The 139,578-nt window shown below is 42.0% G+C and overlaps 4 protein-coding genes across 5 annotated transcripts; all 4 read left to right on the forward strand.

Moving 5' to 3' along the window:
- Positions 1-24,167: 24,167 nt before the first annotated feature.
- LOC101174339 (ATP-dependent 6-phosphofructokinase, muscle type) lies at positions 24,168-33,553 on the forward strand. Its single transcript, XM_004068566.4, has 22 exons — positions 24,168-24,377; positions 25,570-25,643; positions 25,915-25,992; positions 26,220-26,409; positions 26,522-26,687; positions 26,767-26,811; positions 27,271-27,379; positions 27,492-27,587; positions 27,663-27,755; positions 29,311-29,436; positions 29,574-29,638; positions 29,729-29,792; positions 29,900-30,046; positions 30,167-30,237; positions 30,368-30,455; positions 30,531-30,683; positions 31,755-31,919; positions 32,008-32,069; positions 32,161-32,272; positions 32,363-32,462; positions 32,561-32,666; positions 32,792-33,553. Exons 1-22 carry the CDS (start codon positions 24,293-24,295, stop codon positions 32,928-32,930), a joined length of 2,334 nt encoding a protein of 777 aa, XP_004068614.1. The 5' UTR covers positions 24,168-24,292; the 3' UTR covers positions 32,931-33,553.
- A 4,246-nt stretch (positions 33,554-37,799) lies between these two features.
- On the forward strand, positions 37,800-62,795 carry espl1 (extra spindle pole bodies like 1, separase). The gene is made up of 32 exons (XM_004068567.4): positions 37,800-37,967; positions 38,104-38,192; positions 39,237-39,539; positions 39,617-40,369; positions 40,450-40,551; positions 40,647-40,758; positions 40,837-40,964; positions 43,860-44,053; positions 44,154-44,396; positions 44,577-44,721; positions 47,182-47,341; positions 47,587-47,726; positions 48,036-48,170; positions 48,291-48,404; positions 50,007-50,178; positions 50,254-50,382; positions 50,558-50,714; positions 50,791-50,900; positions 51,027-52,171; positions 52,296-52,680; positions 52,886-53,014; positions 53,579-53,792; positions 54,840-55,045; positions 55,988-56,115; positions 59,050-59,172; positions 59,291-59,440; positions 59,524-59,691; positions 59,805-59,909; positions 59,997-60,112; positions 60,529-60,612; positions 61,713-61,877; positions 62,396-62,795. Exons 2-32 carry the CDS (start codon positions 38,112-38,114, stop codon positions 62,595-62,597), a joined length of 6,498 nt encoding a protein of 2,165 aa, XP_004068615.1. The 5' UTR covers positions 37,800-37,967; positions 38,104-38,111; the 3' UTR covers positions 62,598-62,795.
- Positions 62,796-64,656: 1,861 nt separating this feature from the next.
- pfdn5 (prefoldin subunit 5) lies at positions 64,657-68,655 on the forward strand. Of its 2 annotated transcripts, none has more exons than XM_004068505.4 (6): positions 64,657-64,787; positions 65,979-66,081; positions 67,209-67,240; positions 67,426-67,500; positions 67,578-67,683; positions 67,952-68,655. In XM_004068505.4, exons 1-6 carry the CDS (start codon positions 64,722-64,724, stop codon positions 68,032-68,034), a joined length of 465 nt encoding a protein of 154 aa, XP_004068553.1. In that variant the 5' UTR covers positions 64,657-64,721; the 3' UTR covers positions 68,035-68,655. The 2 variants fall into 2 exon arrangements, with proteins under 2 accessions (XP_004068553.1, XP_023810515.1); XM_023954747.1 differs by having other exon boundaries at positions 64,764-64,922.
- Positions 68,656-97,202: 28,547 nt separating this feature from the next.
- On the forward strand, positions 97,203-114,262 carry LOC101174825 (fibroblast growth factor receptor substrate 2). Its single transcript, XM_011474692.3, has 7 exons — positions 97,203-97,593; positions 98,897-99,022; positions 99,109-99,197; positions 99,842-100,028; positions 101,688-101,849; positions 107,490-107,611; positions 107,703-114,262. Exons 3-7 carry the CDS (start codon positions 99,132-99,134, stop codon positions 108,990-108,992), a joined length of 1,827 nt encoding a protein of 608 aa, XP_011472994.1. The 5' UTR covers positions 97,203-97,593; positions 98,897-99,022; positions 99,109-99,131; the 3' UTR covers positions 108,993-114,262.
- The last annotated feature ends 25,316 nt before the right edge of the window (positions 114,263-139,578 follow it).

The raw sequence follows: 139,578 nt of genomic DNA on the forward strand, positions 1-139,578 counted from the left end.
CAGAAAGAAGGTGAGATATTTGTCTAGTAGATGTTGCAAAGGTTCAGGAACAAAAAGAGCCAAAGTGCTCTTTTTCCTCCAGTGTGTGTGGACTCGTGTGCCATAACCATCGACTGGCTTGTTATTGCCACTTTACGTCATGCCCAGCTCATTTGTCACTGTTTTGCCTCACCATATAAAGCCTGTAGTATACAGCCCCACATCTGTCTGGGGGGATGAAGCCTAATTTATCTAAAATGTCAAATGTTGGGTTAAACGATTTGTTGAAAAAGTTAGACAGCTATGGATTTTAAAAATGTATTGAAGCTTCTCAGCTGATGACTTATGATTGGTTGTGTTTACAGCCCAGACAGTAAATCTGCCTTGATTCTGGTATTTTTGTTGTTTGACAATTCTCCTACATATCTCTATGGTTTTTCACTGTCTCTGTTTTAAAAGCCACAACTGCTTCGTTTTAGGTAATTTACAATTAAAAATAGTCTGCACTTTATTTTCTGTTTATATCTGATGGTGCATTCAAAAACACTGATATATCTTTATTATTGGCACAATGGCTGGATGCTCAGCGGCTGAAATTCAGCCCTCTCTGTGCTCCCTCTTAGTGTAATGCTGAGCTGGGTACCACTAGATCTGAATAATTCATGGATGCTCTGCCTTCTTTCACTTGTTTTAAATGCTGGTTATAAACCTGGCAGCTATGAATCATTCATCAGAGGTAATAAAGTCTCCCGTTAATTAACCCTTATTTTTACAATAGTGAAAAAGGTCATAAACTGATCCCTGCACTGACCTCTTAGACCACCTGCTTACTCCTTTCAAACCTCAAACCAAGGTTTAACAGCCGGTTCTGCTGTGACGGAGCCGGGTTTTGCTTTGCCACAGAAGTTAAATCCAGTCAAGACAAAAGCCATTTCACCAAAATCTATATTTTTTAGGTGAAAAAAGCTTTAAAGAACTATATGATAGGAAGAAATTAGTGCAGAAAGAATGTTAAATGTGTGTCTGTGTGAGAGTGTGTGTGTAATTGCCGTGACGAGACAAGATGTGAAGAACTCAGCTGTGCATGTTGTCAGAGCGCTTGAACGCTTCAAGGATGGCCCACTGAGAGGATGAATGAAGAAGAAACAGAAGGGGGTACGAAAGGAGGAGTGAAAAAAGACGGATATTTACAGTAGGAATCCACATGTGTACAGACCGACAGACACATGCGTTTTCAGAGTTATACAGAAAAAAATGGGTTGGCTTTTTGAGTTCAGATGAACCTGTTTGCACTTGATTTAAAGGACAGAATTTGTTTTTACTTCAGAATAAAATTATGTGTATTAAGCATACAAGAAGACTATTTTTACATTTTACGTCTTATTCCAGGGATTGCTCCAAACGTGTGGATTGTACGGGTCACCGCAAAAATCTCTATGCATGATTATAAGTAATTACACAATTATTGTCTTCTTTATTTCTGAAATTAGTTTGGTAATTTATCTGTGTGATTTTTTTGTAGTATTGTCCACAATTAATACTTGAAATAAACCAATTAATCAGATCAAATCAATTCTTGCTTAAGGACCTGTGAACACAAGGCAAGGATCAGCGGAACCAAACCTGCAATTTTCCAGTCAGAGGTCAACTGCTCTGGATCTGCAATGTGGACATTATTCTTCTTCTTTTCAAAAGTTTGATGATTAAATGGTAAAAAATTGCATTTTCTGCTGATTAGGATGTATGCATTATTGTTTTCATTCGATCAAGACAGAGATTTTCACTCTTTTTTATCAGCCCTCTTGTGGTACATTCAAATTAAATCCAGTTTTCATATAATCTTCTATTCATTCATTGGTTGTAAATCTTTTGAAGGGAAGTCCAGTTCATTTCTGTTTCAGGGCGCAGGAGTACCACGTCTGGAGCAAATGAAAACCTGTGAACATCCATAAGTTTCACTCCTTTTGCTGGAATGGCTGAGTTCTTAGTTCCTGCTGATACTTAAACCCAATAAGAAAAAACATGACTGAGTCATGGACCCATGCAGCATAGAATTTACGTGTTTTACTGAGCTCATGACAAGAGCTTCAACATCCTCCATTCCACTATTGTCTTGGACAGGTAAGCGCTAGGTGGGTTAGTGTTTCTGCGGACAGCTTTTGATGAGAAGATCTGGGACTGATGCGGTGTGCTTGTGAGGCCGGGATGTGTGTCTGTGGTGGGGAGTGACAGACAGTGACGGTGGGTACACAGTGCAACCTTTAGAGGGGAGTCAGAGGAGCATGACGGCCAGGCTCCAAGGTAACTCAGAGAAAAACAGGGAGAGGTGCTGTGGGGGTTCTTGAAGGAAAAAGACAAAGTTGACAGGCGGAGAGATAGAAAGTTCAAAGTATTTGTGTCATCTGCCCTTCTGTCTGTTTGCTTTGCTGTGCACTTTAAACTAAGTCCCAGGAGCCCAACTATTTGCATCTTTTTAACAAATGAAGACTTTCAATTTGATAGTTTCATGATATGTAATTTCCAATGAAGCTGTTACCTTATTTTTATGCACGTGTGTCACTGTAATTATGTAAATGTACTACTTTTTAGAGTTTTCTGTAACATCGCCTCATTAAAATGTTGTCATGTTATGTAATCCAGTCTTTTTATCAGCCAGTTAAAATAAATGTGCCTGTAGATACATTCTAGATCAATTGAAGCCGTTTTAAAGACCCACTTTTTGTATTTTGTAAAATTGTATTTTTAAAATTGTATTTTTGGTGTTTATAACATGTTTTTGTTGCATTTTTCAGATAATAGAGACAGATAAGCATAAAATGGCATTTCTGAGTTTTCTTTATTGAAACTTTTCTGAATCAGGAACAGACAAAAAATGTAATTTGGAAAAGATCGTATTTGTTATGTGGAAAATACGCTGGGCGGGCCACAAGCTCCCTGCTCCGCCCCATTCTGATGTATCCACTTAAGACAAATAGATCCTTACTGGAATCTGGATCAAAATTGTATGGCTGGATGGCTCCAATATTACTCACCATTTATGTTGCACCGCTAATGTTAGGTAGTGAGTGTGAGGGGCTGTAAGCTAGAGGGAGAGAGTGTAAACAGATGGTAAGTGGGGACAGGCTTACTCTGTACCAACATTCTTGCCCTATACTTGAGTTTCTAATTAACTCCTGCTGCTCTGCAGAAACTATGTCCTAGAAAACAAGGTTGTGTTTTGTTTTTGTTTTTTGGGCTAAAAAAATTCCATCATTATAATTAAAAGACCAGCTGTGATTGCTTTGAAAATAGATTTAAAAAAATAAAAAGATAATCAAAGTGGGACTTGATTAAGGATCCTGGTCCTCATGACACACCAACTGAAATATTGTTGATACCGAAAAGTTGTGTGCCCATCAAAACCAGCTCATGGGCCTAGTGGAGGAGTGTCATCGATTGCAAAGAATCTAAAAATGTGGCCCAATGGCACTCAGCCTTAAGGAGTAGGATTGGGAGCGGGTTAAACCGACAAATGGCTGCTAAGCTGTCACCGCAGGCCACCACTCCCCAGAAGATTGGTCTAATGCAGGGAACACACTTCAGATGTGTTTCAATTGACGGAGCTTTGACTTAAAAATTAACCAAGAGGTGAGCAGAACATATTGACAGCAGTCTGTACAACATCATTGGTTAAAACAAACAAAATAAAACACCCTTGCAATCATCTCCTCACTATTTACTTTACTATGTGCACAAATTTGAGCTCTAAATAAATAAATGCAGCAGACTTTTTTCCTGACAAAAAATTAAAGTTTTCATTTTTTAAACAACATACCAACTTCAGAGCCAATTAGGTTGTTGATCAAGTGTAAACCATGTTTATCCTATTCATCCCAAAGCCTGCACAGTTAGTGGAGCAAATCTGTAGCAACTGTTTCTAAGTCCTGGTCATGACTGACTGTAAGCTAACATTAAGAGCAGTTGAACTAGCATAGGAGCAGGGGACCTTGGACCACAGGATCGACACACTTGTTGTTGTTTACCCTTTGGCTTGTCCCGTTAGGTGTCGCCACAGCAAATCAGCTTTCACAGGTGCCCCTCCTGATACAACCTTGATTTTTCAAGGCACAGGGAGACCCAGATAGGAAGCAGCACAAGGGTCTTGCCAAAAGACCCACACTGGATTTTCACCTGGGAATCGAACCGCTGCAACAGTCCTACACCCAGCCAACTGAGCTATCCAGCACTACGTTACACTGACAGGACACAAAGTGTAGGGGAAACAATTTAGGTATCGAAGTGCCTTTTAGGAAACCAGATCATTTTCAGGCCCTTAGGCATCTTTAGGTACAGATTATAGTTTCCTGAAGCCATTTTCACTTTAGGATCATCTTGGCACAGATAATGTTAACAAACTAAAGAGAGAAAAATAATCTTCTGTGTGGTTTTAAATGATCCTAGATTTTCTAAACAAATGTTTCCTTCCACTTTGTAAATTGAGACTTAACCATTTTTCCATGTCCTGCAGTAATTTTAATTAGTTTCTCCATACTTATTCACACACACACACGCTGGCTCACAGACACTTTTATTCACAACACATGGAGACATGGGGCCTATTTACACATTGCAAATGCTCACATGTATGTGATGTCATGGCTGACAGTTACCTTAATCCTCATTAAAAGTCCTCTCCTGTCAATTAAAGCTTTGTAAATAATTAACTTGGATTGAAGTAAATAGAGTTAACAGAGAATGTGTGGGCACAACTAAAGTCTAAAGAGTGATGAAGCTTCCACACGTTAAGTGAGTTTTTCTGTAAGAGCTGTTAATGCTTCTGTAAAGGGCTTTTCTATCTCCAGATTTGAGCATACGCCAGACTGTATGCTGAAATCCAAATCCAGTAGTAGTCCAATCATCATCAGATTCTGCTTATTCTGTGATTAAAACACATGAGAGTTCTTAACCAAATCTGTCAGTTTTGCCCATGTGGCTAAAAAAGCTTTGGGAGAAGTGCTACTTTAGGGTTCAGAGATCAACCGTGTTCACTGCTCGCAAAGTGCTTACCAAGTCTCTATTTTGTTGTTCATTTGAAATGATGAATATTTAAAAGAAATTGCTGCCTCTCAATATGGAACATATATTTTGTTCTTGACAAATTTTAATTGAATACTATGGTTATTTTCAAAATAATGTATTACAGTGCTCCCTCGTGCATCGCGGGGGATACGGTCCATAGATATACTGTGATGGGTGAAATCTTTGAAGCAGGATCATAGATGTTTCAAGGCTGAAAAACCCATCTCTACACTGCTTTCTCTGACAGACATGAACATTTTACACTTTTATCTGTTGTTTAAACACCAAAGTTCAACCATTCATAAAAGAAATGGGTCAAGGATTGTAGAATAAAAAAATAGGAGTGAATGAATCGACTTGATCAATGAATCAATTGATCTAACCAGATTGATCTGTCTGAGGCAAGTCGTTAATCGAATCGGTCAATACCATCAAAATGAAATAAATCAATCATGATCAATATTGGAAAATACCATTTGGATTGAGACACAGTAGGTTTATTTTACCATGAGGTAAAAATGAACAAGAGCGACTGACGATCTTTAGCATAGTAAAAATAAATGAATTAATAAATAAATAAATAGGCTACTGGGACAAATTTGGGGAGAATTACCATGTTTGTCAAAGGCTGTGTGTTATGTGCACTGCACTGTCCTGTCTGCTTGTTTAACACCTGATGCTCGTGAACCTTCTTCCTATAGTAATGGGATGAAAAGTGCATTGCTCGGGTGGGAGCAATCTTTAGGTCCACGGAAAGCCTTTTCATGGATCATGTGGTATAAAATGAGTGGAGATTTGGTTGTTGACATCCCACTATCCCCTGTTCTGTCCTCACCACCCGGGTCAGGTCGCTCCTGTTCTGGTTTGGAGGACTTCCAAACCACACTGTCATACTGAGACGCAAGTCGCTCTCAGTTGAAGGTCTGGCAAAGTTCAATTCAATTCAGTTTTATTTTTACAGCCCAAATTCACAACAACAGTCGTCTCAGTGGGCTTCGTACCAGTAACTATAGAGTAAACATACAGTCAAAAGGATAATAAATGCATAGAACTCAATAGGAGAATACTAAACTTTAACTAAAGAGACCAAACTAAACTTGGCATCCCCGCCCTCAGACCCTCCTTCGCGGTAAGGAAGTTTGCAAGAATCTGAGGAGGCAGTCCAGTCCGCTTCAAATTCCTGAGGAAGAAGAGCTGAGCCTGCTGAGTCTGCTGAGCCTTGAAGCTGAAATTCATCCAGGTCCTCATCTTTGAGTTATGTTCCTTAAACAGCAGTGACAGTAAAGCTTTTAAACTCATTAACATTTTTTTTCAGACAAATTGCTTTTCGAACTTCTCCTGTTGAAAAATATATAAATAGAGAGACAGAGAACTTTGAATCCATATTTCTTGCCTGACCACAGTCTGCCCTTTTTTGCTGTGTAAACCCAGCTGACCATACTTGAGCCTTATTTGGTCATTAGTTCCAGAAGAGACCTCCACCGTTATCCTGCACCTTCGAGCCAAAGCTGCTGCTGCTTGTGTCATCCTCATCGACCTCAGGAGAACCACATTTTTCTGAAAGTCCAGCCGTCTCTGTGTGGAGACTCTGACACAGGCGCTGCAAAGTGTTGTGGACTTCAGAACAACAGCACATAGTTTCTGTTCTTTGATAACGCTCTAAATGGTGAATTCTCTCTTTTAGTTCATTCTTTTTGCTAACCTACATCAGAATGGATTCATACCTATATTTTTTTTTTTACCAGAAATCTTTAACTTTAATATATGAATGCTCCTCTTATATCTCAGGTCTTTAGAAGCTGAAAATGGGTCACTGAAATAAGTGTATTGATGAAAACAAAATTAAACTCAAAGGATCTTCAGAGTTAGTAAACATCTTTTATCTGACTTAAAGATAAATATAAGCTTCCTTGTTACCAAGCTCTGATTTGACCATTTATTATATTAAGTATATTCACCAAAAAATTTTCGTATTCTTTTATTTCTTAAGAAAATATTTTTTAAAGTTGTCAGAAGTAAACCAAGGGTGATGCAAAATATGACCTTTTTTTTTTTAGCTTACTTTAACTATGAAGAGTAAATCACAAGTTCCCGCCAATCCTGTGAATACATTTGAATGAGACATTTGCCACAAAGATAGTGCCCTCTTCCCTCCAGACTGTGCTTTTTTTATTCATAGATTCACATACTGTATCAGCTGTATCAAATTATGCCCCCCCCCCCCCCCCCCCATGGGTATGGACCCCCCCTCTCTCGGTTTTATTTGCACTTTAGACATGTAGGGGGGGTGCTTGGACATCACTGCTAGCAAGCAGCAGATGTCCTCCTAGCGCCCTACCCGCCAATTTTAACTGCACCTTAGACATTTAAGGCTCCTTGGTGGGGAGGGTGATGGGACATCACTATGAGTAATCAGCAGATGTCCCCTCAGTGCCCTACCCACCAATTTTAATTGCACCCCCTTAGTACACACACCCTTTACTCCTCCAAATGTACACTCCAACACACATACATGCACACACACACACCCTCACAAACACACACGCATTTCGCAAGGAAGGTGGGACCTCGGACCATCTGTCCCCTACCCCATCCTTGGTAGGGGGTACTGGGCCCTTGGCAACGGCGGCCGTGTCCCCGGGGTGCTGGTTTCCTGGGCCCGGCAGTCCTCTATCCACACGGGGAGAGGGATCCCTGAGCCTTTAGGCTAGGCAAGAAGCCGGGGATCACATCACACCTGAGCCGGGGGGTGTCCGTGTCCCTGTGGTGTGGGTTCTGGTCCTGGCCCCTGGGTGCCGGGCCTCGCCAAATTTCCAACTGTGGCTGAGCCTGGTCGGGCCATGTTTACAACATCTCTTGTGGACCCCCTTCTCTCCTGGGTGCCCTCCTCCTAGGCGGGGGCAGCTGGGCCCTGCCTTGCTCCTTCCTGGGCCGGGTGGGGGGCTGCCTGGAGCGCGGAGCGGGTCTCCCTTGGGGGGTCCTGGCTCGTACCTGGGGTTGGGGCAGGGGGATGCCCAGAACTCCTGGGTGGTGATGGGGTGCTCGTCTGGGGTTGTAGGCGCTCCTCTCAGGCGGGGCCTTGCGTTGGGCCCTCCCGGCGCGGCGGGGGGGCTGCTCTCCTCGTTGGGCCGGGGCTGCGCTCTCTGTCCCCCCCATGCCTCCCTGCTCTCTGGTTCTGGGGGCCTCGTGGCAGTCCGGCTGGCCCTGGCCGGGGTGACGGATGGGATCGCCCGGGGGGTGGTTGTTCTCTATCTGCTGCTGTGTGGGGGTTGGGGGGGGGGGTTCTGGCTGCCGCTACCACTGCGGGGGTCTTGTTGTGGGGATGGCTGGACACTCTCCCTCTTTCCTTTCACATTCCATCGTCCATTTTAGAAGAACATAAAGATTCACTTAAGCACAGGTTTTAGCTTGCCTCTACATAAATAGTTTGCGTGATTGAATAAAATATTTCACACTAGTTGGTTTGAAGGCATAAGTATGCGTGTGTAAACATTATTTGTATTGTGTACATGTTGACATGTGAACATTTTTTGAGCAAACAAGTGTGTTTATAACATTTGAGTGTGTGGGGGGACAGGCCCCGCCCTTAAAACTTGTATTACATCTGAACCTTACTGTAATCAGTAACCCCCCCCCCCGCATAATCACCCTCCTACCCCCCCCCCCCCCCCCTCTAATATCCCTCTCTCTTCCCCCCTTTCCTTTTCCATCTGGTCCAACACAAAAGATTTTCAAATATGATTAAAATGAATAAAGTTTGGCCTTGATTACAAAAGGGGTTTATTCAGACATACCTCTGGTTTGTCAGAAGATTTATAACCCCTGTTGTTAAAGTAAAATATGTCCAACACAAGAGGCCCTCAGCTCTCATCTGTTTGCCCAGCTGTTGGACGGGACAAGTTAAAAAATAAAAATGGTTTTAGAAGATATTTTAAATGACATTAAAGAGGAAGAAAATTGACAATGCAACAATGAGTCAGCAGTGAAAATAACTGATAAATCTGTAATGATAAACAAAGAATAACATGCAACTCAAACCTCAAAAGAGATTATTCTTGACAGGTAATGTCATATTGTATCAGCACTTAGCCGGTTAAAAAATTCAAAATATTAGGTACCAAGAGATCAGTCTTATTTAACTATTTTGTGCCTTTTAAACCTCAAATTCACATTGACTAAAAAAGAAAGACAAAAGGAATCTAAAGCATAACTGGGGAGTTCTATGCAAATTTAAGCCAGTTCAGTTGTAAATGTTAGCTAAAAAAAAAAGCCAGTGCTCCTTGATAGAGATCAAAAGCTTCTGCTATTAGTGCAGTGCTTCTCAATTATATTTTGCAAGGCCTCGCCAGGAAAAAGAAAATGTCCCCCCCCCACCCCCCACCCCCCACCCACACTCGCCACTATGACAATATATTAGTTTAGTATCTATAGAAATTGTGTAAATGTACCTCTCCCCTTTTGTGCCCCGAGCAATTGCCCGTATTATCTGTACCTAAAACAGCTACTAACCCCCCTGGCATCTGATCGCGCCTTCCCCACTATTTGAGAAGCATTGTATTAGTGAAACTTCACTTTGAAATTTGACTATTGTAAATTTAAAACATGTTTCCAAGTGATTCCAGTTATTTAAATTGAAATTATGTGCTGATCTAAAAAACATGACTCAACGTTGTCATCAAGAGGCTCCTCAAGACGGATAAGGGTATAATATATATATAATATATATATAATATAATATATAAATAATAGTCTTTATGCTAGTTTGCAGTGAAAGCCGATGTCCTTGTTTCAATTGACTAAGATTTAAAAACTCACTCCGATCCTCTAGTTTCAAAATGTTTTAACTAAACAGACCCAGATGCTGGAACCTGGAAGGAAAACCTAGGAGAGATGCTAGCTTACAGCCCTCAACAATCCCAACCTAACCTTAGTGGTACACGAAAAATGGCGAGCAACATTAGAGCTATCCAGCCGTAAAGATTTTCCAGATTCCAGCTTGGACGAGGAAAACAGAGACAAACAAAGTCGTCTACAAATGGATGGATCAGAATGGTGCAGAGCAGTGAGCCTGAGGCCTGCCAAGGGCATTTTCTACATCACAAATACGATCTTTTTCAAATGCCGTTTTTCATTTGCGCCTAATTCACAATTATCTGAATAAAGAAATACTCAGAAATGCATTTTTTTAGATTAATTTTCTTTATAAATGTCTCCTTGCTCACCAATTTTGTTGCACTGCTCATGTAAGGTAGAAAGTGTGAGGGGTTGTAAGAGTGTAAACAGATGAGAAAAATGCAATAAGAACATGTTAAAAACACCATAAACAAAATTTTCATCAGACTGAGTCTTTAACTTTTATAAACCGGTAGAGACATTATTGAAATATTAGTTATTGATACTAAAATAGTCAAAAGTAATCCTTAGACAACCATTTGTCTATTTATGTATTTCTCTGATCCTGCTCTGTTCCGTGTATTTGTCAGATGTTTCTGTTTTTGTGGCTTATAGTGTGAATTCTCATTCAGGCACTCAGGGAAAAGAGTTTTGTAATAGCTCCTTCCTAATAGAATGTGTTAGATAAATGAGAACCGAAATCCTGATACTGCCATGTACCTGCCTGAACATAAACACACACACATTTACTGACTGCTTGGACCAAGGCCTGCAACTATGACAAGAGCTGCTGTCTGCCTCGGTCCTCTCCCAGGCTTTAGGAGCGAATGGAGTAGAATGCTAAAGAATGCAGGAGAAGCCAAGCATACAGTCCCACCGTGGGGGCAGAGGGAGGTGGAGGCTTGAAGCAGAGGAGGAGGGATGGGTGGGTGGGTGCTGCTTGCCAAACTACAAAACTCTCTGTCTCGCTTTCCCCTCTTCTTCTCACATCCTCTCAGTCTGCAGAGACCCCATGTGTGTCAGCCAAGCAGCAGAGCATTCCTTCCGTCTATTCTGACTAGTTTTTGTCGGTGCTCCTACTGTCTGTCTTTAACCCGTTTTCCTGCTCACCGCTTAAATGTGGTTGTTTTTTTTTGTTTTGGCTTAAGCCATTTGAGACTGGTTATCGTTTATCTTAGTAACCCTTGTGCTATCCTAGGCACTTTAACGTTGGGAGTTGGGTCATCTAGACCCACTAGACAGTGCTCTGAACCTTTTTTCTTCAATGATTTGTGATCTTCACTGGTGTCCATGGATTACATGAAATCTTTCCACTTTTATCCACCTTTGTCATGGTAGGGAGAACACGTCAATGTTCATCTATACCCCTTGTGCTATCATAGGATAGCACAAGGGGAATGAAGATTAAGTAATTAGGAAAGAAAAAACAGTTCAAAGTATAAAGAATAAATACATGGAGATAATAAGACATTCTAGTGTGGGGAGAACACAGGTTTACAGTCTTTACAACTGTAAAGAATGACTGAGTGACTTAAGAAAACAACTATAGCGTGTGTGTGTGTGTGTGTGTGTGTGTGTGTGTGGGTGTGTGTGTGTGTGTGTTTGTACATGTGTGTATGTGTCGGGGGGGGGGGGGGGGGGCTGTGTTCTGTGAAACTTCTCCACAGCAGGTGTCAGCTGAAGAAGGAGGCTCTGAGGCGGAGACATGGAGGAAGAAGGCAATTACTGTTGTGGAGCGTTTTGTTTTGTTTGTAGAGGCAGCATTGTGTGGCCCTGTGCTAATGAGGCCGAGCTACCTCGTTAATAATGAATTGGAAAAAATGTGACATGGGGATTGTGTGTGTGTGTTTAGTGGGGTCAGCCTCACCACAGGGTGTTGACATTCTCTTCAATAAGCCCCCACGCTGAATACGGTGTCACAGCATTGTTTTATATTCATCTATGAAGAATTACTTCTTTTGTTTTTCAATAATGTAACAGTTTCATCTGTGTCCTTAGTGTGGACTCGTATATATGTTTCAAGTTTTGTGAAGTGATGAAGATCCTCACGCAAACTTCACGCAGCATTTTCTTTTTCTTGTTGTCTGCTCATAATCTCAAACCACAGCTCCTTAGTCAGAATTGTCTGGCGGTAATGAGAGGAAGGATTAGGATTGGAAGCTGACCACCTTAGCAGTTCCCCGCTACACACTCACTCCCATCATCTTGACACCAATTCCTGTCTGTGTATGTGTGTGTGTGTGTGTGTGTGTGTGTGTGTGTGTGTGTTACGGCTCGTTGGTAGGTGTGTCTTCAGCGAGGTGAGATAGCGAATTATTACCATGCTCATGCTGGTTTTCGAACAAAGCCCCTGGGGTTCCTACTGACGACTGGGGAGACAGTATCAGACGATGTGTGGGGGAAACTGATCTTGCTGCGCGTGTGTGTTTTCGTGACCATCCGCTGTTAAAGGTCCAGGTCGGTACAGATCACAGAAGCAAACTGTCCAGCAATGGTTTGCCTTCATTAAATTTCCTTTCCCCTTTTGTGTTTGGCTTCTTTTGTGGCTTTTCATTTTCATCATGAATACAGTCTGATTTTTAATTTAGTTTTCTAGGGTACTATCTGACTACTCACAGCCTGTCAGAGCTTGCCGTCTTTTATCTGACTGTTTTTTTTTTCAAACTTATCTTTTAAAAGGTGAGTACTTCCAGCATCCTTTGCCTTTGTCTATGTAGCTGTCTGCTTTTGGCACTTTCTCTTTAAAAAGCTTTTTCCGTTCTTCTCCTCTCTTCTCCCCACTGCAAAGATAGTGCCCAATGTGTATGGTGTTATTTTTTAAAAGCACTCTTGTCAGCTTCCATCCAGCCATTTAGTGTCTCTTTTTTTGTTTCCTTTCAATTACCCTTCCTCATTTTATTCTTGGAGAGAAGACGTAACGTGAGGTGCATCCCCGTTTCCCTCATTTGCTTTTCTCCTCCTGGTGATAAACAGGATGGTGTTTCAGATTTATTAAAACCTCAATTCAATTGATCCACTCTGTTATTATGCATGTATACTCATGTAACCTGAGAAGGACACACCTTTGATCAAAACTTAATCCCTTAGGGCTAAAACAAGGAGGAACCCATGACCTCATCAGACTTTTGCTTATTTCCATGCCGGTCTCACCCGGCCCCCTGCTGACAGAGGTGTTCACACTGGGACCACGACTGACCCCTTCAATCAGCTCTTGTCATCTGGACTGACAGCTGCCATTGACATGTCTGGCCTCCAGTGCAACAGGGGAACCACTGACGGACAGCCAGAGCTCATTTGTGTCTTTGTTCTTCTAAAGACCATGTGTTTCTTTAATAACAGGGTTTTCTTGATCTCAACTTGGCACTGTGGACACAGCTATGGCTAAACCACTGCAAAGTATTTCCGTGAGGTTTCAAATCTGTCTTCTGTATGAACTAGAATACAAACAAAAGACAAACATTTGTAAAAGAGATGGAATTGTAGAGGTGATGGCTCTTTATGTCCGTGTGCACACACAAACTAATCGTTTCACGTAAAGTATCAATAGATTTTTGTGTTATAGTAATTTACACCAGACATGGGATACATGAACTTGATTTCTGCATATGGTGTTCACACTGGACTGCTGCTAGCTGATACTACAGTACTAGTGCATGTACCTACAGTTGGAAGAGACTGTAGGTGTGAAATGTTGAAGCAGTGCAAATCTTTCAATCTTTTTCTTTCACAGCTATATTCCGATATACATGAAAGACTTGGTGTTGAATAATTCCGGCTGGGCACAAACCGCAGTTGTTAATTTCTCCTCCATGATCACTTTTTAAAAGGTTGGCAATTCCGTGTTTTGAAAGGGATGCTACCTATGTGTCAATATGTCACGCTCCGGTCCGGAGTGAGACCAACAGGTCCAAGGCAAAAACAATAAAAACCACACCAGTGGTTTTTGTGAATGGAAAAATGCTTGTTATTTTATTTTACAGCAGGTAACCAGCAGCAATGTCAACACATGCTCTGAAACACAGACTCCTCTCTCTCCTCAGCCAGGAACCAAAATTCACACTCTTTTCTAAGTCATGGCCCCTACCCTGGGCCAGGTGGTTCCAGTTGAGGTTAATGGTTGAATTTTGGTCAAGCCTCCAAAACCCAGAGGTCGGGTCCTTTGACCCAGGAAGTGAAACTGAAAAAGGTAAGACAAAAGTCAGTAAAACATACTAAAATACATAAACATAATACACCCAAACAAACCACCCAAAATAATATAGGAGTTAACAGTGTATGTCATTATCAGGGAAGTTGCTCAGATGTTTTAAAGGTTGAATGTGTGTACCCACCCAACCAGCATTAGCTTGGTACTTGAGTGAGTATATGATGTGTACCAAGCATGCAGGTTTTGGATTCAACTCCGTGAAGAAATAACCTCTGTCCATTTTTTCTGGAAAGCTCAGCACTTCACGTCAACATTTTTTACCTTTTGACAAAAAAGGGTGTCAATACTGATCATTCTTATAGCAACGTAACAGTGGTGAGGCTTGCAGGGAACCGGACTGCATCTTACCCAGATGCAGAGTTCTTAGGTTTCGCTTTTGGCACATGCAGAGATACGCTGTTTCAGCTGTTTTGCTTTTCCTTGGCTTCCCCTAGTGGCGGAATTGTGCATTTCGGTTATTTCTTTAAACAGTCATAACTTGCCACAGGAATGGACTTGAAACATACTTCTTTTTTTTTTTTTTAAACATCCTTATAATTTTTACTCTTCATGACTGGGCCGGATTGAACCATCTGGCGGCATCTGATCAGTAACAACAATCGTGTTTGTTAGGTTAAACTACAGGAAATTGATGTTTCAAATATTTTATTTTAAAGGCAAATAAAAATAGAGAAAGAAAAAAAAACATAAAAGTAAAAAATCAAATAAAATTCTAAAGTAAAAAATGTATAAAGGTACATCCTGTTACATTGGAGAAAAAACTAATTTAAGTAAGTTAAAAAAAATTAAGAGAGGGAAAAAGGGAAGTGCAAGGCGGTGTCAATCAAAGTCTAAGCTGTGCGCATCTGAGCTTTTTTGGATGAAGTGCCTGCGCGCCAGATTAGACAGAGCTCGAGAGAGATCGGAAAACTTGTGATCCATCTCAACAATCTAGTTAAAAAGCATCAAAACCAGGTGGTTCCAGTTGAGGTTAATGGTTGAATTTTGGTCAAGCCTCCAAAACCCAGAGGTCGGGTCCTTTGACCCAGGAAGTGAAACTGAAAAACGGAGGCAGCTGGTAAGATTCGATCATAGTGCGGGGCATAATTATGGTGATCCAATGTGCACTTAAGCACCGGCTGCGCGCTTTCGCGTCAGCTGCCACGTCAGCGCAAATGTTTGTTTAGTCTTTCATTGAATGTCATTTACAAGAGCACTGCTATTTATGAAATATATTTATTTCTGTATTTTCAATGAATTCTCGTAATTATTAAGTTTCAACTTGACTTTTAATAAATTAATTGTGTAAGTTGAGTTAATTATGGAGCCATGAATCAACTGTTGATTAATGTTATATATTTACTGTTGTATTGATTGTGGTAAATTGATAAAATATGTCTCGTTCAGGTTTTTTAGCATATGTAACCAGCCCCCCACCATTACTGTCTAAACCTCTCAAGAAATTGAATAAACAGAACAAAACGGAGAAGTATGTCTGGGTGGTGTGAATTCCTGCTTCGAAAACTCCGTGGATGTTTTCCTCTTTCAAATGGGGCATAATAACTTGACAGTATTTCAGTCAGACAACTCATGCAGTAAAATATTTATTTTCACATCCTTTTCGTTTGGCATAAGGCTCCGTACAATTCCATGAGATAAGAGTTCCATAAAATTTTTAGGGTAATAACTACCCCTAACAGGGCTCACAGGTGGATGGAGGAGGGTGGGGCGACAAACGCAGGGCTTGCAGTAAAGGAAGAGAATGAACAACTGCACACCTGGACTTAAATAAGACGCTGAACAGGTGAGTTGATTAACTTGAACTCCCCTAGGGGAGTAACCGAGTAAGACACTGCTGAGTAATCTGCCTGAAAGGCCACCAAGGTCGCTCATTAAATATCATTTTTACTAGAAAAATGCAGAAGAATATTTTTTGAAGTGGTAAAAAGAAAACAAAGACCTTTAAACATCCCCTGGTATGTTCCCCTGTTCCTTCCAGACCAAATTTCTATTAAATCCACATTTTAGCTGTCCCACCAATGTGTAATGAATTAAATGTAATGAAACCTTATTAAGTGAACCCAGCAAAAACAAGACTATGATTTATTTGACTACAAATTAACACATCAGCAAGTCTTATAGGAAATGTCTCATTAATTAGTCACCCATAATTAGCTTTGGATTCCATTACAGCACTGTGTGTCTTCAGCATATGTGCACCATAACATTACAGAGTCACACACACTGGACACAAACAGGTTTTTGAACTTTTATTTCTGGAAATTAAAAGTTAAGCAGTTTCATAAATAAAGGAGACCAAACTGCACCAAATCTCCCTCCTAAGGGTTGTGTATCTTTCTTTCATTTCCCAAACACTGCGTTTTGTGAATCAAATTTCCTGTGCTGAAGTGTGAGTTTGTTTCTATTGGGGGCAGACGTGTAGGTCGACGCCCACGCCGCTGCTGATCCACAGGCTTGGTTTGCTTTGACCAATGGGGCCTGGTATTAGGAGGGGGTTGGAAGGTAGAGGAAGGAGGGGCTGAAGTATAGGTGGAGTTTCAATCTTTCACTTGTGCTGATGAAGACAGATTGGCTAACAAGACATGACGGAATTGCTTTTGCAAAGGAGGGGGCTGATTGCTCTATAGTGATATTGTGTTGAGGGCAGCTAAAGGGGCAGCTTGATTTATTGTTAGAGCAGATTGCCCCCTTTTTACCTCCCCTCCCTACTTATTCATTGAGATCCTGTATCGTTTAATTACAGCCCCCAGCCTCCTTCATCCTCTCATCCATGTCCTTATTAGGGTAGCCACAGCACATACCATACATCCACAAGAGGAATAAAACTATGTATAAGACGGAGCCTTGGGGTACGACTAGGTCCATGAAATGTCACAGACATGTTGATTTTGCATTTCATTAACACCTCAAGCTTTGGAAAACAGAAAGTGCTGCAGGATTTGGAGACAGAAGTGAAACACAGGAAGTGAAGAACAATAAAAACAAAGATGTATTGATAGGGGCAAATATAAAGTGGCTTTAAAAGAGTAATTACATGGAGGAGATTTGCTCTTTGTTTTGGTTTGGCTCAATCATTGACGTTGAGAAACTTTTCTCCAAAATGAATCTTGATCCATCAATTTAGAGGACACGTACATAACAACATAATCCTTTCTTCCAACAGCAACAAATAAAAACATGTGATATCATGTTATCTAATATGTCTATGAAGACTCTCATTCATCCAGGTTGATTCCATCATAGTAGGTTTAAAGGTTGTCACCTGTCCACCAATTTTAACTGTACCTCTTTAACACACACACACATACATGTAGACACACAACGAGAGAAGGATGCTCACGTTGCTCCCTGTCCCCCTGCCCCCCACGCTGAGTAGGATGGGCCGGCGTCTGCTGCCGGGTGTTGGTGGCGCTGTGGGGGCTCCTGCGTCCCTGATCTTGCGGCTCTTTTTCTGTGCAGGGAGGGAGTATACAACATCTGAGCGGGCTGGACGGATGCCCTGGGGCCGGGTGGGGCCCCTCTCTTGGGCATACAGGGACACCCCAATCTTTTCCATCGTTGCTTACAGCAACTAGTAGAGCCTGGTCCTCAGGCCTTGTCTGGGGCTTCCGCTGGTCGCCTGCGTCCGCCTTCCCACTCGGGTGGTCGGCTTCTGCCGCTTCCCCCCTCTTGACCTCGGTGGGACTGGCAGGCAGGTTGCACGGGTGTGCAGTGTCGGCTGACCATGGGCTAGACCGGCCTGCCTCTGGGGTTGGGGGCGGGTGGGGGCTCAGGACTCCTGGGCAGTGGCGTGCCTCTCATCTCGGCGCCGGCGTAGGTCTCGAGCGGTCGTCGGGGCATTATATAGCCAGTATAGGCTCGGTGCGCCTTGGGGTGGGGCGGGTCCCTGCCGGGGAAGGGGCTCCGGCTCTGCGTGTTCTCTGTTTCTCAAACTCCTTGGCCGGGGGGCTGCTGGGTCTTGACTTCCGTCTCCGTTTCTGTGGTGGGGTCTGGTGCACGGGAGGGTGGTTGCTCCTGGATCTTTGTCTGACAGTGAGGCTCTTGGATGTCCGGATGGGCCGGGTTGCTGCGCTGTCTGCCCCTAGCTCTGGGGTGTGGGGTGCCGGGCCTCCTGCCTCTGCTGGACCATTACATGTGATCAAGAGGCACTCTAAGAGGCACACATTCATTCAGCCCACCCGCTTATTCACCTTTGCACAAATACGGGCATTGGGTATTGTTTTTTCTCTTTTTCTACACCCCTCTTCATGAATATCTGTAATGCGAATATTGTGTGCCTGTCTATGTGCAGAAATTTTGGGAGAAAATCATTAAGGATTACTGCATGATTATATTTCTAACCTGTAAATAGTTGTGAGCAAACTATTTTTGTTTAATTAATTTTTTTTTGTTGTTGTTGTTGCTGTGTGAACTAAATTATGTAATTTAATTTACTTACGACACGTTTTAACTTTGTAATGTCGACTACCCCCCACTCTAACCCCTTATCCCCCATCTCTGACATCCCACTCTGTTTCTTTCTCTCCTCTTTTGTTTCTTTTTTCCGTCCGGCCCATCAAGGAATGCATACAAATATAATTTTCATGAATAAAGCTTAGCCTCAAATACAAAAGGGGTTTATACAAATACACTCTGTCTGTCTGAAGGTCCATAAACCCCAATTGTAACAATAAAATCTGTCCAATACAAAAGCTCTGATCTGCTTGCTCAGCTGTTGGACAGGACAAGTTAGATAAAAAAAAGATTGTCAGATGGAGTTAGTTTTACCTTTTATCCAAAAGGCATTTGGATAAGAGATGAACCAAGTCCAAATGACAACCTTTAAACCTACTACTCTTATGTTATTTAATGGTGTAAAATTAATTTCAGTTGAGGTTAATTCTTTCTCAGACTCCCTCTTTTCAAACTGTACCACAAGCCACTGCAGTTCAAAAACAGGCCCTTAGAAAGACGTCAAGGATTCTTAAAATTAGAAACATTTTTCTTTGAAAATCAGCAAGTGGGGTAAGAAAAATTGTCTTATCTAAACAAATTCTAGTAACTAAGGCATATTTTCTGAAACGGGCATTGTTTTGCTGTTGAAAAACTTTCTTGATAGGATTATTTTTCTTGCAAGAGAGAAAATGAGACAGTTTTTCTCGAGTCAATGGTCTTCTTACCTTCTTAAGATTTTGTTTTTGCTGTGTTTGCTCGGTTCCAAATCTTTTCACTTATTTTGCTTATTTCAGGTAATGTTATTAAGCAGCACAACTCCACCAATCAATCAGGACAGATAAACAGATCAGGAAATGACAATCAGAAACATTCAGTTTTTGCATCTTCTTTAATACATAAAGGGCTGGATTTTCTGTCTGTTGTATGACTTTCTTTTTTTTTTTTAGAATATCATAACTTTAACATTCAGTGCTACAATAAGAAATCTTGTCAGAACATTATTATTTGTATTTAAACATAAATCCATTGTTTTAAACTGTTTTTTTTTTCTTCACTTGTGCAGATCCTGTTTAAAATCCAAAATTCCTCACAAATCGACATCCAACGGGCTAAGCTCTATTATATCTTCATATTTCATGTTTTATTTGTTTGTTGTTAGAGACATCATCTCAGAGAGGGCTTACCTTTTGATCCTAGTGTTTCTAAATGTGAGGCAGAGCCTTTCTGGGAAAAAAATCTCTTCTGTCTTTGAGGCTGCACTCTTTTAATGAAGCTTCTAGAAATGGTTGGCCTGGACAACCATGATTCATGACCTTTGTAGGCGTGGAGTCAGATCTCTTCCTGTGCCTCTTAACCATCACCTCTAGCAACCTCAGCTTTTAATTTCTTTACCATCTCCTGTGATTTTCCAGTGATATATTAAATTCTTAATTGGACTGATATTGAATTGAACATCAATCTGAGCCACTAAGATTTGCTTTGTCCTGTTTTATTTTTCTCTGGATTGTGATTTATTTTACAGTTTAGAACTGAATTAAAATGACATAGATGAGGCAGTTAAAGACATGTTCAATGAGGGAGGCCTGGATGTAAGTTTAAACATTGTAAAAAAATGCCTTGAAAAATAGAAAAGATTGAAAAAAAAGACAAAAGTCAAGGGAGGGGTGATTTTGAACAGTAAAGAGGACAGCAGTCGCCTGTTGTTAAATTACAAATAAGTAAGCAAAAACGAAAACAAAATAACTTTTCCCCCAAAAAAAACTAACAGTAAACATAAATACAAAATTAAGTTTGCACCAACTAGTGAAATGTGTGCATAAATCTTTTCACTGCAGGAAAAGGACAATTCAAGAGAGGCTGGTAATAAAATGGGCAACTCACCACATGCAATTTATCACTGCAATGCTGAAATAGCAGCCTATTAAAACATTCATTGAGCTGATTAAACTACAATAAAATCTTCCAAAATTTGCAGTGCATGATTTATTGGACCACGGCCTGCATGTCCTTTCCAGCAGCGGCTGAGCTTAAAGAAGGGAGAGATCAGTTACTGCTGCCACCTTTTGGCTGATCAGAGTCTTTATTCAGAAACCACAACAGGATAAAGACTGTTCAATTGTTTTGAACATTCCTTGTAAATAAACGAACAAATCAACAGTTAAAGGTCAAACAATAAACAGCCTTAATAGAAACGTAATGTAAAAAACAATTTCATTTTCAGTTTACTGTTTTTAAATGTCAGGCCTGCATCTGTGTATTAATCTAATCAAATCACTTAGCATTCTCTGTTGTTTGTGTTGCAAAACAGCGGGAGTTAGATTCAATTAGCCATGATCTGAATGGTTACAACATTTATGATCATTTGTGAGTCAGCCTGTAACAATTAGGGCATCATGTTTTCATACATGAGGTGAAAGTGTTGAACCGATGCCTTTTTTTAATTCACTAAAGGCCGACATAAGCAGGGTTTGGAAACCTATGACTGACTGGAGTATCTAATGAAGTTATTTTAAACAAGAGTTAAGCACAACCACCTGCTGCTATCTGAGTCTGAGGCCATGCAGGCCTACATCCAGAAGGAGTTAGCAAAGGGCTTCATCCGACCTCAACATCTCCAGCCTCAGCCGGCTTTTTCTTAGTCAAATAAAAAGATGGTGGTCTGAGGCCGTGTATCGACTACTGCGGCCTTAATGATGTGGCTGTGAGGTTTTGTTATCCCCTGCCTCTGGTTCCTGCAGCTCTGGAGCAGCTTCGCACGGCTTGCTTCTTTACGAAGCTGGATTTGAGGAGTGCCTACTACCTCATTCGCATTCAAGCAGGGGATGAAAGGAAGACCGCCTTGTCCACTACCACGGTACATTATGAGTATCTGGTTATGGCTTTTGGTCTCTATAACGCCCTCTCTGTTTTCCAGGCGTTTGTCAATGACGTCTTCCGGGACATGTTGCAAGGCTTCGTTGTTGTTGGTAAAAGGGAAGAAATGTGAGTTTAACAAAACCATAGTTGCTTCTCTGGGTGATGTAATGAGTGTGGGAGGCGTGGCGATGGACTAGGCCAAAGTGGAGGTGGTACTGCAGTGGTTCCAGCCAACCACAGTGAAGGATCTGCAGCGGTTCCTCTGGTTCGCATCCTCCATCACCTGGACCTCTCTCAATTTTCCTATAGCAATTTTGGCTGCTTCTTACAGCAATATTTTTAACTTGCTTCGATTGTGAGAACATACTGGACCCTAAAGATGTGAAACTTTCACAGATTGTAGCCCAAAACCTTCACACAAGGTTTAAACATTTGTAATAACTGAAAGAGTTTTGAAGATATGAATATTTTTTGTGGGGAGAGAAGCTGCCCCATGAAATGCTTGGGTTTAGCATTAAACGTTCATATTACTATCATGCTAGCTGATGGATGGATGGATGGATGGATGGATTGATTTTAAGCATTGTAGTAAAAGCAATAAAGAATTCAAACAGATTTATTAAACTCATAACAAAAATGATGAAATGCATAGATTAAAAAAAAGAAAACAGAACAAAAAAACAACTTAAATCATATTTTCTTAATTAAATATAGTGATTTTTAACTAAAGACATGCTGAGCTTCATTTATTGCTTTAAAAGGATTGGGAAGAAGGTTTTTTATTCATCTTCTGCCGTTTTATCCCTTTCGGGGTCACGGGGGTGCTGGAGCCTATCCCGGCCACTTGTGGGCGAAGGCAGGGGACACCCTGGACTGTTCGCCAGTCTGTCGCAGGGTAGAATGTCCACAATCACACACCCACTCACACTAACATTCACAACCAAGGACAATTTAGAGTAACCATGAGTAATGAACCATGTTTTTGGACGGTGGGAGGAAGCCGGGGACCCCGGAGAAAACACACGCATGCATGGGGAGAACATGCAAACTCCAATGTCCCCCATTGATGTTCTGTTTCAGGTCCCCCAGCCAGGACTTGAACCAGGGGCCTTCCTGCGGTGAGGCAAGAGCACTAACCACTGCGCCACCGTGCAGCCCGATGTGGGAAGAAGGGAGTTTATATAATCCCACCTCTACTGAGTCAGTTCATTTTAAAGTTTTACATAGTAATTTTTTTTTTTTTTTTCGTAATCCGGTTCTGATCGACAGCTTCTGTTCAAGTTACAAAATCAAATTGAAGATTGATTATCTTCAGAAAACATTCACTCATGATTTCAGTAAACAGTAATGGTAACCAATATGTAATAATCATTGATTATCATTAAAACACATTATCACATTAAACCAGTAATTATTGCTTCACATTGCAGATCAAGTAAAGAAAATAAATATCCTATTATGGTTATGGAACCATTATATATACACTATGCTTGCTCGTTTGTTTAGTTTGGCATCTACCATGGTTTTTAAGCTAATTTGGCATTTAACTAAATTTTTTACATGGTTCCTTAAGAAACATTCAAATCCCTGAGCAACTTTTTAGGTACAATCTTGCATTTCTTCTTCTATTATTTTCTATCATTTTTCTGCCATTTATGGATAATTTTGCTTACTTCTGCAGTTTTTTCTGTAATTTACCATTTTTATGCCGCTTGTAACAATGTAAATGATCTTCTGCAAGTTTACTTACAGCTACAAAAACATCTGCAAAGATTATGAAAGGTTTTCCCTTTTAATAAACTTCGGCTTCTTCTGCTAAAAGTTATGCAATTAAGCAATTAAAAGCAACCACCTTCAGCAATTAGGCAATCAAATGTATTTCCACAGGAAATGCAACTTTTCTAGTTATGTTTATTCCTGCAGTGTGATAGATCTACAAAGTTGCTTTTTTACTGGGATGGTGGGGTTTGGAAATAGGGTCTGATCAGTTCAAATTTCCTCTAAAATCTCTTAACCAAAAACAAATTGAGGAAAATGATCCATGAGTTTGTTTATGTCAAATGTTAAGTAGATTATTTTGGCTGTAATCTAAGTCTGCTTTGCAGCTCGTCTTCTGTCACTGGTTTAAATTACATTGACCCCATTTTACCTGACACAATAGTCACTCTGTCATACTGTGCAATGAAACAGTCAGCAAGAATAATCAACATGTCTCTACGTTCAAATAGACATGATGATCATTTTTAATTATGCCTATTATATTTTTGGTTAATATTAAAAAAAAAAAAAACTAAGCTGGCATGCAAATGAAGGTAAAGGTGCCAAAGTGTTTCTCAATTCAGTTTTTTGAACACACCTGATTATAGATTGGGGCCACACGGTCATATGTAAAGTCAACATTGGCATGCTTTTTTAACCTAAAATTTCCATAAGCTGACACAGAAGGATGTCATTCATGCAAACCAATACCAGAATGTACTGCTATGAAATACAGATAACAGGTTTGAAATATAAAAACAATATTTTGAGCTACTTATGTTCAATAGAATAAAGTATTTCAAAGTAACATTTCAACACTGAGGGGTAGAGAAATGAATTTAATACCTCTAACCCTGTTAATAGCTGCTTGTGTGTGTGGGAGTGTGGGGTGTGAGGGTGTGTGTGTGTGTGTGTGTACAGCACATGTTTGTGACTAAATGCGTCAGCACAACTATTTGTGCCTCCATGTCTGCCAAGACGATAGTTAAGCTGGGCACTTTTGCAATGTACCAGTCAGAGTGAGCCAGAGGTGCTTGTGCTCCCACAGTGCAGCAGGACGGTTGCACTTCAGGTCTCTTTCTGTCAGCCCGCTCCAGGCCCAGGACCATGGCACAGCAGGCTCCCATTGACCCCACCAAGATAGGTGAGGGTCGAGCCATTGCTGTTCTGACCTCCGGAGGCGATGCCCAGGGTAAGTCAGTGTGATAGATCTTTTAGACAGGTGTTGTGTTGTAATCCAAAGGGTAGTGACTAAATGTTAACTTGTAAATCTAAACGAATAGGGTTAGGCATTTATATCAAATGATAAAGTAATCAGTATGATGTTTTGAGGACTGTTGGTTGCTTCAGACTAGCTTTATTGCTTGTACCTAGATTCAAATTAATGAATGTGAACTTCTCCTCATCTTTCTGTGCGAACTGCTGTTTCAAAAACACCAGTTGTGTCTTTTTAGCCACAGATAATTGTGACCTTCACCTTTTGTTTCTGGTTTGCAAGCCCATTTATTAATGACATATTATTTCCCACGATATTTTAGAAGCAGTTTTGGCTTTTGTGGAACAGAGTTGAATGGCGGTTGGTTGAACCACGGATCAGGACAGACTGTCCCATGACCTTTAACTTGATGAGGAACATGTCTGCTATGACCTTTGAAAGTTAACAGTGACCCCTCACTGATATCATCTCATCTAAGCCTTTTCCTCTTGGCTTCCCTGCTTCTCTCTAGGACTGTTTCTGTTATGAGGAGTAATTTTAGAGGCATGACCTTTCTGTCTTGTGTGTGAATTAGTGAGGTGGACCACGTGGGCAGTTTTACTCTTGCCCCTGCACTCTCCACCTTTGCACTGTAAGTGGAGATGCTGTTGGCACCCTGAGAGTTCATCTATCCACATCTTGTCCTTTAAGTGATCCCCTCTAGAGGGCAACTGCAGCCTTATTCCATTACCAGCAGAACAAGTTGTTACAGAACAAGTGCTTGCAGTTTACCACCAAGACTTTATTGTTTTATCACATATATATTTATAGGCACATAAATGTAATATGTGTAAATTGTATTAAAAAATATTTTAAATTATGTGATGCACAACTTTTCTCACATACATATAATCGAGCAAAATTTTGGCCTCATTGGATGTTCACATTTGTTCTATGAAATTGCAAAATTTATAAAACTTCACAGCATTAGAATTAGATTTCTTTAAGTTTTTTTCATTGAAGAATAGCAGTAAAATCAATCAAATATCACCTATAATAAATAAGACAGTGGTATTTTCTTGTCATTTTCTACAATGAAAGTCCACCAAACCCTTTATGGGATTGCACAATGAAACACAATATATAAAACACCCTGAATAAAGACAATTGATGAACTATGTCCCCATAGGGATGAATGCAGCTGTGAGAGCCACAGTTCGAGTGGGACTGTACACTGGAGCCAAGGTTTATTTTGTCCATGAGGTAAATTACCCTTTTTTATTGTTTTGCATTTTGCACATTTTCCACGTATTAAATTTCGGCCTTTTCTGAAACATGTGTGATATATGTATGTATATATGTATATATGTATAATAAAGATTTGATTCTGATTAATCAAGTTGTCATATCTGCCTTCAATTGTGTAATTATGACAGAAAAACATTTATTAGACTAAAGCTGTGGCCCCTGCATCAATATTTTAAAATATAAATATGAAGTAGTTCCTGCTGTCTTGTTCTGTGACTGTTGTCAGGGTTATCAGGGTCTGGTGGATGGAGGAGACCACATTCGCCCTGCCACTTGGGAGAGTGTGTCAATGATGCTGCAGCTGGTAAGTACCAGGACAATAATGCACCAGCATGTTCAACTCTGTGTTTAGGACCAACTAAACCCCATCTGTGAGTTTGGTGTGTGTGATCAAGTGCTATAGGTCAAATGATGCTTTAAAGGGCAAGGTTCATCATGGGACTTAGAAGTATTTAGGTTTCAGTTTCTCCCACCCCTTCCGCTAACGTGCTTGTTCTTCATGTTTATTTGGTGCTGAAACCCTAAAATCAGGGTGGGACTGTGATCGGCAGTGCCCGTTGTCAAGATTTCCGCTCCAAGGAGGGCCGCACAAAGGCGGCTTATAACTTGGTAAAGCTGGGCATCACCAACTTGTGCGTTATTGGAGGGGACGGCAGTCTGACAGGTGCCAACCAGTTCCGGACAGAGTGGAAAGATCTATTAGCAGATCTAATAAAAGCTGGTATGAGACCTGACCTTTAGAGCACAAACTACGTACGAGCAGAAGACGTTTTCTCCCAGTTCGCCAATGAAAATCTGTACCAAACTTTACTGTCATTTTCATCTGTGTTCAGGAAAAATTACAGCAAATGAGGCAAAAAATTCCTCCCACCTCAATATTGTTGGTATGGTGGGCTCCATTGATAATGACTTTTGTGGAACTGACATGACCATTGGCACTGACTCCGCCCTCCATCGCATCATCGAGATAGTGGACGCCATCACTACCACAGCACAGAGGTATGCAGGAAGTCATGTTTTACGTTTCAGATACAGACGCTGCAGGTGGCTTAACAAGATGCTCTTTTTTTCTCTGTAGTCACCAGAGGACCTTTATTCTGGAAGTTATGGGACGGCATTGTGGGTAAGTACACCTAGGGGTGTGACGATAACTGCATCACCGTCTCACCGCACTTTTTTTTTTTTTAAGTTCTGCATATGGTGCGTGATTGGATTTATAATAAACACATTAAACACATTCATCTTTGCTGATAATTTACTTTTACTAGTCCTGTATTCAGACCTCACCGCGGTGATCACAGCTCTAAGTACACACTGTGTGGGAAAACCATACTGCAGTGAAAGACCACTGAGTTGGATTTAAAGTTTGTTAGACGTTTTCTGCTGAAGTTTGTTTTTTCTGTAAAAGTTGCTAATGTACGCAAACAATAAAAAATGCCAACCATGTCACAATCATAAGTCTTGGATTAAAAAAAAACCTTGTTTCACAAGTTTTCTAAGATAAATTATAAATGTTTTTAAATGATTGCCCTGAAATGAGTAAGATGCAGAGCTTTATCAATTATGCGCCATTTGTCTGCAGCTACCTTGCTTTGGTGACAGCTCTTGCCTGTGGAGCTGACTGGGTGTTTATCCCAGAGATGCCACCTGAAGAAGGATGGGAGGATCATTTATGCAGAAGGCTGACAGAGGTAAATGTATGACTTTGTAGAACAACATTCATGGTCCAGTTGTGTTAATTTGAATAATTATTATTTTTTTTTTTTAAATGTGAGTCATGAATCTTCTCTTTGATCCCTGCAGCAACGAGGCCGGGGCTCTCGGTTGAATATCATTATTGTTGCAGAGGGGGCAATAGATCGCCATGGAAAACCAATTACCTGTGACCTAGTCAAACAGGTCAGTTAAATAGGTACGTGGGCATACCAAAATATGCAATACAGACTCATGTTGTGCTAATGTCTGGATGCACAGCTGGTATCCAAGAAGCTCGGCTTTGACACCCGCACCACCATTCTGGGACATGTGCAGAGAGGAGGAACGCCCTCCGCTTTTGACCGAATCTTGGTAATGCCTCACTTAAGGCCGTGTCACACAGCCACTACGTACATTTTTGTGCACGTTCCACATATAAAATTTCGGCCTTTCGTAATACATAATACGTCACTCATAAGTGTTGTGCTTGTCATTCGTAGATGTGCGCAGATGTCCGTCGAGGGTTTCGGCTAATGGGTCTTTACGTGAATTCGGTTTTGAGCTGTTCAAAATCTTTGTTCGGTTGAGAATTATGCAGTTTGTGGGTATTTTATGCAGTTTATATGCAATTATTACGTAAATCTTACACAATTGTTCGTGATTTTTGCCAGATGAAGACACTAATTTGTGGGTTTCTACGACCGTTCCACGTATGTCTAAGGGACTTTTCACACATGTACCACCGATGTATAACTGTCACCTTGCTGTGCGGCCCACATATCACATTTAAATTATGTAGCTGATGCTTGACTCACTAATGAATGCCTTGTGTGTGTGGAAAATGGACGGGAGGAGGATTACAGGGGCGATGTGGAGTGTTTCGTCAGGTGGTGTGGGGAAATTACCTGCAGCTGAACGTGGTCAAGACAAGGGAGATAGTGATTGACTTCAGTTGGAGAAATTCCCCGCCCTCCCCAGTCTGTATTCGTGGGATGGGTGTAGAAATGGTCTCATCCTACAAGTTCCTGGGCATCCATCTGGACAATAAACTGGAGTGGTCCGCTAACACTGAGGCGGTCTACAAGAAGGGCATGAGTAGACTTTACTTCTTGAGGAGACTCAGGTCCTTCAATGTTTGCAGCAGGTTGCTCCACATGTTCTACCAGTCTGTCATGGCGAGCACCATCTTCTTTGCGGTAGTGCGCTGGGGTTCTGGCGTCAAAGCAAAGGATACCAACAGACAGGATAAACTCACTAAAAAAGCAGGGTCTGTTATTGGCGTCAAGCTTGCCAATTTGGAGGAGGTGATGTGACTGCTGGCTAAATTGCTGACAATCCCTGCCATCCTCTCTACAAAGTGGTGGACAAACTGAGAAGCAGCTTGAGCAGTAGACTCATACACCTCCCCTGAACTAAGGAAGGGTACAGGAAGTCATTCCTGCCATCTGACTCTACAAACCATCTGGGAGCCATGTGTGTACATGTATATAAGAGTTTCTCTTCTTTGTATATTTCGTATTTATTTCACGGCGTTACTACAACTGCTGAATTTTCCTACGGGGATTAATAAAGTTGATCTTAATCTTGATCTTAATCTTAATAAACGGCGCAATGATCACAAACGGTTCATGTTCAACGTTGATTTTATGTGTTCTTCGCATGGTTTATTCGTACTTCTTCTGAGGTTTTAGTATGGTTCCTGTGTTATTTGAGAACATTTCACGTAAAGACCTCAACTTTTTTCACTTTTCCACGTTTCCATTTACATATGACCAATTTTCTTTTGTGTTATATGAGCAAAATGTACGTAGTAGCTGTGTGACACGGCCTTCAGATCCTAGAAAATATTCTCTGGTAGATTTTAATCCTGAGAAATGAGCAAAACTCTCTTGTGAGTCTCTTCATTCTCTGTTATTGTATGATTCAGGCTAGCAGGATGGGTGTGGAGGCTGTTATGGCCCTACTGGAAGCCACGCCTGATACCCCAGCCTGTGTGGTCAGCTTGTCTGGAAACATGGCTGTTAGGCTGCCTCTTATGGAGTGTGTGCAAGTGGTAAGTCAACCCTTAACAACTTACAATACAGAATCACTGTCAACAACAAAACAAAGCTGGAAATAATGTTTTAACTGGATCAATTTATGAAAAACTGTGTATTAAATGAATTCAAATGTTTTCTTTTTTCATGCCAGACTAAGGATGTCATGACAGCCATGGCTGAAGGCCGGTTTGATGAAGCAGTGAATCTCAGGGGAAAGTGAGGCACTTTTGTTTTTTCCCTTTTTCTTTCGTAAAGTCCTATCTTCTGTTGTGTTTCAAACGTCTGCCCATTCTTTTCTGACCACAGGAGTTTTGAGAATAACTGGAATACCTATAAAATGCTTGCCCATGTCCACCCACCAGAGACAAAAGTAAGAAAATGCAATTTTACTGAAATGTACATTTGTCAACCCTCTTGTGTCCCATCTAAATGGTGTTTTTGTTCTGACACACATTCCTGTCCATTGGTCTTTACCAGAGTAACATCAATATTGCCATATTAAACGTAGGCGCCCCATGTGCAGGAATGAACGCTGCCGTCCGTGCAGCTGTCAGGATCGGGCTCCTCCAGGGCCATCAGATGCTGGCAGTGCATGATAGCTTTGATGGCTTGGCTCATGGGATGGTAATGTCTTTACACACACATGAAACGACCCATGGGATTTTAGTTGGGGTCATTATTCAGCATACAGTACATACAGTATAACTGTAAATAAGAGTGAGGACAAGCTGAGTTTCTCCACAGATTGAGCCCATTACTTGGTCAGGAGTGGCAGGATGGACTGGAAAGGGCGGCTCCATACTAGGCACAAAAAGGTGAAGTGTTTCTGTATTTAGAATATTGTGTGTGGTGGCTTGGCACTACTGTGGTGGCTTGTAACGTATGTCAAACATCCGCACAATTTGAAGGAAAATGTTGTGAAGTGTGTTTTTTTTTCATTAAAAGATCTTTACCACATGAGTTCATGGAGGAAATCAGTCTAAGCATTACCAAGTTCAACATTCATGGTCTTGTTATCATTGGAGGCTTTGAGGTGAGCATCATGATGATGATACAACTGGATTTCCCCAAGTCCCAGTTTAAGTTCTGTATTCCCTTCTCCTTCCAGGCGTTCCTGGGAGGTCTAGAGATGGTGCAAGCAAGAGAGAAGTATGAGGAGCTCTGCATTCCACTTGTGGTTGTTCCTGCTACTGTGTCCAACAACGTCCCAGGAACTGACTTCAGCATTGGTGCTGACACTGCCCTCAACACAATTACCATGGTAATGCTACAGTCACAAATACCAATACCTTCACCGTGCAATAGGGGTGGTATCAGCAGAATCTTAAACATTAAAAAATCGTTGGCGTGGTCATGAATGTGGCAATAGCAGTCCAGCAGCTGTCAGACAGGCAAGAATGATGTCGTTATAAAATCGGGCAGTCATAAGGCGGTGGCAGCTGGATCACCGGTCAGCAGCAGCTCTGATCTAACGATGTGTAAATGTCTCCGAATGGTGGCCGTCCATATCAAGTGCCACCGGCCACCAGCTACACGGTAGCCGGGGGGTATGTACTGTACGAGCAAGAATCTGTGCTGCAAACTCAGCCTCACCCAATAACAACTTCTTTTTCTCCATGCTTGTGCTGGTTGCTCCTCTTCTATGAGTAGTGCAGCAAGCACAATGTTCTCAACCGCACCAACCATAAATCGTCAAAATGTAGGTCTCACAGTCATTGTGGTGCTATGAATACTATGATGAGTTTTCTGCAGCATCAATGTCATCTCATCAGCAGGACCCACGGGGGCTGGGATCACCAGATTGACATCTGGTTACCACTGGGCCCCCGGCCCATGTCAACAGCCCTTGATGCTATCGTACGATTTATAACAATAGGACGGTGGCAGTGGGACAGCAACACGTGGAACTGAAATTGAACGATCATCAGACAATTCTGGGGACTTTGGAAACCCTCCCATCAGTCAATTATCGCACTGCTGCCTTTCTGCCACCTTCCTGTTACTAGGCTGCTACCGTACCGTCCAAATGTGCCCGGACTGCCACTGACCGATGTCATAACTCATCCAGTTGCCTTAAAATTTAAACCTTTCCTTAGAAACCTCTGTGGCCACGGCACAGCATGTAAAAATGCAACTGCCACGTCTCGATTACAAATGCCACTGTGCGGCCAACTGCCGAATTTGCTGAAAACCTTGCATTTGGGTTGGTGCGCAGTGGCATTTTGGAATGACCAAGGTTTAAACAGAAAACCTTTGAGAAACACCAAAGCATCCCTCAATCCAAAACATGTTATGGTAAATATCTAGCGATGTCATTTCTCCACTGTGGAAGACATGTGATAGGATCAAGCAGTCCGCTGCTGGCACCAAAAGAAGAGTGTTCATCGTGGAGACTATGGGAGGATTCTGTGGTTACCTGGCAACCATGGCGGGTTTAGCATCTGGAGCTGATGCTGCCTACATTTATGAAGAGTCTTTCAACATTCATCACCTTGAGGTCTGCACATGGTCAGACACAGCAAAGCCTAAACTCTTAACGGGTTAATACATGTTTAAAACTGTACTTACAGTTCATCTGTTTGTAGATGAATGTAGAACATCTTGTTGAGAAGATGAAGACAACAGTGAAGAGAGGACTCATTCTCAGGTGTGAAAGAAGTGACACGGCTCTTTAGATTTCCCTCCCAGTTGTTAATTTTAAGGTTCATGTTTCCTCTCATATCCCACTTCTGTTTTAGAAATGAGAAATGCAATGCAAACTACACCACCGACTTTATCTTCAACCTTTATTCTGAGGAGGGAAAGGGAATTTTTGACTGCAGGAAAAATGTTCTTGGCCACATGCAGCAGGTTTGCTTTTTGTTCTTTCTTTCTTTTCTTTTTTTCTCGTTTCAGCATTAAAAAGGTCATATCTGCTTCAACCTCTCTGTACTCTGTTAGGGTGGTACACCGAGTCCCTTTGACAGGAATTTCGGCACAAAGATGGGAATCAAGTCTGTCCTTTGGTTGACTGACAAGCTGAAAGAATGCTACAGACATGGTGGGAATATGAATCACCCAAAATCTTTCTCAGATTGTTTTGACACTGCTCATAAGTAATGACGTTCCATGTTCTATTCCTAAAACTCACACCTCTAGGTCGCATCTTTGCCAACTCTCAGGACTCAGCCTGTGTGCTGGGTATGAGGAAGAGAGCTTTGGTTTTCCAGCCTTTGGCAGAACTCAAAGATGAAACTGACTTTGAGTAAGACTTCTTTAACACCATTTACCTTTAGAGTTATTTTACCTCTGTCCTGTTGAAGCTTTGAAACGTTGTCAAACTATAGTCAAAGCACCTCTCTTGTAATGACTTTATGTTGTCTTCTGCAGACATCGTATTCCAAAGAAACAGTGGTGGTTAAAACTGAGGCCCATCCTGAAAATCCTGGCTAAGTACAAGATCAACCTGGATATTTCTGAAAAGGCTGCAATGGAACATGTCATCAAAAGGAGAAGTGTAGTTCCCTAAATAGCCCATATATAAATATTTGCAAAGATCTAATCTCTGTATTTAAAATACACTGAGACCTTAGTTTTAACACAAGTGCAATATAAACAAATGAAAAACAGTTACTCAATAAAAACTTTCAGATCACATGACTTTAATGTGAGAAAAACAACATACTGTGTCTCCATTTAGTAAGGCTTTTTGAAAATTCTTTTGAAACACTTAAACTGTGTGCTTTTAATAAACAAAGAATAAAAGCAATAAAACCAATTTAAATAAATTTTAAGTTTGTTGTAAGTGGAGAGTGGAGTAAGCCCTTTTATTTGTTAAAGGACTTGGAAGGTTAGGAATTTTATACCATTAACCTTTGTGAAGGAGTTTTCATTAGGGTTTTTTCAGCTATACATAGAGGGGGACAAAAATATTTCACATAACTAATCCTCTGTAATTGGGGAAAAATACAATTTGGTTATGTCTCTTTAAGGAGTATTTCTACAAATTCAGTTTTCAAAGGATTTGAACAAGACAAACTGACTGGAAGATGCCCAAGAAAGCAGAAAACCATTAATGAACAAACTATGTATTCAACCAAGACAAACGGGTCATGTTTTAGCAATAAAACTTTCAAGAAAACTTCTGTAAAATAGCTTGTCTGGGTTTCTTTTAATCTGTGGTCTCACGGACGGAGCCTCACTTCTTTCTAGGAATATTTCCGCTTGTTTTAATCGTGCAACCCAGAGTTTTCTGGCTATATATATAAAATTGAATTGGATTGAATTGAATGATTTGATTTTCAGATGGCTACAGTCTGACTTTAGAGATGGTTTATTTTATTTTATTGTGATTTATATGATGAAGGTTTCCTTTGTGCTAATAGCTAAATCAGACTTTTCACTAAATGCCTTCAGGCTTCATGGATGTAATTATCTTTGGTCAGCGTGAAAATATCTGATCACAGCTGGCCCGCTTGTGCCGCCAACACTACAAGCCCCATGATGCAACTGCCAACAATATGTGCATTGAGAGTCAGCAAAAGCTAGTCGACAGTTTGTGCCAACCAATCATCACACAGGAGTGGGAATGTAAAAGATACTAACACATATCAGATTTTGTATGACAGAGTTACATAATAATGGGCGTAAAAATTATTTCAGACATTTCTAATGAGTGTTCAGCTCATCAGTGTAGTGTCGTGTAGGGGCCCCAGGCAATGGCCTACTTTAATCGTGTCACAGAATAAGCGGTGTTGAAGTAAAAAATGAAACAGCATTTCTGTAGATCCATTTTATTTGTCAAATTAGATATTTCTAATTGGATTTTGCTACACATTTACCAGAGAGCTTTTTGAAAATGAAATGTAAAATTCCATTTACTGTCTCGTTTTAATTAAGTGACAGAAGTAGCTGGGTTGAAGAAGAAAAAGCCGTTTGGTGGATTGAGTTCTCATTTTAATTTTGAGTAAACAAATGCAGCTTCATTTTGAAATTGAAAAAGCATTTCTGGTATTGAATTTTATTTTTAATTATGAGACACATATGCTTTCATAGAGAACTGGGCCTCTTCAGAAGGAAGCATCACATATACTTGGAGTACATCGTGGAGGAAGAAAGGATTGAAGTGGACAGCTGCAGGGATATCGATCTCACTGAAAGTCCTGATGAAAATGTGAATGCCAAGGTCACTGAGATATGTCAGAGCATCGTTGCAGAAGATCTGCAGCAGGTTTTTTATGCTATTGATGTTGCACATCGCCTTGGGAAACCCAATCCAAACAACACACGTCCCAGAGCGATCATCATCCGGTTCTCCCTAAGATCGTACAGAGATCCAGTCTGGAGGGCCACTAAAAACAGCTCCTTTTTACGAGAGAACAAGCTCCGCTTTGCCGAGGACCTTTCCACAGCTGTCAGATAAGCCCATCTGAAAGTGTGGCCCCTCATCCAAAAAGCCAGAGAGGATGGAAAACAGGCAGCCAGGGAAGAGAGTGTAAAAGTGGAGTAATGTGCTCACACCGTCTGGTCCTCGCTAACAGGCGGGCCGCTGAATTCTGAACCAGCTGGAGATGGCGGAGCAGAGACTGGCCAATGCCACTGTAACGTTAAATTGAGATTGTTGCCAAATCACTAAAACGAAAACAGGATGGATCTGACTAACATTAACATACAGATGCCCACATGGAAAACACAAGTCCAAAATAGAAAAATTTTACATGGAGTACTACGTCTAGAACAGCCCTTTTCTCGAATAGACTTTTGGTTAATTTCCAGTGATTTACAGGATAAGGATATTTCAGTGAACATCTTACCGTGTCCACTAAGTGACCATCAAGCTGTTCCTATTGAGATTGTTTTATGTCCCTAACAAAATGTCAGTAAATCTCATTATTGGAAATTAAATAACTTGTTGCTCAAAATTACAGAGGTGCAAACAAAAATGAACAATTTTCTTTCAAAATTATTTAATAAAGCCAAATTGGAGAATAATTTCTCTGTTAACTGGTTGTTGTTCAAATACAAATCAGCAAAGTTTTTGAGAACATTTGGTGGCGACTTAGCTAAACTAAGAAAGCAACAAGAACATGATCTGATCACAGGCATCTCGATAACCTCCGGATAGCTTGTCAGATGATCAGAAACTAGAATTGATCAAACTACAGGGAGACTTGGATCACATTTATAAAAGAAAAGCAGAAGGAGCTTTCATTAGATCTAGAAAACAATGGCTTGAACAGGCAGAGCAAAACTCTTCATATTTTTTTCTTAAAATGGAGAAGCATCAAGGAAAAATCAACACAATAACTGAGCTAAAAATCAATTATATAAATTGCACTGATGCTAAAATAATCTCCAACTATTGCTCATCATTTTACAAGAATATGTATTATTCACAATATTCTATAATGGAGGCTGAAATCTTTCTTAACTCTTTAAAAAATACCCGAACATTTAAAGATTCTGAAAGAGTCCAGTAAGTCTTGAAGAAGTCTGTGACTGCATCAAGGTGTTAAAACAAAACAAAACTCCAGGAATTGATGGATTAACGTCTGAATTTTATACATTATTCCCCCAGCAGATGGCGCCCTTTTTATTGGAAATCTACAATGAAAGTATTTCAAATGATACCTTACCTGGAGCATGGCCCAAGGACTTGTTACTCTTATCCCAAAACCTCACAAAGGTTTACTCTATATTGATAATTGGAGACCCATCTGTCTTCTTAATAATGACTACAAAATTTTAGCTTCAGTTTTTGCCAAAAAAATTAAATCTGTTCCAATGAATGATTATACTAGTGGGGGTCTGAACTTCTTGGATTTCAGTACCTTAAATTTGACTTTTAAAATTAATTGTGGAACTTCATTCCCAATTATGTTTTTTTCACAGGTTGGTGGCCTCGACTTTTTACTGCTCTGCACCTACAGGCCCGACAAAGTGCCCATCAAACTGTCTTCATTTCATATACAGATGCTGCTTGCTTGGTCCATGGTTTATAAACATAACTTTTCTCCTCACAGTTTTTACATTTGGAGCAATAGATATATTCTTTACAAAAACAAAACTATCTTTATCCAACAGTGGTTTGATCGTAATATCAGATTAGTTAGTCAATTATTCAATCAACATGGCCAACTCTACACTTGCACTACATTAATTCAGTTCTACAAGATCCCTGTTTCTTTGAAGGACCTTTCGGTTGCTTTTGATGCTGTTTCCCTCAACCTCCTATCTCTATAAAAGGATCTCCTACTGCATCTGCTCCCCAACTACAGCTTCATGTGACGGAAACTGCTGTCGGAACACTCTGCTTCTCAACTTTGAAAAACCAAAACAAAGCCGTCCGAAGACTGTTTCAGCAGGAGCTCAAAACAGAATCTCCACCCGTAACTTTCTGGACGTCACTTCATGGACACGTTTGTTGGGAAAAGGTTTGGCTAATTCTGCCAAACAAATATCTTATAAACAACAAAATGAAAGAGGTTTCATTCAAGATCTTTCATAGGTTTTATCCAACAAATCAGTATATGCAAAAGTTAAAAAAGGATATTGCTAAAAATTCTCCTTTCTGTTTTCAGTTTGAGGAAACGTTGATTCATATTTTTTGGACTTGTAAGAACACTGGAAAAATATGGAACAAATTAACAAACCTGAAAAAAAACTGAAATGAATTCAGATTTTACTTTAACATGGAAAAATATCTTATTTGATTTTGTTAATTATGATAATAATTATGACAATAATTGCATTTCATTTTATTTAATAAATCTCCAGATTTTTTTAACCAAGTAATATATTCACAAGAATAATTTAGCAATAAAGCTCCCAATTGTGTTGATTTACAAGCCCAAATTAGATTTTACTTACATTCCATTTCCCCTAGTACAAAAAAAAAACAATTAAAACATTTAATTTTGTTGAGCTTCATAATTTAATATAAGTTTATTTTGTGTTTGTATCCCCCCTGGCGTTTTATCTGAACAATTGAAATAAATAAACAAATAAATATTCACTTGCTGGACTGTAGGTTCACTTTGACTGTAATCTCATTACTTTTTTGTGGTCGTAATCTCTAGATTAAAGTCGTGCGTTTTTTCGATGTCCCTGATATACTCTGTCGTAGTACTGTTAAAAATATAAATGATACTAAAATTACACTTTAAAATGACCAACAGCAACAATTGTGTGCATCATATACTCATAATAAAACGACTATACAATACTTTTTTATCAACTACTCTACATCGTATCCTGTGGTGGCGTGGCTCGTTCGTAACCTGTTTGGACCTAGGTTCAAAAACTTCAGCGAACTGTGTTGATTCATGGAACTACAATTCCCATAACCCCATCTGCTTCCGCTTTAAAGCGGATGTTTTCATGGATTGGTTCGTAAAAGTCTTTCAAAAAAGTAGAAACCACCGCGCGCTTTGCAGTTAGGAAGTAGGACGCTAGTTAAATTCACCGAAAACATAACCTGTGTTTTGAAAGGTACATTTTTGGGCCATGAATTTACCTTTTTGTTGAAATAGATAACGTATTTCCTGCAAACAGAGGACGCCTGAAAGTAAGTTTCTTCTTCTTTTTTCTGGAACCAGAGATTTTTAACGGTAATATATCGTGTACGGTTGACGTGTAGGAAAGTTTGTTTATTGTAATTGTGTTTGTTAAACGGCTTAATTTTTTAATTTGTATTTGTTCAGGTGAATAAATGAAGTGTCTGAAAGTGGAAGAGTACATAAAGCAGACTGGCTCCGCCGAAGAGACGCGACGTTTAACCCAAGAACTACAGGTTAGAGAACGTGACTCAGCACACAGGTCAAGAGCGCACACTGAAGACTTAGATTTGTATTTTTAGTGTTTCTTCAATTAATTATTTTCTTTATTTGTTTTGGTTTTAATATTTTCGAGAATGTATGCTTCTATTATCTCCTGGGTATACATCCTCCTGACATCGATATGTTGATGTGTATATATCTGAACATTAATAATAAAATAAAAACATCTGTAGTAGATAGAAAGAAAGAAAGAAAGAAAGAAACAAAGAAACAAACAAAGTCCCAAAGGAGAAATTCAGGTGTCCGGTAGCAAAACACACAACCACACACAACAAACAGTAAAAAGACAGTTCACAAAATAATATCAGTTCATATCAGGCAGGTTCATTAAACAGCCTGATAGCTGTAGGGACAAATGAGTTCTTAAAGCGCTCTGTCCTGCAGCGCAGTGAAAGGAGCCCATTACTCCGTGAGCACCTCTGACCAGACATCGTGTTGTGCAAGGGATGTCTGGGATTGTCCAGGATGCTCTGAGTCAAAGCCCTCATTCTCTTCTGCAGCACAGATCCCAGAGAGTCCACCCTCCTCCCGTTCACAGATGCACATCTCTTAATCAGTTTGTCCAATCGAGTGCAATCCCTCGTGGTCATACTGCCACCCCAGCAGACAACCCCATAGAAGACAGCACTCGCCACAACCGACTGATAAAAGAGGAGCAACATGTCAGTACATACATCAAAGGACCTCAGCTTTCTCAGGAAGAACAGCCTACTCTGCCCTTTCTTATACAGAGCATGAGCCTGCTCCGACCAGTCCAGTTTGTGGTCAAGGTGCACACCCAAGTACTTGTAGGAGTCAACCACCTCGATTCCCCCTCCATCGATGATCACTGGCTGGTGGGAGGACTTCCTACTAAAGTCAATAATCATCTCCTTGGTCTTTGATGTGTTCAGCACAAGACCATTGTCCCTAGTAGTTAGAATTTTGAATTTTAAGATGGCATAATGATGTACTTTAAATTCCAAATATGCACTCTGACATTGTTTTGTTTTCTTCAGAAATATGTCCGCTCTCAGCTTGGCCTCCAGGGCCGGACTCTGTGTGATCGTGTCATCAGGGCCTGTAACCATCAGCTTGGAGTTGGACCTCCAGACGTTGAACACATTAGTCTGTTGGTGGAATTGGTCGAGCTGTGTCTGTGTGGATATGATCGGTGTGTGGGAGCTGAAGCTCAGAGCAGTCCTCTGTACATGGAAAAAATCCTCTTCCACATTGTCAAGAAGCTAAGCTCCCTAAAGGTTCCTACTCTGTGCAGTCATGTTGCTGCTCTGCTTTTGAGCAGGCTTCCCCCAACACTGCAGGTCTGAGGCACACAATGCATGTCTCACAGAAGTGTATTTGTATTTTTTTACTTTAACTATGCGTGTTTGATCCACAGGTCCAAGAAGAGCACTGTGTTCTGGTGCGAAGCTGCTTCTCTGTGCTTTGGAATGAACTATCTGCTGCCAAAGACGAGAAAGTCCTTCATCCTCAAAAGAGACTCTGCTGCCAGTTGCAAGCTTTGAGTTTCCTCCTGTTGGACATGGACGCTACGGCGTCGTTTTCCTCCAAAGCTCCAAAGTACACGGAGGAGGCCATTCTGGAGTTTGAGAGTAGCTGTGGATCTGTGATGCAGGAGGATGCGTTGTTTCTTCTGCAGGAAATGCACAAGCTTTTCAACAGAACAGTGAACTGTGTTCAGGGCTGCCGGGGAAGTGAGGCAAAGCAGCATTTACCAACATTCATTCTTTTCATTCTTTCTGAGATGATGCTGCTTGCAGTGAAGATGCTCTGTAAAGCTGGTCACCACAGCCTGGCGGTTAGCTTCTTGAGTGAGATGGAGGTGAAGGTTTCTCAGTGTGTTGGTTATCCGTGCACACCACTGGTGCTGGGTAAATGGGGAGTAAAAGTTCATTCGGAGATAACCTCAGGCAGACAGAATGGCCAGCCGCTGACAGAGTGTGCTAGAGTGCTGAGGTCTCTCTCGGTTGACCTGAGTGGCGTTGGGGGGCGCGCTCTTCTGGAGGCGTGTGGTCTCGTTTTGTGGGCTGTTGAAAGCAGAAGTGAGAAGGGATTGAGTGGACCTGTGCTCCTTGCTTTCTATTCTTTTCTTGAGGAGTACCAAGAGTATATACTAAAAATGTTAGACAAGGTTTGTATTTTTTGTAAAGAAAAGCTTTTCCCAGCTGTTAAATAAGATCTCTTTAGTAGTTTTTTTTTTTTTTTCTCCAGACTTTGTCGAAGCATTTGGACAGCAGGAGACTGCAGCAGACCCTGTGCTTCAGCATTTACCAGAGCTTTGTATTTGCTTATGAGAGCATGCTGGCATCGCAGGTGAGAACAATACTTGATGGCGAAAGACTAATTCACCCCTCATGATGCTAGCGTTTGGTTGTAAACACGTCTTTACTCTAAAAACCTTTTCCCAGCTGGAGGAGCCGGACCTCCTGCAGAGAGTGCTGCTCTACTGCCAGTCTACAACTGGACTGCTGATGAAGGAACTTCAGAAGTTGGCCAATGAAAATCTATTCACCAAAGCAGGTTTTTTAATATCGTCTGTTTGGAGGTTCTGCCTTTCAGGGGTGTTGTGTTTCATTGGTAGGACCTTTTGTGTTGCAGTGGTTGCTGTGAGCAACATGGTATGTGGTTTGTACAACCGTCACCTGTACGATCAAGCCTTCACCATAGTGGAGATCCTCTGCAAAGATCTCTGCCAGAAGCACGCCGTTTCATTGTCTGTTGATAGGGTGAGTGTCAAAAACATTACTCCTCAATGTTGGCTAAACCATTTTGCAGAAACGTGCTGTTATTTGAATTTGTAAATTTCTGATATAATTTCTGATCTCCATACGTGGTCCACGAATATCAACTAACTTTGTGGCAATAGGATGCAGTCCAATTCTTTTACCTAAATGAATACAATCTACATCAGGGGTCGGCAGCCTTCACCACTCAAAGAGCCATTTGGATCAGTTTCCCACAGAAAATCAAACACAGGGAGCCACAACAGCCTTTGGAAAACCCGGTGTTTCCAGTGAACGGCAGCATTTCACTTGTTTTTAGAGTTTGTGAAGTGATGTTCATTTTTATTTGTATCCTCTGTCATTTCATGGGTTCAGATGAGAAACTTTTCCAGAGAGTCATCAGATCTAACAAATTTGTGGTCATTAACCAGCAGTTAATCTGCTTCTCCCATAGATTTTTGTCAACAAACAGACTTATTTTCTCATTGGGATCAGGATGTTTTTGGGCATAAACTGTGTGTTTATTCTGGGATGTCTCTCCACATTTGATATTTTGTTGTTTGCCAATTCTTTATTATATATCAATCATACTGGTAAAGTTGTTGAAGGCAAACAAATCTACCCAGTTGCCATTAAATACCGTAAATTCCGGACTATACAGCGCACCCGATTACAAGCAGCACCCACCCATTTTAAAGTGTTTAACTAGTTTTGTACATACACAAGCCGCATCAGAGTACAAGCCGCATGTATTGGGCAGCATGATCATCCTGACAAATCACATCCTGATTCCTAGGATAAGTGTGACTCAGTAACATACTGTGGCTGGGCCAGCCTTGCCTGAGGCTCATGTATTTAAGTACACCCACATCTGCCTAACAGCATGGACCTCTACTCTGTTCACAAGTTTCTCAGTTATGTTTTTTTTTTTTTTTTTTTTGTTTCTTTTACTTATTGACAATCTAGGTATCATACATAAAATTACAAACAGTAACCATGTAATCAACATTACATCCCTCAGTTATGATGAGGAAACTTACATCCGCGATCCCCCATTTCCCATGAGTCTTAGGGGCTAAAGGCGGGGCCAACGCCCGGCTTGCCACACTGTTGTACGTGTTTAAGAATGAGCAAGTATCAGCAGTGCATGGAGGGGTGAACGGGAACAGCTCTCCTTCCACTTGTGTCGCGGCAGCGTTATGGGAATAACAGGGCTGGTTAAAAACACACACCACTAAAATAAAGCAGCGGCGAACTTCTGACGCGCGCGCCTCAGCGCGGCGCGCGCGTCAGAAGTTTCCGTCCAAAACAAACAAACACGCCTCTGCGCTCCGCGCTCGCCAAGCGGGCTCCTTGTCTCCCCTTCCTATCCGAAAATCTCACACGGCGGCTGTGAGCTTTTTAATGCAAAATGCCGCTCAGTCCTTAGAAACCGTGAAACGATCACGTGGATTTGTGTTTCCAGTTGTGTCCCGACAAAATAAAGGCTGATGTTATTCACACATATTTACGTGCAGCCAGCCGAGTCACTATGACTCAGAGGTAAATACACTTCTGAGCATGCGCTGTTCTCTCCTTCACGCAGCTGACCGGCTTTTCCAAACCCGTTGGTGATGGTTGATTTTTTTCACGCTGCTTTTAACTTGAAAGCTTCATCATATTGTAGCGGCGATCACGTGCACGTTGGGTCTAATGGCACCAAAGGATTCTGGGATGCGGCAGGGCATGCGTGTTTCGTTTTGTTGAACCATGACTGAAGTGTCTTAGACCTGAACTCAGGTCCATGCTGTTTGGCTGCTTAGAGGTGTGTTACAAAACTAATAACTCGTGCTTGGTGTTAGACAGAGAATTCAAACCATCCACCGAGTCTGTAAGTGCGAACATGGCGGCCGTCAATTAAATCCATAAATTAGCCGCGTCACTGAATAAGCCGCAGGGCTGTAAGCGCAGGAAAAAAGCAGCGGCTTATAGTCCGGAAATTACGGTAGACTGTTTTCCTCAGGAATTTCCATTTTCTCGAAATTCTCCATCCTTATCCTACCTGGGTCGGAACATTGTTTGGATCTCACGCCGGCGGGAGTCGTGGCGGTGATGCGGGATGATAGTTTAGATTTTTTTAATCCTAATATTTAACCGCTCCAGAGACGAGCAGCTCACCTGGTTCCGACCCGCTCCTGGTTCCGAACCGCTCCTGGTTCCGACCTGCTCACAAAATACAACAGGACGACCCGGCGAGGTTCTGCATCATGAGGCCTTTATCCACTCAGCTGCAGGTTGCCGACTCCTTATCCAGATATTTATTGTTCTTTTGGCATTAAACCTATGAATGAAAATGCCTTTTTAAAAGAGACATTTTGTTATTTTTTTTCTTCTTTTTTTTTGCAGGCCCTTTTTATTTTGAGCAATAAAACCAAAAAAACAAACAAAGGACAGAACAACTTAAAAACATGACATAAAAACCTGTATTTTGTGTATTTTAGAGTGTTCGGTTCTCTGTGGTTAAATAAAAAGTTTGTCCTATTAATTTATTTAGCTATTTGAAGTGCTGTGAAAAATTGTTTATCATATTTTTAGTGAACACAAAACTGTGGTTCACCTTCAGCCAATTGGAATTGACCTGACTTAGTAGAAGCAAGCGTGTGATTGGATGTCTTTTGGTTTACATCACGTTTAGAAAAAGACAGTGACAGAAACACAACAGGAAAAGAAATCGATTATTTAGTTCTGGGTTGATTTTATACCTCTTTACCAACGTAATCTTGTTTGTATCTATGGTTGTTACCGCTGTTACTCCCAGTAATAGATGAATTTTTGAGACGTTTCTGCATCCTTTACGTCCCTAGTTTTAGATCTGGCTTTACTGCTTGTGAATAATGCTGTTGAATTGTTGCCGCCCAGTTGAATCGACCCTTCATGCTGGCTGTGCAAACGTCTCGCCGGGCCGGGCAGCTGGACCGAGCCCTGCAGTGGGTGATTCTGTGGCTGAAAGCTCTTGGAGACAACATCACCACTCACATGTCCGAGCCTGTGTCTCTTTGGGTGAAAACCAAGACTGATGCAGTCAATAATTCTGATGAAGACATAAGACTCAGGTAGCAACAAGTCCTATGATGAAGAAATGTTTTTTTTTCTAGTTGAAGTAAAGCCCCTCCTGTCTTCCCTCCCTTGTTCTCCTGTATCGCGATGGTTCAGAACGTTGCGTGACGGCTTTGGTGCTGATGTTCCTGATGAGCAAATCATGCTTTGCCTTTTGGAGGAAGAGTTGCGTACGTACAAGGAGTTGCCAAGAGACACAGCCCAAGAGCGTTACAACACTCTCTGTGATCTCCTGGACATCTGTAATGAGGAAAGTTCTCACAGCCATCGCCGTGCTCTCTACCTCTGTGAAATGGCTCAGGTTGTGTGCTTCCAGGACTTTGGAGAACACACCGACTGGTAAGAGCGTTTCTATGTATTTTCCATAATTTACTAATCAATACTTGGTAGAATGTCTTTTTCATTTTATGCCTTGTGCCCCTATGTTCACACCATGGGAATGAAACTGATCCTCTCTGGCCATGTTTGCTGGGCACTAAAATGATGGAAATCTCAATGGTTTCCTTTGTGTCCACACAGTGCTGCAGTTGATTTCACGCGTGAAGCTCTGCGTCTGCTTGGAGACGAGGTCGAGACTCCGGAGAACTCTGACAGACTGAAGGATGACAAAGCCCACGCTGAACTTTGGCTTTTTATCTGCAGTTTGGAGAAACATCTTCAAGAGGTGATCCGCCTTTGATCATCTGAATTTTCATCATTCTCTTTGTATTTCTCCTAAGCAATCATTGAGCAAATTTTGTTAAATATCTTTTGGTGACTAATTGAGATTTTAAAGTCCCGCTCTGATTATTTTTTTTGATCTATTTTCAAAGTGTTCCCAGTGGTTTTGAAATACGTTTTTAGCCAAAATCCAATAACTTGCGGCGTTTCCTAGGACATAGTTTCTGCAGAGAAGCAGAAGTTCATTAGAAATGCACCTCTGAGTTGTGGGCGGGACTTCAGGCACAGTAGTAAGCCTCTGCTTATGGCACGATGCGATATTAGTGATCAATATTGCGATGACAAAATAACTTGTGATACATGGAAAAATAGCAAAACAACCAAAAATATTTTTATTTCACTGCAGCATTTTAATTTAAATAAGAGTCGACATAACTTAAATTACACTCTAAATCAGTGGTCACCAACCTTTTTAACGCCACTGACCGGTATGACGTCACACTCAGTTTACGCGGACCGGATATTACCATGTAGGCGGATGATTATGTCAGTGTTTTTCAACCAGTGTGCCGTGGCACACTGGTGTGCCTTGGGAGATGGTCAAGTGTGCCGTGGAGAAATTGCCCTCATTCACTGATCTAAAAACATTTCCCATCTCCAGGATATCAGCTCTTTGTTCATCCAAACAGGCCCTGATAAAACACTGAGGAGTTAGGAATATCAAAGATCTTAAAATTACTTTTTCTTTGTGTTTATTTAATTCTATTAAAGACATTTTGATAAGGATTACGTTACCGCGATTTACCTGCAGCTATGACAGTTTGCGGAAAAGTCCCGTCCCTTTAACTGTCTCCACCAATCATTCTTGAAGGCTTAATCACATGTCATCAGTCTGACCAATCAGAAGTGCTTAAAGTCTTCACTTCCTTGTTCTTAATTCTGCTGATAGTCGCTCAGTTTTAACAAAAATACCGGCTAAAGCTCTTCTTTAGCGGTGTAGCTTTCCACAGAGTCCGGTGTCAGACCGTGAAACAAGTGGACAATACAATAAATCTCAGAGACGCCAGTCTTTCTGCAAGTTTTCGGCACTTTTCACACTACATCTCCCATGATGCATTGGCTTAAAGAGCCAGTGTCCCAGTGCACAATGAGTTGTCCTTGCGAAACGCCTTGAAACCCCAACAAACAAACAGTTTCTAAATTTTTCTAATTTAACTTTCATTTCATCTCTTAGAAAAAACAGCCGCAACTTCTTGCTTTTCCGGCCACAATTATCACAAAAATACACGTGAGATTGCGGGCGGGCGGGGGGGGGGGGGGGGGGGGGGGGGGGGGCTGTCGATCAATACAGACCATGAATTTCTGTTTTTTTTTTTTTTTTTTTTTTTTTTTGGATGCTGGTGTGCCGCGGGATTTTTGTCAAGGTTAAAGTGTGCCGTGGCTCAAAAAAGGTTGAAAAACACTGGATTATGTTAACAAGACTACGATGAAGGAGGAACAGAGACATAACAAAACAAACTCTGAGCTTTTATTTTGACAAGCATGACATTGTACATTGCTCAGGTCTCATCATCCTCTCCCCTTCCCACACTCGTGGTGCAAAAATGAAGTACTGTCTATCAAATGTAGCTTTCTTTATTTTGGAAGTGGAAGGCTCCTCTTCTGTCTCCTGGCTGGCCCCTTTCCATTTGGCAAAGAAACTTTCCAAAGACGTTTGTTCTTTTACTCATTTTGTTAACTCCTGGGTTTTATTCTAGCGGTAACCTATTACGTGACCGACAAGAGCGCCTTGGCCTACGTCAAGGTGACATAGACGGATGGAACAGAATTGGTCAATTTTTCAAAATAAAACCTCTTTCAGATTCCGAAATAAATAAAATGGATGTAAGTTATTTATTCTTTCTGTGCGGCCCAGTACCAAATGACCCACAGACCGGTACCAGTCCGCGGCCCGGGGGTTGGGAACCACTGCTCTAAATGACCCTCGTCTACATAAGAGGCGAGGATCTAACATAAAAGAGCTTCAAAATAAATAAAAGTGCTCCATCCGATTTGTCAAATGCATTGATGGATTTATTTGATTGGTTGAATATTTCCAGCTGACATAAGATTGTTTTAGCACATTTAAAGTTATAATTTGTTGCGATTTTCGCCGTCTTTTGCGATATTTTATTTAGCATGAAACGACTACAATCTTTTTAAAAAATGTATCTTTGTGGGTTCTTAATTCACCAGGGTTTGAATAAATAAAAACTACAATTTTAATCTGAATTTTCTTTATACATGTCCTCCATCAGAAAATGCAACAAGAACAGGTTAAAAACACAATTTAAAATGGGGTGGGCCTTCAAATTATAATGAATATTATACCATTGATTCAAAAATGAATGCTCAATGGTGAAACCAACCTGCTGGTTTGCCTTAATCTGGATTGCTGTTGAAACTGTTTTTGTCTTTGATCCAGGCCATGGAGAATGAAAGGAAACAGAGGGAGCTGCGTGAACAGACGCCCGGTGTGAACAGTCACATTGGGAACAATGATTTTGATTTTGAAGAGAAGCAGAAGATGCATGACAGCAGTCTGGTCTATGAAGGTCTCCATTTTAACTTGGCTGCAGAGAAAAGTAAGAGTGCTACTTTCATCTATTAATTCATGTAAATGGTCATTTTTACTGAGTAATCTACACGTCGTTCAATAAAAACCATAGCAAACTACAGTAAAATGCAACGGACTACTCTGCAAATAATATCACGTTTAGCTCATATTGTGATCTCAAATTTTCCTATAACCATTTATATGGTTCAAATGTGGAGTCAAATTGAAAATGATGGTTTTTGATTTGAGGGCGTCCCGTTCGTCTCGTTTTAGAGTTGTGCCAGCCGTTGGAAAGAGCTCTGGAAATGTGGTCAGGTCTAATCCAAAGTGGAGCCCAGCCTTCTGTTCGAAATGCTAAACAGACCTGTAGCTCTGTCGCTGTGGCTGCAGCTCTCTTCAGACTCATGGGGAAGGTAAGGAATGACTCCAAACAAAATCATTTTTACTGTCAGTTCCTACTTATGGAATCGCTCCCCTTATAAAAAAAATGGCATTTATCTTTTATTAATAATTTGGGAAAAAAGTCATTATTTTTTAGCTAAATCAAATGTACCAGTAAGTTGTCATTTCCTTCTAAATGTTTTTAAGAGATGATCTATAACTGTCTGAATAAAACCTAAAATTTTACATAAAGTGTTAATTATTGGTTTTATTTATGCTGTCACACATGTAAGAGCCAACAGTTGGGTTGTATTTTAAATGATTGTTTTTCTTGTATGTAGCCGCTAAAGGCTTTGGAAGCGTACCAATGTGCGGTAGAGTTTTACCGTGGATCAGCCGATGCTGTGGGTTGTGCCAGTGCCCTCTGTCAGTCAGTCAGCATCCTCCTGGATCTGGGCAGCCCACAACTGGCTTTGGTAATACACCGTTCTATTTTGACTGCTTTGATAAAGTTGTTTTTTATTTGTACCGCCCATCATTTTTACTGGTTTGTATTTTGGATTAAAAATCACTTGTATATTTCCAAATTACTTTAGTCTCAGCTGGAGGAAGCAGAAAAAATGTTGGCTTCAATTCCCTCTGAGGGACCTTCCTCCATCTCAATGCTGGTCATCTTACTAAAAGCGCAGTACTTCTACAGTACTGGACAGGTAGGTTTCACTTACAGTGGGTCAAAGAAGTATTGATCAGTCATTGATCCTTCAAATTTCCCCATTTAAAAAGATGTTTGGTCTGTGATGTTCATCATAGAAAACACTTCAACTGTGAGAGACAAAGTCCAGGAAATCGGTTTTTTAAAGAATGTAGTTGAGCTGAAAATAAGTATTTATCTTCTAGAAACAAACAAAAGTTATGTCCTTCACAAACCTGTTCCTCCTTCTTAAAAAGCTCTTCTATCCTCCTCTTGTTGCTTGTATGTCATCTGTTTGAACTGGTTATCAGTATAAAACCTTAAACAGTCAGATTCTCCACCATGAAGGCCAAAGAGCTGTCGAAGGACACCAAGAAAATGATTGTAGACTTGAACAAGACTGGAATGAACCAATCTACCACCACCAAGCTGCTCAATGACATTCTGGAGCAATTATTAGATGTTTCTCTTTCGGCTTTTCCTGTCAGGGGTCGCCACAGCGAACGAGTCGCATGGTAAACTTGCCAATGTTTTACGCCGGATGCCCTTCCTGACGCAACCCTCTCAAAGCAACCGGGCTTGGGAACAGGGAGAAGCCCGGAGTCGAATCCTGGTTTCACGGACGGAAGGCGCCGCAAACCAGCACGAGCTAAACCGGCTCCCTCTTGGAGCAATTATTAGACTAAATACAAGATCCCCTACAATCTCCCTGGAGCTACAGGAAAACGGTGAAGAAACAGCCCAGAACTACACAAGGGAACACGCACAGTAACAACGATTACTATGGGAACAAACAATGTTGTCGTGGATTCAAATGTGCAGAGCTCCAAAGGTCCCCCTGCTTAAGCCAGAACCTGTCCAGGCCCATCTAATGTTCTCCAGAGACCATCTGGACAATCCAGAGGAGTACTGAGAGTACTGAGGAGTACACACCTCTGGCTGTGTTTGAAGGAGGATCAATGCTGAGTTACATCCCTAGAACACCATACCCAATGAGGAGCATGGGGGCGTAAGCATAATGCTTGGGGCTGCTTTTCTGCAAAGGGGTCAGGGTGACTGAGCTGTATTAAGGAAAACATGAATAAGGTCATTTATGGTGAGATTTTAGACACAAACCTCCTTCCTTGGATCTCCCAAACACATCACCTGGATTGTCATTTTACAGTTCTGGAGTGCTCTGGACCTCCATCCAATAGAGAATCTGTGGAGTTGAAAGTCTTTGTTTCTAGCAACAGCCTCAAAACATCACAGCTCTTGAGAAGATCTGCATGGAGGAATGGACCAAAACAATACCTACAGTGTGCTACCTGCCTAAGACCTACAGGAAACCTTTGACCTCCGTCACTGAAGAAAATGGTTACATTACAAAGTATTGAGGGGAACTTTAGTTATTGGCTGAATACTTATTTTCTGCTCCAATATACACATTTCTTTAAAAATCAAACATTGGGATGTCCTGGAATCATATTTTAGATTCTGCCTCACAACTTAAGAATTTGAACATTACAGACCAAACTCAGCTTTTTAAATGAGACAGCATGCAGTATCTGAGACTGACAGATACTTTTTTGCTTTCTACTGTTTCTCACTTTTTTCTTCTTTCTATTTTGGCAAATGTCAGGTTGACCATGGAGTTCCTCGTTTGTGTGAAGTCCTTAAAGTAGTGAGTGATGTAAAACAGTCAAAGAAGTGGTACTTACTGCGGGCACAAACGCTGCAGCTCTGCAGCTCTTATTTAAATTTGGACACTGCTCAACTTCCGCAAACACAACGGAGCCTCATCACACAGCACGGTCAGTGCTTTACAGAGTTTTTATGGCGATTGTGGAGTTTATGATTTTAACTCAAGTCTACCTTCTACCCCTCAGGCATAAGTACACCAGACACTGCTGTGTACGAAGGTTTGAAGCTTCTCTGCAGCCTGCTGATCACCTTGGTGGGGAAAGGTCTATATGGTGCAAATGGCAGCAGTTCAGATGTGCGCTTTATTCATCAAGGTATGTTTGCTTAAAAACAGCCAAATTCTATTTGAAGTTGTTTTCCTTCAGTCTCTATCAGAGAAAAGTACTTTTTCTGTTATCAGAGATTCTGCTTTTTCTAAGTTGGGGTTGTGTATAGAAAGGCGTTGCTTTGTGTTTGTTTTGTGACGCCACTTCTCTGGTCCACGATCAGGAGACAACCTGCTGCTGAAATGGCAGCTGCTCTCAGAACTGCTGGGCTGCTCCAGGAAGATGGTGGCGCTACGTAGCAGCTGCGGCGCCGTCAGTGACGCCAGACTTCAATGCCTGGAAGCACTGAAACTGGCAATCAAGCTTCAAGCCCTAAGCCAGTATGTATTCACAGGAAGATGTGGAAGGGTGTGCTTTCCTTCACTGAACTGCTGTTTTCCTCTCTGTTTGATGTAGATGTGCAGAATTACTTGTGATCAAGGCCGAGCTGGAGCTGATGCACGAGGAAAGAGAGGAATGTAGGACAGATTTAGACTTGGTCAAAAACCTTCTGGAACAGTGCACAGGTCTGTGAATGTGCAGATAAATAAGTCCAAATGGACATTGTGGGATTTTTGGATTGTCTAAAACTTCTCTTTGAATCTGTATTCATCTCTTGTTTTTTTTTTATTCCTCCGTCTTTCCCCTTCAAGACATTACTGCTCAGGTTCAGAGGACAGATGTGAAAATCAAACCAAGGAAAGGTCGTCCAGCTAGGAGACCTCAGTCTCCTCTTCCGAACACGGAGGACGATTTAAAAAACATCCTTAGCACCAGGTGGATGAGCAAAGATGCTGTGGTGGAGGATTCAGCCAACTCTCCGCCTTTCAAAGCTCTCCCTCACAGCTGGCTGTCCTCCCTCGGGCATGAAGCCGGTTGCGGGTGTCCATGCTGCTCTCAGCCCTCACTGGGCCGTTGCACTGCTCGCTGGGCTGCAGCCCAGGCAGATCTGGTTCTGAAGCAGGATCCCACTGACGAAAGAGTCGGTTTTAAACTTCACTTGACAACTTTATCTCGATGCAAGAGCGTTACCAACCAACTCAAAAAGAGCTTGTCTGAGCTGTTTCCCTCACGCCTGAGAGCCAAAGATGACTTTAAACCCTTACTGATGCAGGATGTCATGAGCCGTGTTTACCTGAGCATGGCCCACGCCAGGCTGGGGATGAGGCACAACAAGTCCTGTGGGTTATGGCAAATTCTGGAAGCTGGCCTAACATTTATAGATTCATTGCCCTCTCCTGCTCTTAGCGCTGTAAAAGCAGGCATTTTGGGAACTAAAGCAATTGCGTCACTAATGATCCTGGCTGCCCAAAACAACCGTAACCCTGAGGAACTCTGTTCAAGCGTCTGGACTTGGAATTCACCTAAACCGTGTCAAGATGCTAAAGCTAAGGAACAAAAAGGGGTTTCTTCAGCAACAGGCAAACGGCAAACAGAAACGGGCAAAAATTCAGCTGTTCCAGACAGAAAAAAGGAGCCGAGGAAAGTCAAAGTCCTCAAACCCATAATTCATGTGACCAGCTCCTCCTATAAAGAAAAGTCTCTGCTTCCCATGACACCAGTAATGACAATGTCTAAATCCTCTACTGGAGACCTTGGCTCTTTTGACTTCAACGCGGTGGTCCCTACACTGACTTGTACCCCAATCCAGAGGGTGAAATGTCCTCCATCGGGGCAGAAAGGGTCAAGAACTTGCCCAAAGCTGCACTTTCATGTGTTTGAAGAGTCTTCACCTTTGCAAGAGAAAGTCCCAGCCGTGCCTGCTGCCCCTAAACGGACAAAGAAATCCCGTTTTAAGGTGGGCAGAAAGGTTTTTTGGTTATTGAAGATGATTGTCTACTATTATTACCCAGAAATGCTGCTTGTCATAGTGACTTGATCAAACCGCCTCATCATATTCTCTCTGCGTTGTTTGAACACAGGTGGAGTTTAGTGATGAAAGTGATTCAGAAGCTAAGATGGAAAAAGAGGACAAAGAAAAAGGCAAGCTTCCAAGAAAACGAAATACTAGAAAAACCGGACCCAAACCCAAAGCTGCCCCAGAACCAACTGTAGAGACGATCCCACCCAGGAGGCAGGCGCAAAAGAAAAGAAGCACAGCAACATCTTGTGCTACTTCCTCTGAGGATGAGGTTCGGCTTCGTCTGCCAGCTTCCACCAGACCTGGAAGAACAAGAAAGCAGCCGTCCAAAAACGTTGAGGAACCAGATGTAATGAGGACCATCAAAGAGGAAATGAACGAGGTTTTAAACATGAGCATCGAGCAGCTGAGAACATCAGACACTGAGACTGAAGCCTCCAGTCAAGGTACAAAAACAAAAAAACAGGTTTGAATTAAAGAGGTTTGATGGCTTTCCATCTTTCTAATGGAACCGGGTAGTTTTTCAAAACCTCAAATTACCTTCTGCTGTTTCCTCAAAGCTCTGAGAGGATGTGAACAAAGAACAGACGTTTGTTTACAGGATGTGATTGAAGAATATTTACAGACTTGAACATGTTTCTTTTCTTTTAGATGTTGATTTTGAGGTGTTGCGAAGGGATGTTTGCTGTAACCTGGAGCGAGAGTTCTGTGGAGTGAGGAGCAGAGGTCATCTCAGAGAAGAGTTCCAGCTCCACGTCTCACACACTGACAACAAGCCAGGTGAGCTGAACTGAAATCACTTTTGAACAATGGGATCACATGAACACGTGTGTCCGGTCACCAGAGGAGCTAAATTGGTTTTGGACCAAAATGTGGGAAATGCTGATTTTGTTTGAATGCTAGTATTTTATGTTTAATATGAGTCAGATGGAGGGATTTTTGTGTCATTACTCAAAACAATTTGTACTCGAGAGAACACGAAGATGAAGGTGGATGCCTGTGGTTGAACGTGGCGCTGGCTGTTTCAAACACAGAGGAGATGGAATTTAATGAAATGTGAGCGTTGCGCTTGGAATAATGGCACAAAAATCCCTCCATTTATTTACATTTATTTGTGTGCAACCAAGCACAAAAACGGATGGAAATTCGTGTTGGCCACGTAATCCAGCCAAAATGCACAGTGCTGCAATAACCCCAACACCCTAATTGAATGGTCACTTCCTTATAATGAACAGCATTGAGAATATTATCCAGATTTCTATTTTTGCTTCGTTTTCTTTCATTAATGTCCTGCAAGTTGAGTCAGAACAATAGAAAATAATTGTTTTCCTCACTCATTTCCAGCCCATCTCTCTCTGGAGGATGTTCAGTCGTTACTCCGCTCAGCCTGGTTGGCTACTCAACACTTCCCCTGTCCCACCATCTACCCAACCCTTTGTGGGCTTCTCGCTTTGACTATGGGACAGCAAGACCCTCTAACTACAGCTATGTTACACGCTCAGTCCTTGGGAGTCACAAGTCGGCACCGCACATTACGGCATTTATTCAGCTCTCTCCAGTAAGGACCGCTTTAGCACACTCTGTGTTAATGTAGAAAATGTTTTCTGTTTTATCCGAACGTCCTGCTACCATTTGGAATGTGTTTGTTTGGGTTTTCATTTGTATTTCATTCCGTAAAGTTCATGTGCGTGTTGGTCATGCAATTTTCTGACTCCGAAACAAAAAAAGCAAAAAAAAGTTTATTTATTTTTTCCTGCACACATTTCTAGAGAAAATCTCGTTTTTGCTGTCACTGTCTCCCTCTGAGAGAAACACCAGGGCTCTGATTTTATTGAATATCTCAGCAATCATGATGGAACTTTATCATTATGACCAAAACCATTGCTGTAACAGTTGCCAGAGAAGAGCAGTGGGGGGGGGGTCTCTGTGCAAAACACCTGGGCTTTTGGAAAGTAGGTGAAAGTCAAAGACAAGAAACTAAATTTGTTTTCTGAGTCCCACATAATTTAGAAACATGTATGGGGTGCCGTTTGTAAAGCTATACAGTCACATATTAAAAGCACTAATTTGGGTTATTTAGCCTGTTGGAGAGGAAAAAAACAGGTTTCATTTTTCAAATGCATATTTTCACCCTTTTTAATTTAATTTATTTGTAAATGTTACATTTACTATTTAGTTAGCAAGCTAAGTATTTAATTTTAAGTTAAAAAAAACATTTATAATTTTATATAAAGTTAACAAAATAAATATTTAGATCTGACCTAAATATTTATTTTCCAAACTAAATATTAAAGCTTTATAACTAAACATGTATTTTTTAAATACATTTAAGTCCAAACTAAATATTTAGACTTTTAACTAAATGTTTCGTTTGCAGCTAAATGTTTAAGTCCTAACTAAATATTTAGCTAACATGCAGATTACCTTGCTGATAAGCGGAAATGGACTATCAAAATCACCAGTCGTCCTGGAAATGAACATAAATGACCCTTTTTCTCTAGTTGTTATCTGGTATGAGGAAAACACACTTTTTCTTGTATTTAATATCAAACAGACCATTTTATAAATGTAGCTTCAACACTTTGATTTCTTTGTTTTATAACAGACGCCTGAAAAAGGCCTCCAATGAGTTGACAGAGAAGATGGACTCTCTGAGTCTGGATGAAGGAAGTGGGACAGTTTCCACTCATCCTGCTGAACACAAGTTGAGTCTAATGGAGCGACTCTTTTCCTTTCCCACTGTCGACCCGCCATCTTTCCCTCAGAAACACTGCCAAGACCTTACTGACCAGATTCAGTCTCTTCCTCCAGGTATATTTTTTTCTATCTTTAAAAAAATACATATTTCTCCTCACAATATGTTCTTCACATCCTCCTGAATAAGGGAGCAAAGAATTCTGTTTGGAATTGTGTTGGTCCTGCAGCCCCATCTTATGTCTTCTTAGTTTGCTCTTACAGACATTTCAGCTTAAAGTTGTAACAATTAGTCTGTAGCAGCACAGAGGACAAATGAATGAAAAAAATCCTGATTCTTTTGTCGAGAAATGAGGTCTCATGTCCCAATCCCGTCATCTTTTCATCCATTTTCAAAGACTTCCCAGTGGTCTTTTAATTACAATGATACCGTTTTTAGCCAAAATCGTTAAACCTGTGTGGTTTTCTAGGACAAAGTTCATCAGAAATTCCTCTCTGAGTGGTGGGCGGGACTATAGTAAGCCTTCCCTCATTTCCCACAATCCCTTTGGATATACTCCCTCCAGGGAGCGTACAGCTCGCAACACCAACCTATCATTAGCAGTGCAATAAAAATGGTAAGCAATGTCGGAGCGATCCAGAGCCCAGCTCAGACAAGAAAAACAAAGCTGTACGGTGCATTGATCTGTTTGTCTGCAAGTGGATGATCAGAAGGGAGCGGAGCAAGCAGCTTGTGATCTGCCCACTATGGCAGCTGCGTCACAGCTACAGGGTTTTTTTTGTCTGCTCCTGATTCACAATAATTTGATTAAAGAAATACTCAGAAATGCAGTTTTAACCTTAATTTTCTCTATGCATGTCCTCTACCATCAAAAAAATAAATGACACAAGAACATGTTAGAAACGTCAAAAACACACATTTTTTATTGGAGTGGGCCATTAACAGTGGAATCTAAACTCCATGTTGTGACATGTTGTTCCATGTGGCAGTAATGTTGGTTTAACAACGTGAGATGAATGTCTGAAAGTGCTGCTTGGTTTCGATCTTCTCCTCTGCAGGAGTGACGGTGTGTCTAATCTCAGTGGTTGGGGTCAAAACCTTGGAATTGGAGAACAGTGTGATACTGACCCGTCTGGAGAAGGGCTCTGCACCGGTCACTCTTCACATCTCCACGTCTAAACAGCAGGTAAGACCCCCCCCCCACCAGAATGAGCGCTGATTGTTTCTGCATTTGGTTTGTTTGAATGATCAGTTTGGTTCAGTTCAGCAAACAGCTGTGAAGATCATTCAGAGCCGTTTTCTCCCTCTCTTTAGACCTTTTTTGCAATCTGAAATTTAGACATTGCGGTGGTGAATTTTGAAATAGCTTGTGAGATTTATGGTGTTAAAGCTTTTGACCTTTTTCCCTCTTTGTGAGACTTCTGTCGAACACATTTTGCAAACAGCGAGTGAGTCGTTGGTCTCAGACACGGTAACACAAGCCCAGAGGGCTCCGCCATGTTGCAGACAGCTCTGTAGTGCAGGCGCTGAGAGGTGACGTCACTTACATGCGACAGAAGCTTGCAGGATGGGCGGGTGAGCAGACACCTTGCTGGCACAAGTAAATGCAGAGTTGTGGGGAAGCAACGACAGTTTAAGCTTTTATTTATCGGTCCTTTTTCTCTGCAAATTTCTTTTCTTATCGGAATTATCAGCATGACGTCATAATGTCCTTTACCGGCCGATAATTATCGGTATCCGATATTATCGTGCAACCCTAGTTCTGTGTAGTTATTCCTCATGAAGGGCCTGCAGAAGCTGAGAAAGAAAAGTTTTGATTGTTTCATCTAGTTTTTCATTTATAATCTGTAACCATTGCCAGTGTCTCAGTTGGTATAAATGAAAAGGTTTTTATCTTTCTAACAATGACAGGAATGGAGTGTAGTCGAGGTCTTTGAGGAATATAACAATTCTTTATTTCAAAGCAGCAAACCGTTTAGAATTCAATGTTCCAAACCTTGTTGCACAACTTGGTTAATTGTAATGTTTGTGTAAAGGTTTTAGCTGCTAACGTCAGCCTCCTTTTTCCACCTGCATCTATGCATAGTTTGTTTTCAGATGTAGGAAGCAGGAACTATTGGAGCTTCAACAGACCTGTAAAATGAATTCACTGAACATTAACAGATGTGCAAATTCCAGCTCACAAGCAGCAAGGGAAGTCTGCACTTGAGTAGAATAGAAATGTAAAGCTCTGCTTAATTCCTGTTTAAAATATTCTATTTTACAGAAGAGATCTTAACAGGCACCCAACCTCAAAATGCAAATCTGAGCTTTGATATCTAGGACGCTGATTCACTACGGAAAAAGCCGGAAAAAGATTTTCTGTTGATCTTATCAAGGTGGAAATGTTTTGGTTTATCTAAAGCGATTCACCTTATCAGAGCAAAAATGGATCTAAGTAGTCTTTATTTTCTCCTGACTTTTGGCTTCCTGATTGTTTGGAGTTAGTGAGCACTAGGCCTGCACAAGTAATCGCAAATTTAGCGTTATCGCGATTTCAAGCAGTGTAATATCCATATCGCAAAAGTCAACGAAAATAAATGGTTTCCTTAAATGTGCGAAAACAATCTCCATGGCAACTTGAACTATTTAATGAATTGAATAAATCCATTTATGCATTTGGCCAATCAGATGAAGCTTTTATGTTAGATGTTGCCCGAGGGTCATTTGGAGAATAATTTAAGGTTTTTTGACTCTTATTTAAATTAAACTTGTGCAGTGAAATGGAAATGTTTTTACTATTTTTGCTATTAATTTATCGCAAGTTACATAGTCATCGCAATATTGATCAATAATATCGCGTATCGGGAGTTTTCCTCACATCGTGCAGCTCTAGTGAGCGCTCTTCCTGCCCATAGACAATCTTTGTTACAATCACAACCAGCTATTCATCCCAATGCTGTTGTGTTTCCTGTTTTGTTTTTTACACAGGAATTTAAGCTTTTCATTAACCTGTTCTGAATGTTTCTGCATTTTGTTTGTTTGAATAGATGATCAGTTTGGTTCAGTTCAGAAAACAGACGTGGAGATCATTCAGAGCTGTTTTCTCCCACGGTCCATGTCTAGACCCTTTTATGCAATCTGAAATTTAGATTTAAGGCAGTTCCTATAAAAACCTCCAATATTATGGAATTTAGAACAAGAGTATGAGTTTACCTAAATACACATTTTTAGTGCTTTTCCAGAGCAAAACGTTTCCTAGTACCCTTTGTTCAAGTCGCATTATAGACTGTTTCACTGTGGATCAGTGTAACTTTTGTGTGAAACACAAAGGTAATACAAAGTCCATTAGGTCTGAACTGATGCCACCTCAAATTGACTGAAATTTTTCAAACTTGGAGACAATCAGATCAAACCCTGTGAAAAGAAAACACTGAAACTTTAGCTTAAAAATTGTGATTTATTAAAATAAAAAGGTCAAATTATTCATTTCTTGCTCTCAGTAGAGGCAAATCCTGTATTAATATGATCAATAACTGTCGGCATTACGGAAATGATGAAATGCATAGATATAAGAAACAAACAAAGACACTTAAGTCACGTTTGCTTAGTTAAATATAGTTATATTTAACTAAAGTCAAGTAGAGCTTGATTTACTGCTTGAAAAGGAGTGGGAAGAAGTTTCTCTGTGCAATTTTGTGTTTTTTTTTGTTTGTTTTTTTCTTTTTGTACTAACCCACTGTGTTCTGTTTCCTGATTTGCTGTAGACCTTGTCAATCAATTTCCTTCGTGCAGTGTTCCTGTACAGAATGCATTCAGCTTGCAAAAATGTCTTTGACTTATTTTCTATGGTTTCAACGAGAGAGAAAAGTGTGAGACTGTTCATGTCTGTCTGAGAAAAGTGGATTAGTGTGTGAGGAGTTTCACAGCCTGAAACCTACAGGATTATCGTAAAAAGATAAATAAATTAAATCTATGTATATTGCGAGTAGTTTTAAGAATGTAACTCCCGCTATAAATGAGGGAACACTGTACCTACTTTTCTAAGAAGTCACTTTTTTTTTGTCATGTTGGACTCCTATCTGCTGTTCTTTTCTTAATGAACCTTTTCACTCTGACAGTGTTGTGCTGTTTCTTGCAGATCAAAATCCATCAGCTGCTGCAGGAAATGGACAGCATTCTAGCAGAACAGAAAGTTGTGAGCTGCGTGGCAGAGAAGGCGCTGTGGTGGGAGGGGCGTCGGGCTCTGGACTCCAGAGTCGAGGTCAGTTGCAAAGACCTGCATGTACTTTTGTGATTAGAAATGATCCAAATCACTGATGTGGGAAATTGTTGATGAATTTTCCAAACCTGAAACCTTCAAACGTGGGTTGATGTTTCAGCACCTGCTGAAGGAAATGGAGGAAGTCCTTGGATGCTGGAAGAGCTTTCTTCTTCCTCTTACCAAGGATCCAAAGCTCTCTATTCAGGCCCAGCTCGTCTGTAGAGCTCTATCTGCAAGAGGAGTGACAGTCGGTGTGGAGATGCTGAAGGTGCTTTTTTTTTTTTTTTTCCTTTTATTGGTTTACTCGAGAGCCTCCCCCCACTTTAAACCTTTGACTCCTTCCTGTCTTAGGCTGTGCTCTCAGCAGCTCCTGTGCTTTCTGAGGAAGATCTTAAAAGATTTACACTCGGACTTTCGCCTAAATGGGACAAGGAGTGTGATCATCTTCTACAATCTGCAATCTCACAGCTGTTGGAGAGGGAGGAACCCAAAGGTCACGTAGTTCTAATCCTAGACAAGGTTGGTTTATTTCTGAAAGAAACTGAACTCTGCAGTACGCAGCGACTCATGACTGTCAGAATGAAAAGAGCAGCATTGATGATGCATCTAAATCTGCTCTGCGTTTGACACAGTTTCTTCAGAAGCTGCCATGGGAAGGCATGTCCATCCTGAAGACCCAGTCTGTCAGCCGAATGCCGTCTCTGCACTCACTGCTTGGGCTGAACATTCAGAAAGACGTAACTAAGCTGGAGGGATTCGTGGGGATGATGTGATTTACTTCCTCACAGTTTGATTTATAGTCTAATCAGGTCTCTCCCTTTCAGGCTGATTCTCAGTCTGTCTTGAGCTCTGGTGTGAACCCCAGGAAGGTGTTTTACGTGCTGGACCCTGACGCCAACTTAAAAAACGCCCAGGATCGATTCAAGGACTGGTTTTGCAGGTTAGTCCATTAATACCTGCAAATCTGCAATCCACTGGCTCACATTCAGTTATAAAAACAAAAACAATAATGGATTAGATTTATCAGCGCTTTTCCAGACGCTCAAAGCGTTTACTGAGTGTCCATTATTCATTCACTCCTCATTAATACTTGGTGATGGTAACTGCTAATGTAGCCTCAGCTGCCATGGGGCAAACTGACAGAGGCGGGGCTTCTGGTACGCACCTACAGCCCTCTGACCATCACCGGAACATTCATACACATTCACACACGAGTGGAGCCACACTGAAGGCAGGCAGGGTGAAGTGTCTTGCCCAAGGACACAACAAAAGCTGAATGGCAGAAGCAGGGATCGAACCGCCGACCCTTCGTACCGGTCTTTTATCTTTTTTTTCTTTTTTTCTTTTTTCTTTCAGTAAACCAGACTGGCAGGGTGTGTGTGGTGTTCCTCCTGACTCAGGCCAACTCGAGGAAGCTGTTGCAATCAAGGATTTATACATGTGAGTATATGTTTGTACTGAAAGCAGGTTGGACCAAACAGAAATAAGATCATCAGACTGATGTGTGATCACTGATTCAGTTAGTCACTGAACCTAGTGTTGATTATTGATCTTTAAAATGTTGTGATTAAAGAAAAGGAATCTGGTGCAACTTTAAATTTAATACAGACACTACTCCAAATGTGTGTTTGTTTACAGAAGTAATAACGCGGTCTAGTATCAAACTTCAGTCCTCGAGGGCTGTTTCTATTTAACCCCCACCCTTCTGGGTTTTTATTGCCAAATCACCTGAACCAGGGAAAAGGTAGCAGGGACATCAGAAAAATCACCAGTGCCCCCCACCCCATAAGGTCAGGAGTACCTGCTGGCTCCAAGAAGCCAACATCCCATACGTCGATCGCCATCAACCAGTTAGTCAACCCATAAGAACCCCAAACGTAACTAATGTAGAATACTCCATTAACCAAGTGGAGCACTCAACACTTTCTGATAGTTTTCTGTTGCACTGATGTCACCATGGGTTCTTGCAGGTTAAGTTATAAACTGACCAATGACATACGTCAATAAAAGAAGCTGGTGCCCGCCAGCCCCCACTTCCAGCATTCAAAACGTTTGACTGATTTCGTGTTGCCTGCTTCCAGTGGCAGGGGGTGTGGCTTTCCAACAAGCTCACCCCTGATTGGCTAGATGGGTTGCCATAGAAACTTTGACTGAGACCAACTCGGACAAATCACTGCTTACTGATGTCATCTGGTTCCAAAATGGCGACTGAATTAACTTAATTTTATTGGAGCTGATCAGGATAGAAGATTTATGTAACTTTGGCAAACTGAATGCATTCTGCACAGGAGACGCAGCACAGAGAAGATTGATTGACAGTGGTCAGCAGCCAATCAGGGAACAGAACACAATGCACTAAAATTCAAAACAAAAAACATTTGCAAAACAGGGAAAGGTGAATTGCGATACTCTGTAAGGAGGGAACTCTGTACACTGTAACCTGTTGTATTTTTGTAAATGTAAGTAGAGCTCCAGACTTGATGAGCAAACTAAATGGTAGTTTTCAGATCTTTTGTCGTTTGGTTTTCCTCACACTTTAGTTATGTGGGCCACGGTGCCGGTGCAAGATTCCTGGACAGCCATTCAGTCCTAAAGCAGCGGATGAGAGCCGCCTCTCTTCTCTTTGGATGCAGCAGCGCTGCCTTGGCTGTGAGGGGCAACCAGGAAGGCCAAGGCATACTCCTCAACTACCTAATAGCAGGATGGTAAGTAGCCTTCTCGGGTTGTTTACCTCGTTCCATGGTCCATTAGATTAGAGGCCTTGTTAAAGACCCACTCCAATGAAAATTGTGTTTTTAACATGTTCTTGTGGCATTTTTCTCATTAAATCTATGAAAAAAAATTAAGTTTAAAATTGCATTTCTGAGTATTTCTTTGTTCAAACTGTTTTGAATCAAAAGCAGATGAAAAAATGCCAGTAGAAAAGCTTGTAGTTGAATGAAAACTACAATTGATTATACTTTAATTTAAACATGCTAATATCCTTCATAGAAACACCAAAGGCCGTGTATTTCTGACATCATAATCAAATCTATTAATCTGCTTTATATTTGCGATAAGCAATTTAACCAGAATAATGTGATATCTTTATTTTGTTCATAGACATGGAACATTTTAAAACATTTCAATTTGATTTTTAAACGTCACATTTCCTCCTCTCGTTCTTTAATTTCTAAGTTTTCTTCAGTTTATGGGAGACTTGTTTGTTGTTTCTGTTTTTTAGCCCCTTCATTTTGGGTAACCTGTGGGATGTGACTGATAGAGACATTGACCGCTTCACCAAAGCCCTGCTGGAGTCCTGGTTATCTGCGGGGTCGGGCGCATCTATCCTGGAGTTCATGGCTTCATCACGTCAGGCCACAAACCTGAAATACCTGATAGGGGCTGCACCTGTGGTCTACGGCCTTCCAGTTCACCTGCAGTAGGACTGAGGCTGCAAAGAGGAAGTGACATTATGGAGTCATTTCTTTTGAAGAAATGTTTGACTTTTACTAATGTATGACTTGTATTTAACTCAGCTTTTCTATTTTTAACTATTTTTAATATTGAAAATGATTCCAATAGGTTTGTACAAATGTTTTTAGCAAATGATTTGCTTTTTTGAATAAATGTCTTCATGCATATTTTGCTTGTTTTCCAGAGGTTATTAAGACTCCAAAAACTAGTATTAACACTGTGGGAGCAAACTTGATTCTCTGAAACTTTCTTTATAATTCACTTTGGGATTAATACAGCATAAGACTAGCTGATCTGGAGCAGGGAAGATTGGGTCTACTTGACCTTGTTGATCAGATTTAGGGAGAGATTAGTTTAATTTTCGAACTACATTTCGAGTTCCGGCTTTAAAAGTTGTTTGAAAACTGGTTGTTATTGTTTAACACCTGAGTGACGCAAAGGACCATCATGCTACCCAATTTGCCTTCATATGCACATCTGAGGTGACGACAAATAAAAACTTTAGTGTAAGAGCTTGAAAAAACAAAGTTTAAGGAAGACTTGCTGTAAACATTCTGAAATGGCTCTGCATCAATGTTGTCTACATTTGTAGATTTTTTCTCTACTTTGTGTTACTTGAATATTGACAAATCTAATTTTTAATCTGCCTATGAAAAAGGAAGCAGGACGTCCTGAAAAAGAGGGGAAAAGTCTTAATTTGGTTCTTTTGAGTTTTGGTAGAATTTGCCGTTTTTGTCTATGAATAAGAGTATAAACTACGCTTCAAACCTCAGGTAGCCTACCTTAAGATTTAATTCCTAAATCCAAACTTCAAAGCGGGTGATGGCATAAAGAAAGTAGTGTCAATTTTGTCTAGAAAATACTAGGTCATTAATCTGCATGTTTCAATATTGAATAAATATTAAGCAAAAATAGAAAGTTCAAATATTTGTCACAAACACACAGTATGACATGCAGCCAAATGCTTCGTGTAACTGATATGCAAACTAGAACAAGTATGGGCCCCTATACTTGACCCACAGACTGCATGGCAGTTGTTCAACCTGCAGATGTAATTGACTAAATTAAAAACCAGATTATTGTACGTTTCCATGGTCTCTTATCGTAATTTTAATCTTCTTTCTCTTTTGGCTTTTCCCATCAGGGGTCGCCACAGCGAATCATCCTTTTCCACCTCACTCTATCATGAACATCTTCTACCCTAACGTTAGCCAACTTCATGTCCTCTGTTAAGACATCCATGTATCTCCTCTTTGGCCGTCCTCTTGCCCTCCGGCCAGGCAGCTCCATCTCCAACATCCTTCTACCAATATATCCACTATCCCTCCTCTGAACATGTCCAAACCATCTCAGTCTGGCTTCTCTGACTTTGTCGCTAACACAGGCAACATGAGCCGTCCCTCTGATGTACTCGTTCCTTATCCTGTCTAACCTGGTCACTCCTAAGGAGAACCTCAACATCTTCATCTCCGCTACCTCCATCTCAGCCTCTTGTCTCTGTCTCACTGCTACCGTCTCTAACCCATAGAGCAGAGCTGGTCTCACCACTGTCTTGTACACCTTTCCTTTGAGTCTTGCTGGCACTCTTCTGTCACACAACACTCCTGACACTTTCCTCCAACTGCTCCAACCTGCCTGCACTCGCCTCTTCACCTCTTTTCCACACTCCCCATCACACTGAACTGTTGACCCCAAGTACTTAAACTCCTGCACCTTCTTCACCTCAGCCCTCTGTAACCTAACGCTTCTACCTTGATCCCTCTCATTCAGACACATGTATTCTGTCTTACTACGACTGACCTTCATGCTTATCGTAATTTTAATATTCTGCAGAAAAAAACCCATTCAATTTCAATCAAAGAAACTGTTATGCAGAGTCTGCGTTAGAAAATAGTCATATAAACTAGAGCTAGTCAACATATTTAAAAAGGAAGTTTTCTTCTTTCCTTTTATTTATTTATTTTTTGCATTTCATTTTAAATCATATTTACTTTGAAACAGCTTTCATGTTCTAATAAACCGGAAAATATGTCAACCGGAAGTACATCTCGCAACCGGAAGAAGAATCCGTCTTTTGTCACCACGCTTCCAACATGGCGGTGAATCTCACAGACCTCTCTCTGCCGCAGTTAGAAGGACTCAAAGGCCAGCTGGACCAGGTAAAATGCGTGAGTTTAGACTGAATATGTGACCGCTGCTTCTTCATGAAGGCGTCTACGCTAAAGGCGGGAATGAGAGCAGCGCAGCGGCCGCGGAGGGTCATGATGTTTCCCCGCAGGGGCGTGGAGTTTCAGGTGCTGCTCGGTTGTAAAGAAGGGTTTTTGAGTTGACAGAGAAAAAACCGACAATAGTTTATTTTACAATTTGTCCTTAGACTTTATAGGATTTAATTGATACATAGACAGGATGGGTAGCGACCTTCAAGAGTTAAGAGAAATGAGTCACAGTTTGAACTTGCCTGGCCTTATCATTATATTATTTACATTTTTTTGTTAAATTTTGAATCAGGCTTATTGTTGTCATTCAACCAATACACCCGCTATGAGTGACAAAGCAGCTGAGTTTTTACAATGCACACATCCGGGGGAAAAAACGTACCTAACGGTACAGAAGTGAACTGAACCGAACCTGCTGTACTGAAACGCTTCGGTTCAACTACGTTTATTCTTACACCCCTAGAACATATAATACCCTTATTGATAAGGCATTCTGGCGTTGGGAATTATTATAAATTCTAATGAATTCAAGAAATGCAACAGAATCTATCCTGGTGAAGTAGTCACAGGTGTGCAGTTTAGTGTAGTTTACCTCTATGTGGCAGATGTCAGTGCTAAACATCTACAAAATTAATCAAATAACAACATCACTCACTGAAGTAAATTGTTGTAGCATTTCAGGATATGACTATGTTAATGAAAAACTACCTAAATTATTGAACACAATCGTGCTGGAAAGAAAAATTGCACAAAAGCACGACTGAAACCGTTACCAAAAAGCCTGTGTGCGATCATTTCCAGCTGAGCGCCGTCCAGACCGCGCTTGGTGGCCGAAAGAAACTGCCAGCTCAACATTTCTGCAAACTGTGGCCACGGGGCAGCAGGAGTGTTGGCATAACTTGGTCATTTCCAGGATCTGCTTTTGCAACCTCAGTTTCTCAGCTTTACTATCAGTTTTGTTTCACAATGCAACAAAACATCACACTTATGCGTCAATAAAAAACTGGAAACATTCGTTTTCTAAAACTAGTGAATGGTGGTGTATCTGAGTACATAGATGGAACTCCTCTGGGGTGTTTCTTTTAATTTTTTTTAATTGCTTTTTTGAAATTCATGCTGTGTTTTTTTTCCCAGGAAGTTGAATTCTTGACTTCTTCAATTGGCCAGTTCAAAGTTGTGCAGACCAAGTATGTTGAAGCAAAAGACAGTTTAAATGTACTGACCGAAAACAACAAAGGTATGTAAAATGTCCCTTACTGGTAATTTGTTTGATCATTAATGTTTTAAAAAATGTTTTATAGTTTTACTTCTAACTTTGCTTAGGATGGCACCTCTTTTAACCGTCACACCACGTGCGCATAGATCAGTGTTTTCACACCTTTTTTGAGCCACGGCACACTTTAACCTTGACAAAAATCCTGTGGCACACCAGCATCCAAAAATAAAAATAAAACTCCTAGTCTGTTTTGATCTACAGCCCCTCTGCAATCTCACATGCATTGTTGTGATCATTGTGGCAGAAAAAGCTGGAAGCTGCAGCTGGTTTTCTAAAAGATGTAATAAAAGTTAAGTTAGAAGATTTAAAAACTGTTTGGTGTGTGTTCGTTGTGGTTTCAAGACGTCAAAGGAAGACTCATTGTACACTGATACGCTGCCACTTTAACCCAATGCATCATGGGAGATGTAGTGTCAACAGCCGGCAAACGCCAGACAGACTGGCGTCTTGGAGCTTCATGGTTTTGTTCCCTTGTTCCACGGTCTGACACCGGATTCTGTGGAAAGCTACACCGCTAAAGACGAGCTTTAGCTGGTATTTTTGTTGGAACTGAGAGACTTTATGAGCAGAAATGGAACAAGGAAGTGAAGACTTTAACCACTTCTGATTGGTCAGACTGATGACGTATGATTAAGACTCCAAGAATGATTGGCGGAGACAGTTAAAGGGGCGGGACTTTTCAGAAAACAGTTAATACTGCAGCTAAATCACGGTACCGTCATTCTTATTTAAAAGTCTTTAATATAATCAAATAAACACAAAGAAAAAAGTATTTTACGACACCTTTTGCTTTGATTCCTGCTTTGCACACTCTTGGCATTCTCTTGATGAGCTTCAAGGTGACAGTGATGTTACGGAGCGAAATAACAAGAATAAACAAATACGTATCGTACACACATCCTAAATCCTAAGCTCCAAGTCGTGTTTTAAGCCCTTGACGTCAAATGTCAAGTCAGTGCATGTGAGGCTGAAGTGTCACTCAAGTCCCAGGTCCAAGTCTCCGACTGTCCTTCAGTCTTGGAGGCTACAGAATGTCTAATATATACAGATGGTTGAATTTAACAACTTTCCCTCTTTCTTCCATACAGGAAAAGAATTACTCGTCCCCCTCACCAGTTCTGTATCCTTTATCCATCTAACTATTTTTAGTCTTTTGTAGTCATTTACAAAGTCTATAGTTGTCATGAAAAGGTTTATTTATATAATAAGTTCCACAAATTAGATAAACTCCAACAAACCGTTTTCATTTGCTGTGCATCTGTAAACAGCTTGTTTCTATTGACCTTAAGCAGAGCTGCTGAACAGATGTACGTCCCCGGCACATTAAACGACGTGGAGCACGTGTTGGTGGATGTGGGAACGGGATATTATGTGGAAAAGGTAAAAGTGGAAGCACTTTGAAACTTGAACTTCATAAACAGTCAGTAGACTGTAAATCTTACTGTTTCTGTTCCCAGAATGTGAAAGATTCAAAAGAATTCTTCAAGCGCAAAATAGACTTCCTCACCAAGCAGATAGAGAAAATTCAGCCAACTCTCCAGGAAAAACACGGCATGAAACAAGGTAGGCCATTCTCACGCATGATATAGGGCTGGGAATTATTCTTATTTTTGTTGTATATCATCTTATTACTTTATGGAAGACAAAAATAACATTTAATGAGGCGCTAATGTGACTGAAGTGATAGTTTTATAGTCGGGACAAACTATAGTTATTTCATTATCCTCAGATTTAATGAAGCATCTGTTGCAGCAAAGAAAGTTTTTTCTTTTTAAATATATTTTTGTCCCTTTGGCATCCGGGTTTAATATGTTGGTTTTCCCTCTTGCAGCTGTGATTGAAGTGATGAACATGAAGCTGCAGCAGCTGCAGAGTCAGCAAGGATCACAGGCGGTTGGGACCAGCAAGGCTTAATGAGAGCAACACTTTCTGCATTTTTAACTCCACCCACAAAAACTCTACCGATACTGTTGTGTTGCTTTGGTCAGTCGGATCATTAAAGTGCTCACTATAACTTAAACAAACGTTTGACTTTGTTTTTTTAGAACGTACCGATAATCCCTACATTTTTTTTTATTGACAAGATGTTTAAATATATCTTATATTTCAGTTTTAACTGATTTGCTTGTTATAACAGGCTTTTTAGTGGACATGCAAGTTAATAAATGTTGTCATTAGAATTTCTAAGTTGATATAGTTTTCAAGAGCAGTACAGCAAATATATCATCTGAAGCTTTTTTTTTTTTTGCCTACTTAAATCTTTTTACAAGCAACCTCTGCTACAGAGACCTGATGGCTGCATCAGCTAAAGCAGTTCTGTCAGAAAACTGAGGCATGGCTCTAAAGAGGATGGCTCCTTTGCCTTTTTCTCTCCAGAACAAGTATCTGGAAGCGTGTTGCATTCAATGAAGAAACAAAACACTGGGGATTTTTTTTCCAAACGGGCTGGGCTCCAACCTCATCTGCTCATGAAAACTGTAAGATGGGCTGCAATTAAAAGTAATAAAGCAACATTGTGTCCGTGTCGTAGACATGAATCGTTTTGTTCCTCTGCTCGTCTGTTTTGTTCTTCCATCTGACTTTATCCACAAACATTAGAGACAAATGTTGGACGTCGTCCTATTGACCGGGACAAACTGTTTTATTTTTGTCTGAGAGTCGATCCTGGTGACATGTGGCACAAAGCACCAAAGTCTGTGGGTGGCCTGCTGGACGCTCACGTTGTGGGTGTGGTCAACTTTGTGCCTCCGTCTTTTTTTCCAGATTATTTTGATATCATTTTTAAAAAATAATTTTCTTTTCCTTTGAACTTTCCCATCGGGGGTCGCCACAGAGAATCAGCTTCCCCCGTCTAACCCGGTCTTCTGCATCCTCTCCTCTAACACCAGCTACCTTCATGTCTTCATACTCTGCATCCAGAACCTCCTCTTTGGTCCTCCTCCAAACCTCTTGCCTGGCAGCTCTAGACTCATTCATCATCATCGCATCATTCTACCAATTCTCTGTCTCTCCTCTGGTCATGCTCAAACCATCTCTGCTGGTCTCTCTGACTTTATCTCCAAAACCTCTAACGTGTGCTGACCATCCTGGTCGCTCCGGAAGAAAACCTCAGCATCTTCATCTCTGGTGCCTCCAGCTCTGCTGTGCAAAGATGCTGGAGTTCGGCAGGAACTGGTACACGCCGTTCCAAATGTTGATCCAGAGCTCAATGGGTGACACGTCCAGTGAGAATGCTGGCCATGGAAGAACCGGGATGTTTCCAGCTTCCAGGAATCGCGTCCTTGCAACTTGGCGCAGTGCATTATCATTCTGCAACATGAAGTGATCTCGTCACAGTATCTCTGTGAATGGTTAATGGTGTATACTTGCATAGTATATATAGGTTTTTTACCTTCTTACAAAGGCCCAAAACGCTTTACAGTTACAGTCCCATTCACACACACACACATTCACGCACTGGTGGCTCCGCTGCTGAACACTGGCCCTAACCTTCCACCAGAGGCAAGCTGGGATTCAGTGTCTTGCCCAAGGACACTTCATCATGGGCAAGGTGGGAATCGAACCTGCAATATTACGATCATGGGTCACCCGCCCTACCGCTGCACCACGACCTGTGGGGTGCCATGGATTATCTCAGCAAACGAGAAGAACTGATCAGATTTCTAAAGAGAGAAAAGGATATTTTGTGTTTGTAACAAATGTTTCAGATCTTTGAGTTCATCTCAGGACAAATGGGAGAAAAAAAGAAGTGTTGCGTTAATATTTTTGTTCAGTGTACATAAAGCACTTTGAGTAACATAAGTTTGAAATGTGCTTTACAAATGAAGTTTGATTTAAGTAAACAAAAAAAAAAGGAAATCTTTTATTAACCTTTATTGACAAATATTGCACATACAGAATATTATACCATGACACAATAATTGCAAACACAAGTTGAGAACAGAAAAAACAACGCATATTTTTAACCTGCCAGAAGGTTAAAAACACACATGAATTAAAGTGATAAAACTTTTAAAAAAATGTTGACAATAAAAAAAAACAGTAAAATAAGAAGGACTCATAGATTCAGATGGTTTTAACAGCTTTTTTGTTAGATCCGGCAATCTGATGGACAAGTCTGGGTTTGGGTGGGACCAAGTGTGAAATTTGGAGGAGTTATGGTGTGGGGTTGTTTTTTCAGGACTTGACCCCTTAGTTCCAGTTAAAATAACTGAATTCTTCAGGATACCAAAACATTTTAGGACAATTCCATGCTCCCAACCTTGTGGGAACAGTTTGGAGCAGGCCTTCCTCTTCCAACATGACTGTGCACCAGTGACCAATGCAAGGTCCACAAAGACATGGATGACAGAATCTGGTGAGGATGAACTTGACAGAGTTCTGACCTGAACCCCATAGAACACCTTTGGAATGAATTAGAGCAGAGACTGAGAGCCAGGCCTTCTCCACCAACATCAGTGTGTGACCTCACCAATGACCTTTTGGAAGAATGGTCTAAAATTCTTATGAACACACTCTTACATCTATATCCCTATATTATCCCACCCCTGTTGTATTTTACATAACTTTTATTACAGTTTCCATAATTGGGCTCTTAAAACTGTGTTTCTGAGTCTTTCTTTGTTCAAATTGTGGTGATTTAGAAGCAGACAAAAAACACCCTTAGAAAAAGCTTGTAACGTACAAACTACACTCAGCAGGTCACAAGCTTCCTGCTCTGCTCCATTCTGATGCCTCCACTGTCAGACAAATAGATCTATGTACGTCTTTGTTTTCCTTGTCTGAGCTGAAATCTGGATCAGAACTGTACGGTTCGAATGCTCCGGTATTGTTCACAATTTTTGTTGCTCCGCTAAGTCTATGAATTAATGTGGTTTTAATATTTGATGATATACAAACCATAAACAACATTAACATCAGTGGTTGAGCATAAAATTGCATAATTTCAACAAAAAGATTGCTTCATGTTGATAGTCCTTACGGAGTTTCTGTCGCCCTCTTGTGGTTACGTACAGAACAACAAATAATTTGCATTGAAGCTGAATTAGCAATTGGTAAGTAAAAATTCTAAATATGTTTTACCAATATTTAAATTACAGCCCACTTTGTAGCCTACATTATCATCATGTTTGTTTGAATTGGGTTGAGCATGTTAATGCCATTATTGTGGCTGATTAACCTGCATTGTTTCAATGAATTTAAATATTTAATGTTTTCTATGTCAAAGTGTTGCATTGACTGCATCTGAAAACTGATGTAGAGTGTTGGGAACCTAAAGGTGGAACGGATCTTTATTCTGTATCAGCTGAGTCATGTTGAACAGGATTATTTGCACTTTGTGAGTCAATAAAAAAAAGACAAAAACTTGAAGTTAAAAAGTGTTTCCTCTGCTGTCCTAAACCCTGTGCTATCCTAGGGATATCACCATATAGGCACTTCAACATTGGGAGTGGGGTCATCTGAACCTTTTTTCTTCAATGATTTGTGATCTTCACTGGTGTCCATGGATTACATGAAATCCTCTTCACCTTTGTCATGGTAGGGAGAACACGTCAATGCAAGGGTGGGGTCATAGGATAGCACAAGGGTTAACCTGCGTCTTCAGACCGCTTTCCTGCAGTGCGTGTGGCGTTGAATGACCCTGACCACTGCCGTCAGTGATCTGCTGGGCCCCGCTCAAAGCCCCTCAACGTGACCTGCTACTGCTCTGGTAAACACTTTGCTTCACAAAAACTCTTTTAGGACCTGAAGTCTTTTATTTTTAGCCCTTCTCATGAAGCCATACACTGGAGCCACTTTAATGAGGTCAAAGGTCAAAATTAATTTTGTTTAGTTTATTGCAGAGAGTCAGTAGGTAAAATGTTGATGATATGTTGAAGTAGAAAAGGGTTAGATAAATGCTCCTAAGTGTAAACCATTAGACCTGGCGTTCTCATAGATGGACATCACATTTTGGGCTCCTTCTACCACAGTAGCTGTGACGATGTGCACACTTACTGGACTACTTAGTGGGAAGTGTTAGTATAAACAAAGTCATTCAACCAGCACAACACAATTATTTTATGTGAATCACACAAGTCTCAAATAACATGGAATAAACATCATTAGCTGCCATCTATTGAGCTCAACACCACGGAGTCTAAATGAATGTTTAACACTGCACTGCAGTTGTATGACTGAAAGGAATGGCGGGAAATTGAGTTTACAGATTGACTGGACGTTTTCTACTATAAGGCACAAAAATATATGACAATTTATTAGATTTAAGGATTTATTTTTCCACTAATTAAAAAAAAATCTTAACAAGAGAGCCTGACAAGTTGCTTATGTCATCATCAAAAACCTAGTTGCTGATGTAATAAACATCTGATGATGTGGTCAGGACTCAGTCAAAGCATGTCAAGACATGTCATTGGTCCAATCTTTACAAAAAGGACCTAAAACAAAATCTTGCAAAGTGAAGTGCATCACTTGGTCTTTCATGTTGAAGAGCTTCACTTGTGAAACCACGTTTTGGAGAAGAAACTCTGTAATTTTACCAAAACAGGATTTCCACTTTTGATCCTATTTTGAGAAAAATGCATCAAAGTCAAGATGATCAAGAAGAAGTTTCCCTTTGGGAAATTTTGCATAAAAAGCAAGTTTCTTCATTTTTTTCATCACCTGAAAGACATAAATTCACTTCTGTGCCAGGTGGCAACAGGTTTTAAAAATCCCCAAATCGCTCATGGAATTCTGACACCTGAAGGGTTAAGCTGCTCGTTGAAAGGAACCAGGAACAACAGATCCTTTCCACACGTTATATCCGAATTGGGGACTTTTGTCTGGATTCATGCAGACACTTCAGGTGGAACATGGCCCCAAAGGCACTTGGATTCACTGACCACTGAAAAATCCCATGTTTGGTCCCTTGCCTGCATTGCAGCGGAGCTGTTTCTGGGATTTCCCTTCTACACAACCTATTGTGATTGTGAGATGATCTGGAACATAACACAGACTCACGGCCACTCTCCAGACCATCTCCCCTAAAGAGAGAATTCTCTCTAGAGAAAAGTGTGAAAATGTTCATGTCTGTCTGAGAAAAGTGTATTTAGGCAGTGAGGAGTTTAGCTGCCATAATCGTCTGTAATCATCCTCCATGGATTTCACCGATCGTGGTTATTTTTAAAACATAACTCCTGCAATAAATGAGGGAACTCTGTACTGTACTCTGTACTGTGTTAGGTAACACGGATAAATGCGTAGCTGCAGCAGAAGACATAGAAATTACCGTGTTTTCCGGACTATAAGTCGCCCTTTTTTTCATAGTTTGGCAAGGGGTGCTACTTATTCTCCGCAGCGACTTATAGTCCGGAAAATACGGTAGCTTTTTCATTATAACTGGATGAAAAAACAGATGTGCAGGACACAGCTGCTCAGTTTTAGCTCAAACTGTGAGACGTGAGGAGCTGCAGCCCTCAAAGTCTTTATTATGATTATGACAGGAGAGGATCTACCCTTTGTTGTTTTTTTGTGTGTTTTTAATGTATCAGTATATTTTTCCTGAATTTTTATCTTTCAAAATCATAGAGTGTTATTTGTTCATTGCTTTATTTCATAAATAATGTTATTTATTTTATTAAAAGGATCATGAATAAGTGAAACTTTATTCATACAGCACTTTACAACTCCTTGAAGGTACCAAAGGGCTTCACAATAGAAAAATGATCTAAAATGGAAAAGTTTTAAACTAAAAACTCTAGAATATTCTGTTTTAGAATTTAATTTTCAATCCATATGTTTTAATCTACATGTTATGTTATATCATTCTCGCTCCACGAATCTGCTCCTGGTCCGGCCCTTCTATCGAATTTTAGTACCCAACATGGCCCGCGAGTTAAAATAATTGCCCACCCCTGGTCTAAATGCTGGATCCAAAACCAAAGAATTTTACTCCAGAAGTGGGACAAACCAGTGGCTTTTGAAGTCACCCAAAGAAAATGGGAAAAACATTCCGAAAGACGTCAAGTTTGTTTTACTGGAGGACTTCAGAAAACTCAGGAGTCTGTTCCATGACAGAACAGACTAATGTGGAACATTTTGTTGACCTGATAAAGCAAATGTTAGCATTGGATCCTGCAAAAAGGATCAATCTTGATCAGGTGCTGCAACATCCAGGCAATAGTTGTCTTCATCAACAAAGTCATCCCACACCAATTAGATGAAAATTCCTCATTAGACAGCACCCAAAGACAGCTGCTAGACTAGGAGCTATGCAGCTTTCTGAAACGGTTCAGTTTGAATTTTCACCATTTCAGTCTGGACTCAGGGGAGGAAGTGCAGGGGGGCGGAGACAGTCCAGTTAGCTGAAACTTAGCTATCCTAGGTTCCTTTCATGTTTGGTCAAAAAACGTAAAGACACTGATAATGGTATGCCTGCTTTAGCAGGTTAGGGTTCGATTCTCTACGGTGCTCTGCAAAATTTTTGGACTTTTAGACATGAAAAGATGAGCATTGCAACCATGAAGCTGGATCAATGCTTATGTCCACCTGAGGATCAGAGAAGAGTATGAGTGGAACATTTGAAATGCTTGGCTGTCTAGCTGAGGCCCCCACGGTCTGTTAAGTCATGGTGAACAGCGCTCTTCATGGCTTTTTGTACAGCTTTGCTCATCATGTACGTTCACCATGTCTGTACGGTGGCCCAGAAGGGTCACAACACAACACATTAACTGTTGTGTTGTGACCCTTCTAGGCCACCGTATGACTGATTTGTTTTGCTGGAGAACTCTTAAAGCAGAAAAATGTGATCGTCTGCAAATTACAGGTGTGGGTAGTATTCTAGTAGCTGTATACGGGAAATGCTGGAAATGTGACATGAATTCAGTTGTGAAAAACAGAAAAAAATCTTTAGCATTTCCTGAATGAACGTTCTGTTTTTAATAATTATTCAACAGATGAGGAGAGTTGGCAAGTTTCAGAATTATTTTAACACTTGTGAATCAATAGGAAACTTCATATCAAAAATTTGTCCTCTTTTGTAACTTTTTTCATTAATATCATAGAAGAAGTGTACACAAGTTTCACAACTATTCTTTACCCCTTGTAGTCAAACGTGGAATTGCAAAATACCCTATCTTTTCGTAGTAGCCTTTTGTTAAAAATCATGACATGAAACCAACCCCATTCAATAGAGAAACATAATGTGCAATTTTCACATTTTTTCTTTACCCCTAGTGGTCAAACGTGGAATTGCAAACCAAAAATTACACTTCTTGTCTGAATCACGTCTATACTAACATCAAACATGCATACAAAGCCACCCCCCACCCCCACCTCGGGCAGTCAGACCATCTTTCCCTTCTGCTCTTACTGGCCTACACCCCCCTCATACGCCAATCCAGGCCCACCACAAAGACCATCACGACCTGGTCCAATGATGCCCTTCCCATGCTGCAGGACTGCAGGACTGTCCAACGGACAGACTGGAACTTATTCCACCATCAGGAGCTGGAGGCACTCACAGGAACAGTGCTGGACTATAGAGTTCTACATTGGAAATGTGACTGCGGACAAAACCATCAGGGTTTTCCCAAACCAGAAACCCTGCATGATCACCCAAGTCCGCTCCCTCCTCAGAGCTCGAGACGCTGCCTTCAGGTCAGAGGACGGAGCACTATACAGTGCTGCCCGAGCTGACTTGAAAAGAGGAAGCAAAGCAGACAAGGCAGACCACAGGATGCGCATGGAGGGTCACATGTCCCGCAACAATCCACGAGAAGTTTGGCGGGGCATTCAAGACATCACCAACTTCAGAGGCTGATTGATTATAATGATCTGTTTGTTTGATATTGTATTTCGTTGTTCCTTGCAAGTCTTGCACTGTAGTGGTGGTGTAGAAAGATCAACATCCCAATCCCTCCTTCTGTATTCCTACCATGCCAGTTTTTCCTCAAGAATATCTGCCGACCTTTGATTGCAAAATATATTTTAAATCATTTATTTAATTCAATTCTTTCTTTCAAATGAATCAGTGTGAAGTTGTAAATGGCAAATCTGTGAGGCATCGTGTGCTGCCATCTAGTGGCAAAAAGTATGACTACAAGCTTGAGGATTTTTCCTTTTTTCCAGAAAAGAAAGTGTCCACTAAAATGTGGACTACACCTACAACAGAGCCAGCATTACATCTACTATATCATCAAAAGCTGTAGCATTTTTTAAATGTTAAATATTATAGAGCAGTTTGATAAATAAAAGAAGTCATTTATTTGTTGCTTTCTTCCAGCCAACCACAAGTTTTTTACCTTTATGCCAGAAATTTAGAAAATTGTCAAATTGTCAAAAAAAAAGATGGGAGCGGTCAGATTTATAAAGTCCATATGTGTCTTTTACGAGCAGATTTTTAAGATTTTAATATAATTAAGAAAATGTTGTACTGAAGGGTTGGGCAATCATTTTTTTCCTCAGGGGCTCCATGAGAAACTGAAAATATTATGTAGTGTGGGCAGAACTAAAATTGGAGTATTTCTTTATAAAAAGCAGCATACAGCTTTATTTTGACAAGCTAATATAAATAGTAATGATAAATGCAAGATTTAAAGAAGTACCATGTGAATTTGTCTGATAGAAATGACCTGTGAACAGTAATTTATGAGAAAAAAGCCTTGTTATGTAAATTAAATACTTGTTAGTGCATTTAAAAGCCTTCTATTTCAGTCTAACCTCTTCACTTGTGTTTTTCAGTTGTTTTGTCGTCTGTTTATTGGGATAAATCATATTTCTACTGGGCTTTAACCATTTCATCAAAGCCAATGTAAAGGCCTGAGGTGACAATGCCAAGAACAGCGGACAGAGAATCATCAGTGTGGCGCATCTATACACGCATTTGTTAAACTTCATTGCTGATTACCTTAAGTTTGTTCACATTTGTAGGTAAAGAATCAAGAGAAATCAAGATCTTCTGAGCACCTACTCTCCTTTGACAATTACCTTTTTTTAGAGAGAAGGACAAATTCAGGGAGTCTCTCAAAGTCCTCTGCCAGGATCTCATCAGATAATAATAATAATAATAATAATAATAATAATAATAATAATAATAATAACAATAATAATAATATAATATAATATAATATAATATAATATAATATAATATAATATAATATAATATAATATAATATAATATAATATAATATAATATAATATAATAATATAATTTAATATGGTATAATATAATTTAACATACAATAATATAATATAATTTAATATAATATTATACAAAATAATACAATATTATATAATGTAATAAAATTATAATATAATAAAATAGAATAGAATAGAATAGAATAGAATGTATTTAGTAGACATCTTTTTTTTATGAAACGGGGGTGTATTAAAGCTACATATGGTATGTTTTCATGAGTTGAAGGCCACCTTTCTGCTTTCTTTAGTTCTTCACTCAGACTGAGAGCTCTGATCTGAGGTCACTTATGTCAATTCGCTCAGGTTCAGTGACAAACTGCACATGGACTGAGCTCTGATAAGGTTGGAGATCTAAGAACTGGAAGGTTAGGGAAGCATCTTTTCAGCGGGATCTTTTGTTTCATGTTGCTAAAGAGTGAGGGAAACCTGTTTGATTCTTTTCTGTTTGTTTTTTGGAGTCTGAATGAGTTTATGTAGATTTAGAAATCACACCCTAATGATCCTTCTCTATAATTGACAAAAATTACAGACTAAAAATGTAACAAACCAAACGATAACAGCTGAAAGATACATTACCTCTATCATTTTCACTAATATTCACTGAAAACTATATTTTTTAAAAACTATTTGAACAGAAAAATTGAAACATTATTCCTGAAAATGTTGGGAAAATGTATCTAAAGTTTAAAGAAAAGCAACTAAACTTGCTGACTTAGCATTGCTCAGAAAAAACAAAAGAGATCATTTCCTGGGATGGAATGGACGCTGTTGGTGAAAAAACCTCAAAAGCTTCATGATATGATCTGCAAACTGAGCTTTAAGACAGAAGATCCTCATCAACATGGAAACTGTTGCTTCAGCATCTGAAGGCTTTAAAATGTTAGTGTGACATGGATGAAAAACATCCCTTGACTTTTTTTTATCCTTGGCCCAAGGGACAAAGTGTCTGATTTGGATCAGAAGAATGAGGGTTTAAGTCCCTTCCCTACAATCACAGTGACTTTGATGCTGTTGATTGAAAAGAGAAAGGAGGAAACACGAGAAGCAATTTCTCTGGTGAGATCGTCCTGAGAAGGTTGCTATCTAGATCCAACTCAGTCCAGAATCTGTAATACACTTCAACTGATGTTTAAGACAGAGAACAGGTTTTCTTACTTAAACTCATATGAAAATAACAAAAATATGCATTTAATTTTTAAAAAATCGTAGTTCAAGAGACTCCCTTTACAGAGAAAAAAGTCAAAATACGTTTTTGTGACTCAATAAGATAAAAAGGGCTTTTTATTTAATCTATTTGATTATTTTTTTTTGGAAATCTTACTAGATGTTTGTGTTTCTGCAGAGTTTGACCTCTAAGCTGCTCTCACGGTTGATTTCCTACAGAGACATATGACAAGCCTTCATGCAGACATCCAGTCAGAGCAACGGGATACAACGCTTTTCAGACTGAGAGCATGATGACTGGAACTTTCTGATAGCTGCAGAAAAGTCTGAGTGAGAATGAATCCAGACGGTGAACCGGAGTTAATGTTTGAACTTCACAGAGATGTGTTTTTCTCTCTGCACCACTGTGTGGACGCTTTGATTGTGTTTGTTGGTGACAAGAAAAATATCGGCTCACGTCGCAGCACAATATAGAACAGTCTGTGTTCTCACCCTCCGCGGGTGGTTTCTCCTCCAAGCTCGGGTCTTCTACCAGAGGCCTGGGAGCTTGAGGGTCCTGCAGTATCTTAGCTGTTCCTGTTCTTTTCTGGACTGAGAGGTCTGAGGTCTTTCCAGGTATCTGTTGTAGCCACTCCTCCAGCTTGGGGGTTACTGCCCCGAGTGCTCCAATTACCACAGGCACCACTGTCACCTTCACTTTCCATGCTTTCTCCAGTTCTTCTCTGAGTCCCTGGTATTTCTACAGTTTCTCATGTTCCTTCTTCCTGATGTTCCCATCGCTTAGACTGGCCACAAGAAAAGGCCACTCTGAAATCTTCAGTTTTGGTTTTTGGTCCGGTGAGTATGCTGGCCATGCAAGAACTGGGATGTTTTCAGCTTCCAAGAATTGTGTACAGATCCTTGCAACATGGGGCCGTGCATTATCATGCTGCAACATGAGGTGATGTTGTTGGATGTACGGCACAACAATGGGCCCCAGGATCTCGTCACGGTATCTCTGTGCATTCAAAATGCCATCAATGAAATGCACCTGTGTTCTACGCCCATAACAGATGCCTGCCCATACTATAACCCCACCACCACAATAGACAACCTGATCAACTCTATGCGAAGGAGATGTGTTGCACTTCATGAGGCAAATGGTGGTCACACCAGATACTGACTGGTTGTCTGAGTCCCCTGACCCAATAAAACAAAACTGAAGATTTCAGAGTGACCTTTTTTTGTGGCCAGTCTAAGGCACACCTGTGCAATAATCATGCTTTCTAACCAGCATCTTGATATGGCACACCTGCGAGGTGGGATGGATTGTCTTGGCAAAGGAGAAGTGCTCACTATCACAGATTTAGACAGATTTGTGAACAATATTTCAGAGAACTGGTTATTTTGTGTATGTGGAAAATGTTTCACATCTTTAAGTTCATACCATAAAAAATGGGAGCAATAACAAAAGTGTTGCGTTTATATTTTTGTTCAGTGTATATATATGTCAACAGGTTCTGATCCACAGACGTCAGTGCACCAGATGGTCTGTAGGGGGCAATCAGATCGCAAACATAGGAGGAGCTAGACCATAGAAGGCCCTAAAAGTCAAAACTAAGATTTTATATTGAAAGCGGTAAGCCATCGGGAGCCAGTGAGGATGATCTCTTCTCTTAGTGCGGGTCAGGATCCTCGCAGCAGAGTTCTGGATAAACTGCAGGCGACACAACCCCTTCTTATTCAGACAAGAAAAAAGACTGTTAAAGTAGTCTAGCCGTGTAGCGACAAAGGCATGAATAAGGAGTTCTAGATCTTCGTATGACACCATTTTCCTTAGCTTACAAATATTCAACAGGAAGAAACAGTTTTTGATCAGCTGTTTGGAGTGCTGCTCCAGTGACAAATCTTTGTCAAAAATGACACCCGAGTTTCTAAGCGATATCAAACACAGCCCAACTTTCTTGCATTTACACAGACTACTCTTCTGCTTTTCAGAACGTCCATCACAACTTTTGCTTCAAAAACTTGAAGACGGTTAGCATTTAAGAGGCCAGGCCCCAGCATGGATCCACTCGTCCTAAACTAACAGACGCCAGAGAGTCGTGTGAAACGGCAGCACCTCAGACTGGGTATCGGTGACTTCCAGCACTCCAGACGGCAGCCAGATCTTATGAGGGGCCGTATAAGACATTATTTATTCTGAACCATTCACATTCATACATTCTTGCTCTCACAGTCATATATACTCTCTTTCGCATACATATATTCTCTTACGCATACATATATTCTCTCTTGCACATACATATATACTCTCTTTCGCATACATATATTCTCTTACGCATGCATATATTCTCACTTGCACATCCATATATTCTCTCTCTCGCATGCATATATATTCTCTTACGCATACATATATTCTCACTTGCACATCCATATATTCTCTCTCTCGCATGCATATATATTACTTTACACATACATACATTCTCACTCTCATTGTCACTCTTAAAAAAGAATGTATGTATGTGAAAGACAAGTATATATGTACGTGTGAGGAAGAGTTTATATGTGTGTGTGAGAGAGGAGTATGCATGAAACGGAAGTGACTTTGCATGAAAAGGAAGGCACTTTGAATGAAAAGGAAGGCACTTTGCATGAAACGGAAGGCAGATGATTTCTCGTGCTCTGATTGGACGAGAGGCCGCCACCTCCCATTTTGAACAGACGCTAACATGAACCAATAAGAAGGAGCCACGGAGGTCCTGCAGCAGGCCATCGGAACCTTAAGAAATATTTTATCTTCACCTCAAGTGGTCACAAATCTGTCTGCATCTCTAGAGACACAAAGGAACGTCTCAAATACCAATAATGGTAATAGAAGCGCCACCGAAACAGAAAATCCGTATCCACCTTATTCCTAGCCCCCATGAGCCTTTGCGTGAATTATGGGCGACACTTCCTGTAGACGCCGGAACATGCATTTACATTAAAACAAATTCCTCTTGTTTTCGATCCATAACTACATATAAATGTGGGAAAACCAGCTGTCATTTCTTAAAAAAGGCAACGGTGAGGTGGAGATGAAATATTTGTTAAGGTTCCGATGTCCTGCTGCAGGACCCCCGTGGCTCCTTGTTGCCGGTTCGTTTTTTAAAAGAAAATAAACTTTATTAACAATATCTTGCACATACAAAATACCAAACACAAAACTCCACTGTGTGCAAAATACAATCTTCACGTTCGCCATGAGAATGAACAAAAAAAACACAATGATAACCATGTAAAACAGGTTATGCAAAAATAAAACAAAAATAATAAGGCAAAGGAATCTGTTAAAGTTTCAGGAGAGACCATGTTTCAACTGTTCTGACAGCTTTTTTGTTAGTGGAAGATTTAATACTGTTCACATACAAAACCATTTCTTTCTGAAAAACATAAAACACTGTTTTTTTGTTGGCATATTTACACTTGTGTATAAAGTATTTAGCCATAATTATAAGTAAATTAACTACATATATTTTTTCTGCATTAAGTCTTCCTTGTGTAAAATATCCAAAAATAATAAGCTCGTAAAATAATCTATAATCTTCAAAGAGATGAGTTCTTATAAAATCTTATATCATCTTTCCAAAATAGTTGAGTGAAAAAGCAAAACCAAATAAGATGAGGCACAGTTTCTGGTGAGGAATGACTGAATGAACAGTTTATGTCCAGATCTTTTTTAAACTTAGTAAAGAAATGTTTCACTGGATAAAATTTGTGAAGAATTTTGAAAGAAATTTCTCTGATTTTATTGGTGATGAAATACTTTTGTGGCAGGGTCCAAACCTTTTCCCACTGAATTCTACATCCAAAGCTGTTCCAGTATGAGATAACATACGGTTTTGTGGCAATCTCATTTTGAAACAGAGAACGGATACTTTGATTATTCCTGCTAGCTGAAAAACATACCTTTCCACACCACAAGTCTGTTAATTTGGGATTTCTTGCTGGTTCATGTTAGCGTCTGCACTGTAATCCCTAGCGAGTTGACTGAACTTAAAAATTATTGTGTAACAGATTACGCAACAGTTAAGTTATATTATTTAAACTTTTAAGTTAACATTTATTAAAATTCATATTGTCAGTTGGCTTACATTTGTATTATTTCATATAAAAAATATTAAGATTCCTCAACTTATAAAACAGAGATTATTTACTTAAAGTTTTTAATATTTTCCAACTAAAAAACGCTTTAACTAACTATATTTTTATATTACTCAACTCATAAAATATGTAAAATTCACTCAAATGCTTTATAAATTCTCTAACTCATTAAATGTGTAGCATTGAAAATATTTAAAATTCTTCAGTTTAAAATGTATTCTAAACAGAGATATTGATACTGCCCCACTACATTTTAAAGGCTAACATTGATAAAAACCAACAAACGTGAAGGCCACACAATAGTGATTGCTTAATACACTTTTTTTAATTGCTCTTTAAAAAAAAAAGCACAAATATCAAGAGGATGAAGAAACAATAAGTGCAATAAAACTGCATTATAAGAGTGCCACACAACATATTGACAAAAAGAGTTGGTTTTGTATTGTACGGCAGAAAAAGCAAATGATCACAACAAAACACATTAGTTACATAACACTTAAACCAACAAATAGTCCATTCTGGAAGACTCACTCAACGAAACATTCTTCAGCGTCAATAAATGTCCTTTCAGTGGTTTGCTGTCCTCAAGGCTCAAGACAGCATTCTGAATAAATATGAAGGCAAGTTCAAGTTTTTTGGGGTGCTGTAGGTCCAGAGCATAGATGTCCCCGAAGAGTAGAAGAGATTAGTCAGCCAGATGTGTGGGACCACTGACGGCAGCATCAGGAGTGTCACCACGACAACTGAGAGGAGAACCACAGCAGTGTCTGTGAGGTCTGGTATTCTGGAAAATACAAAACAAAAAACACAGATGAGTTCAGACCCTCAAAGATATTCATCACACTAATGTCCAAAACTGACATTACTGCCATCTGTCAATGGGAATCTTTTCATGCTAACATTCTGTTAGCTTTTAATCAACTGGCTATGATGTTTTAAGGACCAACTCCAATTAAAATTGTGTTTTTAAAAAGTTCTTTAGCATTTTTCTGAAGGAGGATATTTATAAAATAATTTAAGACTAAAGCTTCATTTTTCTTTATTCAAATAATGATGAATCAGGAGCAGAAAAAGGTAAATGAAAATGTTCCCACTCCTTCCAATCAGGAGTCCCTGATGTTCGCCTTTCATCTTCCGTCTCATTTTTAAAACCATTTAAAAATATCACTCAGTTTACAAACTACAAACAATTGCCCTATTTATTATGTCACTCAATAAAATCTCAATCAATATTAAAGGATTAGTGAAAACCATTGACAGGGAGTCGTGTGCACTTACTGTACAGGTCTTGAAGAAGTTGGAGGCATCTTCATGCAGATAAACAGGAAGTGCAAGGAGGACAAGTGCCCGTCTCATGTTCACGTCACGTTGGTCCTAAAAGAATAAAAAGAAATATCCATTACCATTGAAGCAAATGCAGAGCAAACACTTCCAATATTTATTTAAGGAACTTTAAGAAATAATAAAATGATACCTTTTCTAGATGTCTATTTCTAGTAAGAGGACAATACAGTGTTTATGGAATGATCCACTTCAGGTCAAAGACCCAAAGTCATTTTTAAGGCAAGTTACACCTTGGCTTCTTACAGCTGTTTACAAATGATTTGTTATCCGTTTTTGAATTATGCACATTAGAAATTCACCTGGAGGTCATATATCCTAACCAAGCTGGCCAGTTCCTGTCTGTTTTGGTGGACTTGGTCTCAGAAAAGGGCAGCTTTAAGTTACACAAACAATTACACAATACACAGTTACACAATTTCCTCTGACTGCATCTACTCTACATAAATCCATTTCAGATCTTGACAGATGAGTTTTCATGGTTTCAAATGATGGAATGGTGCTAATGCAACATCATTTTATTATTGTAATATACTGTCATAAAGACATGACAATATTCCAAAGTGTCTCCACATACATGGCAGTGGAAACACTTTGGAATATTGGCTATGTAGTACTGCAGTATTATATGTAGTACTGCATAGTGCCAAAGTAACAGAACACAACTTGCACCTCCATTCCATTGTGCCACCTTCAGCCTGCAATCTAAATATGTTTAGTTAAATTGTAAATAATTTCAACTCTATTTAGACCTTTGGCTAGTTAAAATGTGCTTAAATGTTTCCATGCTGCCGTATAAATCTAATAATGGTAATAGTTCAGGATGAATATATTAAATAAGTATAAAACTCACCCACTGACACCTCTTTTCTGGTGAAATGGTGACTTTCTGGTGAACTTTCTAAAGTTCAGTATCTGAAAAAGTCCAAAAGAGATTTTTTAATGTTAAAAAATGTTTCAATTATATTCTGATCAAAAAACATTTATTGCACTACACAACCTATTGCATTTTTTGTTTTTTTAAAATAGCTCTAGACAAATAACTGATCAGGAGACAAGTTACCTGGCTGGCCTTGGCGTCTACCTGGAGGTGAAACACTGAACACTCTGTAGTTCGGTACCTGAACACAACACGAGCACGTTGATTAATTTATTTTTACAAAAACCTTTTTTATAATGGAGATCAGAGATTTATAAAAGCTTAAAGCTGCATTCAAAACCCAATGCTTCCATGTAGCAACCAGGCTTAAAACTGTTGGTGGTAGCTCCTCCCACACAACCGTTAGAGGCTTTGAGTGACATTTTTGGACAAATGTCCAGCAGCAAACTTTAGCCACAGACAGAGGCCTCCAACGCGAATTTCACACGCGGATCATGTTTAGTGTGATTGCAGCATAACAGATCATTTCTATCTCTGAAAAAAACAACAACTCATCACTGTCGTAACTTACGGGCAGAAATGCATTTTGGGTTTGGCTCGCCATACGTCTGCTATGACAAACTAATCATGTATACATTGCCACATTAAGCTCTAAAACAATCCTAACACACATGTTTAAACAACAGTAAACCACATTTACGGTAGTAAGAGCATTTTTAAAGCATTCATTCAAAATAAACCATGAACGATACTTAACTTACCAAATTAAATCAGGGCTGAAGACAAATTAAATCAAGGCTGAGTGCTCCTTTGGGCGCCGCTCGAGTGGCAGCCTGTTGCGGCAGCTCCCGGTTACGCTGTAACCTTTTAGCTATTTATCTATTATCTATTCTTTATCTATTTTTCCGAGTGTACGATTGTGTTTTGCACCATGAAGACCAAACTCGTAGAGTTTGCTCTGTTCCTTTTTATTTTTTCCACACTTTTCGATCTCACGTCTGGGAACTCCGCTCGTAACCATGGTGACGGTCACATTGTTCACACCAGAGATCAGCTGTTAGCATTCTGCGACGCGCCGATGCTACATCGAGAAAGGCCTGATGTTCCTCGAGAGTTACGGCGGAGAAGACGGGGAACACGAGCTGGAGCTCTGTGTCGGGCTAAAAGGAGACGGTACCGACCCACCGTGCCGTCCATCGTCATGGGGAATGTAAGATCGCTCCCTAACAAGATGGATGAGCTAACCGCTCTTACCCGGCATCAGAGGGAATTCCGGCAAGCTAGCATCATGGTGTTTACGGAGACATGGCTAACAGCGCTAACACCGGACTCGGTGGTGACTGTGGACGGATTTCAGCTGATGCGCGCGGACAGGACAAAGGAGAGTGGTAAGAGAAAGGGAGGAGGACTGGCAGTATTTGTGAACAACAGATGGTGTAAATCCACTCACATCACTGTTAAGGAGCAGATCTGCAGCAAGGACATTGAACTGCTAGCCGTTAGCATGAGGCCATTCTACCTGCCGAGGGAGTTTTCACATGTCATTGGGATCGCTACGTACATCCCCCCCTCTGCTAATGGCGATGATGCGTGTGATGTCCTGCACTCTGTGGTGAATAGACTTCTAACCCAGAGTCCTAATGCCCTTCTCCTCATCTCTGGAGATTTCAACCATGCCCCTCCATCATCCACACTGCCAACGCTCACCCAATACGTCTCATGTCCCACCAGAGACAACAGTACACTGGACTTACTGTATGCCAACTCCAAGGAGGCATACACTTCAACTGCTCTGCCCCCCCTGGGAAGATCTGACCACAACCTGGTTCATCTCCTGCCTGTGTACAAACCCTGTGTATGCAGGCGACCAGCTGTCTACCGCACTGTGAGGACATGGACTGATGAGACTGATGAGGCTCTGAAGGACTGTTTTGAAAGTACAGTGTGGGAGGAACTGTGTGGTCCACATGGGGAGGACATTGACCGTCTAACAGATTGTATAACGGACTACATCAACTTCTGCGTGGAGAACACCGTACCCACCAGGAAAGTACGCTGCTTCTCCAACAATAAACCATGGATTACTCCTGAGATAAAGGCTTTCCTGAAGGAGAAGAAGAGGGCCTTTAAATCAGGCAACAAAGAGGAGCTGAGGGCTGTTCAGAAGGAGCTGAGACGCAACATCAGACAGGGAAAAACGAGCTACAAGAGGAAGTTGGAGGAGAAGCTGCAGCAGAACAACGTCAGCGGGGTGTGGCGAGGGCTGAGGACTATCACTGGATACAATGAGCCCAGCACTCAGGCTAAAGGCCCGTACACACCGGGACGAATATTCGCCAGGCGTTATTCGCCAGCGTTTTTCGCCACGTTTTTTGTGTTCACACCCAGGCGATTTTCGCTGACGATGAGTGGAGTGAACATGCAATTTCATTCCCTGACATTAGATGGCGCTTAATGTAAAACAGAAATACTCCTGTACACAAGGTGGCGCTGCGCAACTTTACGCTTCTTAAAGTCGCTTTTCACTCAGAAGAAGAGAGCAAGTATTTACACGCTTGTCAGAATCAAACAAAGAAAACATGAATATTTCAAGCACCAGTAGCTCCAACTGGTGCTTGGTTCGGGGATATTTTAGAATGTCCGTCATTATTGCTTCGCGGCTGTGTAGACGCTACTTGGCGTCTATCTTCTTCGCTGGTATGTGTGCTCAGCAAGGCAGTTTTGTGTTTGAGCGCCCCCAAGTTGTGTTTTACTGTAACTTCAGAAGCTCCAGACACGTGAGCAAAAGCGCCATTCTCATTGGTCGAGTAGATTTCGACGCGACGCGTCGAAAAAAAAAAACGAACCCGAGGCGTTTTTTTTTTTGACGCTTTAACGCGTGGCGTTTTTTCACGTCGGTGTGCACACTCTCGTTGGTGCCCTTTGTTTAGTCACGAGGCGTTAAACGTCGGCGAAAATAGCCGGCGAAATTCGTCCCGGTGTGAACAGGCCTTAAGGGGGACCAGACGTGGGTCAACGACCTGAATCTGTTTTTCAATAGATTCGACCAGTTGCCCACCCTGTCTCCATCCCTTCTGCATTCAACGACCCCTACCCCTATTGTGCCTCATCCTGACACCTCTGACGACTCAGCCCGCAGCCCCCTCCCCTCACCAACCCCCACACTGCCACTCACAAAAGCCCAGGTGAGAAAGCAGCTCAGCAGAACAAAGGCTAGGAAAGCGTCGGGCCCAGATGGCATCAGCCCCAGGCTCCTCAGGACATGTGCAGATGAACTGTGCAGCGTTATGCTGTACATGTTCAGTCTGAGCCTGAAGCTGGGAAAGGTGCCACAGCTGTGGAAGACTTCCTGCGTGGTCCCGGTTCCAAAGACATCCCGGCCGACTGACTTCAAGGACTACAGACCGGTGGCGCTGACCTCTCATCTGATGAAGACGATGGAGAGGCTGGTGCTCACACATCTTCGTCCCATGGTGAGCCAATCGATGGACCCGCTACAGTTCGCCTACCAGCCCGGCATCGGAGTTGAGGATGCTGTCATCTTCCTCCTGGACAGAGCTCTGTCACACCTGGACCAGACTGGGAGCTCTGTGAGAGTCATGTTTTTCGACTTCTCCAGCGCTTTCAACACCATTCAACCGCTGCTGCTGAGGGACAAGTTGGTGCACATGGGCGTGGACCAGCATCTGTCTGCATGGATGCTGGACTACCTCTCAAACCGACTGCAGTACGTGAGGTCTCGCCACTGTGAGTCTGACATGATTGTCTGCAACACAGGAGCACCGCAGGGAACAGTTCTGGCTCCGTTCCTGTTCACTGTCTACACCGCAGACTTCATGTCCAGCTCAGCATCTTGTCACCTGCAGAAGTTCTCCGATGACTCTGCCGTTGTTGGACTAATCATGGATGACGATGACAGAGAGTATAGAGAGCTGATTCAGAACTTTGTGGACTGGTGCCAGCGGAACTACCTCCAGATTAATGCAGGGAAAACCAAGGAGCTGGTGGTAGACTTTCGCAGGCACACTCACTCTACAATAGCACCGGTGAACATCCAAGGAAGGCACATAGAGAGAGTGGATTCATACAAGTACTTGGGTGTTCACCTCAACAATAAACTGGACTGGTCACACAATACAGAAGCACTGTACAAAAAAGGACAGAGCAGACTTCATCTGCTCAGGAGACTGAGGTCTTTTGGAGTGCAGGGATCACTCCTAAAGACTTTTTATGACTCTGTAGTGGCATCAGCCATCTTTTATGGATTGGTCTGCTGGTGTAGCAGCATCTCGGCTGCAGAAAGGAAGCGGCTGGAGAAGCTTGTGAAGAAGGCCAGCTCCGTTCTGGGGCTGCCTTTGGACTCAATGCAGGAGGTGGGAGAGAGGAGGATGGTAGCTAAGCTATCATCCATGATGGAGAACGACGCCCACCCCATGTATGAGTCCGTGTCCTCTCTGTGCAGCTCCTTCAGCGTCAGACTGAGACATCCTAAGTGTCTGAAGGAGCGACACCGCAGGTCGTTTCTACCTGCTGCCGTTAGACTGTACAACCTTAACTGCTCCCAGTGAACCACGTTAACCAACATCATCGGCTCTGTCATATTTCTTTTATCCTGTGCAATAACCGATATATGGTCATCCTGTGCAATTTTATTTTTTTTTTTATTTTTTTTTGAAATGTATGTGTATATTGTGTATATATGTGAGTATATTGACTCCATAGTTTGTTTCTTTTATATATTGCTCTCTCTCTCTGCACTGTACTGCTGCCGCAAAAAAGGAAATTTCCCCATCGTGGGACGAATAAAGGAATATCTTATCTTATCTTATCTTAAGACAAGACGGCACCATCAGCGATGAGGCGGATGGAAAAAAAACCCGAGGTTGGGGCGTCTTGAAGCGGGACGAAATCGCAACGCTTTGCAGAAAAATGAAATGCTCGACTTTCAATTTCAAACGTCACATACTCGCATTCGGATTCTGGTCTTGTGAATTTACATACAGATTTTGGAAAAACATTCACAAATTTATCACCGATTCTATTTTTGCTGACATACAACTTTATTATAAAAACATACTTTTTGGTTTTCATAGCTTTGATGTCAAAGACCGTGATGCTTTCTTTTGTGTATACATGGTATTATTTATGGCTAAATATCATATACACAAAAGAAAATTTTCCAATAAAAAACCTGATTTCTTTGTGTTCAAACTGGAACTGCAGCGTTATTTAAACCTAATTTCTGCTTCAAAAAATACAAAAGCTCAAAAAACATTTAGCATCTGTAATTCTTTTGGACTGCTGACATAGATTTACTCTCGCATTTTCTCTTTTCTCTTTATTTTTTTGTTTCTTTTTATTTCTTATTCCCTTTTGTGTTTGTTATTAATAATTAGTATTTTTTAATGAATGCAACACGTTTGTTCTGTATTCAGAATTCTATTGTACATCATATGTGCATAATTGTTGTATTTTCTTGTTTTGTATGTTGCAATTGTTCAATAAAAAAAAAAAAAATACTCGCATTCGGCAAATCCAACATGGCCACCTGAGCTAACGTTGAGAAAACGAAAGACCCTCCCACCAGTACGTGATGACGTCATGACGCTACTTCAGGGATCTTAAAATTTTTGAGTGCTAGATACAAATAAGCTTTAAAATATTTAGCACTGTTAAGTTAAATTTGAAAAAATCTTGATAGAGCTTAATACTTTATAGTTGAATCAACTACAAAATGACATTTAAGTTGTGTAACCTTAATAGTTATGAGTCAGTACAAGTGTTAGGGTTTACAGTGTGTTCAAAATGGGAGGTGGCGGCCTCTCGTCCAATCAGAGCACGAGAAATCATCTGCCTTCCGTTTCATGCAAAGTGCCTTCCTTTTCATTCAAAGTGCCTTCCTTTTCATGCAAAGTCACTTCCGTTTCATGCATACTCCTCTCTCACACACACATATAAACTCTTCCTCACACGTACATATATACTTGTCTTTCACATACATACATTCTTTTTTAAGAGTGACAATGAGAGTGAGAATGTATGTATGTGTAAAGTAATATATATGCATGCGAGAGAGAGAATATATGGATGTGCAAGTGAGAATATATGTATGCGTAAGAGAATATATATGCATGCGAGAGAGAGAATATATGGATGTGCAAGTGAGAATATATGTATGCGTAAGAGAATATATGCATGCGAGAGAGAGAATATATGGATGTGCAAGTGAGAATATATGTATGCGTAAGAGAATATATGTATGCGAAAGAGAGTATATATGACTGTGAGAGCAAGAATGTATGAATGTGAATGGTTCAGAATAAATAATGTCTTATACGGCCCCTCATAAGATCTCGCCACTTTTGTTTTCTTTGTTTATTAACCACCTACCACAGCACATATCTACAAATTGTTTGCTTTGTGCTGCTGATGTTAAATTGTACCACCGCATAACTTCGTCGTCTGATTCAACACCTGATATCGAACATCTGGAGCAGTGGCCGTCAGCTTGGCGCCTTTAGTTGAATGCATTAAAGTGCAGTTCATTCACTTTTTCTCAGAAAAGGCCCCACAACATGAGAATAAATGACAATCTCTGTAAGCCAGCGGTGCTCTTGGTGTCACGATGTGATGAAGTTTGACCACAAAGCTGTGAGAACCAACTCTGGAGAACAACCATATCATTGACGAACTCAGCACGACTTCATGTTTTTAGGACGTATTTTTAAAAACCAAAGTGACTCATAAACATAAATTGAACTAACTTAAATTATATATATATATATATATATATATATATATATATATATATATATATATATATAGAGCTCAGTTGGTAAGGTGCAGGACTGTCATGCAGGAAATCCGGGTTCGATTCCCAAGGCGGAACGAAAAATTAATGGTAATGGGGGCAATTACCATAACAATGGAAATGGGGCAATTACCATAACAAAGACAGGCAATTACATCACCTAGTGAGGGTCCTTGGGCAAGACCCTTAACGTTAATGCCTACCTCACAACATGAGAGACAATAAACCACATGTCATGCCGGCTCAGACGTCGCCCGGAACCAGAGCACCCTGATGGAAAGTGGGCTACTGGAACAAGACGGAAATGGACTAGATGTGAGAACAAGGTTCTGTTAGAATGCTACTACTCAAGTAATCCCACCCAGAGGGGTTACATGCAGAGAATGAGGAATGAATGGATGCTTCGAAACCCACAATCAAGGCTAACTGCCAAACAACTAGAGCTCAGTGCTCTAACATCCACAAACGGCAACTCCTGTCACAACTTGAGATTGAAGCGATACTATACAATGCCACGGGAGAGCCAGAACAACAAGTCAGAGAGGAGGTTATGCCACACTCCCACCCTGAGATTGGGTACACAGCCCCAACAACCACAATTACGCTGAGCGAGGCAGCAACTGACCTGAAAGACAAGATCATGTCTACAATGAACACTAGGCAACCCCGACACCAACTACAACGGTTAAGTGACATACCTGAAAGTCTACTGGAAAATGTGAATGAAGCATTGAGGGCAATTCCTACCACAACCATCACAGAAACCAATGAACTGGTTTACACTTCAGCAGCAGTGATCCTTGAGATGCTTGGCTACAAGAGCAACCATGGAAGAAAACAGTACCCACAATGGAAGCAACGGTTAGAGGCCAAAATAAAGGCAACTCGGAATGATGTGAGTAAGCTGACAGAGGCTCAAGGACGTACAATGAGAAAGCAAGTACCTAAGAGATGCCCATACCTGAAGCACTGGAAACTGCCAAACAAAGGCTCTTAGCCTTGAGCAGCCGCCTAAAGAGGTACACAAGAGACAATGAAGCCAGACGAATAAACAAGCTCTTCGCAACTCAACCTGCAAAAGTGTACGCTCAGTGGCAGGGTCAAAACAGCCGAGCAGACCCACCAAGGCTGGAAACTGAACAGTACTGGAAAAGTATATGGGAGAAAGAGACAGCACATAACAGCAATGCCCAGTGGCTGGTCTCTCTGAGAAAAGAACATAGCAACCTCCCTGAACAGAATCCAGTAACCATCACAGTGGCAGACATCCAAGAAAGAGTCTCAGGTATGAAGAACTGGACAGCACCGGGCCCTGACATGATACATGCCTACTGGCTAAAGAAGCTTACCGCACTCCATGAGCACCTGGCAGCACAAATGAACCAGCTGCTAAGAGATGGGACTCACCCTGAATGGCTAACGGAAGGGCGAACAATCCTGATCCAGAAGGATCCCTCAAAGGGTGCAGTCCCATCCAACTACCGGCCAATAACCTGTCTGTCCACAACATGGAAGCTGATGTCAGGCATCATTGCAACCAAGATAAATAGGCACATGGATCAATTCATGAGTAACACACAGAATGGCATTGGTAGAGACTCCAGAGGAGCCAAACACCAACTCCTGGTCGACAGAACAGTCACTCAAGACTGCAGGTCACGACACACCAACCTGTGCACAGCCTGGATTGATAACAAGAAGGCCTATAACTCAATGCCACACACATGGATCACTGAATGCTTGGAGCTGTACAACATCAACAGGACTCTAAGAGCCTTCATAGGAAACTCAATGAAGCTGTGGAAAACCACCCTTGAAGCCAATGGGAAGCCACTTGCACAAGTGTCCATCAAATGTGGGATATACCAAGGTGATGCTCTGTCCCCACTGCTGTTCTGCATAGGTCTCAACCCCCTCAGTCAAATTATCACCAAGACTGGCTATGGATACCGACTCAGAAATGGGGCCAACGTCAGTCACCTCCTCTACATGGATGACATCAAGCTATATGCCAAGAGCGAGCGTGATATTGACTCCCTGATCCACACCACCAGGATCTACAGTACTGACATTGGGATGTCATTCGGCCTCGAGAAATGCAGCCGGATGGTGACAAAGAGAGGCAAGGTAGTCCACACAGGAGGGGTCTCACTCCCAGAAGGAACAATAACAGACATCGAGGACAGTTACAAGTACCTTGGGATTCCACAGGCAAATGGCAACCTGGAGCAGGCAACAAGGAAAGCTGCAACAGCTAAATACCTCCAACGAGTAAGGCAAGTCCTTAGAAGCCAGCTCAATGGCAAAAATAAGACCCGGGCAATAAACAGCTATGCACTGCCAGTTATCAGATACCCTGCAGGAATAATAAGATGGCCAAAGGAAGAGATACAGACCATGGATGTTAAGACACGAAAGCTCCTTACCATGCATGGAGGGTTCCATCCCAAATCCAGCACCCTGAGACTGTATGCTAGCCGCAAGGAAGGAGGCCGAGGACTAGTGAGCGTAGAAGCCACTATCCAGGATGAAACATCCAAGATCCATGAGTACATCAAGCTCAAGGCCCCAACTGACAGTGTGCTCAGTGAATGTCTCAGGCAATGTAGAGCAGAGGATACAGTGCTGGAGGACAGATCCTCATGGGAGGACAAACCCCTGCATGGGATGTACCACCGGACCATAACTGAAGTGGCTGATATCAAGAAGTCCTACCAATGGCTAGAAAGGGCTGGCCTACAGGACAGCACCGAAGCGCTCATCCTAGCAGCCCAGGAACAAGCCCTGAGCACCAGAGCGATAGAGGCTCAGATCTACCACACCAGACAAGACCCAAGGTGTAGGCTGTGCAAAGAGGCGCCTGAAACAATCCAGCACATAACTGCAGGGTGTAAGATGCTGGCAGGGAAAGCATACATGGAGCGCCACAATCAAGTGGCTGGAATAATATAGAGGAACATGTGTGCAGAATATGAACTGGAAACCCCAAGGTCAAAATGGGAAACACCTCCGAAGGTGGTAGAGAATGAGAGGGCAAAGATCCTGTGGGACTTCCAGATCCAGACTGATAGGATGGTAATGGCGAACCAACCAGACATTGTAGTGGTGGATAACGAACAGAGGAAAGCCGTTGTGGTGGATGTGGCAGTGCCAAGTGTTGGGAACATCAGGAAGAAGGAACATGAGAAACTGGAGAAATACCAGGGATTCAGAGAAGAACTGGAGAAAGCATGGAAAGTGAAGGTGACAGTGGTGCCTTTGGTAATTGGAGCACTCGGGGCAGTAACCCCCAAGCTGGAGGAGTGGCTACAACAGATACCTGGAAAGACCTCAGACCACTCAGTCCAGAAAAGCGCAGTGCTAGGAACAGCTAAGATACTGCGCAGGACCCTCAAGCTCCCAGGCCTCTGGTAGAGGACCCGAGCTTGGAGGAGAAACCACCCGCGGAGGGTGAGAGGGGCGTTTATATATATATATATATATATATATATATACATATATAAAACACATTCAACTATATACATATATAAATATTTTTTTTAAACACAAATGAAAAAATCAACCCAGTGGTTTCAAAGACATATGACAACACAGTGTGTTTGAAAAAGGAGTGGGTTGAAGAGAAACCTTGTCTGAACCCCCCCCCCCCTTCTGACAACACCTGATGATGCGCATAATTCGATTTACAGATATGTAGAAAACATTCATGGTACAATTTTTGCATGGCAACTGTGCAAAGTATTTTTTAAAATCGTTTCTGGCCTTATAAAGATCTATTGGTGACTTCTTGTAGGTTTTTTTGAATGCATGTAAACTTTTGGTTTGTTTTAAACCTTCGTTCAATCCGTTCCATAAATCCTCACCACAAATTGATAAGCACGTTTTTTTTGTAGTATGAATGATCTGCTTTTTGAAGTTCAGCTGATTTCTTAACTCATTACCCCGTCTCTGTCCTTGAACATGTGCTGTATGTTTATTGGAAGTAAGTTGTTTCTTGATTTAAAGATGATGAGAGCAGTTTTCAGTTTCGCTAGATCCCATAATTTCAATAAACCCGACTTTAAAAATAGTGCATTTGTATGTGTCCTATAATCCTCTCCATGAATGATTCAAATGGCTTTTTTGTGAGATATACAAACACTGTAGATTTGTTTTATAGGTATTTCCATATTATTCTTATTATTCTTATTATTATTAAAGGTGCTTTGTGAATGTATGACGCGTTTTTCCCAACACTGCTCTGCTTTTAGCTCAGTTTAGCTCGGACCTGCTTTATCTGTGGTTTCCAGCTCGTTTTGTCGTCCATAATTACTCCAAGGAACTCAATTTCAGACACTCTTTCTAAAACATGATTATCAATAGCAACTTTTATTTCTAAATCTGCAGGAATGTGGATCACAAATTTAGTTTTGTTAACACTGAGTGAGAGTTTATTTTTGTCAAACCGTTTTTTTAGTTTCCCTAACTCTGTATTTACTATTTTTACTACTTCCCTGAGGTTCTCCCCTGTACAGAATATACTCGTGTCATCGGCATATAAAAAGTATTAACTGATGCGTGTGTTTCAAACTATGTCAATGTCATTTAGATATAGGATGAACAGTGTTGGGCCTAATATTGACCCTTGTGGAACTCCACAGCTTAAATATAGCAGGGAAGATTTACAGTCTTCCAGTTGGACAAACTGCTGCCTGTTATTAATGTAACTGTTTAATGCCAGTCCTCATATTCCATATCTTCCCAGTTTGTTTACTAAATGTTATGATCAAAAGTATCAAAAGCCTTTTTCAGATCGATGAACTCTCCTACTGTGAACTCTTTATTATCTGTGCCATTTATTACTTCTTTGGTTAGTTGCGTAATCGCTATATATATACAAATATATATGCTACATATATATTTATATATATATATGGTACATATATATGGTAGCATGAGCTTGTGTTTTTGAAAACGTATTATTGTAGATGTCTTTTTCAGCCCAGTGACTCAGTGGTTAGCCTGCTTGCCTCAAAGTGAGGGGGCAGTGGTTCCAACCCCAGTCGGGACCTTTTTGTGTGGAGTGTGCATGTTCTCCCCATGCACATGCGGCGTTTGTCCGACTTCCTCCCACCCTCCAGACCTGTGGTTGACCCAGAAAGGGATATAGTGGGTACAGAAAATTGACGGTTGGATTGATTTTTCAGTAGCGAGAACCATGTTTGACTCCTGCATCTTCTTTACCCTGTGTTGGGTAAATAAGGCCACTTGATTGGATGGGATCTTGACTGATCGCTCCTCTGTGATTGGCTGCTTTTGTGGCACATATGTGACCCGCAGATCAGAGAATTGAAAAACAAAAACAAAAAACAAGTCTGAAAATGTATACATTATTCAGGCTCATAAATGTTACAAATGTAAAATATATTTTGTGATCAAATAAGGAGATTTTGAAAGCAAATGTTGTTGTTTTTTGACAACTGAGACTTCAAATTTTAAAAGTTGTACATTTTGTTTGTAGTTTATGACGTTTTGATTTCCAAAGTGGCTTCTGTTGTCACAAACAAAACTTGACCTGTGGAGTGAGATGCTGACAGAGGCTTTTCAGGCGCGTGGCTCCTCCTCCTCCTCGTCCTCCTCCTCCTCCTCCTCCAGGCAGACACACCTTCCTCCTGTGGTCCTCCAGCGCCTCTTACCTTCTCCTCTCCGCCTCGTTGTCTGCCTGTGAACTCTCACCCCAGCTGCTGGGGAAATGTCATGCAGGCAGAGGCCTTCTGCTGCAGTAGGGGGGCGTCATAGGAGGAGAAAATCCGTTTTCTAGCCGCTCTCGCTGCATCATTTATTCGCGTCTCTTCCGTGCAGTTGCCACATCCCGCTGCCAGCAGCAGTCGCTGCCGCCGAGAACAGGTCCCTGCAGGCTCACAGCTCGTTCCTTTCGGGGCTGAACATCCATATTCATAAAAAAGACCCCAAATCAAAAATCGGAGGCAGACATGTGAGTAGCAAACTGTGCTTGTGCGCTCCGCGCGCGCTGCTGTGCGGTCATTGAATCGTGTCGTGGTACGTTCGGTGTTGGTGTTTTGGTGGCTGCATGGCTGAGCTGCACGCCGAGGCGGCGGATGAAACGTTTGTTGGTTTGTTTGTTTGTTTTTAGGGGGGTGGGGTGGGGGTGGCTCGCGGCAGGTTGGGGGAACGACGCGGATGCTGCGCGCACAGGCAGAGCCGTCCACCGGCTGACCGGAGGATGGACGCGGGCTGTACTGTAGCTTAGCTCCTTAGCCTGCTGGCGCTGATGAAGGCTCCGTCCGCCGACTCCCATTCGATGGGGGAGGCCCAGGTTGGATGCAGGGATGGGGGACATGTTTGCAGGCTGGATGAGGGGATGGATGCTCATCACCCATCCGTGTGTCTGTTTTCCCTCCAGTTGTGGAGGACAACAGCTGGAGAGGCTTTAATGCTCCCACTTATTAATTTTAAATTCAACTCCCTGCATCAAAGTCTTTTTTTTTTTTTTTTGCAGCCCATTCCTGAATTCAGCACCTAAAAACCTCTTGATACCAGATCACGTTAGTCTTCAAACATGGTCATCTTCCATTGCTGAGCAACACAAGCACTCTTTATTTCCTGCCATCGTTTTTCTGGACTAATTCAAAAATCCTGATCCCAGTTGGATGCACTCATTTCATAACCTGCCGACTGCTGTGACTCTACACAAAAGCTCACACTGTGAATAATTTGTGATTGATTAGTGGAGAAATTGAAAAGTATGATTAAACTGATGAAGAAGCTGTTGATGAGTTAAACCCTTGTGGTCCTGAGGTCTATGTTAATGTCGGTACTTGGAAAAGTCTTCATTTGTTCCGATATTCCTTCAAAACTACGGATGACGGCCAATTGTCCTGTTCTGTTTTCATTCACGGCTTTGTCTGTTGTACTGTGAAGTCAAAATGTGCAACACATGCATGTAGGTTTATGTATATTTCTAGTTCCTCAAATTCTTCTTATTGTTCTTCTCTTTTTATTCCATAAATGTATATTACTTTATTTTATGTTGTCCGAACAGCTCCTGGATTTTCGTTGTCTTAAACTTCTCGTGTAACAATGACATTAAAGGATTTCTGGTTTCTGAAAATTTGTTCCGAACATAATTGTTGTGATGTTTCCTTTATTTTTCTTGTAGATTTGATTTGAAACTTCTTGTCTCAATGATTTAACGGGTTGTTTGTATATTTTTTGATTTTGCCGTCATTGCCTGTCGTATTCATTAATAATAAAGGACAAACTGTTTATGGTTTCAGGGAGAAATTCAGGAATCTTCTCTTGAAGACAGGCGTCCAGCAAACAAACTGGCTTGTGATGCTGCTTCCCAGTAGAAGATCCTGGGATTAAGCTGTGGATCCCTTCAAACTGATGGCACGGACTGAGTAAGCAGTTCAGGGCAGCTTTTGGGGGGTTGTTTTTCTTAATTGTTATCCGGTGAAGGGAGAGTTGACCGACTTTGCGTCGGCAGGTTTCAGCTGTCCTGCTGAAGCTATGGGGAGCTGCTGGAGTTGTCTGTACAGGGACCCCATCCGAGACAACCACCTCACCAAATTTAAGGTGAGTAACGTCCAAATCCTTGGACTTTCTTCCAAAAGACATTTAGCTGGACTTGGATGCTCCTCAAAGAGGGAGTTTCACTGCTCACACAAGAACTGAAGAAGCTAAAGTCCAGTTTGTGTGAAGATCCTGGTAAAACACAGCAGCTAAAGTGAAGGTGTGCTGACGCTGTAAGGATGAGACTAAGGATCAGATGATCAGAAACCCACTCTGCTGTCAGGAAATCACAAACCCTTTTAACACAGACCCAGTTGCACTATCCGGCTTTATTTCGAGCTTCTGGCACAAGAAGAACATTTGTCACTAAATCATGTGAAATGAAAACTAGGACCAAGAAATGTAAAAGGTTTCTCTTGGAAAATGCAGAGATTTGTCAAGAAAGGGAAGCTCATGTGCCAACTTTGAGTCCAAAAGAGACACAATGCATATTTCTCTCATAGTAGTAGGTTTACAGGTTGTCATCTGGACACCTCCACGTTTCAGAAGTGAAACGTCTTCAACTTTAAAAACCAAGTCCAGATGACAACCTTTAAACCTACTACTATGATGGATTCTACCTGGATGAATGAGAGCCTTCATGGACACTGCATATTTCTGTTAAATTAAATAAAAAATGTGTTTGTGATTTTTTTTAATCCCTCCAGGTCATCAATGTGGATGATGAGGGCAACGAGCTTGGTTCTGGGATTATGGAGCTCACCCAGACTGAACTCATCCTTCACACGCGTAAAAGAGATGCCATCCGGTGGCCGTACCTTTGCCTGCGTCGCTACGGATACGATTCCAATCTTTTTTCCTTTGAGAGTGGCCGCCGCTGCCAGACCGGACAGGGTAAGTAGCCGAAGCTATCCGGTTGTGCTTCATCCGTTATGTGTCCACTCCAACTAACTTTTGATCTATTGTAAAAGCGTTCCTCGTGGTATTTGGATATGAAAATGCCCTTTTTATCCAAATTTCTTTCTGCAGAGCGGTAGTAGTTCATTAGAAGTTTGGCTCTGTGTTGTAAAGGGGGACTGCTGGAGTAAAGGAAGCTTGCCCCCTTCCCATCATCCATCTGTTCACAGCCCCAACCTAACATTACTGGTGCAAAAAAATCAAGAGCGAATCAGGAGCCATCCAGCCACACCGTTTTGAGCCCCAGATGTGCATATTGTGGTGCCATACAAAAAACGCCGCAGAAAAAATGGGTGTTGGGGGCGGTGCCGACTCTTCTGAAAGTGGCTGTTCCTCCCTTTCATATGTGTGAATGTGAGAACTATAGACATGTATATATCACTGGACAGAGTGGCCCCTCCCCCTCATGTTGAAAACAGGAAGTGGCTCCAAGAAGCCAAAATCCCACAGACTTCTGTAGAGAAATAAACAGCTGTTCCTCAAATGTTCTATTGGTCAGTAGAACAATTCTGGACCTGATACTTTTTTCTTATCATGTCCTTGCTAATTCTATTTTTTTTGAAGATATTTTTTCTTTATCGCAAGTTATTCAAGTTCTTAACTGGCCAATCAGATGCCTCAGTAAAAGCATGTGGTGCCCGCTGGCCCCCACCTCGAACGTTTGATTGGCAGAATTTCCTGAGCCGCTTTCAGTGGAAGGGGTGTGGACTTGCAAAAAGCCAAAAAGCTCACTCCTGATTGGTGACAATATTTCCCCTAGAACCGCGACTCAGGCCGACTCGGACCAATCACTGTTGTCTGGCTCCAAATGGCATTTTCCCATCATGGGAAAATGGTGATTGAATTTGCTTCATTTTGCTGGAGCTGGTGAGGTGAGGCATTTTCTAAGGGGGATGTCACACCCATATTTACAGTCAATGGCAAGAATCCGGGAGGGGCTGGTGCTCAGAGCGTAGCCGTTTAGAGGAAAACTCAAAAATGTGTGAATTTGTCAAAATGCTGCTTTGGGGTTGTTGTTTTTTGTGAGGAATTCGCACTTTAATCCACTTGAAAGCTCAAAAAAGTTGATTTTGCATGTTGGAGGCCCTTTAAAGACCCACTCTGATGGAAATGGTGTTTCTTGGTGTTTTGAACATGTTCTTTTGTGGCATTGTTCTCATGATGGAGGACATATAAAAAGACAATAAAGCTTAAAATGTAATTTCTGAGCATTTCTTTGTTCCAATCATTGTGATTCAGCAACGAGGATGGGAAGGGGGGCCGGCGTTGCTCTGCGCCAACGGTCCTGTTCATAACTCAGAAGTGAATTTCTAATGAGCTCCCGCTGCTCTGCAGAAACTATGTCCTAGAAATGGACACCGGTATAAAAGACGGCTGGGAACGCGTTTGCAATCGATCAAAAGATTACTGGAGAGGGTCTTTAAATGAAAAGCACCAATAGAGTCTAAATGCAGCAGTCGGGTAATGATTTCAACTCTGCACTATGTGGTGGCCATGCAGTTGTTCTCTGGTGGTCAGATTTCATACATGTACCCTATCTCTGTGAATTCACTGTTGCATGCTACTGACTTTGTGTAATTCTGCCCATTTGAACAGGAATCTTTGCATTCAAGTGTTCCCGTGCAGAAGAGATCTTCAATCTGCTCCAGGAGCTGATGCAATGCAACAGCATCAACGTGGTGGAGGAGTCCATGATGATGAGTCGCAGTGGCCACACTCCAGAGATGGACATGTCTCGCACCCCGCAGACTCCCAGCAGTGAGTCGCCCAAAGCACAAACACATGCAGAGGAGTTAGAGTTAAAAAAAGCCCAAACCTTCTGCACAGGAGGACGCCAGTGAGCTTTCACACAGTCACAACGAGTTTTAACTAGATTTGGGGTAGTTAAGGCTTCTTCTCAAATGGCAGTACATGTGCGGAGTAACATACTTTTTTCCTTCAAGTATTTGTCTCATCAGTGCGCCGGTTTACACCCGATAGAAAAGACAAAACCCAGTCCTATTTCCATCATGACAAAAACACCTTCTTTTCTCACTGTAGCTGCTATTTCTTTATCCAACACCTTCAAAGCTTCTCTTCCAAGTGAGAAGACAAGAGAGGAGATTGAGGTTTCCATTAAATAATGTGGCATTTATATTTTCTTAGATTCTGCTTTGAAGCGATGATGTAAAACAGTGTTTTTCAACCAGCGTGCCGTGTGAGATGACCAGGTGTAACGCGGGAAATCACTCATTTTCACTGACACAAAACATTTATCATCACCAAAATATCAGCTCTATATTCATCAAAATAGGCGCAGGTTTCACACTGAGTGGTTTGCCGACAGCTTTGTGGAGCTCAGCATCTTCCGTGTCTTTCATAAGGAGGGTGAGAAAACCCTAGGCGGTAGCTCCTCCCACATGCATCAGGTTTATAAACACACGTCTGTGCAGAACCAGGGCTAGTGATCCATACGGATCACGGGTGATCCATAGCTTTCCGCGGGCTCCAGTGTCAGAGGGTGTAAAAATTGAATAAAATAATGAAGCTCGGAGACGTCAGCAATGCTTTTTACTACAACTCCCATCATGCATTGCATTCATGTGACAGCTTCTCTTACTGCGCTGCTGTTGACTGTCATGGAGCACAACAAACGCAAAATCAGAGATAAACAGTTTCTTTGTCCTCCAAGGTTTTTGTTGCAGAAAAAAAGGAATGAAAGTCAGAGATTCCAGAGTTTTTGGTCCAAATCATCTTTAGAAAAGGAAAAACTGTTTTCTGGATTAAAGATAAATTCTATTTCAGACTTTATTCACTTTTTGTTAAGTTTGTCAAAATCAAAAGAACAGCATTAGGGTGAAGTGTCCAACAGACACATTTAGCTAAAATCAAACAATTTAATCACCAAAAATATATTTTATATATATATAAATATTTTAAAATAAATTACCGTTTCGAAAGAATGTTAATTTATTCATTTTTTGTGAGGTTACATGGAATTGCATTTTCAGAAACTGGAGGGAAAAACAACACCCTGCAAATTTTCAACTAATTTATTGAAAACCATCACAACTTTTAGGTTGAGAAAAGCTGCAACTTCAAATTTTTTGTTCCTCAATTATTCCATAAGATGCACACGTGATCGTGGAGAGACTGAACATTAATACAGACTACAGAGTTTCACTTTTTCATCAGTTTTGGTTGCTGGTGTGCCGCAGGATTTTTGTCAAGGATTAAGTGTGCTTTATCTTAAAAATGGTTGAAAACACTGATCTAAATGTTTCCATTTTGTCCAACTTCATTTGTTATATTTATTTACAAATGGATCAGAACAGCTCTATGAAGTTTAAGGGGATCAGAGGTTGCCGGTTTGATTGTTGCTTATTACATTTTAAGTCCAGTAAACATTAAGAGGTGATAAATATTGGGCAGATTTTAGCTTATTGTTTTAAGTTCATTTTTAGTTTCATGCTTTAAAACAGGTCCCACTAAAATTGAGGGAATTCACAAAGGTTTATTTTTTAATAGGATTGGTCCCAGCATAATCTCTGGAGATAGATGTTAGGTTTTCTACAAAAAATGGGTTTTATCTAATATCATATATACTGCATGAAGGTGGGCAGAAAACCAAATGAGCCATCAGGAGGTCAGACATAAATGAGCATCAGGGCTGAAGTGTGACAGCTTGGCTTGAAAACTGCTCATTTTTGAGTTCATCTTGATGACTTACACTCTCCTACACTGCCCCCAAGTGTTCAAAAGAAGTCCTGCTGTTAGATTTCACACATGTCCTGTTTTATGAAGTAGTGGATGGTTGTTGTTTTGTTGATGAAGGTACCGCGTTCCTCAAGTGGGAATCCCAAAACGTGAAGGCGCATTATTTAATGTTAGAGAGCAGTAAGAAAAGGCAGTTAGCCCCCCTTTTATTTGACTTTTCTACATTTCTAAGAATATTTGGAAGCAATCTTAGGACTTCTTTACTTCAAATGTTGAAATATTTGTAAAATGGGCACAATTGTAAGTTTTCCTTTTATGGTAGACTTTGCGTAGCTGGGATTCATGTTTGTTGGTCAGTCATCTCTTTTATTAACTTTAACTAACTTACTCAAACCTGTGGCAGCTGTTTTGGTTCAGAACCAACAGAACCACAATGTTTCCTAGTTGCACAGTTCTTTACAGTCCTAGCTCTCTGAAAATAGCCTTTTTTAAAATTATTTTAAAGAGTAAAATAACTTATTAACCTTGGTGAAAATCGGTTTTTAAAAATAAACTAAATAGAAACCTCTCATATTTACTTAGTAGATTATTAAAATGTTTCAAACCAAGTTTGCATAATAAAAAAAACCCACCATTTAACACCATAGCAGCTGAGTGGAGGCTTGGACTGTCTTTTATTAAAGAATAATGTACATTTTCCAGACTGATCTTGTATAAATCCACCTTTTTGTCAAATTTGTAATATATCACATGTTTTTAAGATCTACTCAGAAACGTAATACGTTAGAATACGATACTCCAAGCCTTATTTCTCTTTAATGTATCTGTAGATCTTGAATACATTTCATTATGTTTTTGGTGTTGAACATGTTCTTGTGGCCTTTTTCCTTATGGTAGAGTACACACATGAAGAAAATTAAGCTCAAAACTGCATTTCTGAGCATTTCTTCTTTTAAATTTTGGGGAATCAGGAGCAGAGGAAAAAATGTCATTTGGAAAAGAGCTTATTGACCTTCTTAAAGACAAAAATAAAAAAATATCAATTTGAGGATATGTAATGGTAGTTGGTCGACTGCGGGAAGAGGAGTTAGTTGTTGTGAACCTTTATGATAAGCATAACAAGGAAATTGCAAACATGATGCCGGAAATTTCTTGAGGTATAACAATAGTTGGAGGAGATTTTAACTCTGTGCAAGACGACAAACCTGATAGGACACCAGCAGAAACAGGTCCATGCACTAAAAAAATCAAATGCTTAAAGATACGATGACACAACTTGGCCTGGGAGACCCATGGGGACAGAAAAACACCAGCATTTTTTGTTAGTTCTTTATTTTATTTTATTTTTTTTCATTAAAAAAAGGCTATATATTTATTTTTTGAAACTTTTTTCTCCAATGTGCATAATAGCTATTCCAGAATAGACTCTGTATCTTTCAACAACAAATGCGTAAATTAGAATACAATTATTATACTATGACCAATCAGATGCCTCAAATAAAATTATATTAGTTGATATTTCCGTTATTATTATAAAATAATAACTACAATTATAAAATAATAATAACTGCCATAAAAACTGAAACACTGGTTGACCGTGCCCCAGTAATTCTACATCTTGATATCTGTAATGATAATATTTTAAATACTGGAGGCTAAATGGGTCGTTGATTAACCACACCGCAGTAATTCAAGAACTAAAGCAAATCTTGAAAGTTTACCTAGAAACAAATGACATTGAAGATGTCCCCCCCACCAGTTTTGTGGAGTGGAGCCAAAGCTGTATGCAGGGCAAGAATCATCCCGGATAAAGAATTTGCCATTAAAGCCACGGTTCTCAAAAATTTTCTCTTGTTCCCCCCTTTGGAGGAGGAAAAATGTTCAGAATGAATATATTACCAAGGTTGCTTTTTCTGTTTCAATCACTGCCAACAAAAATACAAACGTTCACTTTTACAATTTTTTTTAAAATAAAATACTCTTCAAATGGCAGAACAAATGTCCAAGAATTAAATTTAAAACACTAATGTGCCCTAAGGAACATGGTGTATTAAATATACCAAACTTAAGAAATTATCATCTTGCCGCCCAGACTAAATCAACAGTTGCTGGGTTTCACAAGAAGAAGAAGCAATATAGTATAATAAAGAGCAGGGTGATTGTCGAAATATACAGTATATCTCGATACCATTCCATTTGTAAATCAGAAGATCAAAGATCAAAAAGTAAATTTTATCTGTATGGACAAAAGTTAGAAGGACTTTTAACCTTCCCAAATCAATTACAGATTAATACAAATCCAGCATAATCCAGAATTTCCACCTGCATGAAGTTCAAACAACTGGGCAATAAATGGCCTGATGACACTGGGTCAAATGTTTGAAAATAGTAGCCTGATGTCCTTTCAGCAACTCAAACAGAAATATAATCTACCAGGCCAAAATTCTTATAAATATTTGCACCCAAGACATTTTCTTGGCAAAAATAATATTTTGGACAACTTACAAGTTCCACCTACAGACTTTGAGTTATTTTTTACATCTATAATCAAAAGAGAAATTACTGGTAAATGTACATCTCATATTTATAAGATACTACAAAAAGCTGGCACAGAAGATGCACAGCACATTCAAGGAAATTGGAATTGGAAATGAATGAAGACTGGGAATTAATACTTTTTGGGGGAAACATAAGCACTAACAGCCCAATGTTGAGGGAATTTGAATGGAAAACAGAAGTTAGCTTTTTTAAGTCTCCTTTGGTTACATCTAAATTTGATTGGGACATCAGTTAAATGCTGGAGGGGATGTGGTCTTGTGGGAGACTAACTTATATCCCTAAAAACTGTATGAGAACACAGTATTTTGGGATTGTCCTAAACTGATTAATTTCATGAAAGTATTAAAGTTATATTGGAGCCAACTTCAGCTGTATTGGGCATATTTAAAAGCAATAATAGATCAAACTGTAATTTTATTCTTCTTGTTGTAAGGAAAATGATCACAGTTTCCTGGTGCAAGTCACACCCCCCTACAATCACTGAGTGGAAGAACAAACGGAAAGATGTACACAACATGGACAAAAATCACAGCTGAAAAGTGAACTATTTAGGGATAAATGGTCACCAGTTCAAAAATACATGTTAAACAAATGAGGTGATCTCTCTGTGAATGGACAAAGCTGTAAAAAGTGTGGCAAAATGTTAGAGTGCTTCTACGTCTTTGTTATTACTGTGAGTATGCGTAAGTACCTGAAAGCAAATACTTTTATGTTTTTATAACTCCTGCATGGTATAACTAATAAAACCAGTTAAAGAAACAGGCAAGAAAAGGAGCTTATTTTTCACATAGAAAATACTCTAGATTGGCTCCCTGTTCTGAGCTTTCAGTTATGAGAAGGGGAAGGGGGGTGGGGTTGCTCTGTGCCAACTGTCCCACTCACAACTCAGAAGTGAATTTCTAATGAACTCCTGCTGCTCTGCTGAAACTATGTTCAGGAAAACAACACCATTTTTTTTTAAATTTAGGCTAAAAACAGCAAAATCATATTTAAATGACCACTGGGAATGCTTTTGGATTGGCTCAGAAGATGATCACACTGATTATTCAATGATTTGAAGCTGTTAGCATTTAGATTCTCTCTGATAAAGTATCTCTGGGTCCGAGATTCATGGCGAATATCTGTTCGTCATTATGTTTGCAGCTCCAGCATTTCCTGTCCAGAACTTTCCGAATGGATTCCCCGGTTATCCCCTGCGAAGTGATTCCTCTCAGCCCTCCCTTCCTGATGAGCATGGACACAGCCTCATGGGTTTGGAGGACCAAGTGAGACTCCAGCATGGGTTTTATTTTGGGACGTAACTAGAAGAGTTTGAAAACTGCAGTTTGACCCTTTCCTCTGTGTTTTCTCTGACAGACCCACACATATGTGAATACTGTGAGTATGGAGGGGGACCTCTCCATGCGTCACTGCATGCACTCTCTGCCTGAGGTGCGGCCAAGCACTTTTCCTGAAACAGCGAGGGGACCCATGCCTGTCGGGAGTCAGGGGAACCCGCCGTCCAGCCTCCGGTGCTGTCCTCTTGAGGAGCGTAAAGATCCTCAGGTATTCTTGCAGCCGTCCTCACAGGAGGCCAAGTTCATGCTGGGCCCCACTCCAGCACAGCGACATCTGCTGGAGCGGGAGAGGCACGCCCATGCTCCTCACAACCTTCAGCCAGCAGAGGGCACCACAGGCTCGGAGACGGAGGGCGATGAGCCCTCTGTGCACTTGTGTAACTCTCACTCCTATCACCATTTCCACCACCTCCCCCACCGGCATCCGGGCCACGAGCATGCAGACAGCTGCCAAGGTGGAGAGCTCACCTACGAGAACATCAACGGCCTGCGGGGTGGCCGCAAGCAGCGCCTGAGTCCCAGCAGCGTGTCACAGTCGGTGGGTTCCAGCAGCAGCAGCAGCACCGGGGACAGTCACTCCCACTCCCTTCTGCACCCACACAGCCACGGCCCGTCCTCGCTGCCCATGCAGGGTTACCCCTGCGAGAGAGGAGGAGGAGGAGGAGGTCATCGTCGGACTGCACTTCTAAATTACGAGAACCTCCCCTCCCTGCCACCGGTGTGGGAATACAGCGCTTTACAGCGGGATGACGAGCAGGAAGATGATGATGATCAGGAGGAGGAAGAGTATGAGGAAGAGGAGGAAGACTTTGATGAGTATGAGTTCTCAGAGGGCCCTGGGACACCCAACGGATACCACCAAGACAGTCGGGGCATCCACAGAGATGCTCTTCAGAACTATGTGAACACGGAGCAGGTCCAGCTTCGACACGCCTGTCCGCCGCACCCCCGGCCATGTCAGCCCGATCGAGGGGGGCGAATATTTAGCTTTGATTTCCGCAGACGATCGCGTTCAGGGGTTGGAGGTTGTGAGCATGGCCACATGCCTCCATCGCGGCAGCTGAATTACATCCAGGTCGATTTGGAAGGAGAACCTCCCTGCCAGGCCCTCAGCAGCGGGGGTGCACAGTCACAGCACCAGCGCCTACCACCCCAAAAATGTGGCCCACAGCCTCCCCGGCGCAGCGAATGCTACGCAGTCATCGACCTAAAGAAGACTGCCGCCATGTCCAACCTACAGAAAGCGCTGCCCAGGGATGATGGGACTTCCAGAAAGACTCGCCACAACAGCACAGACCTGCCTCTGTAAATGGAACTCAAAGCGAAGAGGAGCGACGAAGACGGATGAAGGCTTTTCCTCATCTTAGCACACTGGACCCTTCACTGTCGTGCATCCTTCAAATGTAAGGCTGACATACCATATAGGTACCTGACGGAAAACGTGTGGAAGCCTGTTTATGCTCACAAAGGGAAATGAGAAATCTCTTTAGAGAATTTTTCGGTTTGATCTTTATTAAATATTTGGTGTGAGGCTCTCTTAATAGCATTAAGTCTCATATATTTTTATGTATGCAACACTTTATGTTGAGCTGTGATCTAGGAGAGAGCAGGCATCCCCGTTATAAGGGGAAGAGGTCATTACCATCCTGTACTGGCAGATTCCAACTATCAATAGGATCCTCGTTTACACAATAATGCTCATATCATGCATTTCTTTATTCTTTCTTTCTAGGATATTCCTTCAGGAGAGTTTTGTGAAGCCCACATGAGGATTTGGTGCTTTACCTGTAGCAGACTGTGGTCAGTTTTGGAAAAAGAAGTAAAAAGAAAAATTGAGGAATTAGAATGGGGAAGAAAGGGTTTGCAAGTTTGTCATCTGAAGCAACTAAAACCTGAAGTGTGACAACAACTAGAAGAAAACACTGATGATAAATGATTAGTCTGCATCAGTTTCCCACATAGAGATAAAAATAAGATGGATCTTAAATGTGAAGTGACACGATAATAACAGTGTTGCCTCCTAATCTAGTGGGGAATTTTAGTGATGGATGCCTTCATGATCATGTTGGCCGAGCTTCCCCATCATCATTCATCACCCAAAGAAGAGACTGAAGGAACACTGACCACTTTCTGCTGGAGGAAACCCACACAAACTCCTAAAAGAAAAAAAGCCCAAAGGATTCCTTACATGTCATGCCAGAATATCAGCGATGCTTTCATTACAGAAAATGAATCAATGAAAGCTCACAGGACTGACTGCTGCTCATACCTCATCACAAACACTTAAGTCCAATGTTGCGGCTGGTAGGACAGACCCTCGCTTGCTACTGTACACCCACGGAGCATTTTGCACACAATCCTATGGAATTGTATGAAATCTTAGCTTTCATTTTATTTTTCGTCCAGTCCAAGGTGATGAACACGATTCAATGCATTTGGAGAATTTGTGAAGCGATGTGAAAGTTGCACACCTATAGTTTTGACTGTGCCACAACCCCCCCACCAGCCACTGGAGCTTCAGTCTAAGTCCAAAAACAAAAACTACAACAACGACAACATGGGGCCAAGTATGTCATGGATATTCTAAGCAATGCAGACAAGATTTATCTAGTTTTGTAGGAGACATTGACCTCAAATAGTGGCATTAAGATGTAACCTCAAAGGGAATGTGCCCAGTCTATCATTTGCCAGTTATCAGGTGTAAGAAGTGCTCGTCAAGCAAGCCTTGACATTGAACCATGAACATTTTTTTTAACTATTTATTGAGCATTTAAGTCATGTATTTATTTATTTAATATGAGTTTTTTTTGTATGAAAAGTTTGTTTTTCTCCGTTCTACGACCAGCATTATGTAGTCCAGTTGGTAACATGGAGACCAAAGTTTTACCTCAAATCATCACTGGGTTCCGTCCGGTGTGTTCTTGCTATTACTGTGCTTGATTATTTTTTCCAAAAAGATAAAACAAGAAAGTGCCAAAAGATAATAGTTAATCTAATAAATCTGAATTTGCCATTAGGGCTTTTCTTTTTTGACAATTAAAGGAAGGCAGAACAAAAGAAAAGGAGGGGGGGTACAGTTTAGTAAATTAATTTAGCTTTTTAAAAATAATGAATCTAATAAATACTGCACAATCCACCTCATCCACATCAACAGCCATTTTGAGGGAGATGACAGAACGTCAGTCTTATAGACTGATAATCATGCTTTGGGTGGTTTTTAATGCTGCTATGTGTACATACTAAGAGTAGCCCCTAGAAGCTATGAGTACTTGTCAAAATGAAAAATAATGTGATGTCAGATCTTTTATCGTATATCGTTAGTAGAATTAGTGTGCTTATGTTAATCTGGTTTTCGTTTGTGAGTGGCAGAAATGTCCTTGTGCTGTTTGGGAGATTGCTCCATTGGTCCGCATCGGCCTCCGTCAGGATTGGGTTTCAGCTAAACTGTCTGGCTGCTAGAAGCCGACAGGAAAACGCACTGATGCCGTCGTCTTTCTGTTGGCTACTTTCAAGAGCTCGCTCTCATCTACGAGAGCCACAAGGTCCAGATTTACACGCGGGAAGGCATTCAAATGCAGATTTTCTTCTATGCTTGGCTCAAGTTGACCTTTTTTCACATGAAATGCCACAGATATGTGTGCAGAATGTGTCAATCTTCTGACACCCAACGCTTAAAGGAACAGAGAGTGGAAGCATTGGATGAGACAATGGAAGAGCAATATTTTTGTTTAATTATGATTGTGTAGCTGAGTTCTGTCAACACATTAAAATATTCTAATTTAGGGCTAAAAATTAAAAAACAAAAAAACCTTTTTGTAAACATAGTGAACCTGCAGGGATAGAAACGGCGACAAAAATTTGGAAGTTTTCATTGCATTTGTTTCTTTAAACTTAGATTTAGTGAAAATGCATGTTAAAATAAAGTTATGATTAAGTGGCCATTGATTGATATAACCTAGTTGTATGAACACATTTTAAAAGAGTTCTAACATCACTGCAAAATTGTGCCAATCTCAAAAACATGAAACAGAAGTGCGTTTTCTTTTTCTAATTGCTCCAAAAACGTAATCGGTCATATACATCTGTGTAAACTTCAGTCAGATGATTTTCCTAATGTCTGCAGACTGGTTTTCCATAATGGTATGCAGTGTAAACTCATGCAAATTATGAACTAGAGTCTTTTTTTGGGGAGGATTACAAAAACAAAGCTTTAACATACCATCCAATGTCAAATTAATGCAGTTAACTGTTAAAAATATCAAATTTTACATGGTAATTATAATTGATATATTTAATAGAGCTTATGTAGCACAATAATTTAAATGATTTAAAAAAGGCCAACTTGCAGCAAGCATATTTAAAATGCATTGAGATATGGAGGGGTGTTTACATTTTTGCAATAATAGATAAATTATTGTTTTACTGATTTAAAACGGACCAATGGGCAATATGTGAAATTCAAATTGTATGCCATTGCTATCATTATTTTTTTCAAAATGTTTGCTCTTAAACTTTCACAGAGCAAATTTCAATCAGAAATGAGGAAAAATAGTCAACAAAGCGACACCAATAGTGCAGCAGTGGGAAGTGACCATTGCATATATTTAAAAAAATGTATGTTATGTCTTTAAGTTCAGTGGCAATACATCACCAGAATCTAAGTTGTGTATGTCATGACATGTAGTTTTGTGATCATTTAAAAAAAAAAAAAGTTATATCAGCCGAACCAGCTATCTATCTCTTTACCATACCAGCTGTTTACTGATTACAATCAAAAAGACATGAAATCGTTGTATTTTATTGGCCAGTCAGGCCTAAGCTGTTCCATTCATTCCAATTGGGTTCAGATCAAGTGCAGATTTTACTCATTGCTCATTATGACAGGATTGATCTTGATCCGCGCGTTTGATTTTCCTAACCTTCAGTATTGATGCTTGAGGCCTGTTTCACACAGGTGTTGATGGGTTTAAGCGCCTCTAATGAGTCAGCCGATGTAATCTGCAAGGCAAGTAGTCACAAGCGAAGACAACGACGATCGCTGAAGGGGTTGCTTAACACACACAAACAAGGGCTTGCTCTGTAATTACCATTGAAATGTGACTGTGCTTCTTGTCCATTTTTGGAAACGTGTCACCGTGCCTTGCATACTAGAGCTGGGGAGGCATTTTCACTGCTGTTTAGAGGTTAAACCTGTGCCTGTTTTAGCATTGACACTAAAAGGGAATTTATTTAAAAAAATAAATGTGCCAACTTCTGAATAACACTTTAAAACATTTACAAAGAGAGATTGCCTCTTTAGGAGTCATGCATATGATCTGTCCTGCTGGGAGTTGGAGAAATCTGCTCTGTAGGACTTCGGCTTTGATAATGAGCAAAGCCTTTTTTAAGAGAGAAAATTATAATCTCCATTATGTGAAGTCGAGAACAGCCAACCTCTTCAAGCCAAAATCCAGGGGTGAGCAGCTTACTGATTATGAAAAAGTATTTCTTACAGCCCATAAGAAAGGTGTGTGCACCCACACTGGCATCTCATCTGTGCATTGCTGCTAGTGTGTCTGTTCAAATAGTTTGCTGAGGAAGAGGCTGGATTTGAGGAAGATGAATGGAGGATGCAAGTAATGTAGCTATCATTAGGAAGACGGATTTAAGCTGCATTATCTTTAGTATTCCATTGGAATAAAGACCATTTCTAAGATTGTATCAACAGTTTTTGTTTTGTTATTTGAAAAAACCCCACATGATTTCGATAATGCAGCTTCTGCTTGGAAAATGGGACTTTTCAAGCCCTACTTTAAATTAAGCAATCCAGCACACTAAGTCATCATTGTTTGTGTGTATATTTTCCGATAAACTGAGAATTTGTGAATGAAAATGCAGAATGCAGCTTTAAGTGGGGGGGAAAAATTACAATTGGGGAAGATCAAGGCTCATTTTCACAAAAAAATCATGTAAATATCAGAGTTGCACATTTGTGTTTATTGTTATTTGAAAGCCATGGTGTTGTTACTCACCTAATTTTTGACAGGAGGGTAAACAAATGCGTATTTTAAAAACGTCCAGCAGTGAAAAGCCAAACTGCGTGTATCAGAACCGGTACTGGATGTTGTCAGCTACTTGTCAATGTGTTTTGTCATCAGACCATCATACTAAACTCCATGATGTGCTCTTTTTTCATAAAGAATGTGGAAAATAAACTATTTTTTAGAAAAATGTTCAGTTTTTTCTTTGAACAAATGGAGACATATTTATAATAGATTACAGAGAACAGAATGACAGGACATGCCCAGCAGTCATTGCTATATTTTTATCGCCTTCACTTCTGTAGTTTTGTGGATCACCATCAAAAAGGAAAGAAACCACCTCCCACTCAGCATTTGAATCTGAATGACATTGTAAAACCTCAACTTTCTGTCCATGCTGTGAGATAGATCTCTGTCAAGTACTGAAAATATCAGAAAACTGTAATATCTTATGTTATTAGTGTGTCTTTTTTTTTCTTTTAACCCTTGTGCTATCCTAGGCACTTTAACATTGGGAGTTGGGGTCATCTAGACCCACTAGACAGTGCGCTGAACTTTTTTCTTTAACGATTTGTGATCTTCACTGGTGTCCATGGATTACATGAAATCCTCTACACCTTTATCCACCTTTGTCATGGTAAGGAGAACACGTCAATGGTCATCTTGACCCCATAGGATAGCACAAGGGTTAATATTCCTGGTTTGTTTTAATCTGGTACAGGCAGTGATTGCCACCAGAGAGTGATGTACATGTATGGGTGTGAGCTGTACTTTTTTTTTTTTTTGTGACAGAACTGTGTACTTACAAGCAACTGGGATTAAAACTTTGTGACTATTATATGAATCTAACGAGTGCCAAATATATCTGAGCATGTTAAAGTCCGCCAGTTTTCTGATTCAACCGGGAAACTCCAGCGACTCACTGCTGTTAAAGGCCTGAATGCACAGCTGAACGTTTAATCATGCTCAGTATTTTTGCTAGAAGTGGGAACAATTCCTTGAAGTTTTAGTTTTGGTTGACAAAAAACAAGCAAAATGAAAAAACAAAAAAAGAGGTTTCTTCAGATATTTGTCGTATTTTACTGTGTCAATCCATAGCTTATAAATGCAGTCTGTGGTGGTCATATGCTGCCATGAGAGGTGAATATAAAAAGCTGATTTCCATTATTCCTTGGAATATTGGTTTTAAAAAAGACAAAAACTGCACACACATCTTGGGTCCATTTTGTTTCTAACATCACACAAGATTCATGGTGTGTTTTCTGAACTGCTTCTTACTAAAAGTAAAAAAACAAAGTGAGCCTGATATTTGGTGACTTTTACCCTGGATTTTATCAAATATAGAGTGTGGATTTGTCCAAAAATGTAAAAGTAAATGTAATTCTAATATTAAAATGAAGCTCTGAAATTACCACTGTGCTCCAGAATGTGTCATTTTTTCTCCTGGTTGCTGGAATAAGATGAGAATTTTCTAGGTTTGCTGGATGTACAGGACCATTTTCACACACAAGCTGTACGAGCTGCTAAAAGGCACACCCAAAAACGAATCTTCTCCGGTTTGCATGCTTTCTCAGCATGACACTGGCGTGTTTGGGAATATGTGCAGATTATCACTGATCCTCGGATCAGCACCTGACAGGTTGCTGTTTCAGGAATATCTCCGCCTCCCGGGGACGGATGGCGTTGACATGCCTTGTGAGTTCACTCACATCACAACATGTAATGCTCAGTTAGCCCAACAAATTGCCCACAACCAAAGCAGACGCGTTTTTCAAGTGGATTGGATCTGCAGTTTAATTGTGTGACTTTTAAACGTCTGCTGTGTGTTCTATTTAGAACAGGGGTCAGCGACCTTTAACCCTAAAAGAGCCATTTGGTGCAGGACAGAAAAGGAAAGGAGGGGCAGTCAATAATACAGTCATAACTAAAGTGTATCATACGCATATTGCAACCTGCTCGCCAGCCCCACCGGAGAAAAACCGGGGGAAGCGGCAGAAACCGACCGCCCAACTGGGAACGCGGACGCAGGCGACCAGCAGAGGCCCCTAACGAGCCAGGGGACGGTGAGTCTCAGGACCAGGCTGTAGTCGCTGTGGGCAACGATAGAAAAATTGCTAAAAAGGGGCCCTACCTGCCCTACTCTACCTGCTTCTCAGGGGATGCGGTCCACCCCACTCAGATGTTGACTCGATCAGCGCTTGGAAAAGAGCTGCAAGGTCCGGGTCGCAGGAACCCCCGGGACGCCACCAATGCCCTGGAAGCATGCGCTGGCCCGCCCCACCCAGTCTGGGGGGCAGGAGACAGGGAGCATCGTGACCATCCGCCTCTTACTGTGTGGGTGAACTAAACGGATTCAATTAAAATTTGGCGGACCGGGCGATTCAGACTCCTCCATTATTCAGAGGCAGAACCCGATTGCCCAAACGTGTCCACCGCAGGGCCCTACATGAGTATATTTGTGTGTGTTGATGTGAAGTCTGTTGTGTATGTACCAAGAGGGGGAGCAATTAAAATTGGCAGTTGCTTCCTCCAATGATCCCTACTTGTCTAAAGCGAATAAAGCCTGATTAAAAGTTACTTAAGTGCAGAAAGACGTTTTCTGCCATTAGAACTTTGGTGCACCTTCATCCTTTAAATGTTTTTACAATCAAATATAGACATGATAACATTTATGAATCCACTTTTTGAGTTATTCATGTAAATGCAATTCTATACATTAAGAATTTTGCCTTTGAACAGAAACTAGACACTGTTCAGCTGAAGATAAGCTCTAAGCTTCTGTTAATAATAAACCGCTCTGACAGTAGATTAAAATGTTATTCATCATTTATAATCAGTTATCTGATATTTAAAAATCTAAACATAAATGACAAAAATTGATTAACTAAAACAAAGTAACCAAAACTACCACCCATAATTCATTTTTTATTTTTTATTTTGCCTCAAAGCCAAAGAGCCAGAATGGAGGGATGGAAGATCTGCTACTAGCCAAGGGGCCTCAGCATGCAGACCCCTGATTTAGGATCTACAGCGTGTAGTCCTGTAGAAGAAACAATTGTCAGCTCCAGAAATTCACTGAAAAGCATAAATATTTAAAAAGCAGGTGCTTCTATATCTTTCCTGTTTATGGTTTCTCAGTTCTTGAGCGTGAGCAGCAGCTTCAGTGTTCAAGGTCCCACTCCAATCCTATTTTGATCTGTTAAAAGCATTCCGAGTGGGTTTTTAAATAACGTTCTTACATTTTTAGGCACCTGTGTCGTTTTTCTAGCACAAAGTTTGTGCAGAGCGACAGGAGTTCATCAGTAGTTTGCCTCTGAGTTGTGGGTGGGACCTCTGGTGCGGAAGTAAGCCTCCACTGATGTCCCATCATCCCTTTGCTCACATTCTCTCCTGCTAGCTCACAGCCCCTTACAACCCCAAGCTAACATTAGCGGTGTAATAAAAATGGCAAGCAACATTGGAGCTACCCAGCCGGACGCCAGTTAGGACAAGGAAAACAAAGACGTCCATGGATCTGTTTGTCTGCAAGTGGATGCATCACAATGGAGCGGAGAAGTTTCTTTTCTACTTGCTGTGTTACAATTTTCAAACTGCATTTCTTCAGCTGCTCCTGATTCATCACGACTTGAATAAATAAATACTCAGAAATGCAATTTTAATCTTAAATTCTTATAATCCTCCATCATGAGAAAAATGCTACAAGATGTTCAAAACTCCATTTTCACTGGAGTGTGTCTTTATGGAGGTTTCAGCCTGACTGCATCAACGATTTCCACTGTGAGAGGTTTCATCCACACAATGACTATTGTAATGGAAAACAGGTAAATGGACTTGTTAAGCCCTCATGAAACTTGAACAGACAGTGACTTGTTTTTAGCATTGCAAGAGTTGAAATCTGATCATCTGAACTTTCCAATTTCCAGTCTGTGCTCTAACTACAAACACTGCAGCTGATTTCCTTTGCATACAGGCAGTTTTACCCAAACACATCATTTAATGTCTGGAAAGACAAGAAGTAAACAGTAAAAAAAAAAAAAAAACATGAAACAGCTAAGCTAGTAACATCCAGATAAAATAGTTTTTTGTTGGTCTTTCTGTACATGGTTTCTCTTTATTTCATTTATTTATTTTCCACTGGTGTTTGTCTTTGTGTATTTTATTGTGTGGGGCTAATTTAATGTATCTTATTGTACTTTATTGCATTTGATTTTGTTTTTATGTACAGCACCTTGAGCTGTCTTTGTTGTCATGAAAGGTGCTATATAAATAAAATTAATTAGAATTTGAATTTGATTGAGCATATTTACCATTAACATTTTAAATTTAAGGCATTAAAATGAATTTATTTATAGCTTGAGTTGCAAACAAAAACAACTCATCCAACAGAAATACCGGCATTTTGGACTAAGGCTAGTGAATCAATGACCAATCAAGACAATGACCAAGAAATATGTTGTATTAGACTGTTTTGACTGACAACCACCTTCTTTTTCAAGAAAAATGTGCATGTTCATCCCCTACAGTTGGAAGAGCTTTCTTGTGATATGTCAGAGTGCTGCAGATCTCAAGAATCTTGCTCCATTCTTTTTCTTTCACAACTCTATTCCGATATGTGAAAGACGCAAGAGTTTTGAACGTGGAAGCCCGGAAAAAGGTTTAGCCTTGTTCTATCCTAGGCAGTCTAGACCCACTAGACAGTGCGCTGAACCTTTTTTCTTCAATGATTTGTGATCTTCACTGGTCACCATGGATTACATGAAATCTTTCCACCTTTATCCACCTTTGTCATGGTAGGGAGAACACGTCAATGTAAGAGTGGGGTCATCTAAGATAGCACAAGGGTTAAGGCGTTTACATAGACTTTTCATTACAAGTGATTGCTTGAACTCCAGTTGCCGAGGGTGGTGTGTATGTAGCTTCAAGCAAAGAAAAGCAGTCTTGCAGATATTCGTGTGTTGCTGATATGCAGCCCCTTACAGCAGTAACGTGTTGCATATCAGTGTATATGCAAAGTCACTTTTCTCTGCGTCAGAATCAGTGAATTCACGCTGATCGTGTGTGTTCTTTAGCTGTTGCCGGCGACACCTTCTGTTTACGGGAGGTCAAAACTCATTTCACAGACTCTTTTGCTACAGCAGCCAAAAACACTGCTGGACCAGATGGTGTGACACGGATAGTGCTGCGACAATGCAACTCCAGTCCCACCCAGCCTGAAGTCTCCCATTACAGATTATTGGTTCAGCATCTGCTGCAGCTCTCTCTCTCTTTAAAGTCATATCCTACAAAGTCTTGATTTGGTACCCAAGATCAGCCCAGTACCGTGTAAAAGACAGACAAAAAAAAACATACGCTAACTTTGATTATTTCCATTTTTCTGCTCTGTTTAGGAGAAAATCCTCTCAGGTTTCAGGTCCAGGTTGGTTCTGGATCCGGTTCTAGATGGAATTGTTTTCTTGCAGACTCTAAATTCTCTTTCCAGATAATCAATTGAAGTGAAGTGCTTCCAGATTTTGCTTCTTTCCCAGTGTCCCTCATTTCTGTACGTTTTTGTGTTGATGCTGGCGCTCTAATCCATACATGCACTGCTGCTGCGCTGCTGCTCCTGCGTTGCTGCACATGCAACTAGCTTTTGCTACCCTTCCCCTGCTCAGCCCCAACATGTAGTGAGTGGTTTATTCTTTTCAAACAAAGCGATGTGACCCTTTGAGCGTCTTCAGAAGATCTTGACCATCACATATTGAAACCCCAGTCTGCTTTGGGGAAACATTGCTGATGCAGCAAAACGACCATATGTCTCGTTGCTGTGCTCCGTCTCACCATGACATGATTCTGACTGTCACATCCTCTCCCTGGTAGCAGAGTTTGACTGTTTCTCAACCCCAGTTTGAAGCCTGTTTCACCTCATCACTGTGTTCAACCGACATGTGACATTGTTGATCATTAACACCTGTTTGGTAGAATTGGTTCTGCAAAAGGAAGAAACATCAAATATTGATTTGATTCAGATTTTTGTTTTGTCCACTCACTTTGTATTTTGAAAATTGATCAGAATAAACAATCATTTTGGATTTTTTAAAAAGGATTCCTTTCCACACCTGTCCAAAACGTTTGCACAGTGCGTTACCAATTAAAGAAAACCGTCCTACTGTGCTGAGACTCATTTATGCTGCAGGACTGCTTGTCTGCATCTAGCAGAGTGTTTAGAATGTGTGCCACAGTTTGACCTGAAAATCATCCAGGCATTATGCCAGAAAACCTTTTTTCAGCTGCAGGGTTTTCCATATCATAACAAGAAATGAAAGACCAGAGTCACTCAAGAAGTACTTCGAATTAAACACAGAAATTGTTTCTGACACAACAAAGTCAGAAACGATTTTGTTTTTTATTTGATTGAATTTTAGTCCATTTGAATTTTATATTATCTACTGTGACTTTTACCCTGGATTTTATCAAATATAGCGTGTGGATTTGTCCAAAACTGTAAAAGTAAATGTAATTCTAATATTAAAATGAAGCTCTGAAAATACCACTGTGCTCCAGAATGTGTCATTTTTTTCTCCTGGTTGCTGGAATAAGATGAGAATTTTCTAGGTTTGCTGGATGTACAGGACCATTTTCACACACAAGCTGTGCGAGCTGCTAAAAGGCACACCCAAAAACGTCCTCTTCTCCGGTTTGCATGCTTTCTGAACATGACACTGGCGTGTTTGGGAATATGTGCAGATTATCACTGATCCTCGGATCAGCACCTGAAATGGTTGCTGTTTCAGGAATATCTCCGCCTCCCGGGGACGGATGGCGTTGACATGCCTTGTGAGTTCACTCACATCACAACATGTAATGCTCAGTTAGCCCAACAAATTGCCCACAACCAAAGCAGACGCGTTTTTCAAGTGGATTGGATCTGCAGTTTAATTGTGTGACTTTCAAACGTCTGCTGTGTGTTCTCTTTAGAACAGGGGTCAGCGACCTTTAACCCTAAAAGAGCCATTTAGTGCAGGACAGAAAAGGAAAGGAGGGGCAGTCAATAATACAGTCATAACTTAAGTGTGTCATACGCAAACTGAAAACCTGCTCGCCAGCCCCACCGGAGAAAAACCGGGGGAAGCGGCAGAATCCGACCACCCAACTGGGAACGCGGACGCAGGCGACCAGCAGAGGCCCCTAACGAGCCAGGGGATGGTGAGCCTGAGGACCAGGCTCTAGTCGCTGTGGGCAACGATAAAAAAATTGGGGGGCCCTGCTGTGCCCCCCCAAAAAAGGGGCCCTCATTTATGCTGGAGGACTGCTTTATGAGACAACAAAGTCAGAAACGATTTCTGTTTTTATTTGAATGAATTTTAGTACATTTGAATTTATCTACTGTATGTCAGTTTTATACGAAGCCCGTGTCCTGACGTGGATAAAATAAAAAATATCTCGTTCCCACAAATTATTATCTTTTATCCACAATATAATTTTCCGTTCCCACAAATTAATATTTGTTCCCTTGAAATAATTGATTAGTGCGAACAAAATAATTATTCGTGCGAACGAAAGAATTATCTACGTGATTAGTCATTCATAAACGCGATACTTGGATTTACAGCAGATACCTATACATGTCTGTCTGTGTGTGTCTCATTACATTGCATGGGGGACACGGATGATGTTTAGAGATCAGATTTATTTAATTTAAAAAGCACAAAAGCATCAGTAATCATGTCTCCATGTCTGCGTTCATTCACATCCCGGTACGGTCTTCATCCTGCCACCAAAAGCCGCTTTCCGCGGCTACTTCCGTGTCTCTGTGACCCACGTTCGTTCAAGAGGGGAAAAATAAAAATAAGAATGATCTATTTATAATTGTCTCAATGAAAATAACAAAAAATGTCATTATATTTAGGATGCCCAAGCTTGCTGCTTCCCCATACCGCAGCAATTCTCCGGACATAGCTCGCTTGAGCTATGCGCTACGAGCTCTGGCCCGCCGTGGAGCTCTTCTGCTTGTCATTCTGGCGGTTGGCCAGCTGGCTGGCCGGTAGATGGACCGCCAGCTGCGGTATGGAATATGGTAGTTTAGGGTCAAATAGGGCTACATGCTACGTGTCCCACGGATCCCAACGTGCATCATATATTTCCCAAAATGCATCTTGACCAATCACCGTGGCCCTGTAACTGTGATGCATTTTAAAACTCTGGGAGTTTTAAAACAGCGTCAATTATTCGCGGATTTTCATTATTCGCGGGGGGGTGAGGAACGTAACCCCCGCGAATACAGGGGGAATACTGTACATAGGGAACCTGACCGCAAAAACTTTTATATTGTTTGTTTCTGCTTCGTTTCATTATTTTTACATTTCTTCTTTCTTACGGATCCGTTGAGCTCATATTTGACCCCCGCCACATACCCGAAAACTCACCAAAATTGGCACACACCTGGGATAAATTGAAAAACAATTTTTGGCAAAGAGAACGTCACCCCCCCGAGGTCGATGACATCACGGCGAGCAAACATGTTGGAGATATCCCAAAGCATTATTAAATCATTATGGGATAGCCACACGACCTACGGCTTGGCAGCCATTTGGCGGCCATTTTGTGGCGAACACAGAGAAATGGTGATTTTCGTATTTGTTGACAATATGGGAAAAGGACACTTTTGTTTGAGCGATTTTCACGAAATAGCACACAGATGCCACCAGCATGATTTTACAACTACCAAAGAAGTTTCGTTGACTTTTGACCTTCGGAAGAGGCGGCCATCTTGAATTTTTAAAAAAAAGCACCTTTAATAACGGATACAAACGAAAAGTCTTCCTAGGGATTTTTTTTCGATCTTCTTGAAACTTCTCGGTCATCAATGGCAAGCCACTGTGGACAAAATGTTGGAATTAGAAGTTGTCGATTTTGAAGGGCGTGCGCGTGGCGAATTCGCAACTGTTGCGATCTTAGTTACCTCGCACATATTTTATTGGAATGTCCTGAAACTGAAATATGTGATTCCCTGGCCCACACTGAACAAACCGATGTCACATACGACAATATCGATAAAGGCATGTGGGCGTGGTAAACAAAAAACGATTGTAAAAAAAGTGCCAACTCAGCAAAAAAAAAAAAAATCGGATTTTTTTTTTAAGAATTGGCTAACGAAACCCAGATAACTTTGTCGGGTAGATCCAAACAAAGTTTTGAAATCATTACGTGATGGCGACACAACCTACGGTTTGGGAGACTTTTGCGTTTTTACACAATATGGAAAAATGAACTTTTTTCGAGCGATTTTCACAAAATTGGACTCACGTGTCCCTAGCGTAAGTCTAGAATCACCTTTGGAGTTTCGTCGACCTTTGACGGGATTCAAACGTAAACTTGTCGTTGGAATTTTAATCGATCGTCTCGAAACTTTTCGGGCATCAATGGCAAGCTTCTGTGGAAAAAATGTTGGAATTAGAAGTTGTAGATTTTGAACGGCGTGCGAGCGGCGAGCTAGCAAAGTGGCGCACTGTTATAACTCCTGTGTTTTTCAATGGACTACTGTGAAATTTGAATGCATGCATTCATGCCTGAAACTGAATACAATGAAAAACACTGGATATGGACATATAAGGAATGTGGGCGTGGTTAGTATAAAACCACTGTTGCCAAGGACAACAAAAAGTTTACTTTTTCCGATCTGTCTGAAACTCACGTCGATCTGTTCATCCTCCCGAGGCGACCAAAACATAAAATGGTTGCTATGGAGATAAAATCAACAGAAAAGACGCCATTTTGAAAAAAGTGTTTTTTGTTTTTTTTATCAACTTGGTACATATAGCTCTCACCAATGGAGCAATGTATTTTTCTGAGTTAGTTGATGATGCTGATCGCTATGCTTGCACTTTTAGCAACATTAGCATTGTTAGCATAATTAGCATATTAAACAATGTGTTTTTCTGAGTTAGTTGATGATGCTGATCGCAATGCTAGGACTTTTACCAACATTAGTATCGCTAGCATAGTTAGTATAATTAGCATACGCATTTCTGACTAGCCTTGATAAAAGGTGGCTGGTGAGGGCGGTGAGAGGTGCGTAGAGTTGGGCGTGGAAGGCGGGTTGCGTCTGCGGGCCATACAACGCTGCTTGTTATGATATTTTTCTTATTTTCATTGAGACAATAATAAATTGATCATTCTTGTTTTTATTTTCCCTTTCTTGAAGGAATGTGGGTCACAGAGACACAGAAGTTACAGCTGAAAGCGGCTTTTGCGGCAGGACGGAGAGCATAACCATGTTTATGAATGACTTGTGACGTGAATAATTATTTCATTCGCACAAATTAATTATTGCATGGGAACGAGATATTAATTTGTGGGAACGAGATATTAATTTGTGGGAACAAGATAATTTGTGGGAACGAGACATTTTTTATTTTGTTTATTCATTTTATCCATGTCAGGACACGGGCTCCATAATTATTTAATTGTGGGTGTGTATTTCATTACCAGGACACCAACAACAGCTGACAGCATGATGTGCAAATCTGAAAATTGCTTTCAATTAGGGAAAATCTGATAAACTTTTATAATTCAATCAGAAATCTTTTAATGCTAACAAGCAAAACATCTAGTGATAATTAGAGCAAACCTTGGAGCCACAGTTGTGACTTGGGGTTAAAACATCATAATGAGGACAGAACTATATCAATGCATTTCTGTGATAGCATTGTTGAGACCCTTACCAAGGAATTTCATTGTGCTTGATATAGACATGAGTCTGCATTCTTATCTAAATAATAAAAAAATCATTCTGTTTGTAGTACATACTTTGTTGGATATATTTCAGAGATTTGTTTTATGTCACGTTGTAATACTTTTGTTGATACTGATTTGGAAAAAGTTCCCCTGCAATCAGGGTGTGAAATAGCCCGCATACTTTCTATAAGTAGATCCCGCATAGACGTCTGTCACACAGGCACAAATGTTGCCACTATCATTTTTAAAGTGTCAGGACTTTGTATTTGCAGCTACAGGAGTTCACCCTAAAGTGCATCCGTACCTAATCAATGTTTAAAATACTGTTGAAGGCCTTTACATGGTTTACTCACAGATCCTGAGGTTCCGTCTTGTAAAAGTCAGTGACAGAGAGTTCATTCCTCCTTAAATTCTTGAAGATGCCGCAGAAGTGCTGTGGGAAAATCTGATGACTAGTTTACCAAACAAATCCATTCTCAGAAGTTTGAGTCCTGAAGTTTTGCGACATGCTGTAGTCCTCCACGATTCCTCTGCTGTCCTTCAGAGCAAGGGGGAGAGGATCTGGACTGATTGACAGTGGTAAGACCCTTCCTGCTCTTTTCAAAGAATGCTCTTTAGTGCTAAACCTTTGAAATGTTTTAAAGATCTTGCTTATTATTGTCAGGTTCTGGGCCAGGGCGGTTGTTGGGTTTTGTTTTTTTATCTCTGCTCGTTTGTTCTGTCTTTACCTTATTGGTCTCACCTGTTGCTGAATCACCTGGAGGGTATTTAGCCTGCACTGATCCTGTCCCTGTCACGGGATCGTTTTGGATTATTGTTACGATCGTGAGTGTTATTAAAACCTACGATTTGACTACGAGTCCCTGCGTCTGCGCCTGTGTCCTCACCTGCGAGTCCCTGACATTACGATCCCATCACCATGGACCCAGCAGAAGCAGACAATTCGCCACTCACACTCCCGTTTAGACTATTTATTAATCAGTAACTCTCTTTTAAAAAATATTCAAAGCTCCAATATCCATCCAATTATTATCAGTGATCATGCACCAGTCTCTGTAAACATTTCTAGGGAAAAATCCACACCCTCTGGTACAACCTGGAGGTTTAATACGTCTCTGTTAAAAGACCAGGAATTTCTTGAATTCTTTAAAAAAGAGTGGGCAACCTTCTTAGACTTCAACAATACTCCAGACATCCCACCGTGCGTTCTTTGGGAAACAGCAAAGGCAGTCATGAGAGGGAAAATCATTTCTTATTCAACGCACAAAAAACGCAAAGAGAAAGCAGATTTATTAGAATTAGAAAATAAAATCAAAACCCTGGAGACTGCTTATGCTGCTTCTGCACAGGAACACATTCTGGGAGATCTGAAAAATTTAAAGCTGCAGTTAAATGACATCATTAATAAACGAACACAATTTCAAATACAAAGGCTACGACTTGAAAGATTTGAAAACTCTAATAAATCTGGCAAATTTCTGGCTAATCAGCTTAAAATTAATAGAGAAAAATCATCAATCACCTCTATTACGGACCAAACAGGAAATGTCACTCATGACCCGGTCAAAATTAATAATGCATTTGAAAACTTTTATAAAAACCTGTACACACCGCAGATCAATCCGTCAGAGCAAAGTATTGACTCATTTCTTAATAATGTAAACATACCCAGGCTAAATGAGGATCAAATCACAAACTTAGATTCTCTGCTCTCGCTGTCTGAACTTCATGAAACTCTGTTACTTATACCCAATGGTAAAGCACCAGGGCCTGACGGCTTTCCTGCTGAGTTTTATAAAGAATTCTGGGAACAACTGGCACCAACGTTTTATAAAACGGTCACATCTATTAATGAGAGCCAATCAATGCCACCTAACATGAACTCAGCCAACATAATTCTTCTTCTAAAACCAGACAAAGATCCCACTAGTCCTTCAAGGTATCGCCCCATTTCTCTAATCAATGCAGATGTAAAAATTATCTGCAAAGCACTAGCACAGAGAATAGAAAAAATCACTCCTCACATAATTCACTTCGACCAAACTGGATTCATCAAAGGCAGACACTCGGATGATAATGTCCGTAGACTAGTTAATATAATAGACTTTGCCACCATTGAAAACCAGGAAATGACGGTACTATCGCTGGATGCTGAAAAAGCCTTTGACAGAGTAAATTGGAAGTTCCTTATTGCCGCCCTCCATAAGTTTGGTTTTGGAGAAGCATTCATCAATTGGATCAAAATATTATATCACAACCCCAATGCATCAGTTAGAACTAATAAACAGACTTCAAACAGGTATTTTCTTGGAAGAGGAACCAGACAGGGCTGCCCACTCTCTCCTTCTCTTTTTGCTATATTCATTGAGCCTTTAGCTGCAGCAATAAGACAGAATGAGAGCATTAAAGGAATAAAAACCAAACACAGGCATAATAAAATTAGTCTTTATGCGGATGACATATTACTGTTTTTAAGGAATTTACATTCTGTAAATGAAACAGCAATGATCATAAATGAATTCTCCTCCATATCAGACTATTCCATTAATTGGAATAAGTCTGTTTTATTACCACTCAACAGGAATATGGAACAAAGACTCACAATTCCAGTTAAAACAGGAAATATCAAATATCTGGGTATCTACTTTTCCCCCAAAATATCAGAACTGGTGCAGCTAAACCACACCCCATTACTGAAAAGCATACAGGACGATCTAACACGCTGGACCAACCTGCCTCTGTCACTTATGGGCAAGGTAGCCACGGTTAAAATGAAAATCTTACCCAAGGTTAATTATCTCTTCTCAATGATTCCCACACAACCGCCATTAAAATGGTTCAAAACATTAGACTCATCCATATCAAACTTTCTATGGAACAACAAACCTGCAAGAATTAGTCTAAAAACTTTAAAATCTGCAAAAAGCTGTGGAGGATTAGAATTACCTAACTTCCACAAATACTTTCTTGCAAATAGATTGCAATACATCTTAAAATGGTTAAAAAATAATCCAGAAACCAACTCATGGTTAGACTTGGAACAGGTGTTATGTGGGAAGATCAACCTGTCACAGCTACCATTTATTAGCCAAACAGTTAAAAAACAGGATTGTTTCAAAAGCATTAATATAAATGCCACTTTAACAGCCTGGTGGGAATTTCTCAAAATATCAAAATAATCAATTCAACCGTGCAAAATGACACCCATCTGGAACAACCCGGACATCCTTATTAACAAAAAAATGATTCACTTCCCAGCTTGGCAAGCAGGGGGCATAAAACAACTAGAGCACGTAATTATTGATAGAAGATTCATAACTCCCCAGGAACATCAAGACAAACATGGAATAAATAACTTCTTGGAATATCAGCAACTTAACTCAAGTATTACTAAAAAGTATAAATTTAAAGACGACGATTTAAAGCTACCAGATGTAGTTACCACTCTGATTAATTTTTCAATGAATAGAACTCTCTCCAAAATATACACATTTTTATGTAATTTAGATAACAATATTGCCCTTCCAACAAAAAAATGGGATGCAGATTTGAGCATCAGCACAGATGAAAGCTTCTGGTCAGAACTCTGTCTAAACACCTTTAAACTGACAAAAAGTCCAAATCTGCAGCTAATCCATCTCAAAACTCTTCACAGAATTTACTACACTGGACAGAGGATGTTCAAGATGGGTCTCAGTAACTCAGACATTTGCGAGCACTGTGATAGTAATCTACCCGACAGTTACATGCACGCACTGTGGTTCTGCACTCCTGTCCAGGCTCTCTGGCAGCAGGTATGTGCCGATTTATTAGTCTGGCTTAAGGTTTCAATCACGGCCTCACCGTCACTTTGTGTGCTTGGTGACATGAGTGCCATCGATATAGAAGAAGGATTAGCATCTATCATTTTCACAACTCTTTGTATTGCCAAAAAAACTATTTTAATAAATTGGAAAAACAAGAAAAATATAAATATAAGTCAACACAGAAATCTGCTGTTTGATCATATCAGCTTGGAAAAAATGTCAGCCCAAAGTTCAAGTAACTTTGAAAGAATTCAGTCTCTCTGGTCTCCTGTGGTTGACTCCATGACTTAGGGGGTGGGGGGCTTTGTCGTCGCTGCTCCTTGCCCTTTTGCCGTGGTTTGGGGTGGGGGTCGGGGCCTCCGGTGCCTGGCGGGGGCGGTGGGGGCTCCGTTGGTCGGGGGGTCGGGTCCGGTGCCTGGGTGGGGCGGGCTGGGGCGCTGCGTGGTCCTCTGGGCTTGGGTGTGGGGGTGCGTGGTGGGGGGGTGGGGTGGTGGTCTGGCTTGGCTTGGGGGGGTGGTCCCTTTGCCTGCGCTGGGGGGGTGGGGGGGGGCAGCGGCGCCGGATGGGCTGCCCATCTGCACCTGGGGCTGGGATCGGCCCTTCCCTGGCTCTGGGACGGGACGGGACAACCCTCTCGGGGCCCCCGGTCGCTCTGGGTGTCATCCGCTTCGGATGCGGGGTCTGGGGTGGTGTGGGGTGGGGGGCTTGTCGGCCCTGTCCTGTGGGGGGGGCGTTCTGGGGGGGAGGGGGGCCCATTATTGGTACGGGTCGGGGGGGCTAACGGGTCGGGGTCTCCGCTGAGGCAATCAGTGGTTGCCTCGGCCGGTTGGCCTCCTCGGTCCCGTCAAGGCCTGACCAGAGCTCCTCTAGGGCCGGCGTCTGGGGGTGGGGGCCTGGGCTTGCTCCGGGGGGGGCGACGCTTTCTGGCTCCTCTCTCTCTGTGTGGGGTGGTTGGTGCCGGGCCTGGGGTGTCGGCGCCTCCGGGGGTGGGGCCCCTGGGCTGGGTGGCCCTGGCCCCTTTGCTGGGGGGGGGGGGGGGGGGGGGGGGGGGGGGGCTGGGGGACAGCTGTTTGACCACCGGGGCACAGTCGACCAGCTGTCCCCAACTTACCCCCTTCCTCATATAACCTCATATTAGGGTGAGGGGGTGGGGGGTCTAGCCTGCGATGCGCCTTGGGGGGGGGGTTACTTGGCAGTTGCCCCCCTCCTATGGTTGCCGTATGGAGTCGGTTTTATTTGCACTTTAGACATGTAGGGTCCTTGGTAGGGGGGGTGCTTGGACATCACTGCAAGCAAGCAGCAGATGTCCTCCTGGCACCCTACCCGCCAATTTTAACCGCACCTTAGACATTTAGGGCCCCTTGGTGGGGAGGGTGGGGGGACATCACTGTGAGTAATCAGGAGATGTCCCCTTAGTGCCCTACTCGCCAATTTTAACTGCACCTCCCTTAGTACACACACCCCACCCCCTTCAATATATACATTCCAACATAATCACACACACATGCACACACACACCCTCTCAAACACACATACACGCACACACATTTTGCAAGGAAGGGGGGGACCTGGGTCCATCTGTCCCCTACCCCTTCCCTGGTGGGGGGTGCGGGCCCCTTGGCGATGGCGGCCGTGTCCCTTGGGTGCCGGCTCCCTGGGCCCGGCGGTGCTCTCTCCGCACGGTGGGGGGGGTTCATATTACACCTGAGCCGGGGGTGTTCGTGTCCCTGGGGGGTGGGTCCTGGTCCTTGCCCCTGAGCGCTGGGCCCCGCCAAACTTCCAACATGGCCGAGCCTGGTCTGGCCATATTTATAACACACCTTGTGGGACACACTTTTTTCCCCGGGGTTCCCCCCTCCTGGGCGGGGGCGGCGGGCCCCTGCCTTGCTCCTCCCTGGACCAACCGTGGGCCGGGTGGGTGGCTGCCTGGAGTGCGGAGCGGGTCTCCCTTGGGGGGTCCTGGCTCGTACCTGGGGTTGGGGCGGGGGGATGCCCGGAACTCCTGGGTGGTGGTGGGGTGCTCGTCTGGGGCTGTGGGCGTCCTTCTCCGGTGGGGCCCTGCGTTGGGCTCTTCCGGCGCGGCGGGGGGGCTGCTTTCCTGGCTGGGCTGGGGCGGCGCTCTCTTTCCCTCCGCGCCTCCCTGCTCTCTGGCTCTGGGGGCCTCGCGGCGGTCCTGCTGGCCCTGGCCTGGGTGGCGGTCTTGGTCGCCCGGGGGGCGGTTGTTCCCTGCCTGTTCCCGTGTGGCGTTGGGGGAATTCCGGCTGCCGCTGCTGCTGCGGCGGGGGTCTGGGTGTGGGGGTGGCTGGGCGCTCCTCCTCCTTCTTTTCACATTCCACCATCCATTTTAGAAGAACATAAACACTCACCTGAGCACAGGTGTTAGCTCACCTTTGAACTTATAGTTTGCATGATTGAATGAATGAAAGATTTCACACTAGTTGGTTTAAAGGCATAAGTATGCATGTGTGAACACTATCTGTTTTGTGTATATGTTGACATGTGAACATTTCTTGCAGCTAGCAGGTGTGTTGATAATATTTGAGTGTGTGTGAACAGGCCCCGCCCTTTTTGTACTACATTTGAACTGTACCGTAACGATAGACAACCAGTAAACCTGTCTGCTCTATGCTGCTTCATGGTCCTACCCCCCCCTCTCACTATCACCCCCCCCCCCCCCCCCCTCTGACATCCCTCCCTCTTCTTCCCTTCTTTCCTTTTCCGTCCGGTCCAACACCAAAGATTTTCAATCATGGTTGAAATGAATAAAGTTTGGCCTCAATTACAAAAGGGGTTTGTTCAGTCACACCTTTGGTTTGTCTGAAGATTAATAACCCCTCTTGTTAAAGTAAAATATGTCCAACACAAGAGGCCCTCAGCTCTCATCTGCCTGCCTAGCTGTTGGACAGGACAAGTTAAAAAAAAAAAAAAAAAAAAAAAGAAGCAGACATTTCGCGTTCAGAGTCCTCCAACCAGGAGAGAGTGCTCCGCCAGCAGGAGGAGCAGATGAATTATTTACGGAGGGGTATGCTGGAGATGGCCAACCGCGAGGATCAGCAGCTGGTTGCGATAGGGGGTCGCATCGATCAGCTGGCGCAACAGCTCCAGCAGCCGTCTCCGTGCCATCCTCCCCGATGGCTGCTAGCCAGACGTCCTTGGCTCCCACGGTTCCGCTGGCCCGACCGGAGAGGTTCTCCGGTGCGTCTGGGGACTGTCAGGCGTTCATCACCCAGTGCGAGCTGCACTTTGAGCTACAAGCGGCCGCCTACCCTTCGGATCGCGCTAAGGTGGCGTTCATCGTTTCATATCTTACCGACAGAGCCGCCGCTTGGGCCACGGCGGAGTGGCAGCGCGGGTCCGCCTCCTGCGCTTCGCTCCCGGCCTTCCTGGAGGCTTTCACCCAGGTATTCCAACATACGAGGCCGGGTAGGGAGGCTGCCCGGGCACTGATGCGGCTGCGCCAGGGGAGGCGCCGAGTGGCGGATTACGCCATTGACTTCCGGACTCTCGCGGCCGAGAGCACATGGAATCCCTCGGCGCTTATTGACCCTTACCTGTAGGGCCTGTCGGGGGAGCTGAAGGACCATCTCGCTCCGCTGGATCTGCCCGCCACCCTGTAGTGACTCATCGGACCGTCTGCGGGAGCGCCGCTCCGATCCTCTCCAGGGGGAGGCGGTGGCGATCTGGCTCCACATCTTTCTGACATTTTTTCTGTTCCCATAGACCCCGCACCTCCGTCGGAGGAACCTATGTGTTTGGGTCGTGGTCTCCTCTCTTCTTCCGAGGGGAAACGGTGGATGACGGCTGGTGAGTGCCTTTACTGCGGCAAGCGAGGTCATTTCTGCAAGGACTGCCCAAAAGCCACCGCTCGTCATTAAATGTGGGTACGTTGACGAGCGGAGGTTTAGCGCCCACCGGTTCTGATGCCAGAACTTGTTAGAGGGGCTTCTTTTGTTTCGGACTGGGGAGATTCCTGTTCGGGCCTTGTTGGATTCTGGTTCTGAGCAGAACCTCCTGGACGCCGAGCCCAGGTTCCTGACCGAGACGTTGCTCCGCCCTTTGCAGGTGGTTTCCCTGATAGTGGCTTCTGTTGCCACTATCACTCAGGAAACGGAGCCCGTTCCCCTTATTATTTCCGGCAACCACCATGAGTTCACTCGTTTTTTTATTTTTGACTCCCCCCATAACCCTGTTGTGTTGGGATTCTCCTGGTTATCTACTCACAATCCAGTAGTTGACTGGGCCACTAGTCGCATTGTCGGTTGGAGTACTAACTGCCATAAGACCTGTTTGCGCTCGCTTCGATGTCCAGAGGCTGATCCCGATGCCCCAGTTGGGCAGCCGCCCTCAACTGACCTCTCCGCTGTTCCGCCGGAGTACCATGACTTGGGGGGGTGTTTTCTAAATTCCAGGCTCTCTCCTTGCCGCCGCACAGGCCCTATTACTGCGCCAATGAACTGTGGGTCGGCGCCCCTCTACCTAAGGGCCGACTGTACAATCTGTCGAGGCCTGAGAGGGAGGCCATGGAACAGTATGTGGCTGAGTCTTTGAAGGCGGGTCACATCAGACCCTCCTCTTCCCCCCTGGGAGCTGGGTTTTTCTTTGTGGGTAAGAAGGACGGCTCCTTGCGGCCATGTATTGACTATAGGGGGCTGAATGCTATTACGGTTAAAAATCATTATACTCTTCCCCTGATGAACTCGGCGTTCGAATCCCTGCAGGAGGCTAGGATTTTCACCAAGTTGGACTTGCGGAACGCCTACCACCTGTGCGTATCAGGCAGGGTGATGAGTGGAAGACCGCATTCAACACCCCGCTGGGTCACTACGAATATTTGTTGATGCCTTTTGCCCTGTCTTATGCCCCAGCTGTGTTCCAGGGCATGATAAATGATGTGCTCCGCGATTTTCTTCATCATTTTGTGGTTGTTTATCTAGACGACATACTTATTTTTTCGCGGAACCCAGACGAACATCGGTGGCATGTTCGGCTGGTCCTCCAGCGGTTGTTGGAGACTAAACTGTATGTCAAAGCAGAGAAGTGTGATTTCCACTCCTCTTGTGTTTCTTTTTTGGGGTTTGTCATTGCCGAGGGGGAGGTGCGACCCGATCTGGCCAAGGTGAGCGCAGTGGTGGAGTGGCCCGTTCCCACTAACCGGAAGCAGCTTCAACGTTTTTTGGGGTTTGCGAATTTTCTACGTAGATTCATTCGTAATTACAGTTCTGTTGCCTCTCCTCTGACGGGTCTTACCTCCCTCTCCGTGCCTTTTCAGTGGACAGATGCTGCTGATGCTGCTTTTTTACATTTAAAGTCATTGTTTTCCACTGCGCCGGTTTTGATCCAACCCGACCCCTCCGGTCAGTTCATAGTCGAAGTAGACGCCTCGGACACAGGGGTAGGGGCTGTGTCGTCCCAGCGCTCTGCTACCGACGGTAAAATCCACCCCTGCGCCTTCTTTTCTCTGCGTCTTACCCCAACGGAGGCGAGGTACGACGTAGGGGACAAGGAGCTACTAGCCATTAAGCTGGCTCTGGAGGAATGGCGCCACTGGCTAGAGGGGGCGATTCAGCCGTTTGTGGTCCAGTGGGGTCATGCCACACGTCTTACCTGCCACCCCGGAGTCCGCAGAACCATCGCTTTCCTTTGTCGCCGGTTTTGGTGGCCCAGTCTGGCACAAGACACACGAGAATATGTTGCTGCGTGTTTGGTCTGCGCTCAAAACAAAGTTCAGCAACCAACCGCCGGCTGGCCTTTCTTTCATCACCTGCCTGTCCCAAGTCGTCCGTGGTCCCATATTGCCCTGGACTTCATGACCGGTCTGCCCTCCTCGGCAGGCAGGACCGTGGTCATGACGGTGGTGGATCGTTTCTCCAAAGCAGCCCATTTCATGGCCCTAAAGAAGCTGCCCTCTGCGGTGGAGACCAGTGGAGGTCGTGGCTGCATGGCATCCCGATGGAGATGGTCTCAGACCGGGGTCCGCAGTTCGTGTCGCAAGTGTGGAAGGCGTTTTGCTCCGCTTTTGGCACCAAAGTCAGTCTCTCCTCAGGCTTCCACCCCCAAACCAACGGACATGTCACGGTGCCTCCGGCTGCTACCCCTCCCCTCCCTGCTCCTTCATTGGAACCAGCTGACCTGCATCATCTCATCACCTGGCAGACCTTCTTAAGGAGATCCATCCCAGCATACTACGCCAGTCCGTTATACTCACTCCGGTGCTTACGTCTGGCCTCAGGTCTAGTAACTTCGCTCTAGCAAATTCGAAGCCTTGTACTTACCCTTGTCTCATGCCTTCAGGTCATCTCACCACTGGTCACGCTGGTTCCTCGCCTCGTTCCTGTTTCCCCGTCCTTGGCTCCACCTCTCGCTCCAAGCTGTGCTCGCCGTCCTCGGCGCTTGACCTTGTCACAGGCTGTCTACGCCGTCCTCGGCTCCACCACTCGCTTCAGACTGTGCTCGCCGTCCCCGGCGCTCCACCTCGTCACAGGCTGTGTACGCCGTCCTCGGCGCTCCACCTTCATCACTGACTGTCTACGCCGTCCTCGGCGCTCCTCTTCGTCCACGACTCTCATCCCCTCTCAGATTAAAACTTCTGACTCTGCCTCGTCTCCTGAGTTTCTTCCGGGTTCCAGCATCTGGCTCTCCATAGAGTTCGATCATGACAGAACGGACTGGCCAATACCCAGACCCAGCTGACCCGGAAGGACTCCGTCTGGCCGTCACCCACCAAGGCGTCGCTCTAGGGTGACAAGCGGAATCCTTAAGTCAGATGGCGGTCGCCCAGCAGGACCTTTCTCGTCGTTTGGACAGTATCGCTCAGACTCTGATGGAGCTAACTAGCCAAAGACCCCCGACCGTCTCTGCCGGCAACACGGTGGCCGCCGCCGCTAGTCCGGTCCCTGCTACGGATAGCAATGCTAACGAAAACATCCGGCTCCTCCCCGAGTGCTTCCTGGGTGACGTAGGAGCTTGCGGAGGTTTCCTCCTCCAATGTCATCTGATTTTTCAACAGGCTCCTCGTCATTACCAGGCAGACCACAGCAAGATCACTCTTATTGTGAACGCTCTTCGAGGCAAGGCGCTTCAATGGGCGCAGACTTATCTGACTGCTAATCCCATTTATCAAACCTCTTTCGAACGCTTTCTAGGGGAATTTCGACTGGTTTTCGAAGAACCCCGCAAGGAGGAGGAGGCTACCCCTCGACTGCTAAACCTAAAACAACGCCACAGATCCGTGAGTGACCATCTGATTGATTTTCGGATTCTAGCGGTCGAGGCGGGCTGGCCGGTTGTAGCCCTTAAAGGGGTGTTCTATCAATCCCTCAGTGACTTTATCAAAGATCATTTATGCTCTCAGCCAGAAGCCAACTCATTTGAGGAACTCGTGACAGCAGCCTTACGTTCCGACGTTCGCCTACAGGAACGTCAGGCGGAACGCTCCCGCCTAGACAAGAAGACTAATTCTAATTCTCCCTCTTCCTCTCCAGCCGCTAACTTCGTTCATGTCGTCTCCCACGATTCAGTTGGACGCTCTGCAGAGGAGCCCATGCAGATTGGCTATTCTAAGCTTACCCCCGAGGAGCGGCAGAGGCGAAGAGAGGAGGGGGCCTGTTTCTACTGTGGCCAAGCCGGTCACCTTGTTCATCAGTGTAAGCTTCGTTTAAACTCCCGAACCCCCCGTTAGAAGGCAGGCCACGGGCGGGTCAATCTTCTCTCTCCACCGAGAGACTTTTTCTTTATTTACCTGTCGAGTTAAGTTTTTCTTCTAGTATTTTTGAAGGTAAAACCCTTATTGACTCTGGAGCTGAGCAGAGTTTCATTGATGACTGTCTTGTTTCTGAGCTTAACCTCCCCACAGAACCTTTGGATATCCCTGTCAGGGCGGCCGGATTGGGTGGTCAGGTCCTCACTCACATAACCCACCGTACTATGGCCGTTCGTCTCATCACGTCTGGTAATCATTACGAACTCATTCAGTTTTACATTACCAAAACCCCCCAGTCTCCCATCATTCTAGGGTTTCCCTGGCTTCGCGCTCATAACCCCCAGTTCGATTGGGTTAATCTCCACGTTACCAACTGGAGCACTACCTGCATGGCCAATTGTCTTCGTTCCGCCATACCCTCGGTTTCTCCTTGTTGTGATCCAGATCCTGAGGAGATCGATCTTTCTAAAGTACCTCCGTGCTATCACGATCTTAGGACCATTTTCAGTAAGACCAGGGCTGGTTCTCTTCCTCCCCACAGGCCGTACGATTGTTCCATCGAACTAGTTAAAGGCGCTACGCTGCCTAAAGGCCCGTTCACACGGGGACGAATTTCGCCGGCGATTTTCGCCGACGTTTAATGCCTCGTGACTAAACAAAGGGCACCAATGAGAGTGTGCACATCGACGCGAAAAAACGCCACGCGTCAAAGCGTAAAAAAAAAAACGCCTCGGGTTCGTTTTTTTTTTTCGACGCGTCGCGTCGAAATCTATTCGACCAATGAGAAAAGCGCTTTTGCACACGTGTCTGGAGCTTCTGAAGTTACAGTAAAACACAACTTGGGGGCGCTCAAACACAAAACTGCCTTGCTGAGCACACATACCAGCGAAGAAGATAGACGCCAAGTAGCGTCTACACTGTCGCGAAGAAATAATGACGGACATTCTAAAATATCCCAGAACGAAGCACCAGTTGGAGCTACTGGTGCTTGAAATATTCATGTTTTCTTTGTATTATTCTGACAAGCGCGTAAATACTTGCTCTCTTCTTCTGAGTGAAGAGCGACTTTAAGAAGCGTAAAGTTGCGCAGCGCCACCTTGTGTACAGGAGTATTTCTGTTTACATTAAGCGCCATCTAATGTCAGGGAAGGAAATTGCATGTTCGCTCGGCTCATCGTCAGCGAAAATCGCCTGGGTGTGAACACAAAAAACGTGGCGAAAAAAACGCTGGCGAATAACGCCTGGCGAATATTCGTCCCGGTGTGTACGGGTCTTAAGAGGAGGCTATTTAATTTATCAGGCCCTGAAAAATTGTCCATGGAGAAATATATCCAGGAAGCCCTCTTGGCTGGTCATATTCGCCCCTCATCTTCTCCGGTCGGTGCCGGGTTCTTCTTCGTCCAGAAGAAGGACAAAACTTTGCGCCCGTGCATCGATTACCGCAACCTCAATCAAATTACCATTAAGAATAAATATTCCCTTCCGCTCATTGATTCTGCTCTAAATTCTGTTCAAGAAGCTCGGGTTTTTTCCAAGTTGGACCTCCGTAACGCTTATTATTTGGTTCGCATGAGGGAGGGGGACAAGTGGAAAACCGCTTTTAACACCCCACTCGGTCATTTCAAGTATTTAGTGATGCCCTTCGGGCTCACCAACGCCCCTGCCATTTTCCAGAATCTCGTTAATGACGTTCTTCGTGATTTTTTGAACCGCTTCATCTTTGTGTACCTTGACGACATCCTTATTTATTCACGCGATCTGGATGAACACACCCACCATGTCCGTCAGGTTCTCTCACGGCTTTTAAAGAACCGACTGTATGTAAAAGCCGAAAAGTGCGAGTTTCACCTACCCACCATTTCATTTCTAGTTTTCATCATAGATTCAGGAAACATTCGTCCCGATCCAGCCAAAATCTCGGCCGTCACCAGTTGGGAACCTCCAACTTCCCGAAAACAGCTTCAAAGGTTCCTCGGCTTCGCGAATTTCTACCGTCGCATCATACGTAGCTATAGCAGCATAGCCGCCCCGTTGACTCAGCTCACCTCCGTTAATAAACCCTTCATCTGGACCCCCGAAGCTCAATCCGCTTTCACCGAGCTCAAGCGCCTCTTTACTTCCGCTCCCATCCTTATACAGCCTGACCCCCTCCGGCAGTTCGTCGTCGAGGTCGACGCGTCTGATTCAGGTGTGGGAGCGGTTCTCTCCCAACGAGAGGAAGCCTCAGGAAAGCTAAAACCCTGCGCTTTCTTTTCCAGGAAGCTCTCCGCGGCGGAGAGAAATTATGACGTCGGTAACCGGGAACTCCTCGCCATTAAACTCGCCCTACAGGAGTGGCGTCACTGGCTCGAGGGGCTGAGCATCCGTTCATCGTTTGGACGGATCATAAAAACTTCGCTTACCTACGTACGGCCAAACGCCTAAACTCGCGTCAGGCCCGTTGGTGCCTCTTTTTTGATAGGTTCAGGTTCTCGATCACCTACAGACCGGGCAGCAGAAACATGAACCCTGACGCCCTTTCACGCATATACAGTTCTGAAAGCGATCGGGAGAGCTCCTACATTATCCCCCCCCACTTATATCGTGGGAAATTTGACGTGGGACATCGAGAGGAGGGTCATCCAAGCCCAGGGAGAAGAACCTGACCATCCTCCGGCGCCGCCCGGCACCCTATACGTGCCCTCCTCTCTCCGCTCGGACGTCCTGGTCTGGGGCCATACTTCACGTATGGCTTGTCATGGTGGTATCCATAGGACACTTAGACTCCTGCAGAGCCGTTTTTTCTGGCCCTCCATGAATAGGGACGTTTGGGAATTCGTGGCGGCCTGCGACGTCTGCGCCCGTTCCAAGTCGTCCAACTCGCCGCCTGCAGGTCTCCTTCGCCCCTTGCCTGTTCCTCAACGCCCCTGGTCTCACCTAGCTATGGACTTCGTCACTGGGTTGCCGGCCTCTCAGGGGCACACCATCATCCTCACCGTTATCGACTGTTTTTCCAAGGCCGCCCATTTCATTCCCCTTCCTAAGCTGCTCACTGCCACCGAAATGGCGGACATTCTGGTTAGAGAGGTTTACAAACACCACGGCATTCCCAGTGACATCATTGACGGAGCGCCTGCTTACACCGCCAGCAAGGTGTTGGACGTCCGTCGCCGGGGCGCGGGTTCCAGTTTCTGATGGACTGGGAGGGTTACGGTCCGGAGGAGCGCTCGTGGATCTCCCGCTCTCTCATTCTGGACCGGACCCTCATAGACGATTTCTATCGGGCCCACCCGGATCGTCGTCCCGGACCGCCTGGAGGCGGTCGTTGAGGGGGGGGTACTGTCACGGTGCCTCCGGCTGCTACCCCTGGCTTCATCAGCTTGGTAAAACCATTTCCACAGTCGGAGCCTGGTCGGCCCATGTGTATCATGCTCAGGGGGGACCGTCACTTTTAACATTTAGACAGGATTGTAATTAATGTGAGCAGCCATCTGGATGGACAGACAGTTGTGTCCAAATTCCTTGATTACTCACTACATAGTGCCCTATATAGTGTGTTCACCATTTTGTAATGCTGTCCAAATCTTTAACTCCAAAATACTACAAATTTCCCAGAAGTCTCTGCGAAAAACCAGTGTACATTGATGCTCACTACATTGGTGAATATAGACCACAGTG

This window comes from Oryzias latipes, chromosome 5, assembly GCF_002234675.1.
Source record: "Oryzias latipes chromosome 5, ASM223467v1".
NCBI lineage: Eukaryota > Metazoa > Chordata > Actinopteri > Beloniformes > Adrianichthyidae > Oryzias > Oryzias latipes.

What these genes read in the sequence shown, in the direction of transcription:
- LOC101174339 (XM_004068566.4), top strand. Translation starts at nt 24,293, where the DNA reads ATGGCACAGCAGGCTCCCATTGACCCCACCAAGATAGGTGAGGGTCGA. An exon ending in TCCACCCACCAGAGACAAAA is followed by an intron (nt 29,793 to 29,899) that starts GTAAGAAAATGC and finishes GGTCTTTACCAG; the next exon opens with AGTAACATCAATATTGCCAT. An exon ending in TCCATACTAGGCACAAAAAG is followed by an intron (nt 30,238 to 30,367) that starts GTGAAGTGTTTC and finishes TTTCATTAAAAG; the next exon opens with ATCTTTACCACATGAGTTCA.
- espl1 (XM_004068567.4), top strand. Translation starts at nt 38,112, where the DNA reads ATGAAGTGTCTGAAAGTGGAAGAGTACATAAAGCAGACTGGCTCCGCC. An exon ending in TAACTTGGCTGCAGAGAAAA is followed by an intron (nt 47,342 to 47,586) that starts GTAAGAGTGCTA and finishes GTCTCGTTTTAG; the next exon opens with AGTTGTGCCAGCCGTTGGAA. An exon ending in GGCTGAACATTCAGAAAGAC is followed by an intron (nt 59,910 to 59,996) that starts GTAACTAAGCTG and finishes TCTCCCTTTCAG; the next exon opens with GCTGATTCTCAGTCTGTCTT.
- pfdn5 (XM_023954747.1), top strand. Translation starts at nt 64,833, where the DNA reads ATGAAGGCGTCTACGCTAAAGGCGGGAATGAGAGCAGCGCAGCGGCCG. An exon ending in GCAGGGGCGTGGAGTTTCAG is followed by an intron (nt 64,923 to 65,978) that starts GTGCTGCTCGGT and finishes TTTTTTTCCCAG; the next exon opens with GAAGTTGAATTCTTGACTTC. An exon ending in TCGTCCCCCTCACCAGTTCT is followed by an intron (nt 67,241 to 67,425) that starts GTATCCTTTATC and finishes GCTGCTGAACAG; the next exon opens with ATGTACGTCCCCGGCACATT.
- LOC101174825 (XM_011474692.3), top strand. Translation starts at nt 99,132, where the DNA reads ATGGGGAGCTGCTGGAGTTGTCTGTACAGGGACCCCATCCGAGACAAC. An exon ending in ACCACCTCACCAAATTTAAG is followed by an intron (nt 99,198 to 99,841) that starts GTGAGTAACGTC and finishes TAATCCCTCCAG; the next exon opens with GTCATCAATGTGGATGATGA. An exon ending in TCATGGGTTTGGAGGACCAA is followed by an intron (nt 107,612 to 107,702) that starts GTGAGACTCCAG and finishes TTTCTCTGACAG; the next exon opens with ACCCACACATATGTGAATAC.